This window comes from Prionailurus bengalensis, chromosome D1 (genome assembly GCF_016509475.1).
Source record: "Prionailurus bengalensis isolate Pbe53 chromosome D1, Fcat_Pben_1.1_paternal_pri, whole genome shotgun sequence".
Lineage (NCBI taxonomy): Eukaryota > Metazoa > Chordata > Mammalia > Carnivora > Felidae > Prionailurus > Prionailurus bengalensis.
Genome location: NC_057346.1, coordinates 107,261,086 through 107,405,264, shown reverse-complemented (window position 1 = coordinate 107,405,264; position 144,179 = coordinate 107,261,086). Strand labels below are relative to the sequence as shown.

At 42.2% G+C, this 144,179-nt stretch overlaps 3 protein-coding genes across 3 annotated transcripts; 1 reads left to right on the top strand and 2 right to left on the bottom strand.

The window, feature by feature from the left end:
• Positions 1-33,252: 33,252 nt before the first annotated feature.
• Positions 33,253-69,636, bottom strand: LOC122483922 (solute carrier family 22 member 9-like). The gene is made up of 10 exons (XM_043581475.1): positions 68,809-69,636; positions 67,791-67,894; positions 53,804-53,958; positions 53,526-53,694; positions 52,647-52,770; positions 38,842-38,957; positions 37,741-37,955; positions 35,560-35,668; positions 34,672-34,875; positions 33,253-33,655 (listed from the first exon to the last, which is right to left on the bottom strand). Exons 1-10 carry the CDS (start codon positions 69,208-69,210, stop codon positions 33,595-33,597), a joined length of 1,659 nt encoding a protein of 552 aa, XP_043437410.1. The 5' UTR covers positions 69,211-69,636; the 3' UTR covers positions 33,253-33,594.
• A 42,869-nt stretch (positions 69,637-112,505) lies between these two features.
• Positions 112,506-118,265, bottom strand: LOC122484378 (solute carrier family 22 member 10-like). The gene is made up of 3 exons (XM_043582326.1): positions 117,864-118,265; positions 116,812-116,912; positions 112,506-112,551 (listed from the first exon to the last, which is right to left on the bottom strand). The coding sequence occupies exons 1-3, from the start codon at positions 118,263-118,265 to the stop codon at positions 112,506-112,508; spliced, it is 549 nt and encodes a 182-aa protein (XP_043438261.1).
• A 19,091-nt stretch (positions 118,266-137,356) lies between these two features.
• On the top strand, positions 137,357-139,354 carry LOC122484377 (solute carrier family 22 member 9-like). Its single transcript, XM_043582325.1, is given in 2 exon segments — positions 137,357-137,758; positions 139,280-139,354. Coding segments are annotated over 2 exon segments (477 nt in total).
• Positions 139,355-144,179: the final 4,825 nt, after the last annotated feature.

The following is a 144,179-nucleotide window of genomic DNA, read 5'->3' as shown; positions in this document are numbered from 1 at the left end:
GGGCAGAGAGAGAGGGAGACACAGAATCGGAAACAGGCTCCAGGCTCTGAGCCATCAGCCCAGAGCCTGACGCGGGGCTCGAACTCACGGGCCGCGAGATCGTGACCTGGCTGAAGTCGGACGCTTAACCGACTGCGCCACCCAGGCGCCCCTAAAACAATTTTTTAAATAAAAAATAAAATGTTTTTAAACATGTTTATATGCCTCAGGCACTGTGCCTGCCATGTTTAATGATTAAGTTGGCTTTGCCACAGATACTAAAGGGCTATCAAAAGATTTTAAAAAGAGGAGTGCCATAGTTTCCTGTGTTTTATATAAAAAAAAAATTACCAACAGGTGAGTGGAAAAGGAAAGAAGTCAAGGAGAGTCAAGGACAAGGAGACCTAGTTGGAAAGATACTGCAACAGTCTGTGTGAGATATGAAGAAGGTCTTAAAGTTGTGTCATTGTGGGTGGATGTAAAGAAATGATTTTGAGACATATCTTATGGCGGTATTATATGGTGATATATTTTTATCGCCAGATTTTTGTGTATCATTGAATACTGAATTTAGGAATAGGAAATCAGATTGAGTCCTAATTGTCTTTCTTGTGCATCTGAGTGGGCATTCTCTAAAATCAGAATATAAGAGGAGAAAATTTATGCTTTCTTTCCATTATTTTCTGGGGATATCTAAGGAGGGTTTTCCAGTTGGCATTTGAAATATATGTCTACATTAAAGAGAGGGTCTGGGCTGGAGACATCGCAGGTATAGGTGCACATTAAGTCCCTATTAATGTCAAGAACATCAAAGATGGTTATGTCAAAGGAGAAGAGAAGAGGGCTAAGGGTGAACTCTTTTGACTCTGATTTTATTTTATTATATTTTTTAAAGCTTATTTATTTATTTATTTTGAAAGAGAGAATGAATACAGAAGTTGGAGAGAGGCAGACAGAGAGGGAGGGAGAGAGAGAATCCCAAGCAGGCTCTGTGCTGTTAGCATGGAGCCCGACATGGGGCTTGATCTCCTGAACCGTTTGACTCTGATTTTATTTTATTTAAAAAAAAAATTTTTTTTTTCAACATTTTTATTTATTTTTGGGACAGCGAGAGACAGAGCATGAACGGGGGAGGGGCAGAGAGAGAGGGAGACACAGAATCAGAAACAGGCTCCAGGCTCCGAGCCATCCGCCCAGAGCCCGACGCGGGGCTCGAACTCCCGGACCGCGAGATCGTGACCTGGCTGAAGTCGGACGCCTAACCGACTGCGCCACCCAGGCGCCCCTTGACTCTGATTTTAAAGAGGGCTTTGAGAAGTTGTATCCAGCAAAGCAGACATTAGGAATGGCTAGCAAAACCACAAGAGAAGAGAAATGTATCACTGCTGCTATCTCCTTCAAACACTGGTCCTCTTACTGTCACTTCCTCCTCTTGTCTGTCTCTGTAAATGACACTCTCACCCCCAGTTACCCGAGTGAAAGGCTTTACAACACCCATTCCCTCTCCCTTTACCCCCACTCAAAGCTCAGTCAGTTCCAAATCCAGCCATTTATACCTATTAAATCTCTTTCCATCATCATGATGAGTCCAGAGGGAAAACTGCAGCTTTCTCTGACTTATTATGGTTCCAGCCAAAACCAAAGAAACAAAATTCATGCTAACCTTGCACTGCTTTCCTGCAGACCCATGAACACTTTAGTATTTGTCTTGTGTCGGTGTCTTGGGAAAGAAGATTTTATTTCTTTATTTTGCAAAGAGTCTCATCACAGCTTTATTTATTTTTTAAGATTATTTATTCTGAGAGAGAGCGAGAGCACACACAAGCCGGGGAAGGGCAGAGAGAGAGAGAGAGAGAATCCCAATCACAGAGCCTGACATGGGGCTTGAACCCATGAACTGTGAGGCCATGACCTGAGCTGAAGTCAAGAGGCAGACACTTAACCAACAGAGTTACCCAGGCGTTCCTTCCTTTTGGGACTTGAGATGGTCTGTTGTATTTCTTCACCTGTAATTTCTGCCTTCTGTACATCTATAGTCCCTCCAGCTTTTATAGCCGTCGTCCACCACTTTACTCAGCCCGAGATGAATTATGCTCCTTTTCCTGCCTTGAGCTCCTGGTTAGTTGAAACAGAGACCACTACTCCAGGCAGCCTCCAGACAGGTGAGAACATTCCAAATAAGGTTTTCTCTTCTCCATCCAGTTCTACAGAAGGCTTTGAAAGCTGGGCTTTCCTCCAGGTCATTACTCTGCAGATTATGGAAAGGGTGGGCGTAAGGTAAGGAAAAATTTCCTACCTTTTTGAATGTGCTGTTATCCTCGATTGGTTTTCGTTTGCTCGCCGTGGTCCTTTGATTGTTTTCCAGAGCTCCTATGAAGTTATTTTCTGAAGCCTGTAGTGTTTAAAAATTTATTAATGTTGCCGTGGGGGCAATGAGTGCCTTATATTTCCTAGCTGGCAGTCTTTCTTACTTCATACCTTTGGAGGGTCTGTCTTTAGGTGTGTAAATGTTTATGATTGTTAGATATTTTTGTTGTATTGAAATTTTTATTAGTATACAATGTTCTCTTTAGCCTCTTGTAAACGTTTGGATTTCAAGTCTTTTGTCTGATACTCATGTAGCCAACCCAGATTCCTTTTGATTACTATTTACATGGAATATCTTTTTCCATCTTTTCACTTTTAACTATTGTGAGTACACAGCATATAGTTAGAACTTTGAATTACTGTCTAGCGTACTTTTATTTCAACCTGAAAACTACCTTTAGTATTTTTTTTGCAGGGCAGATCTAGTGATAATGAACTCCCTAGGCTTTAAGTTTATGTCAGCGTATTTTAATTTAACCTTCATTTTTTTTTTTCAGCATTTATTTATTTTTGGGACAGAGAGAGACAGAGCATGAACGGGGGAGGGGCAGAGAGAGAGGGAGACACAGAATCGGAAACAGGCTCCAGGCTCTGAGCCATCAGCCCAGAGCCTGACACGGGGCTCGAACTCATGGACCGCGAGATCGTGACCTGGCTGAAGTCAGACGCTTAACCGACTGCGCCACCCAGGCGCCCCTAACCTTCATTTTTGAAGGACAGTTTTGTTGGCTATAAAATTCTCAGTTGATAATTTTTTTCTTTTTTCTTTTTATTTCTTTTTAAAATTATTTTAGAGAGAGAGAAAGACAGAGCATGAGTGGGGGAGAGAGGCAGAGAGAGAGAGAAAAAGAGAGAGAGAGAGAGAGAGAGAGAGAGTCTTAAGCAGGCTCCAGGTTCAGCACAGAGCCTGACCTAGGGCTCGATCCCATGACCCTGGGATCATGACCTGAGTCGAAATCAAGAGTCCGATGATGCTCACCTGACTGTCTGAAGGACAAAGTCCCTTTTTGCCCACGCTGGCCCCCATAGCTTGTTCCAAGGAATGTGGACATAGCTACCTACCCCAAGGATGGATGTTTATGGATAGTAGCCAATACTGTGCTAGTGGCTGAAACTGACTAAAATGAAAAACACTTTATAAGCCAAGACTTCATCTGGAAGCTCCAAGCTTTGAATAGGCTCTATATTTTTTAAATCGTTAACCAGATAGCTTCTACCAGTGTTTTTGTCATCCAGATGAAAAGATGGATTCCTGGTGCTTCTACTTGCCCATCTTCCATGATGTCACTCCCTACCTAATTCTTTTTAAATCTTTGCGCCACCGATCGTCTCATGAAGTCCAACTTCTGGTTTGCAACATAAAATGCCCATGAAGAACCGTGGGGCATTCTCTCCAGAAACCTCAGAATCTGGAGTGGCCACAATTCGTCAAAGAGAACAATAGGTTCTCCATATTTCTTCTCATGATAGGGCCTCAAACATTTCTTAGGAAGAGGGATATGGCTGGCCAATACTATTAGGGATGCTTTCTTTGAAATTTCCCTTGTGTCTTTCCCACGTTCCTAAGGTTTATCATATCTGTAGGGGTGTTTTGTTTTGTGTTGTTTGTCTCTTCAAAGGCGTTTTGCTGACGAAAAACAGAAGGAGCTTGTAATACTGCTTGACTTTTCAAAACCTAAGGTCCATAGGGAACACTAGAAGTTCTCTGGAAGAGATAATGAGAGAAGAGGAAAGAAGTTGAGTGCGTGGGAGGGGTAAAAAATGGGGGAGGGTCTGTGCGTTGCAGGCCACAAGGATTCAGTCCTGACATCTGGTAGAACCCCAGGGAACAGCAGGCCCATAGCAGAGTGGCTGCTTAGGGAGCTAATCAGTGAGACTGGAAGCCCCCAGTGCCAATGCCTCATGTGGTGGTAAATGGCAAGGTTGTAGCAGCCAAGGGCCCAGGGTCAGCATTCATTTGGTAGTCTTTTGAACATATAACTGATCATCTGTAGGTTTTTCTCATCCCATCACTGTAGTATGGCACATGTCTGTGAGATATAGATAGTTCTGGTAGGGAAGGATTATAAAAATAATCCACAAAACTAACCAATTTGTGATTTACTGCCCACTTGGAGGAAATTGGGACTTAATTTTTTTAAAAATATTTATTTAGTTTTGAGAGAGAGAGAAAGAGAGCATGAGCAGGGGAGGGGCAGAGAGACAGAGAGAGAGAGAGAGAGAGAGAATCTGAAGCAGGCTCCAGGCTCTAAGCTATCAGCACAGAGCCTGACGTGGGCTTGAACCCACAAACTGAGATATCATGACCTGAGCTGAAGTCGGACACTTAACCAACTGAGTTACCCAGGCGCCCCAGAAATTGGGACTTAAATTAAAATTATGTTGACTTGTAGAAAATAAAAATATGAGCCTACACCTGCACTGTGCACTAAGATATATACCATTACCTCTGTTTATGCCTATGTTTTCATTTCATCTCTGCATGTGGCGTGTTTTTGTATGCATGGTAGTTACTACATGCCCAACACTACATGCTCAATAAATGGCATCTGAATTAGTGAAGACTTATTTCAAATCTCTTGATAATGATGCCAAATTGTGTTTTTAGCAGCCTTCTAGCATGAACTATTTTATAATTCTGCTCTTGAATAATGAATTTCTATTTAACTACACTCTCACCGACTTTGACAATGAGCACACTTTAATTTTTGATCTTTTGAAAATAAAAGTTGACATTCCATTTTAGTTTGTATGTCTTTAATTTCTAGTGGGTTTTATATGGTTGTCCATAAATTTATTAGCCATGTGGCTTTTTTCTTTTGAAAACTTAATGTTCTGCCTTTTACCCATTTTCTATTGAATTATTTGTTATCTTTTTTAGTAGATATTAAAAGTGTATTTTTTTGAAAATTGTTCATTTTGTCATTTACTCTTTTTTAATTAAAATTTTAAAACATTTATTTATTTATTTTTGAGAGCGAGAGAGAGAGAGCAGGGGAGGGCAGAGAGAGAGGGAGACAGAACCCCAAGCAGGCTCCAGGCCATCAGCACAGAGCCTGATGCGGGGCTCAAACTCACCAACTGTGAGATCATGACCTGAGCCAAAACCAAGAATCAGACACTTAACTGACTGAGCCACCCAGGTGCCCCTGCTCGTTTATTTTTGACACATTTTGAAATTTTATGTACTTTTTGTTGAAACTTTGAATACTTTGAAAATCACACACTGGAAAGTGACAATCAAAAGTCCACCAATAAAAGTTAATCGTTTTTTATCATTTTGCTGAATATTTTTCTGTTTTTTTTTTCTCTGATAAGTTGTTAAAGTTTGGCCCAACAGTGGTTTTATTTTATTTTATTTTTTTTTAAATTTTTATTTTTGGGACAGAGAGAGACAGAGCATGAACGGGGGAGGGGCAGAGAGAGAGGGAGACACAGAATCGGAAACAGGCTCCAGGCTCTGAGCCATCAGCCCAGAGCCTGACGCGGGGCTCGAACTCCCGGACCGCGAGATCGTGACCTGGCTGAAGTCGGACGCTTAACCGACTGCGCCACCCAGGCGCCCCCCAACAGTGGTTTTAAATGAACATTATTCAAATTGACCTCTCTCTAAATCTGGCATTTGCTTTACTATTCAAAACATTTTTTATTCCAGGATTTTGTAGCCAAGTTTTCTATCGAAAGTATGATTTATTTATTCCATTTAAATTTTTATTAATTAGAATATTTTTTGGTTTAGACTATAACATCACATTAGTCACTTATTTAAAAATAGTGATGGGGGCGCCTGGGTGGTTCAGTTGGTTGAGTGTCTGACTTCGGCTCAGGTCATGATCTCGCGGTCTGTGAGTTCAAGCCCCGCGTCGGGCTCTGTGCTGACAGCTCAGAGCCTGGAGCCTGCTTCGGATTCTGTGTCTCCCTCTCTCTCTGCCATTCCCACACTCACACTCTGCCTCTCTCTCTCTCTCAAAAATATGCCAAAGGGATGGGGCGCCTGGGTGGCGCAGTCGGTTAAGCCTCCGACTTCAGCCAGGTCACGATCTCGCGGTCCGTGAGTTCGAGCCCCGCGTCGGGCTCTGGGCTGATGGCTCGGAGCCTGGAGCCTGTTTCTGATTCTGTGTCTCCCTCTCTCTCTCTGCCCCTCCCCCGTTCATGCTCTGTCTCTCTCTGTCCCAAAAATAAATAAACGTTGAAAAAAAAAATTAAAAAAAAAATATGCCAAAGGGATTTGGAAAAGGCAAGGACAGTATCCAAAAATTTAAAAATCCTTTCCAATTCTTGATCATTTAAAAACACCTAAAATTACTACTCCTTTCCTTCTTTTCTCAAAAGTTTCATTCCCAGCAAAACCAGTTGGTCTGAATCTTGCAGACCGCACAACAGGACTTGTCCCCTGAGATGCATTGTCATTTGTGGGAGGGGCTCTGGTCTCAGATTCTTCAGAGGTCAGGGCAGTCCTCAGGCCTGGTGGTGGCTGATTTTATATGTCAACCTGGCTAAGCTGTGGTGTTCAGATGTTTGGTCAAACATCAATCTAGATGTTTCTGTGAAGGTAGTTTTTAGATATAATTAATGTATAAATCAGTAGACTTTGGGTAAAGCACATTTCCCTCCATAATGTGGTGGGGGGGGGGGCAGGGATGAGAGGGGGAGCTCATCCAATCAGTTGAAGGCCTTAAAGAAAAAGGTCCCTGGGGCGCCTGGGTGGCGCAGTCGGTTAAGCGTCCGACTTCAGCCAGGTCACGATCTCGCGGTCCGTGAGTTCGAGCCCCGCGTCAGGCTCTGGGCTGATGGCTCAGAGCCTGGAGCCTGTTTCCGATTCTGTGTCTCCCTCTCTCTCTGCCCCTCCCCCGTTCATGCTCTGTCTCTCTCTGTCCCAAAAATAAATAAAAAACGTTGAAAAAAAAATTTAAAAAAAAAAAAAAAAAGAAAAAGGTCCCCCAGATGAGGGAGGAAGTCTGCCTCCAGATCGCCTTCAGACTGGGAAACTTGTCTCTTCTTTCAACTCTTCCCTGGGTCCCCAGATTTTGAATGTGCCAGCCTCCACAATCTTGTGAGCCAATTCCTTAAAATAAATCTCTCTCTGTATACGTGCACATCCTAGTGGTTCTGTTTCTCTGGAGAGTCGGATTAATTCAGGCCTACAGGGATCAGCAGTCCCAGAGAGCTGACTGCAGTCCCTGGGGCTGCGGGCTGTCAGGGTCTGAGGGATGAGAGCCTGGTGTTAGAATCTGTGTGTGTTTGTGAAATACCTTAGGGTGTGTTTGCCACACTAAGGCACCAAATTTTGGCCTCTTCGCCACTAAACCTACCATTGCAGGCTGAGAAGAGCTAGTCTGTGTGATCTAGGGAGCTGTGGGAGGGGTCTGAAGCCTAGGGAGTCTGGAAAACATAAGACGTAGCTAACCCAAAGGCACGGGCCACATGGAATAGTCTAGGTCTAAGGCTGAGGGACAGTGGGCTCAACTCAAGTTTTGCCTTCCTCACTGTAGACATAGAGCACACAGCTCCCCTAAGGGACAGCCAGGGGTTTACTCACTCCTTTTCCACATCCTGGATAGAGTCAGGCAGAGGCTGATTCCTGGTTTCAGGAAGGGGTGGGACAATAAGACCAGCAAGGACGGAGAAGATTCCATACATGATCCAGGGCAGGTGGGGAGAAGACACAGGATCATCAAGAGGGGAGACAGGGCAGCCCCAATATAAGCAGCAATCCCCAGGATTCCTGTAACTATTGCCCTTGGGGTGCAAACAACAATACAAAAAGTATAGTGCATATCCACGCATGTAATTTGTGATTTATCATTTTGTTTTGGTTATGGGAGACAGCACATCAGCGTGTTTAGGCACCAGGGAGGTTGACGAGACCCTCTTGCTTTGGAAATTTTCTCTCTTATTTGCTAACAATTTTTTTCTCAAGCTTATAAGACACAATTTGATCATTAAAAAAAAAAAACTGTTAACCATGGCATCTACCTTTTGTGTGATTCAGAAGATCACATGAGCTGTTACATTAAATGACTTCATCCAGTGCCTGACAAAAGCTTAGCTTTCAATAAAATTTATTGAAATTAATTAACATTAAATTAATTAAATTAATTAAAATTAATTTAATTAAATTAATAAATTTAATAAAATAAAATTAATTAAAAATTAATTAAAAATAATTAAAAATAATAATTATTATTAAAATCGATGCTTTTGATAACCAACTAATTTTGGTTCTCTTCTCCCAATAAGTGTCAATTCACTGGGAAATGTCTATTTTGATCCTGAAAGAGCATCACGAGATTTATACCTGCCTGTGGTGGGGATTAGTTCACTTTCGTGAGTGGAAGAAGTCCGGACGGTGGGAGAAGAGACGACTCCTTCCAAAGCCGCCAAAACCACTTGCAGAGTGCCCGTTGCTGGAGAGAGGAAGGCCAAGGGTAATGAAAACATCTGAGCTGAGGCGTGCCTGGGTGGCTCAGTCAGTTAAGCATCCGACCCCTGATTTCGGCTCAGGTCACAATGTCACGATTCGGGGGATCGAGCCCTACGTCAGGCTATGTGCCAACAGCACGGAGCCTGCTTGGGATTCTCTCTCTCCCTCTCTGCCCCTCCCCTGCTCACACTCTCTTTCTCAAAATAAATAAACATTAAAAAAATCTGAGCTGTAAAAATCAGAATCCATTCAATGATAAGTGAAAAGGACACTTTTAGAGATGTTTTTGCCTTTGTAAAATACATCGTATGGACGTTGCACAGAGACGGGATGGGTGCAGTGGCTAATCTGTTAACTTACCTACGTAAGTAGGTAATCTGTGACTTACCTACGTCGTTAGGCTTGCGGTGAATAAAAGGTTTGAAAAGGTATTTCATCAACTCTTCTTGTGTCTCTGAGACTTGGCAGAAAAGGAGAGAGGAAGGTGAAGCCAGCAGGAGCTGCTTTAATTTATTCTGTCCGGTGTCTCCTCTGCCCATCATGTAGAATGTAGGGCTGTCACGTGAGCAGTTACTGAGGGTGTAAGACTCCTCCATGTATTCCAGAGTTTAAAACCTAGGAGCTTACACCGTGTTGACTTGGGGCTAGTATTGCGGAAGAGAATGCTAAAATAACAGCACCTTTCGTAACGGATAGCTGGAGAGTAGCTGGATCTAGAAGCCCGTTTCAGTGATCGAGTCTAAGGACCTCTACTAGGAACACGTGTGACTTCGAAAGTCACAGAAGGCAAGTTTCAGGGAGTCAGTTTGATACCTCCTTCCCGCCCTCCCCTTCCAACGTTTTATTAAGAGTGTTACAACATTGGAGCGGGCTCTGTCGTAAACTCTGTCGTAAACTCGCGTCATTGCGGACATTGAGTGTGAGGCGTGGAGCCGGCGATCTGGAATCCTGTAAAATACACAACAGTGCTGGGAGTTAGGGGAAGCGTGGAGACCACCTTGGTTGCCCCATTCATCACATATAATCATTCCGTTTAATAAAATGGACCTAAGAGAGTCTCGTAACTGCTTAATGCCTTGTTCCTGCCGTGTCCTCCTTTCTTTGAAAGCAAGGAATTTTTGTTTTCTTGAGGTCATGATGACCTCCCTAAAGTCTGCGGTGAACAAAAGAGGAGAGACAGATGGCATAAGGTTTAGATTCTCTGTCCTAAAAATGGTAATTTGAGCGAGGAAGCCAGGGGTTGGTGATAAAATACAAAGGCATAGTCTGATTTGTGGAATATTTGTGTTGAGGGCATTTTCTTATTTTCTGTATTTTTGACACTCTGGCATTTGGGGCCTCGATCCCAGAGATACTGGCTCTCCGAGGGTTAGCTAATTCATAGGGATAGGAAGTGACTCTCCTGTAAGTGCACCTATGACATACAAACCACCAGCCCAGAGCCCACAGCCCAGCCACCTTTGTCAAACTCACACACCATGCCAATACTCCCCCTCCCCTAAATCACCCCAGGGCAAGGTACTGGACAACTAGGGGCCACCACTATCACCCAGAGCACACCAGAATTATTCGAACCATCCAATCCTAACCCTACTCGGGGGCCTACCATTTTCTGTTTCCACCCAAACTGCAATAAAGGTGCACCGTGCTCTCACCTCTCTGCCTCCGGGATGACCCTGGTGCCTCTCCACATGGCCCTGTTGATGCGTCCTGCCTTCTCTTTCCAGGGATCTGTGAGTATAAACTTCCTTCGTGACAATCGTTTCCAAGTCTGCATGTCTTACCATACCTGATTAAAACGAATCTCTGGGTACCACTTAAACACACCTTCATTGCAAGGTAATGATTTACAAGTTACCATGAAGGGGCACCTGAGTGGCTCAGTCTGTTGAGTGTCCAACTTTCGCTCAGGTCATGATCTCGCAGTTCATGAGTTCGGGCCCTGCGTCGGGCTCTCTGCTGTCAGCGTGGTGCCTGCTTTGGATCTTCTGTTCCCCCCTCTCTGTCCCTCCCCTGCTCCTGCTCTCTCTCTCAAAAATAAATTAAAAGACATTAAAATTTTTTTTTAAGTTGTAAAACAATGATATGGTAATGGAGGTTATAACTGTTAAGTTTTTTGGGGAGGGGAGTGGGGAGTTTTGTGGTGGAGTATACATAATGGGGCCTCCTAGAGTTTTAGAGTTTTGCCCTATATCTTCATCTAGGTGATGGTTATATGTTCACATAGGGAAATATTGAGTTGCATCTATGTTAGCCCCTTCTTGTTTACAATTTTACCTCAATTAAAATGAAAACAAACACGTGAAGGAACTTAAAGCAGAATCTGTCCACGATTGAAGATCTCAGCATCCTCTCCAGTGATGATCCTGGTGGGACCATGCGATAAAACCCATCACTGTACAATTTGTTTTGTGTTGGTCTCTGCATGACCTGTTTGCTACTCCCAAAAGGCAATTATCTTTGTAGCTTCCTTATGTTTTATTTCAAATCTGTCTCTAGAGCATGTGTCCTCTGTAATAACCAACAGAATCGTGTCTCCATTATGTCAGCATTCCTCATGTACTATGTATGCAAAGCCTATCTCACACAGGACAAGGCCCAGTTCTTTGATGCAGAACAAGTGTGGAACAAGTCAACCATAGAAGGTTTTTCGGTGCTGCCTCCAGCTCCCCCTGCGTGCTGGGTCTCCCAACTTTCAACAACAACAGCAAGAAATTTCTCACGGTCCCAAAATGTAGGCATTGTGAGGTCCATAATGGACGACAAGACAGATGGCTTATTTTTCTATGTGCGGGAAGATACAGCCATGAAAGCTGCATTGATAGGTGTAAAAGTGTTATGAAAGGTGAACTGGGGAGTTTAAGGGGACTGAGAGAAATTATACAGTGTCAATGACTTTAAAAAAAAAATAAATGTTTATTTTTGAGAGAGAGAGTGCACGAGCAGGGGAGGGGAAGAGAGAGAGGGGACAGAGGATTCCAAGTGGGCTCCATGCTGACAGCAGAGAGCGTGATGTGGGGCTAGAACTCAAGAACATTGAGATCATAACCTGAGCTCAAGACCTGAGCCAAAGTCAGATGCTTAAATGACAGAGTCGCCCAGGCGCTCTGGGAATGACATTTTTTTTTTCAACGTTTTTTATTTATTTTTGGGACAGAGAGAGACAGAGCATGAACGGGGGAGGGGCAGAGAGAGAGGGAGACACAGAATCAGAAACAGGCTCTAGGCTCCAAGCCATCAGCCCAGAGCCTGACGCGGGGCTCGAACTCACGGACCGCGAGATCGTGACCTGGCTGAAGTTGGACGCTTAACCGACTACGACACCCCGGCGCCCCTGGGAATGACATTTTAACGCCAGACTCAATTGAGCTTCAGGGCCTCAGAAGAGGTGTGTAGGTGAGAGATTTAGATCAGGATGGGGACTAAATGAGAAGTTACTAGGATTATGGTCCAAAGCTTCATTTATTCCAGAGGGGCATGAGAGTTCTGGCAACTGAACTTGGTTCTCAGTTGGCCACTCTTAGTAAAAAACACACAAACAGTTTATTTCAGGAAAGAGGATAATTTCTGAGAACCTAGATTTTGGTTCTTGGGTTTACCTCTTTCAGAGAAATCCTGGCATGCTGTGCTCCATGAGTGAGATGTCTAGAAATCAATATGAGAATGAGATCAGGGAGGATCTTCGTGTAGTATAATTTACACCCAGATTTTATAACCTGGCATTATATGATGGCTCTGCAACATGCTATGTATATGCCTTGAGGAAAGTAACATGAAATCTCTAAGCCTCAATTTCCTTGTCATAAAAAACATGAATAAGAAGGGATGCAAATCAATCAGTGTGATGCATCACAATAACTAAGTGAAGGATAAAAACCATATGATCATCTCAGTAGATGCAGAAAAGGCATTTGACAAAATTCAACGCTCATTCATGATAAAAACTCTCAGCAAACAAATCCACAGCTAACATCTGTTGCATTTCAGCACACTAATAATGAAGTACCGGGAAGAGATATTTAAAAAACAATCCATTTACAATTGCACCAAAAAGAATAAAATACCTTGGAATAAGGGTAACAAAGGGAGTGGAAAACCTATACTCTGACATCTATAGGACATTGATGAAAGAAATTAAAGAAAACACAAGTGGAAAGATGTATTATCCTCATGGACTGGAAGGACTAATATTATTAAAATGTTCACAGTACCCAAAGCAATTTACAGATTTCAATGCAATCCTTATCAAAATACAGTATTTCTCACAGAACTAAAACAAATAATCTTAAAATTTGTATGGAACCACAAAAGACCCAAAATAGCCAAAGCAATCTTGAGAAAGAAGCACAAAGCTGGGGATGTCACAATCTCAGATTTCAAGCTATATTACAAAGATATAGTAGTCCAAACTGTATGGCCCCAAAATAGACACATAGATCAACAGGAAAGAATAGAGAGCTGGAAATAAACCCATGCTTGTATGGTGAACTAATCTATGACAGATAAGGCGAAAACATACAGTGGAGAAAAGGCAGTCTTTTCAATAAATGGTGTTGGGAAAATATATAAAGAACTTATACAACTCAACATCAACCCAAATAATCCAGTTAAAAATGGGCAGAAGACATGAACAGACATTTCTCCAAAGAAGACGTCCAGATGGCCAGCAGAGACACGAAAAGATGCTCAACATCGCTCATCAACAGGGAAATGCAAATGAAAACCACAATGAGATACCACCTCACGCCTGTCAGAATGGCTAAAATAAAAAATAAAAAAATAAAAAAATAAACCAAGAAACAGTAAGTGTTGGTGAGGATGTGGAGAAAAAAGACCCCTGGTGCCCTGTTGGTGGGAATGCAAACTGGTGGTGCAGCTACTGTGGAAAACAGGGCGTTCCTCAAAAAATTAAAAATAGAATTACCGTATTATCCAATAGTTCCACTACTGGGGATTTACCCAAAGAAAATGAAAGCACTAATTTGAAAAGATGTATGTGCTCCTATGCTCATTGATGCATTATTTACAACAGGTAAGACATGGAAGCAACCTCAGTGCCCTTCAACAGATGAATGGATAAAGAAGATGTGGTATATACGTATAATAGAATGTTACAAATTTCCAGAGATAGAACAAAGCCTGCCACAGGCAGAAACTCACTACATATACCATAAACCGAAGTGTGTGGGTGACTTAACAAACAGGAAACCCTCCTTTCGCTCTGTTCTGCGTGGTCACGAACGCTTCCTTCCACCGGCCTCACTGACCTGAAAAATGGCTGCCATCACATTAGCTGGAAAGGCACAGATGAGTCTGTATTACTTTTTCTTACAGAGAGTGGGACCAGTACAATTTTTAGAATTGCGAATACTCCGTGCCTTCTGCCTCATCGAGCAGAAAGTGTTCAATACTTTCAGCAACCGTATATTGCTTTCTGATGCTAACCCAAACAATGCCGACACCCATGGAGAGCCAAGGCAGTGAGGTCAGAAGAGCCACAACCACACCTGTGATCTTACCTTCCATTCCTCTTACGGATACTAATAGAGGTGTCAGGTTATGGCTTCCCCATATCCCAAATCCAGCTCCCTTCCTACTCATGCCCCTGGCTAGGGTGTCTCCAGCGTTCTTTCTTCCATTCCTAAGAGCAGCTATTCTAAGTGCCGTTAAGCCCTCCTCGGGTTTGTTGGTGATAACCAGCCACCGAGCAGACTCTGTCACCTACCTGATCGAAGAAGACAGAGTTGCAGTCAATTCTCACGTGCCCGTTTTCCGCATGTTCTTTGTCCTGAGATGGGGAAGGACTCAGAACATACTTCCCCAAATCTGCTGCTTTGGCCTTTTGATTCTTTAGAGCTGAAAGCACTTGGGAAACAGCTGACACAGGAAGAGCTCTTACCTCCCTCTTTCTACCGAAACATAAGTCATAACATTTCCCGTGACAAAAATGTTCCTCCTGTGCCAGAAAAAGGACAATATTCTTATCGATAGAGACTGGGAGTCGATACCGAAACGGACCTGTACAAACTTAATGAAGTAACTACAAACTTAATAAAATAACTTGTAGCCCAGAGATTTTTTTCCCTTAGTTTCCCCATATATGTCTTACTCCCTGTCTCACAAATTACTGCCCTCAGTCCCAGCCCCTTCGTTGTGTCTCATTCCCACAATTTACTGTGTATGTGTGTGTGCGGTAAAAAGCTATACACACTTTTAGGGCTAATGGCTTCTTTGAATCCTCATTTTCTTTCTGAAGACTCTCATGTGCCTGTAAAAATATTAAATAAATTTGTGTGTATTTCTCCTGCTAATCTGTCTTATGTCAGTTTGATTCTTTTTTAAAAAATTGTTTTCAATTTATTTTTGAGAGCGAGAGAGCGAGCGAGAGCTAGCACAAGCGGGGGGCGGGGGGAGGGCAGAGAGACAGCGGGGGACACAGAATCCAAAGCAGGCTCCAGGCTCTGAGCTGTCAGCACAGAGCCCAATGCGGGGCTCGAATCCATAAACTGTGAGATCATGACCTGAGCCGAAATCCCACGCTTAACCGACTGAGCCACCCAAGTGCCCCATGTCAGTTCAATTCTCAGGCCATCCACAGAACCCAACAGGGCAGAGGGAAGTTTTCTTCCCCTGAAGATACGTGCCTTTCCCCTCCCATCTAGTACCCACTCCTGTTCAGTTATACCAGAAAATATTTAATCTACTTCCTCTTGTTCCATAACTAGGAAAATTCCATGCAATGTACCTTCACTGCTTGGAATACAGACTTGGAATCATATTGGCTCCCCTTTTTTTCGGGGGAAGTACCAAATTTAGCAAATGTAAGTACAGCGTATTTGTATTTGTATTCAAAAAAATTTTTTTTAAACGTTTATTCATTTTTGAGAGACAAAGACAGAGCGAGAGGGGGTGGGGCAAAGAGAGAGAGGGAGACACAGAATCTGAAGCAGGCTCCAGGCTCTCGGCACAGAGCCCGACATGGGGCTTGAACCCACGAACCGTGAGATCATGACCTGAGCCGAAGTCAGATGCTCAACCGACTGAGCCACCCAGGCACCCTGTATTTGTATTCAAATAAACGGGGAATAACTTTAGTATAACTATGTTCTATGCCATATTTTGGACATACTTATCCTAAAATATTATTTGTTATGTATCAGAAATTTGAATTTAATGGGACATCCTGTATTTTTTTCCAGGTTGCACATAAAAATACAAACCCTTGGGGCGCCTGGGTGGCTCAGTCGGTTGAGCGTCCGACTTCAGCTCAGGTCATGATCTCACTGTCTGTGAGTTCGAGCCCCGCGTCGGGCTCTGTGCTGACAGCTCAGAGCCTGGAGCCTGTTTCGGATTCTGTGTCTCCCTCTCTCTCTGACCCTCCCCCATTCATGCTCTGTCTCTGTCTCAAAAATAAATAAACATTAAAAAAATTAAAAAAAAAACAAAACATGAAAAAAAAATACAAACCCTCAAGTAAGTAGAAATGTCACACAAACAAATAATTTTCAAACTAACTATGTGCCATGCCACATTTGGGATATTATTATACAAAACTACTAGCTGTTTATCTGAAATTCAACGTTAATTTAGCGTCCAAGGTATTATCTGGCAACCCTGTTTGTTTAGCTTCTGGAATCACCCAGAGTAGGGGAGCACGTGCCCAAGGGTTGACCAAGGACCACACAGAATTCATGTATCCCGGTTCCATGCCTCTTGCACCCCAGGATCCTCTAAGACTAAGCGAGAGCTTATATCTTAAAGACAGAAAGATGACCAAACAATGCACAGAAACCACCAGCTGGAGATGACGCCACCCTTGAATGGCCAAAAACAGACCTCCTAAGATGAAATGTCTGGAACTCCTGACATGGGTGGCCAGAGTCGTTCCCATGGTGCTGTCCACTCTGAAAAAATACACAGACGGGATTTGGAGTTCAAACAAAGGTGGGATGTCAATGTCAGAGTCAAGGCTTGGAAAAGGTACAAGGCCAGAAGTGTTGACTTACTGAGCATACAACTATTTGCAAAGGTGGTCAGGATAGAAAGTCCAGCAAAGAACCCAGAGAGCAGGAAATGAGAGCCGCACAGGTGTCAGTCACAGCGAGCTGGCAGAAACCCCGTCTGAGAAATAACCTCCTCCCAAACCTGAAGAATAAGTATATAGGTTCGATGACGGGAATGACAGCAGTTTATGGTAAAAAGTGAAAAGAAAGGCATGGCCATTTGGGTGATGTGTTATCAAATGAAACTTGAGGCTTGAAACAAAGAATCAACAGAGGGGCGCCTGGGTGGCTCAGTCGGTTAAGCATCTGACTTCGGCTCAGGTCATGATCTCACGGTTTGTGAGTTTGCGCCCCCCCATCGGCCTCTGTGCTGACAGTTTGGAGCTGGGAGCCTGCTTCGGATTCCGCGGCTCCCTCTCTCTCTTCCCTTCCACTGCTCACACTGTGTCTCCCTCTCTCTCTCTCAAAAATAAACGTTACAAAACATTTTAATAAAGAAAATAATCAACAGAGATCATCGGCAACAGATCTTTCCAGAAGCAACCCGCCTGTTTGCAAAGAGGTACCGAGTGTCACAGTTTCTTCCCCCATCTGTTACCAGTAGATCTTTGACACCAGTTGAAACTCAAATAAGGCACGTTGCAATATTGGGACTGTTAGCACATCATAAATATTCCTTGTATGAAGCGATGCCTTTGGCGCAGGAGAGAGTCTGTGTGGTGGCCAGAACTCAGTGGATCCATATCTGTTCTGGGGTTTCAGGGGCCCTGAAAGCTAAGGCTAAGCTGATGCAAAGGTTTCCTTCTGTTACTGATCTCCAGTTTCACGCCATAGTGGCCAGAAAAGATACTTGATAGGATTTCGATCTTCTAAAATTTTCTAATATTTGTTTTGTACCCTAACATGAAGTCCAATATTTCCTTATTGATTTTCTATCTGGATGACCTATCCATTGTTGAAAACGAGGTATTTAAGCTTTTTAATTAATTAATTTAATTTCTTTTTTTCTTTCTTTTTTTTTAGAGAGAGAGAGTGCACAGACGAGACAAAAGGGGTAGAAGGAAAGAGAGAGAGAATTTGAAGCAGGCTCCACGCTCAGCACAGAGCCCAACATGGGGCTCGATCCCACGACCTCGAGATCATGACCTGAGCTAAAATCGGGAGTTGGTCGCTCAACCGACTAAGCCACCCATGCGCCCGAAAGCGGGTGTTTAAATCCCCTATTATTGTTGTTGTCTTCTTCTCCCTTTATATCTGTTAGTATGTGCTTAATATTTTGTATCAGTTTAAGGCATAGAGCATAAAGACTTGACTTACATATATTATGAAATGATTACCATGATAAAGTCAGTTAACAGTAATCGTTTCATAAGGACACAAAAAGAAAAAAAAAATTCTTGTGATGAGAACTTCTAGAATCTACTTTGTTAGCAACTTTCACATATATCATACAGCAGTGTTAACTGTAGTCAGCATGTTACACTTTTTTTATCCCCAGTACTTATTTATCTATCTAATAACTGGAAATTGTTCCTTTTGACCACCTTCATCCAATCCCTCCCACTGCCTCACATCTGGTAATCACAAATCTGATCTCTTTTTCTACGATTTTTTTCGCAGTCCACATTAAGTGAGATGTTATATAGTATCTGTCTTACCCTGTCTGACGTATCTCACTTAAAAAAATGCCCTCAGGGTCCATTTATGATGTTGCGAATGTCGGATTTCCTTCCTTTTTATGGTTGAGTGATATTCCATTCAACTTCTTTATGCATTCACCCATCAATAGACACTTAGGTTGTTTCCATGTCTCGGCTATTGTAAATAATGCTGCAATGAACGTAGGAGTTTAGATACCTCTTCAACACAGTGTTTTTGCTTCCTTCAGATATGTACCCAGAAGTAGAATGTTTGGATCATACGGTGGTTTTATTTTTAATTTTTGGAGGAACCGCCATACTGTTTTCCACAGTGGTTGTACCAACTTACATTCCCACTAATAGTGTATGAAGGTTCCCTTTCTTCTATATCATCACCAGCATTTGTTATTTCTTGGGTTTTTGGGTTTTTTGTGTGTGTTTTTTTTATGATGGCCACTCTAAATAGGCATGAGGTAATCTTGATTTACGTTTCTCTAATGATTAGTGAGGTTGAGCACCTTTTCATGTACCTGTTGGCCATGCTTAGTTCTGTAGGAAACCATGCAGTTTTCTAAGTCTTTCATGGTGGCTAAACCATTTTGCATCTCCTCCAACAATGAAACAGAATTTTTGTTGTTCTGTGTCCTCACCAGGGTTTGGTGTTGATAATGTCCTGGATTTTGGCTTTTCTAACACATAGGTAGTGATATCTCATTGTTGTTTTAGTTTGCATTTCCATGATGACCCACGATGTGGAACATCTTTTCATTTGCTGATTAGCCATCTGTATATCTTTGGTGATGTGTCTGTTAAGGTCTTTGGCCTATTTTGAAATCAGGTTATTTGGGTTTTTTTCATTGCTGAGTTTTAAGATTTCTTTGCCTATTTTTAGCTAATAATTTTTTAGCAGATGTGGGGTTTTTTTCATCCAAATGTTTTCTCCCAGTTCTGTTGTCTGTCCTTTCATTCTCCTGCCAGTGTATTTCGCAGAGCAGAAATTGTGAATTTTAATAAAATTCACTCTTCGTTTCTTTCTTTCATGGAGCACACCTTTTGTGCCGTATTTAAAAACTTATAATCAAACCCAAGTTTGTTTAGATTTTCTCCTATGTTATCTTCCTGTAGTTTGATAAGGTTGTGTTTTGCATTTCAGCCTGTGATCCTGGGGTTTTTTTTATGTTTTAAGAAAAATTTTCATGTTTATTCATTTTTGAGACAGAGAGACAGAGTGTGAGTGGGAGAGGGTCAGAGACAGAGGGAGACACAAAATCTGAAGCAGGCTCCAGGCTCCGAGCTGCCAGCACAGAGCCCGATGTAGGGCTTAGACTCATGAACCGTGAGATCATGACCTGAGCCGAAGTCAGACACTCATATCTTTGTTTCAGCTTGCTCCTTTGTCAGAGGTCAATTGCTTGTATTTATACAGGTCTATTTTTGGGCTCTCTATACTATTCCATTTATCAATTTGTCTATTTTTTCACCAGTACTATGCTGTCTTGATTACTGCAACTTTATTGTAAGCCTTGAAGTCAGGTACAGTCCCCCAACTTTATTCTCTTGAAATCTGAAATTGTGATAGCTCCGGCTTTGTTCTTTGTCAAAATTCCTTTGGCTCTTTGAGGTCTTCTGTGGTTCTATACAAATTTTAGGATTATTTTTTCTAGTTCCATCCATCAGTGGATGAATGGTTAAAGACGTGGTATTTATACACAATGGACTATTACTCAGCCATAAAAAAAGAGCAAAATATTTCCATTTGTGACAATACGGAGGACCTCGGGGGTATTATGCTATGTGAAATAAGTCGGATGGAGAAAGACAAATATCATGTTGATTTCACTTATTTTTTAAAAATTTTGTAAATGTTTATTTTTGAGAGAGAGAGACAGACAGACAGAGCATGAGCAGGGGAGGGGCAGAGAGAGAAGCAGACACAGATCTGAAACTGGCTCCAGGCTCTGAGCTGTCAGCACAGAGCCCGATGCAGGGCTCGCGCCCACGAGCTGTGAGATCGTGACCTGAGCCGAAGTCCAGCCCACTCAACCAACTGAGCCAGCCACGCGCCCCATCGTGGGATTTCGCTTCTATGTGAAATTAAAACAAGACAAAATGGGGGTGCCTGGGTGACGCAGTCGGTTAAGCATCCGACTTCAGCCAGGTCACGATCTCGCGGTCCGTGAGTTCAAGCCCCGCGTCGGGCTCTGGGCTGATGGCTCGGAGCCTGGAGCCTGTTTCCGATTCTGTGTCTCCCTCTCTCTCTGCCCCTCCCCCGTTCATGCTCTGTCTCTCTCTGTCCCAAAAATAAAATAAAACGTTGAAAAAAAAAAACCCAAAAAAAACAAGACAAAACAAACGAACAAACAGCCCCAACAAGCAGACTCTTAAACACAGAGAACAAATTGGTGGTTGCCACAGGGGAGACCAGTGGGCGAAAGAGAAAAAGGGGATAAAAGGGTACAAAGTTCCAGTTGTAAAATAAATGAGTCAGGGAGATGGAAAGTACAACGTAGGAAATAATAGTCAATGGCATTATTTTAATGTTGCGCGGTGGCAGACGGTGACGACCCTTACTGGGTTGAGCACTGAGTAACGTATGGAGTTGTTGAATCCCTATGTCTGTGCCTGAAAGTGACATTTTATATCAAGTATGCTTCAATTAAAACAAGGCAAAGGGTGGCAGTAGAGTGGTGGGGGGAGGTGTGGAGGTGGCACTTGGGTCTTCCGGCGTGCCCACCGCCAGACAAGGGCTCCTCCAACTGGGGGGAGTCCCAGGGGTCCATGGGTGGTCCTCTTGCCTCCTGGGGCAGACAGCAGGAGATGCTTTCCTGTAGTTCTCCTGGCCTACTTCCCCTTTATTTCCCTCCTCACCCTCGTCACTGCTGTCCTTCTCCAGAGCAAACAACGGTTCTTCTAGCTACCGCCAGACCCCCACGGCTGCAGTCACCGTCCTCCTGCAGTTGCCAGGAGGGTCACGCTGGATTGCTGCCAGACCAGTCACCACCTTCTCTGCTGTCACCGGGTCTGCTGCTGCCAGCTCCGTTACCACTTCTCTCTTTCCGTTGTCTCCTGGGCAGTCCAGTCCACCCACCTTGAGGTGCTCAGACGGATGGGTCTCACGGGTGTCCTGGTATGCTGTGCAGAGGCACTCTTTATGTATTTTATTTAAAAAAAAAAACATTTACTTATTTTTGAGAGAGAGATAGAGGAGAGAGAGAGAGAGAGAGCGCACAAGCAGGGGACGGACAGAGAGAGAGGGAGACACAGAATCTGAAGCAGGCTCCAGGCTCCGAGCTGTCAGCACAGAGCCCGATGCCGGGCTTGAACTCACGAACTGTGAGATCATGACCTGAGCCAAAGTCCAACACTTAACTGAGCCACCCAGGCGCCCCCCCCCCCCCTCCAAAGCACTCTTTAGAAAGGGTATGGTTGTCTGATTCGTTGCAAATCAAAAGGGAGAGGAAAAAGGAATGATGCTGATGGCCCACTACTCAATATTTGTCACAGCAAGGATACAGTTCAAAATCTCCTGATTGGTGAAGGACCATAGAAAATGGAGCCCTTTACCAAGGATGTGGAAATCTTTCAAGTCTTCTCAGATGAGACAAACTTTGGAGTTAACCAGTAAGCGTTTTAAAGTGGCAGCATAAGTATATCCTCAAAGATGGAAAACAAAAAGTGCTTTAATGCCGTATGAAAATCGCAGCTGAGGGGCGCCTGGGTGGCGCAGTCGGTTAAGCAGCCGACTTCGGCTCAGGTCACGATCTCGTGGTCCGTGAGTTCGAGCCCCGCGTCGGGCTCTGCGCTGACAGCCCAGAGCCTGGAGCCTGTTTCGGATTCTGTGTCTCCCTCTCTCTCCGACCTTCCCCCATTCATGCTCTGTCTCTGTCTCAAAAATAAATAAACGTTAAAAAAAAAAAATTAAAAAAAAAAAGAAAAAGAAAATCGCAGCTGAGAAACCGGCACTCGTGGGGGAGAAACTGACACACACAGACCCAAATAATTGAAATTCTATAACTGAAAAAGTATAGTTACTTTTCAGTAGGAAAAAAAACTACCGTATAGACTTAGCCATGGGGACACAAGGGAGAAGACAGAGCAATAGAAGTTATAGAAAATGATGAACAGAAACATGCTTTTAAGAAAAATCAACACAGAGCCCCAGAGTGCTGTACCCCAAGAGCCAGCAAATATTTCCTGCAAAGGACCAGATAATTCTTATTTGATGTTTTGTCAGCCACATACCATATTTATCAATGTTCTTACTTGTTCTCTCTTTTTTCTTTTAATATCAATTTTTGTGTCTCTTTTTTACTACAGGAAAATATCCGTAAAATAAACTTTGCTACTTTAATCACGTTTAAATGTGCAAACCAGTGGTGTTAATTACATTCGCAGTGCTGTGCAACCACCACGATTATCTACTTCTAAAACTTCTGTCACTCCCAACAAAAATTCTGTGCTCACGAGATAGTAACTCCCCATTTCTCCTTTCTCCCTGGTTGTTGGTCGCCTCTAATCTATTCTTTTTCTCTATGAATTTGCCTCTTTTGTATATTTCCTATAAGTGGCATTATATTTGTCCTCTCGTGTTCGTCTTATTTCACTTGAGATTTGTTTGTAATCGAAATGTGAATATTCACATGGCATATCTTTTCCCCTCCTTTCTCTTTCTATTTATTTGGGTCTTTACAACCCAAATGTATCTATCTCTCAGGGCGCCTGGATGGCTCGGTCAGTTAAGCGTCCAACTCTTGATCTTGGCTCAGGTCACGATCTCACGGTTCATGAGATCAAGTGCTGCATGGGGTTCCACGGAGCGTGGAACCTGCTTGGGATTCTCTCTCTCCTTCTCTCTCTGCCCCTCCCCCGCTCACATCTTTTTCTCTCTCTCAAAATAAATAAACAAACATTAAAAACACACAAAAAGACCAAAATATGTCTCTTGCAGACAGTATATGTAGTTTTCAGCATTCAAGTCTTACACGCCTTTTTTAAATATTAAACATATATTCTTTCTGATGTGATCGCAAATGTTACAATTTATTCTATTTCACTTTGGGTCCATCTATTGCTAGTATATAGAAACATCATGATTTTTTGTATTTGGCACCCTGCAACATTGAAGAATTCATTTATTTGTTCTTATAAATTTTAGTGGATTCTTATTGTGTGGGTCTCAGCCAGTTAATGGTAATGGTATTATCTTTTTTTTTAATTTTTTTTAATATATTTTTTTCAACGTTTTTTATTTATTTTGGGACAGAGAGAAACAGAGCATGAACGGGGGAGGGGCAGAGAGAGAGGGAGACACAGCATCGGAAACAGGCTCCAGGCTCCGAGCCATCAGCCCAGAGCCTGATGCGGGGCTCGAACTCACGGACCGCGAGATCGTGACCTGGCTGAAGTCAGACACCCAACCGATGCGCCACCCAGGCGCCCCGGTAATGGTATTATCTTGGAACGCCAGGGCACTTGCCTGGTCCCATATTACTTGTGGCAAGCCCCCCTCCCCGGACATTTCCTTGACAAGGGCCAATGTTCTGGACAGACTGGACCTTATGACTGTTACTATGATTGCAAGGTGCACATAGGGCTTCTCTAGGAACCAATACCATTCTTATCAGAAGAAAAATTTTAAAAAGGAAAAGTTATTTGAAGACTAGTCTTATGAAAAAGCATTACAATCTCCCCCGCAGGGGCGCCTGGGTGGCTCAGTTGAGCATCCAACTTCGGCTCAGGTCATGGTCTCACAGTTTGTGGGTTCAAGCCCGGCACCGGGCTCTGTGCTGACCGCTTGCTCAGAGCCTGCAGCCTGCTTCGGATTCTGCGTCTCCTTCTCTCTCTCTGCCCCTCCCCCGCTCATGCTCTGTCTCTCTGTCTCTCAAAAATAAATAAATGTTAAAAAAAAATTAAAAAAAATCTTCCCCACAAATATTAGTGAAAAGTTTAAGCCATCCAAGCAGGTGACCTTAACTTATTCCATCAGCCAGAAACATGATTTGGACCCAATGTGTCTTTTATAAACTAGTGGTTTTGCATTATCATACCTGGACCATGGCTCAAACTTTAAAATGAAAGCCGTAAGATCTCTCTGCATCTGGGGGTGTGTGTATGGATGTCTATGTATGTGTGTTATAAATGTGGGATTTTTTTTCCCTATTTCCAGATCCATTGGCAAAATTAATTTTTGGTTGAAGGACAGACAAGCACTTACATGAATCAAGTATATTCTTTTTTTTTTTCTTTTCCATATTTGGTTTGTTTTTTGGTTTTTATTATTTTTATTATTTTTTAATTTTTTTCAATATATGAAATTTATTGTCAAATTGGTTTCCATTCAAGTATATTCTTAGATATGCAGAAACTAACCTAAGTGTTTTTCAAATTCACATGATCTAGAATAATCTTCAGTAAATAGAAGGTAGTTTACATGTGTAGGTTTAATTAAAACAGGTCTTTCTTTAGCATTATTAGCATTAAGCACGATGCAGATGAACAATTCTTATTCCACCTACGTTTTACTAAAGGTCACATAAGCTCCTGTTATCTGTTGCAGGATTTGTTAACAAGAAAATAACTTAACAGGAACCCATGGGGGAGGGGAAGGAAAAAAAAAAAAAGAGGTTAGAGTGGGAGAGAGCCAAAGCATAAGAGACTGTTAAGAACTGAGAACAAACTGAGGGTTGATGGGGGGTGGGAGGGAGGAGAGGGTGGGTGATGGGTATTGAGGAGGGCACCTTTTGGGATGAGCACTGGGTGTTGTATGGAAACCAATTTGACAATAAATTTCATATATAAAAATAAAAAAATAAAAAGTAAAAAAAAAAAAATAAATAAATAAAAATAAAAAATAAAAAATAAAAAAAAGAAAATAACTTAAGACCACAGCGGTTTAATGTCTCGTGAAATCTTCATGAGTGATCTAAACATAATTGTGGAAACAAATAGCGAATTCAATAGGTGTGAGATAAAAGCTTATAAATGACCTTTGCAACAATAATTATGCATTATGGTATGTCTACTTAAGAACAGTTTCCAAATTTCCTTTTTTGTAACTTGAAGTCTTGAAGATATATGGAGACAAGTTAAATGATGGTGATTCACTGAATATCTAAATCATTTCCAAATAATATAAAATACAGAAACATTACCGGAAATTGGTTTATCCTTTTTTTTTTTTTGGCTTCCTTTTACAGAAGAGCTAAAGATATTGGGGTCTATTGTTAAACGTGCTTTGTGCCACATTGGAAATTTTCCTGCGAGGAAAAGTAAACTGCTAGAAATTAGGAAATGTATTTATAAATCTGCCAACCCACAGAATACCAGTGTAATAGGCATTCCACAACTGCCTACTTATTTTCACTAGGAATTAAAGATTATAGGTGTGCTCGCCCAAAAAGCCAGAGATTGGGCCACAGTGGCCTTGGCGCCCCTGTGTCTGAGGGCGGGGCGGGGGCGGGGGTTGCTGCTTTTTACTCAGGCGCTCCCCCTGGTGTTTATTTTTGGTATTGTGGCCTAGCTGGTGCTGTAGTAAATCACCACCCTTGGTCTCCATCTAGTGTCTATCTGTGGTACTGCATATTCTGGTGACTTCTCAGAAACTCCCTAAAATTGGGCATACAATTTTCTGATTTTCCTCCCCAGAAAAAATACGGGAGTTAGTGGTTTCCTAGCCCATGCACCCCAGTGTTAAGTGTGGGGAGGGACCCTGACCAGCCAGAGTGGAGACCGTGAGGAATGCCCTACTGGTTGATGCAGTTGGCCTCATGGTCATGTGGGGTGCAGGAATCTTCTAGCTGGCTTTTGAATTCTCATGGGAGGAATTTTGTCATTTGGTCGCTGTTAACTCTGTGAGGAAGGCAGGTCTAGGGCTCCTTATTCTGTCATCTAGTTGATGTCACTCCCAGAATTCATAGAATTTTCACTTTGACTTGGTTGCTAGCGAGTTCCTAAAGAAAAGCGAGAAAAATCTTATTGGAAACTGGAAGAATGAGGCTTCTTATTATCTAGGGCAGAAAGCTTAGCAACACTGTCCCTACTGATATGTGGAAAGCAGACAATGGGCTTCATGAGCTGGGTGACATAGCTAAGATCATTTTCAAGCAAAACATGGAAGAAGCCATTTGATTTCTTCTTGCTGATTTTAGGAAAGAGTGAAGGGAGAGAAACAAATTGAATCAAGAAATACTAAAGTAAGAAGATCCAGGACATGAAAGTTTTCTAGGCAGCAAGTGAGCTAAAATTTAGGATTGGGTTCTAAAGAAATACCAAATCCAGGATACTACCAGTAAAACATCTTTATACACCAAGTGGGGATGTAAGTATGAAACCATCTGAAAAGACCTCGGAAGGATCCAGGTGTGGCCACAGAGTAGGATTCAGCCACACAAAGTCCCTTTAAAGAGACTGAATTGTGCCTGACAGATCCTCTTGATAAAAATAAAATGATTTTATGAAGCTTCTTCATGTTGAACTCGGCTGATGATGCGAACATGGAGAAAGAACACGTACACAGCAACTGAGGATTGTTTCGGTGGTCTTTAAATCTATAATAAAACGCTTCCCTTCCTGGGATGAATTTATGTCACCTGCTAAGCAGCTAGGGATAGAAATATGGGGAGCTATCACTTCTATTAAGGGCCTTGTACCTTGAGCCTGGATTTATCATCGAAATAAGATAATGAGACACTCACCCAGGTTCAGATGGACCAGTTTGTGCAATCTGCAGAACCAGGCTACTGGGGACGATTATATTTTTCTCCTGCTCCCCAGACAGTTACATATGCTCTTGTGTTTCTGGAAAGTGATTCCATTCCTGGGCAACAAAACTCACAGAAGCATAGACACAAGCTAAGGTAAAGGCTCTTCAGGTTATGGGACAGTTAAACAGGCCAATTAAAGATCCACGCCGTAGGACCATACGTATCTGATCATTCCATCAGGGGTTACCCACAGGAGCAATTGAGAGTTTACTCATCAGGGGAGATTCTCTCTGGGTTTCAGTCCAGGGGATGGCAGTGCAGTTTTAAGAGCCAGACTGAAGATCATCAGTGACCTGTCACATTTACAGCACACAGTCTAGCTCCCCTCGGGAAGGTCAATGCCGTGTGGCCTAGTATTGATCCAAAGGCTTTGATGTGGCGTCTCTGGTCAAACTTTATTCCCTGCAGCAACAAACAGAACTGGGGCAAAGTCCAAAATCCAGCAGCTTCTGAGGAGCACCGGAGACATTACGCACTGATCAAGGTGTATTGTGAGAATAGATGTGTTCTCTATGGGTGGTACTTCTCGCGATTGCCGGGGACGTGCCCAGTGGGAAAATGTCATAATTCGAAGTGTGTTCGTAAGATGAGTGTACTCCAGGAACCACCTGTCTTCCCCAGGATTGTCCTGTAGTCCCTTCGTATTAGTAGAGGATACCATGGTAGAGGGAAGCAGCTGACTGCAGTGATCGTGGAGATAGTGGAGAAAGAGAAGCTTCGTAAAAATATCCCATTATCACAAAAGCTTGGTGTGGTAAATCAAAAAGTCCGTTGAGGGGCACGTGGGTGGCTCAAGCGGTTGAGCGTCCCACTTTGGCTCAGATCGTGATCTCATGGTTCATGAGTTCAAGCCCCACATGGGGCTCGCTGCTGTCAGCACGGAGCCTGCTTTGGATCCCCTGTCCCCCTCTCTCTCTGCCCCTCCCCCACTTGTGCTCTCTCTCAAAAATAAATAAAACATTAAAAAGATTTATTTTGGGGTGCCTGGGTGGCTCAGTCAGTTAAGCAGCCGACTTCAGCTCGGGTCATGATCTCGCGGTCCGTGAGTTCTAGCCCCGCATCGGGCTCTGTGCTGACAGCTCGGAGCCTGGAGCCTGTTTCGGATTCCGTGTCTCCCTCTCTCTGACCCTCCCCTGTTCATGCTCTGTCTCTCCCTGTCTCAAAAATAAATAAACATTAAAAAAAAATTTACTTTAAAAATTTTTTTTAAATGTTTTTATTTTATTTTTGAGAGAGAGAGAGACAGAGTGTGAGTGGGGGAGGGGTAGAGAGAGAAGGAGACAGAATCCGAAGTAGGCTCCAGGCTCTGAGCTGTCAGTGCAGAGCCTGACGTGGGGCCTGAACTCAGAGACTGCGAGATCATGACCTGAGCGGAAGGGACGCCCAACCAACTGAGCCACCAAGGCACCCCCCCCCCAAAATTTTTTTCAGTCCAATGATACTTGGTGCCCCACTGTGGACTGCTAAAATTTCCAACTGTGGTTGTGGATATTAGAAAGTCATGGAGTCCATTGTGCAGACTGAAGACACGTGGTAAGTGAGGATGACATTGCAGGGGTGCCTGGGTGGCTCAGTAGGCTGAGGGTCCGACTTCGGCTCCGGTCATGATCTCGAGGAGGTTCATGGGTTTGAGTCCCCCCGTGGGGCTCTGTGCTGACAGCTCAGAGCCTGGAGCCTGCTTGGGATCCTCTGTCCCCCTTGCTCTCTCTGCCCCTCCCCTGCTTGCGCTCTCTTTCTCTCTCTCTCTCTCCCTCTCTCAAAAATGAAAAGAAACATTAAAATTTTTTTTTAAAAAGTGGTGATGACATTGCTAATGCCTGTTATAAGACAGTTTCTCATTGCCTTTGGGGTTCTGGTGAGGTCTGAGCCTTCCTGGCCCACCTCCCTGGGAATAGAGCTGCGGACTCTAGACCACATCTTGCTGGTTGTCCTTCCTGTGCCTCTTGATCTCCTGGAAGGCATTTGGCAGGAGAAAGGCAAAAAAATCCAAGCCTGATTGACTTTGTTTCAAGTTCTGAGGCCCACGGGATACCCAGAGACCTTGCAGGACAGCTAGTAAGAGAAGAGCTTGTGGAGTTGAGGGTCTAGGAAGCCTAAAGACGGAGGCTAGATAGCTCCGATGTGGAGGATTTGTGAAAATAACGAACGGATTTGCGATTTTCCACCAGCCCCGAGGGACTGAGCGCGGTACCATTTCGTTGCGGGTAGAAGATAAAAGCGTGATGTCGCAGGTGCACACGTGGACTGAGAACCGCTACATCGGCTTTTACGTTTTTCTTTTTCTCATTTCCTCTTTGTATCCCGGGCTCCCAGCATATTGCTGGGGAGCTGTTATATGCTGCATAAATGATTACTGAATCAATTAAAGACTTTTAAAGCTCTTCATAATGACACCATCCTGTGTGTTGAACGTTCAATAGCATGTGTTATTTTATAACTCTGCCATCGGTTGACAGATCTCTATTTACAAATCTTTGGTCTTTTGGAAAGACCAAAGGATGCTACTTTAGTTTGACCGTCTTTAAATTCCAGTGGCTTTGTAGACTTTTTCATAGCTTTATGATTAGGAGACTTTTTTTTCTTTTGAAAAGTATATGCTCCTGGCTGTTAACCACCTAATACTAAATTATGTATTTTTAATGCATATTTTTTAGATATACATATTAATATATAGGAATTTTGAAAAATTTTCATTTGTCTTGCAATTTACTTTTGATGATACATTAGAATATTTTTAAATGTTGCATTATCCTTTTTAAACTTAGAATACAAAAAATTTAAATCTCATAAAAGTACAGCACTAAAAGTGAATAGCTTTTATCACTTTTATGAATATTATTTTAGATTTTGCCTATTTCTCTAGGACTTGTCAATGGAGGTTTTAAATGAGTTTTCAGTCCAATTTACCTCTGCTTACATTCCTGGCGTTTGCTTGACTATTCAGAACATTTTTTTCAATCCCAAGAGCTCGTAGGCAGGTTTTGTACTGAATAACATGGCTTAATTGTTCCACTTATCTTTTTATTTATTTACTTATTTTTAATAAAAATCATTATTTTAATTTTAATTTTTATTTAAAATCTTTATTTTTAATTTTTTTAATGTTCATTTATTTTTGAGAGAGAGAGAGACAGAGCATGAGCAGGGGAGGAGCAGCGAGAGAGGGAAACACAGAATCCGAGGTAGGGTCCAGGCTCCAAGCTGTCAGCACAGAGCCCAGTGCGGGGCTCGAACTCACAAACTGTGAGATCATGACCTGAACCGAAGTCAGAGGCTTAACTGACTGAGCCACCCAGGCTCCCCCTCCACTTATCTTTTTAATTGCATGGACTATATTTTTTTGGCTTAGAGAATAAAATGAAATTATTAAGCATTTATTTATAAAGTGAGTTAATGGCACTTATGTAATCATTGATTTCTACTAGTGATTTACGATGCCCAAATCATCAAGTGTTAAGTATTATACATGCTACCATATCGTTCTGGACTTCTTTTCATTTTTCTTTTTAAAGTTTATTTTTTATTTTTGAGAGAGAGAGCGAGTGCAGGAGGGACAGAGAGAGAGCGGGACAGAGGATCTGAAGCAGGCTCTGTGCTGACACCACAAGAGCCCAATGCGGGGCCTCGAACTCAAGAACTGTGAGGTCATGGCCTGAACTGAGTAAGGGGCTGAGCCACCCAGGCACCCTGTGGTCTTCTTTTGATTTGCAAATGCATCTGCTGTTGGTGTTTAGACACTTGCATCTCATTCTGGCAAACGCTGCCTCCCAAACCTGCCCCACCCTCCCTCTATGAGCCTCATTTTCCTGAATCAGCTTGTCTAGTATTAATTTGCAGTTACCCTTGGAACTCTTTCCTGAGCTGTTCCAAAAGAATGGAGTTTTCCATGGCAATTACTCCATCAACTACTCTACCATTAATTGAAGCAGAAGCAATGTCTTTTTTTTTTTTTTTTTTTTTAATTTACCTCCAAGTTAGTTAGCATGTTGTGCGATAATGATTTCAGGAGTAGAATCCCGTGATTCATCCCCTACATATAACACCCAGTGCTTGTCCCAAGTGTCTTCCTCAGTGACTCTTGCCCATTTAGCCCACCCCCCCAGCCACAACCCCTCCATAATGCTCATTTGTTCTCTATATTTAAGAGTCTTAGGGTCTGTCCCCCTCCCTGTTTTTATATTATATTTGCTTCCCTTCCCTTATGTCCATCTGTTTTGTACCTTAAGTTCCACATATGAGTGAAGTCATATGATATTTGCCTTTCTCTGACTGACTTATTTGGTTTAGCATAATAGCCTCTAGTTCCATCCACGTTGTTGCCAATGGTGAGATTTCATTCTTTTTGATCGCCCAGTAATACTCCATTCTATGTGTATGCCACATCTTCTTTATCCATTCTTCCGTCGATGGACATTTGGGCTCTTTCCATACTTTGGCTATTGTTGATTGTGCTGCTATAAACATGGGGGTGCGTGTGCCTCTTCGAAACAGCACACCTGCATCCCTTGGATAAATACCTAGCAGTACAATTGCTGGGTCGTAGGGTAGTTCTATTTTTCATTTTCTGAGGAAGCTCCATACTGTTTTCCAGAATGGCCGCACCAGTTTGCATTCCCATCAGCAGTGCAGAAGGGTTTCTCTTTCGCCTCATCTTTGCCAACATCTGTTGTTGCCTGAGTTGTTCCTGTTAGCCATTCTGACAGGTGTGAGGTGGTATCTCATTGTGCTTTTGATTTGTATTTCCCTGATGTTGAGTGACGTTGGGTATTTTTTCACGTGTCTGTTAACCATCTGGATGTCTTCTTTGAAGAAGTGTCGATGCATGTCTTTTGCCCATTTCTTCACTGGATTATTTGTTTTTTGGGTGTTGAGTTTGAGAAGTTCTTTATAGACTTTGGATACGAACCCTTTAACTGATATGTCATTTGCAAATATCTTCTCCCATTCTGATGGTTACCTTTTAGTTTTGCTGAATGTTTCCTTCACTGTGCAGAAGCTTTTTATTTTGATGAGGTTCCCAATAGTTCATTTTTGCTTTTGTTTCCCTTGCCTCCGGAGACGCATTAAGAAGTTGCTGCGGCCAGGGTCAAAGAGGTTTTTGCCTGCTTTCTCCTCGAGGATTTTGATGGTTTCCTGTCTTATGTTTAGGTTTTTCAACCATTTTGAGTTTATTTTTGTGTCTGGTGTAGGAAAGGGGTCCAGATTCATTCTTCTGCATGCCGCTGTCCAGTTTTCCTGACACCACTGGCTGAAGAGACTGTCTTTTTTCCATGGGATATTCTTTCCTGCTTTGTCAAAGACTGAGTCCTTGATTTCTCTTTCTGTTGCTTCATTATTGGTGTCTAGGAATGCAACCAATTTCTGTGTATTGATTTTATTTCCTACGACTTTGCTGAATTCATGGATCAGTTCTAGCAGTCTTTGGTGGATTTTTTGGGGTTTTTCATAGAGTATCACGTCATCCGCGAGGAACGAAAGTTTGACTTCCTCCCGGCCGATTTGGATGCCTTTTACTTCTTTGTGTTGTCTGATTGCTGAGGCTAAGACTTCCAACACTATGTTGAATAACAGTGCCAAGAGAAGGCATCCCTGTCATGTTCCTGACTTTAGGGAGAAAGCTCTCAGTTTTTCCCCATTGAGGATAATACTAGCGGTGGGTCTCTCGTATATGGTTTTTATGATCTTGAGGTATGATCTTTCTACCCCTACTTTTTTGAGGGTTTTCGTCAAGACAGGATGCTGTATTTTGTCAAATGCTTTCCCTGCATCTATCGAGAGGACCACGGGTTCTTGTCCTTTCTTTTATTGATGTGATGTATCACATTGATTCACCTGTGGATATTGAACCAGCCCTGCATCCCAGGTATAAATCCCACTTAATCGTGGTGAATAATTCTTTTAATGTATTATTGGATCCGGCTGGCTAGTATCTTGTTGAGAATTTTTGCATCCATGTTCATCAGGGATCTTGGTCTGTCGTTCTCCTTTTTAGTGGGGTCTTTGTCTGGTTTTGGATCAAGAATCAGTGTCTTTAATACTATCCCATCTTTCTATCCAGAAACATGCTGGAGGTCTACAATTTTACATATATTTTACTATGATTCCCTTAAAAATATTATGACTTTTAATATACAGAACGGTATCACTATGTGGTGTACCTGAAATTAATATAACGTATGTCAACTAGACTTGGATAATAAAATCTTTTTTCAAAAGTATTACGACTTTTCTCAAACTTCTTATTTTGATTGATTGTAGATATTTTATCCATAGTTACTTAGTCCTGCAATTGTAAATGGGATCTGTTATTCCATTCTATCTTTTTATTTTATTTCACAAACTTTTCCAATTTCTGGGAACGGTCCTGATTTTCCTTCTCCTATCTTACTCTTTGAGTAGCAGTTATTTCCTGGAATTCCTTAAAACTGTGTCACTTTCATGAAGGGATCTTCCTGCTTTACTTTTCTTGAGGCTTTTCTCCTGGTAAAAACACAATGAGACCGACAAACAAGCACAAAAGTGAGAAGACCTCAAGTCAGCGTACATGTCCTGCATTCTCCAGAGCAAGCTGATTCTTGACCCACCAGTTGTGATAAAATCCGTGACCCCTGCCCCAAGGGTTTGAGTAAATCTTTTGAAGACCAAGTTTCCGGGGCAGGATCTGGGAGGGCAGCTTTGGTAGTTTCGATTCTCACTTTTGGACGACAGGGGATCCGGACGCCAAAGGGATTTGGAAAAGGCAAGGGCAGTATGCAAAGTTTTAAAATCCTCTCCAATTATTGATCACTTAAAAATACCTAGGTTTACTACTTTCCTTCTTTTCTTAACAGGCTCATTCCTAGTGGACCCAGATGGTCTCAATGTCACAGACCACATAACAGGACTTCTCTGAGATGTCTTGTCGTCTGTGGGAGGGGCTCAGGTCCTCTCCCTGATCTCGCTCAGGTTTCTTCAGTGGCCAGGACAGTCCTCAGGCCTACAGGAACCGGCAGCCCCGGGGAGCTGACTGCACTCCCCGGGCTGGGGGCTGCCAGGGTCTGAGGGATGAGAGTCTGGTGTTTGGATGTGTGCATGCTTGTGAAATGCCTTCAGGCGTGTGTATGTCACACAAGGTCACCTAATGTTGGCCCCTGCAACCACTAAGCCTACTGATGCAGGCTGTCTAAACCTACTGATCTAGGGAGCCATGGGGGAGTCTGAGGTTGGTGGCAGCAATGATGAGGCTATAGCTAAACCAGAGGCACTGGCCACCTGGAACAGTCCAGGTCTAAATCTTTCCCTGGGAGGGGCAGCTGGCTGGCTCAGTCAGTATGAGCAGGCAACTCTCGATCTTGGGGTCAAGAGTTCAAGTCCCACATTGGGCATTTGGCTTACTTAAAAAAGAAATGTTCGTAAATCTTTCCCTGGGGACAGTGACCCTGAATGATGGCTTGCCTTCCTCACTACAGACCTAGAGCACACAGCTCCCCTCAGGGACAGCCAGGGGGTTTACTCACTGCTTTTCCACATCCTGGATGGAGTCAGGCAGAGGTTGATTCCTGGTTTCAGGAAGGAGTGAGACAATAAGACCAGCGAGGATGGAGAAGATTCCATACGTGATCCAGGGCAGGTGGGGAGAATACACAGTTAGGATCATCAAGAGGGGAGACAGCGCTGCCCCAATATAAGCAGCAATCCCCAGGATTCCTGTGACAGTTGCCCTTGGGGTGCAAACAATACAAAAATAATTTGGTATAAATCCACACATGTAATTTGCGATTTATTATTTTGCTTTGATTATGGGAGATACCACAACAGTGCTTAGATACATGAAGGTTGACAATATACTCTTACATTTCAAATATGCTCTGTCATTTGCTGGCAACTTTTTTCAAGTGCCATTAGGACAGATTTTCATTATTTAGAAACTACTCTTAGCCGTAGTTCAGTGGATTTCGTGGTTCAATAGATTAGGTGAGGGATATGTTAAAAAAACAACACGGTGCCTTGCCAAAGCAGATTTTAATAATTTCCAGCTGCAATTTTTGTTACTGCCAATGCTATTATAACTGATGCTTTAGGGGCGCCTGGGTGGCGCAGTCGGTGAAGTGTCCGACTTCAGCCAGGTCACGATCTCGCGGTCCGTGGGTTCGAGCCCCGCGTCAGGCTCTGGGCTGATGGCTCGGAGCCTGGAGCCTGTTTCCGATTCTGTGTCTCCCTCTCTCTCTGCCCCTCCCCTGTTCATGCTCTGTCTCTCTCTGTCCCAAAAATAAATAAACGTTGAAAAAAAATTAAAAAAAAAATAACTGATGCTTTGGATAATGACTGTTTTCTTCCTGCTATAAATGTTCACTAGCTGGGAATGGTCTGTGTTGCCCCTATGGGACCTTCCATGAGATTTGTACCTGATTATGGTAGGCATTAGTTCGTTTCCATGGATAGAAGAACTCACAACAGCTGCTGCAGAAACTCCGACTCCCAGGGATGACAAAGAAAGACGCAGGGTCTGCATTTCTGGAGAGGAAGACCAGTGAGACTCGGGAAGAAAATTAGAGCCAAAGGAACCACCATCCACCAAGTGATAAATGAAAAAGACACAATTAGAATATTCGCATGTGTTAGACGCATCGCAGGGAAAGCGCACAGGGCAGAGAATGTCTAGTGACCAGTAGCTGAGAAATGTGACCGATCTGTATGTTACAACTTCAACAGAGATGAAAAGACCTGAGTTATTTTCATTACCTCTCTCTTACATGGCAGAGATTTGCCAAAGATGGAGAGGGGAATGTGAGTTTGCTTTCATTAATTCTGCCCAGTGTCTCCCTCTGCCTTGCATGTACAAAGTAGGACTGTGATATGAATAATTACTGAAGGATGTGAAACTTATCCACATCCTTGAGAAGTTTAAGCCCTGGGTACGCAATATTGACGTAGGGCTAGTATTGCAGTAGAATAATAAAGGAACAGGAGTTTCAGGGCACCTGGGTGGCTCGGTCGGTTAAGTGTCTGACTTCGGCTCAGGTCATGATCTCATGGTTCGTGGGTTCGTGCCCCGTGTCAAGCTCTGTACAGACAGCTCAAGAGCCTGGAACCTCCTTTGGATTCTGTGTCTCCCTCTCCCACTGCCCTCCCCCTCTCACTCACTCTCTTTCTGTCTCTCTCTCTCAAAAACAAATAAACATTAAAAACAAAAAAGAAGAACAGGAGTTTTATGGTATGGATAAGCTGGAGTGGAACTCGATCTAGAGTGCTATGTGTTAAAATCTTTTTTTTTTAATTTTTTTTTCAACGTTTATTTATTTTTGGGACAGAGAGAGACAGAGCATGAACGGGGGAGGGGCAGAGAGAGAGGGAGACACAGAATCGGAAACAGGCTCCAGGCTCCGAGCCATCAGCCCAGAGCCTGACGCGGGGCTCGAACTCACGGACCGGGAGATCGTGACCTGGCTGAAGTCGGACGCTTAACCGACTGCGCCACCCAGGCGCCCCTTAAAATCTTTTTTAATGTGTATTTATTTGTGAGAGTGAGAGACAGAGCATAAGCAGGGGAGGGGAAGAGAGAGAGGGTGACACAGAATCCGAAGCAGGCACCAGGCTCTGAGCTGTCAGCACAGAGCCTGACGCGGGGCTCGAACTCACCAACCGTGAGATCATGACCTGAGCCGAAGTCGGACAGTTAACCGACTGAGCCACCCAGGCATCCTGATCTAGAGTAATATTTGAAGATTTAAGAATAAAGATCCGTATCAGGGAAAAAATAGTTGGACTTTGGAGACCTCTGGAAGAAAATTTCAGGGTTCAGTTTTGTATTCGATAATTTTAAAAAATTTCATGAAACCGTTATATAACATTGGAGTAAGCTGTGTAGTCCAGCAGCAAACATGTATCATTGCCAACATCCAGGATCAGGGCACAGCTGTCCATTTGGGATCCTGTAAAGTGCACAACTTTGCTGGGAGTTGAAGCGTGGAGACCACCTGGGTTCCCCTATTCATTACATATGATCATTTCATTTAGCGAAATTGATTCTAAGAGAGGCTTTAACTCCTTAACTGCTTATTCCTATGGTATACTTCTCCACCTGAAGGCAAGATACTTTGATTTCCTTGAAGTCAAAAAGTTCCCAACACCAGGACGGCAGTGATGGTGACCTAATACAAGACTAGACATCAGGGAGTAAATTGTCACTGAAGCTGCAGTCACCAGAAAGCAACCAGGCAGAGGAAGTGATGGTAAATTGTGTCCTCATATGGGACACAATTATATATAATGGACACAGTACCATCATTTAGAATTACAAGCGTGATTGGTCATAGCCAAAGGGCAAGTGGTCCACTGCTCTCCTCGAGAAACTTGTAGGAAGAAATGGTACCAATTACCAGATACTTCTCACACGTGATGAGGATAGCCATATGTCCGAGCCAACGTGTACTGACCTTTGACTCTTTCCCAGCCACCACGTTAATGGTAGAATCTGTCCTAAATCCTCAGATTGGTTTCAGGGGATCATTAGAAACATATCCTCCCTTTCCTCGTGTGAGCACGGTCCCTGAGTCCCTGAGCTCTTTCCTTTCTTCTTTTCTCACCTTTGGGCAGAAATGTGGTGATCAGAACGGAGATTCCGAGGAAGGAAAAGAAAATCATCTGGCATATTCGACGGCCTATATAATTCAGTGCCAAAACCGCGATGTAACTGGATGGGATGTTGACTAGGCCAAAGAGAACCTGGGACAGGAAAACATTGCTTCCAATGTGCTGGATGTGGAGAATCAGGCCATAAAAAGACATGTAGACTGCAAACCTGTGGAACCGAAGAAAAAGACAGACGTCATGAGGTTTCGACCTTATTCTACAAACGACAATCGTAAATATTGTCAGACAGGCAGCCAGTGGTTGGTGGTAAGAAGGCACGGTCTGTTTTATAGAATATTCTACATGGTAATGATTTAAAGACTGTCATAAAATACTGCATGATGATGGAGGTCATAATTGTTACCCTTTTTTGGTGGGTGAGGGTACAGTTATTAAGAATACATAATGAGGCTTTCTAGGGTTTTAGATTTCTTTTTCTATATCCTCATTTGGGCGATGGTTGCATGTACGCATATGTAAATATTCATCGAACAGTGTACGTTTGTGCACTTCACTGTTTATAGTTTTATCTCAATTAAAATGGGAAAGAACAAGTGAAGAAACATCAAGCCAAAGTCTTTACTGTGATTGAAGTTCACAGCCTCAGTTTCCAGCTGATGAGCCTTGCAGGTGATGTAATAAATAAAACTCATTGTACAATTAGCTCTGGGTCAGTCTTTCCTTAATGAAAAGATGCAATTATCTTTTTTTTAATGTTTATTTATTTGAGAGAGAGAGAGAGAGAGAGAGAGAGAGTGGGGGGTGGGGAAGGGCAGAGAGAGAGGGAGGGAGAATCCCAAGCAGGCTCCACGTCATCATTGCAGAGCCCGACATGGGGCTCGATCCCACTACTGTGAGATCATGACCCCGGCCGAAACCAAGAATCAGATGCTTAACCAACTGGGCCACACAGGTGCCCCTAAAAATGCAGCTATCTTTATAGCATCCTCATGTTTTATCTCAAAATCTGTCCCCGCAACGGGTTGTACCCTTTGACAGGAATAGATTCACGTCTCCACCATTTGAATATTCTTCATGCACAACGTGAAACCCACCTCACAAAGGACATCAAACAGATCCTTCTGCGCAGTGTAGGCGTGCAGAATATATCACGCAGAGAAATTTTTTTCTGTGCTGCCTCTAGCTCCTCTTGCATGCTGGATCTCAAGACCTTTAAGAACGATGGCAACAAGAAACTGTTCAGTTGTCACAAAATGTAGGCACCAGGAGGCCCCTCACGGAGGATAAGCTAGGCCATTTGCTATTATATTTAGTAGGAGATAGAGACACCAACGATGTCCTTGCATGTGAAAGGTGAATTCAGGAGTGAAAGGAGCTTTAGGATAATTATGTAGCAACAAGGACTTTTTAAAAAAAAAATTTGTTTTAAACGTTTATTTATTTTTGAGACACAAGAGAGACAGAGCACGAGGAGGGGGAGGGGCAGAGAGAGAGGGAGACACAGAATCTGAAGAAGGCTCCAGGCGCTGAGCCATCGGCACACAGCCCGACGTGGTGCTTGAACCCACGAACCGTGAGATCATGACCTGAGCCGAAGTCAGTTGCTTAACCGAGGGAGCCACCCAGGCGCCCCACAACAAGGACTTTTTAAGCACTAGATCTGAGTGGGCTGCAGGGCATGAAAATGGATGAGTCTGTTAGATATTCAGACCAGAAAGGGAATCAAATGCAAGTCACTTGGATTAAGGTCCAAAGCTCCATTTATGCTAAATGGGCACGAAAGCCTTGGGAGGTAAGCTGGATTCCCGGCTGTCCTTGCAGAGAAACTGTTTACCTCGGGAACAATGGCATTTCCTGAGAATCTTTATTCTGGTTCTTCAAGTCTTTTTGAGTGGCCCCTGGGTGGCTCAGTCTGTTGAGTTCCAACCTCAGCTCAGGTCACGATCTCATGGTTCGTGGGTTCGAGCCCCACGTCAGGCTCTGTGCTGACAGCTCAGAGCCTGGAGCCTGCTTCGGATGCTGTGTCTCCTCTCTTTGACCCTCCCCCACTCACCCTCTGTCTCTGTCTCTCAAAAATCAATAAACATTGAAAAAAAATTTTTTTTAAGTCTTTTTGAGAGAAATCCTGGAATATTGTGTCTCCGCGAATGAGATGCTAGAATTAAACTTGAGGATGAAACCAGGGTGGGGTCTTGGTGTAGAATAATTTATACCTGAGCTGGTGATAATTTGGAGTTATTTAATGGTCCTGCAACATGCTGGGTATATAGCGTGCCCAAGGTGATTGAATATTTCTAAACCCCAATGTCCCTGTCATCAGGAAAATGGAGGAGGAGGAGGAGGAGAACGAGAAGAAATAGGTGAAGAAAGATAATAGCACCCTTTTCATGAGGATTTTCTTTTCTTTAGAAAAATTTTTTTTAATGTTTATGTATTTTTGAGACAGAGACAGAGTGTGAGCAGGGGAGGGGCACAGAGGGAGAGGGAGACACAGAATCCGGAACAGGCTCCAGGCTCTGCGCTGTCAGCACAGAGCCCAGCACGGGGCTCAAACCCACAAACCGTGAGATCATGACCTGAGCTGAAGTCAGACGCTCAGCTGACGGAGCCACCCAGGCGCCCCTCATGAGGATTTTCTAGCCATATGTGAGGTTGCAAACATGCATATGGAATTCCACCCCACACACCTCGGATACTTAATTATTTCTTAAATAGTCAGATACTATCAACTTAATTCTCATCTCACTTTTACACATGAAACAATACTGGGGCACCTGGGCGGCTCCGTCGGTTGAGTGACCGCACCTTGATTTTGGCTCAGGTCACGATCTCATGGGTTCGTGAGTTCAAGCCTGGCATCGGGCTTTGCACGGACAGCTCAGAACCTGCTTGGGATTCTCTCTCTCTGCCCCTTCCCCGTTTGCTCATTCTCTCTCTCTCTCTCTCTCTCAAAATAAACTTTAAAAAAATGAAGCAATACCATGAAGTCCACTGGAAGAATTCCATGAGGAAGGGACTTGGGAGAAATACCCACCCCCTTCCCCATCAAATGAAGACCAACCAGATCAAGAATGTCTTTGAGTTGCAGAGCTCGCTCAAGCAGCAAAATGCTGGACTTACCCTCTTGGAAGAGAAGAGTCATGATAGCATCTCCTTCCTGCATCTAACACTCAGAAACCCAGGACCACCGGCCACTGTCACAGGGGCATTCTAGGAATGGGCTCCAAGGACACCTTAAACTTGGGCCAGATGAGGCCTGTTGTACCTGTAAGGCTGGCCTCAAATCACAGCCGATATCAGAGTAAAAGTTTGGGAGACACTGACGTTACTTCACCAAGGCCATTCATTTTCAGTGAGAAAGCAGAGATGTTTCCAGAAGAATTGAGGGAGGCAATGTGAGGTCATTTGTGGGCACTAAAGGAGCTACTCCTACCTGGTAAAAAATTCTTATTCAAGGAAGAGGAAGCCTCTATTCAAACGGAGAGCCCGCTGGATCTTTGTTTTTTAAACGCATCTGTTTCTCTGATTTTCCTTTGCTAGTAAATAAAAAAAACCTGTGCCAATCGTAACACCACGCTGGGGTGGAAAGCATGCAGTAGCCTCCTGTGTGAAGTCTTGCCCATTGGTGTCCTGGAATCAGTGGGTACAAATTCACAAAAGCCCCTTGTTAAATTTTTAGATAGTTTGTGAAGCAGTTGCCATGATGCTCGTGGCTTTGACTGACAATGGTGGTGGTGTTCCTACTATAGAAGTTGACAATCACCACAAATTTGAGATCTATGGATTTTTTACTCCTCCTATAATGTTAGGTGCTAAACATTTACCAGCACACCTCTGGCTCGGCCCCTCTGCAGTCATCTGGACTCCTCTAAATTGCAAACTTTTTTATAATATTTATTTATTTTTGAGAGAGAGGGAGGGAGGGGCAGAGAGTGAGGGAGACACAGAATCCGAAGCAGGCTCCAGGCTCCGAGCAGTCAGCACAGAACCTGATGCAGGGCTTTGAACTCACAGACTGCGAGAGATCATGACCTGAGCCGAAGTCGGCTGCTTAACCGACTGAGCCACCCAGGTGCCCCTATCCCTGCCTGGTTTAAACCTGGCCAGTTCTACCTTAACCTGTAAGACCCATTTCAAATGTAACTACCTTCGAGTAGCATTGAGTTCCTACACATCTGTGATCCAGGTTATGTCTCCCTCTTCGGTATTCACATACCACCTTTGCTTTATTTCAAAGAGACTTCATCAAGCCCATAACCTTACCTATCTATTCATGAACCTAGCAGTGAACCCACCTGCAGATTCTGGCAAATGGTCCACACACCCATGGACCCAGACAGCAGGCTCGCTGATGAACCCTGCTCACTAGTCTCCCCAGAATCCCACCCATGGTGACTGGTGGAGGGTCTATGTTTCCTGCCAAAGCCAGACTGTAAAGACTGGAGGAGGTGACTCCTTCTTCAAATGCACAAACACGAATTAGGGGGGGGAAAAAAACAAAATAAAAATATCGATAAGAGAGTTGATTCTTTTAAAAAAAGATGAGGGGCGCCTGGGTGGCGCAGTCGGTTGAGCGTCCGACTTCAGCCAGGTCACGATCTCGCGGTCCGTGAGTTCGAGCCCCGCATCGGGCTCTGGGCTGATAGCTCAGAGCCTGGAGCCTGTTTCTGATTCTGTGTCTCCCTCTCTCTCTGCCCCTCGCCCGTTCATGCTCTGTCTCTCTCTGTCCCAAAAATAAATAAACGTTGAAAAAAAATTTTTTAAAAAGATGAACAAAATTGACAAACTTTTAACTAGACTGACCATAAAAAAAGAGAGAAGACTCAAACAAATAAAATCAGAAATGAAAGAGGAGACATCACAACTGATGCCACAGAAATTTAAAAAAGATCATAAGGGACTGTAATAAAAAATTACATGCCAAAACGTGGATGACCTAGAAGAAATGGATAAATTCCTGGAAGTATACAAGCTACCAAAATGGAATCAAGAAGAATAGAAAACCTGAAGAAACCAATAACTAATAAGGAGATTGAAACAGTAATAAAAAGTATCCTAGAAATAAAAGCCTAACACCAGATAGCTTCACAGGTGAATTCTAACAAACATGTAAATTATCAACACCGATCCCTCTCAAACTTTTCCAAAAATAGAATAAGGGGAAACACTAACAAATTTGTTTCATGAGGGCAGTATGACTCTGATACCAAAGTCAGACAAAGACACCAGAAGAAAAGAAAACTACAGGCCAATATCCCTGATGAACAAAGGTAAAAAAAATTATCAGCAACATATTAGTAAACCAACTTCAACAGCACACTGCATACCATGATGCCGTGGAATTTATTCCTGGGATGCAAGGATAATTCAACATAAGCAAATTTTAAAAATGTGATACACCACATTAGCAGAATGAAGGTTAAAAATCACATGATCATTTTCGGGACGCCATGGTGGCTCAGTCAGTTAAGCATCTGACTTCAGCTCAGGTCATGATATTATAAATCGTGGGTTTGGGCTCTGCATCGGGCTCTCTGCTGTCAGCACAGAGACTGCTTCAGATCCTCTGTCTCTCTCTCAAAAATAAATAAACATTAAAAAAAAAATCATACGGTCACCCCAATAGATGTAAAAAAGCATTTGACAGAATTCAACACACATCCACGATAAAAAAAAAAAAACAACAACAACTCTCAAGAAACAAGGTTTTGAAGGAACTTACCTTAAAGGCCATCTATGAGAAGCCCACAGCTCATATTATACTCAATGGTGAAAAACTGAAAGCTTTTCCTAGACAAGAATGCCGCTTTAAATCAACATAAGGTTGGGAGGTCCTAGCCAGAGCAATTAGGTAAGAAAAAGAAACATGCACCCAAATCAGAAAGGAAGAAGTAATTATCTCCACTGGTGGATGACATCGTCTTATATGTAGAAAACCCTAAAGACACCTCCAAAATACTGTTAGAACTAATAAATGAATTCAGTAAAGTTTCAGGATACAAAGTCAAAATATAAAAACCAGTTGCATTTCTATACACCAGCAACAAACTATCTGAAAATGAAATTAAGAAAACATCTGTTTACAATAGCTTCAAAAATAATAAAGTCCTGGGGTGCCTGGGTGGCTCACTAGGTTAAGTGTTTGATTTCGGCTCAGGTCATGATCTCATGACTCGTGAGTTCAAGCCTCGCGTCCGGTTCTGTGCTGACAGCTCAGAGCCTGGAGTTTGCTTTGGATTCTGTGTCTCCCTCTCTCTCTGTCCCTCCCCCACTCATGCACTCTCTCTCTCTCTCTCTCAAAAATAAATAAAACATTAAAAAAAAAAACAAAGTCCTTAGGAATAAACTTAGCCAGGGAACAAAAGACTTGTATACTGAAAATTATAGGCACTGAAGAAAGAAATTAAAGCAGACATAGGAAAAAAGGGAATACATCCCATGTTCATGGATTGAAAAGGTTCATATTATTTTTTTTTAATTTTTTTTAACGTTTATTTATTTTTGAGACAGAGAGAGACAGAGCATGAACGGGGGAGGGTCAGAGAGAGAGGGAGACACAGAATCTGAAACAGGCTCCAGGCTCTGAGCAGTCAGCACAGAGCCCGACGCGGGGCTCGAACTCACATACCGCGAGATCGTGACCCGAGCCGAAGTCGGACGCTTAACCGACTGAGCCACCCAGGCGCCCCGAAAAAGTTCATATTATTAAAACACCCAGGGTTGCTTGGCTGGGTCAGTCAGGTAAGCATCTGACTCTTGGTTGTGGTTCAGGTCATGATCTCTCAGGTCATGATCTCGCAGTTTCATGAGTTCAAGCCCTGTGTTGGGCTCTGCGCTGGCAGTATGGCACCTGCCTCTGATTCTCTGTCTCCCTGTCTCTCTGTCTATCTCCCATTCACACTGTTTCTCTCTCAAAATAAATAAGTAAACTGAAAAAAAAAAACACCCATCGTACCCAAAGTAACCTACAGATTTAATACAATCCCTATCAAAATCTTAATGGCATCCCTTACAGAAATAGAGAAAACAATCCTGAATTGATGGAAAGGCTTCCAAATAGGTAGGATTTGGGAATCTACAAAGTGCTAGGGAGCAGGAAGTCCAGGAAGAGTCTTGTAGTAAGAATGGCCAGGTCTGGGTGCTTGCCCCTTGGATGTCAACTTTCACCAACGTTCACATTCTTGGACCATCAATTGGCCTTGCCCTTAAGACACGCTTGCAAAAAAAAAAAAAAAAAAAAATTCTTGCCCCATGCCTAGAAAAAAACATGGCACCTGACTGACGGTTCCACCAGACGGTGTCCAACGGGAAAGAGATGATTCCCTAAAAGAAAACCGGGTTGCAATTTGGAAGTACAAATGGATACTGGGCAGCTCAAAATCAACAACGGCCACCGGAGGTTGTCAGCACCAGACCACAAAAAGCTTAGTGGGCCATATTTAAGGACATGACTTTAATCCTAAATGCAAGAGGGAGTCTGTAGAGGCCGTTAAGCAGGAGCGAGGTGGTTAACAGGATCAGGCTTACATTTCTGAAGGATCCTCTGGCTTCTTTCTAAATAATGGATGAGAATGGGGCAACAATGGAGGTGGGAGAGAAGCTAGCCAGAGGGAAGAAGGATTTGGAGTGCAGTAGTAAAAATGGAGTTGAGAAATGGTTGGACAGATTCAGAATATATTAGAGAATATACATATTTTTTTGTCTATGTGTTAGTGTTATTCTTTCTACAATCTCAATGTTTTTTTAAATTTTGATTTCTATTTCCCTCACAAATGATTCACATATGTGAATGTTGTAAATTGCATCAAATCCTTTGCATGATGAAGTGTCAAATTTTTAAAAAATTTTTAATGTTTGTGTATGTATGCATGTATGTATTTGTTTGTTTGTTTATCTTTGAGAGAGAGAATGGGAGGCAGAGAGAGAGAGAGGGACAGAGGATCTGAAGCAGGCTCTGCACTGACAGCAGAGAGTCTGATGTGGGGCGTGAACCCACCAGCGGCAAGATCATGACCCCAGCTGAAGTCGGTTGCTTAACCGACCGAGCCACCCAGGTAGCCCTCAAATAAATGTTTTTAAAAGAAGAAGGAGGAGGGGAGGGGGAGAAGGAAGAAAACAATCCTGAGTTCCAGTCCAAGGTGGCAACATAAGAAGACCCTGAACTCACTTTCTTCCACAGGGCACACTAATCTATACCTATTTTTAGAGAAATTGATCCTGAAGAAGAACTGAGGGTTGACTGAACAGCTTCTGCACAACAAATGACGGAAAGACCGCACGGAGAATGGCAAGACAGATGGAGACACGGTAGCTAAGGGAACCCCCATCTCGGTCACACTGCACACTGGAGCGAGGAGGGATAGTGCTGAAGGACTATGAACAGGCTCGTCTGCCCTAGGGCTCAGGGGGAAAGAAAAGGCGAAAGTTGAAAAGAGCACCTAAAATAAAGTATAAAAGATTAAGATTATGTTTATTAAAAATAAAAGATTAAGCCCTACATCTCTGCCAAATGGCAGGGTTGCTGTTAGAACACTCTCCAGCTCAGAGGTGCTGGTGAACGCCAGGGTTTACATTTCCCCTCCACCTTGATAGCATAGATGGGAGCAGGGTCCAGGCGCCTAGGCCAGCTTACTGCCTCAGTGAGCCCTGGGCCCCTAGCCCATACCAGCTCCAGTGATCCCACCAAGGTGGCCCCAGTGTGCTGCACACCAGGACACCCCTGGCCAATGCTCACTACAGCTCGGGCTGTCTCTCCTACATGACACAGGTGTAAAGCACCTTGGAACACTCCAGGCCTGCACCACTTTGGCTCCAGATGACTTTCAAGGGTGCTTCCTGCGTGGAGTACCCTTGGACCCTCCCTGGACTGCACCCACCTCAGCTCCAGCCACCTGGTGCGGTGTCCCCTGTACAGAGTGCCCCAGCATACCCTAGCTTGCACTCACTTCAATTTCAGCTGTCCTTCCAAGGACCAAGGTGGGACCACCCTGGCCCATGCCCACTTCAGCTCCAGGCATCCCACCAGGACAGCCCTAGCACGGAGTGCCCCAGGATCCCCAGCCACAGCTCCAGCCAGCCATCCAGCAAAAGGCACCAGGTACACAGAGTCTACACAGGGGCTAACCATACACAAGATGATTCTTTCAAGTTTCAGAGAAATGGCTGTTCCAGCTAATTCATAAAAACAAACACAAAAAGTCAAGCAAAGTTAGAAGACAGGGAAACATGCTCCAAATGAAAGGCCAAGACAAAACCTCAGACAAAGAACTAAAGGAAAGGACATAAGCAATCTATCTGATGAGTTCAAAGTAATGGTCATAAGAATGCTCATCAGACTGAAAAGAAGAGTGGATGAACTCACTAAGAACTTCAATGAGGAGACAGAAAATATAAGAAAGAACCAAACAGAGAAAAAAAAAATACAATAACTGAAAAGGAAAAAGACACTAGAGGGAATCAACAGCAGTATAGAGGATGCAGAAGAACATATCAGTGATCTGGAAGACAGGGTAATGGAAAACACTCAAGCTGAAGAGGAAAAATAAAAAAGCATTTTATTTTATTTTATTTTATTTTTTTAATATTTTTTTCAACGTTTATTTATTTTTAGGACAGAGAGAGACAGAGCATGAACGGGCGAGGGGCAGAGAGAGAGGGAGACACAGAATCGGAAACAGGCTCCAGGCTCTGAGCCATCCGCCCAGAGCCTGACGCGGGGCTCGAACTCACGGACCGCGAGATCGTGACCTGGCTGAAGTCGGACGCTTAACCGACTGCGCCACCCAGGTGCCCCTAAAAAAGCATTTTAAAAAATGAGGATAGGTTATGGGAGCTCTTAGATAACATCAAGGGAACAAACATTCACATTATAGAGATCCTAGAAGAAGAGAGAAAGAGAAAGGGGTAGAAAACTTATTTGGAGAAACAATAGATGAAAAATTGCCTATCCCGGGCAGAGAAAAACACACCTAAATTTAGGAAGCACAGAGAGCCCCCCAAAAAGATGAACCCAAGGAGTTCCACTTCACAACACATGACAATTAAAATGCCAAAGATTAAAGATAAAGAGAGAATTTTAAAAAGCAGCAAGAGAGAAGCCACTAGTTAGAGGCCAGGGAAACTCCATAAGACTATCAGCTGATTTTTCAGCAGCAACTTTGCATGCCAGAAGGGAGTGACATATTCAAAGTGCTGAGAGCGGGAAAAAAAAAAAAAAAAAAACAACCTACAACCAAGAATACTCTACCCCGCAAGAGTATCATTCACAATTGAAGGAGAGATCAAGAGTTTCCCAGACAAACAAAAGTTTAAAAAGTTCATCACCGCTAAACTGGCCCTATGAGAAATGCTAAAGAGACTCCTTTAAGTGGCAAAGAAAAGACCATAATTAGAAGTGAGAAAATTCTAAGAGGAAAACATTTTCATAAATAAAAGCAAATTTATAGGAGAGGTAGTAGAGCAATCACTTAGAAAGCTGGTATGAAGGTTAAAAGACAAAACTAGTAAAATCGATTACATGTAAAGAATTAGTTTCGGGAAGTCACAAAATAATGATGTAAAATATGACAATATATACATAAAATGTGGAGAAGGGGATAAAGAGGAAGTTCTTTTAGAATGTGTTCAAACTTAAGTAATCATCAACTTAATATAGACTACTGTATACTTGAGATGCTATATATGAACCTCATGAAAACAAAGATAAGAAAACCTACAATAGACAAAAAATAAAGGGAAAGAAAGCCAAGAACAACATTAAAGAGAGTCATCAATTACAAGGAAAGAGGACAAAAGAAGAAGAAAGGAACAAAGAAGGGCTACAAAACAACCAGAAAACAATTAACAAAATGGCAATAAGTACATATATATCAATAATTACTTTAAATGTAAATGGTCTAAATGCTCCAATCAAAAGACATAGGGTGGCAGAATGGATTAAAAAAAAAACAAAACAAAAAACCAGACCCATCCATATGCTGCTGACAAGAGACTCACTTCAGACCTAAAGACGCGGACACACTGAAAGCAAAGGGATGGGGAAAAACATATTCCATGCAAATGGAAGCAAAAACAAAATTTGGGGTAACAATACTTACGTCAGATAAACTAGACTTTAAAACAAAGACGGTAACAAGAGACAAAGAGGGGCATTGCCTAATGATAAAGGGAACCATCCAATAAGAGGATACAACACCGTTGGTGGGAATGTAAATTGGTGCGGCCACTGCCAAAATCAGCATGGAGTTTCCTCAAAAATTAAAAATAGAAATGCCATATGATCCAGTAATTCTACTACTGGGTATTTACTCAAAGAAAACAAAAACACTAACTCAAAACGGCGTATGCACCCCTATATTTCTCACAACATTATTTACAATAGCCAAGATATGGAAACAACACAAATGCCCATTGGTAGATGAATGGATAAAGAAGATGTGGTATGTGTATAATATATATGTATGTATATAATGTATGTATACATATGTATACATATACATACATATGTATACATACACATATATGCACATACAGCCATAAAAAAGAATGAGATCTTACCATTTGTGGCAACATCAATGGACCCAGAGGATATTATGCTAAGTGAAATAAATCAGACAAAGACAAATACCACAAGTTTTCACTTATCTGTGGGATCAACAAAGCAAAACAAACTAAAAAAAAACAGAAACAGATTAGTAAATATAGAGAACAGACTGATGGCTGCCAGAGGGGTGGGAGGTGAGCAAATTGGATGACGAGGAGTGGGAGGTATAGGTTTCCAGTTGTGGAATGAATAAGTCATGTGGTAGAAAAGTACAGCATGGGGAGTATAGTTAATGGTGTAATAGTGTTGTATGGTGACAGATAGTAGCTACATTTGTGTTGAGAATAGCATAATATATAAGGTTGTTGATTCACTGTGTTGTACCCCTGAGACTAACGTAACATTGTGTGTCAACTGTTCTTCCATAAAGAAAGAAATCCAGAAATTCATATGGAAACACAGAAGGCCCTTAATAATCAAAAGAAGTTTTAAACGGAAACCAAAGCTGGAGGTGTCACATGTTCCGATTTCAAAATATATTACAAAACCACCGTATCCAAGACTACGGTACTGGTATAAAAACAGACGTACAGGGGCGCCTGGGTGGCGCAGTCGGTTGAGCATCCGACTTCAGCCAGGTCACGATCTCACGGTCCATGAGTTCGAGCCCTGCGTCGGGCTCTGGGCTGATGGCTCAGAGCCTGGAGCCTGTTTCCGATTCTGTGTCTCCCTCTCTCTGCCCCTCCCCCATTCATGCTCTGTCTCTCTCTGTCCCAAAAATAAATAAACATTGAAAAAAAAATTAAAAAAAAAAAAAACAAAACAGACGTACAGCCCAATGGAGCGGAATAGCAATAAACTCAGCATATGCGGTCACGTGATCTTGGACAGCGGTGTCGAGAATTCACAGTGGGGACAGGATAGTGTCATCAATAAATGGTGTTGTGGAAAACTGGATGTTCCCATATAAAAGGATGAAACTGGAAACTTATCTTACCCTGTACACAAAAATCAATTCACGAAAGGTTAGAGACTAAGATGTAAGACTGGAAATAAAGAAGCAGAGAACAGAATGGTGTTTGCCAGCTGCTGGGGGATTTGGGAAATGGGGACATATTTGTCAAAGAGTACAAAGTTCCAGTTACGCAAGGTGAATCAGTCCTAATGATCCACCGTACGGCTGTCTATAGTTATAATACTATACTACATATTGAAAATTTGCTATTAGTAGGTGTATTATTGAGTGTTATCACAAAAAGTAATGAATAAAAAGGGCAGGAGAAAGTTTTAGGAGGTGATGGATATGTTGATTGCATAGGTGGTGGTAATGATGTTTGGATGTGTGCTTCTCAGATTCACCAAGTTGGATAAATTAAATACGTACAGCTTTTTGTATGTTAATCATACCTCGATAAAGTTGTTTTAAGAAAAATCCTTCGGGGCACCTAGGTGGCTCAGTCGATTAAGTGTCTGACTCTCGATTTCAGCTCCAGTCATGATCTCACAGCCATGAGATCAAGCCCCATGTTGGGCCCCGCACTGAGCATATAAGCCTGCTTGGGATTCGTTCTCTCCTCTGTCTGCCTCTCCTCCCCCTCTCAAAATAAATAAATAAACATTAAAAAAAGAAAAAGAGGGGTGCCTGGGTGGCGCAGTCGGTTGAGCGTCCGACTTCAGCTCAGGTCACGATCTCGCGGTCCGTGAGTTCAAGCCCCGCGTCGGGCTCTGGGCTGATGGCTCAGAGCCTGGAGCCTGCTTCCGATTCTGTGTCTCCCTCTCTCTCTGCCCCTCCCCCGTTCATGCTCTGTCTCTCTCTGTCTCAAAAATAAATAAAACGTTAAAAAAAAAATTTTAAATAATAAAAAAAGAAAAAGAAAAATCTTTCAGATGTGCATTGAACATGTTTCCAGCAATGTTTTATTGCTCCTCTTTGACTGTCTAAACCCTAAGCCTTCCCTTTTTCAATTAAACAAGGGTAGATGATTTTTTCCTTGTCTCTATTAGCTTTCTCTCCATTCTCTTATCATTGCCAACAGGAAATTTAACAATATAAATACCATCTGATCTGGCAACACCACTTCCGGTTATGTATCCCAAAGAATTATAAACAGAGAAGAGATATTTGCATCCACATGTTCATTGCAACAGCAGCCAAACCATGGAAGCAAGCTAAATGACCATCAGTGGATGAATGGACAAAGAAAATGTGGTGTATACACACAACAGAATATTATTCATCCATAAAAAAAGGAAATCCTGCTATATGCCACTACCATAGATGAGTCTTGAGGACTTTTTGTTAAATAAGGCAGTCACACAAGGACAAACACTGCATGATTCCACCGATATGAAGTATATAAAGTACTAAAATACTAAGACAATAAATGGAATGGTTGACCAGGGACTAGGGACAAAGGATATGGGAAACTGCATTTCAATGGGTAGAGAGTTTCAGTCACGCAAGATGAAAAAGTTTTAGAGATCATTGTACTTAGAGTTAACAATACTGTATTGTACAGTTAAAAATTTAAGAAGAGATAATCCATGTTAATTTAAAAATGAATATTAATTTTTCTCTTATTAATACTGAAGTTCCTTAAAACATGGAATTCTGAACCACACTGCTGGTCAAGATCCAGCACCGCGCCTAGCACATTATGATTTTTTGATAAATAATTTATACGTCCGTGACATGATGAACGGTTTACTTTATGACCCACATCAATATCTGCCTTCCAAGCCCAGGGTGAAAAAAAAAAAAAGGCTTCTCTGAGGCATTTCCACTGAGTCATGCTCTTGGAACTTGTAATAAGTAGAATGTAAACTCCAAAACGCAGAGATTTGGATTGTTGTGGCCAATGCCATATTTCCTGGAGAGAACAGAAGTGGCCCAGGGAGGCACTCAGTAATACACCATTAATGAAAGAGTGTATGACCTAATTAACAAATAAGTGATCCTCCTTATGCTCTATTCTGCATGGTCCCTAAGCCTCCCTTCTACTGATCTTAACTATCTTGAACAAAGGCCGTCAGAATATTAGTGGAAAGAAATGGATTAGTCTTTGTTACTTTTTCCTCTAACATAGAGACAAACACACAACCTTTACAACCAGAAACACTAAGAGCTATCTGGTCCTGGTGAGTAAAATATACATGTCTCGTTCTCCGCAACAGGATCCTCTCTCTTTATATTAACTCAAACAATGCTGACAGCCATTGAGAACCAGGACAATGAGGAGAGAAGACCCCAAGCCAGACTTGTGTTCCCGCCCTGTTTTCACCTCACGGACGCCACCTAGTGCCTATGTCAGGTTGTGTCTCCCCTACATCCCATAACCAACTCTCTTTCCTATTCACCTCCATGGTTAGGGCGTCTCCAGCATTCTTCCTTCCGTTCCAGAGTGCAGCTTTTCTAAGTGCCTTTAAGGCCTCCTCGGGCTTGTTGGTCATAATCAGCCACCGAGCAGACTCCATCAGCCATCTGATCAAAGAAGACAGACAGGTGCAGTCAATTCGCATGTGCCCATTTTTCACATATTCTTTGGCCTGAAATCTCTCTGCCCTCCCATCTGATACCTACCTCTTGTTTTGTTGTGCCAGCCAACAGAAAAGCAGCTGATTCTGTAACTAGGAAACTGTAAGGATAACCTCTCCACGCAGTACACTTTCACTAATGGCAACATTGAGTAGGAGTCATATTGCCCCCCCCCCCATCTTATTCAGGGGGATGTTACCAGGTTTGGCAAATCAAAATAACGTGCCTTGTTAAATCCGAATTTAGATAAACAGCGAATATGAGTAACTCTTGAGTATCACTATGTCCCATGCAATATTTTGGACACACTTACACTGAAAAGTATTTGTTGACTTGAAATTTTACTTTAACGAGATGCCCTGTATTTTATCAGGTTAGTAAATAAAGGCACAGAAATCGCAAATAAACAGGAATTTCATATAAACAATGGATAATTTTTAGCGTAGCTATGCTTCCTGCAGTATTTGGAAGGTGACACACACACACAAATGTATTATCTATCTGAATTTCAAATTTAACGGAGTGTCCTTGATATTATCTGACAACCCTACGTGTTCAGCTTCTTGACCTGTACACTGGAGACTTATTAGGAGAGCATGTGCTCAAGTGTTAACTAAGGATCAAACAGAATTCTTATGTCCTCATTCCATGTATCTTGCATCCAGTATCCTCTAAGACAAAGGGAAGAAGAAAGCTTATACCTTGAGGAAAGAAAAAGGACAAATAATGGTACAGAAGTCACCAGCTGAAGGGTATGCCAGTCTCGAATGACAAAAGCCAGTCCACCCAGGATCATCTGTCCTACGCAAGCACCGCAGGTGATAATTGCTATTCCCACGGCTTGGAATTGGGGCACTGTCCATTCTACAACTGAACAACAACAACAAAAAACAAACAAGCAGGATTTTGACTTCAAAGTTGGGATCTCAAAGTCAAAGTTAAGTCTTGGAGAATGTCAATATCCGAAGGTTTTACTTACTGAGCATCACAGAGTTTGTCAGGATGGTCAGAGTAGAAAAGCCCGCCAAGAAGCGTAGGGTGCAATAAATGAAGAAGGTGGGCGCGAAGGCTGCACAGGTGTCAGCAACGGCGAGCTGGAGGAAACACCACCTGAGAATTAACTTCCTCCCAAACCTGAGGAGTGGGAACAGGTTAGCTACAGGAAGTATAACAACCTGATGGAAAAATTAACAAAAAGAAGGCACGCTTTGAAGTTTAGGGGGTGTTTTAATACGTGAAACTTTGTCCTTGAGACTTGAAAGAATCAACAGATCATCAGCCTTCTTGTTTACAAATAGATCCTTCTTCCCGGAAGCAACCTTCCTGTTTGTAAACAGATCCTGAGTATAACCAAGCTTCTTCCCCAGTCTTAAGCGTCCAACTCTTGGTTTTGGCTCGGGTCACGATCACGTGGTTTGTGAGACGAGCCCCACATCGGGCTCTGTGCTGACAGCAGGGGGCCTGCCTGGGATTCTCTTTCTCTCTCTCTCTCTCTCTCTCTCTCTCTCTCTCTGCCCCTCCCCTGTTCATGCGCTCTTTCCCTCTCTCTCAAAATAAATAAATTTAAAAAAATGGACCGAGTTGTGTCCCCCTCTCCAAAATCATATATTGAAGCTCTAATCCCCAGTGAAATGGTATTTGGAGATGGGCTTTGGGGGAGGTAATCAGGTTTAGATGAGATCATGAGATTAGGGTCCTTAGGATGGGATTAGTGCCCTTATAAGAAGAGGTATCAGAAAGATTGCTCTCCTCTTTCTGCCATTTGAGGCTGTGGCAAGAAGACAGCTGTCTTTAAGCCAGGAAGGGAGCTCTCACCAGGAACCAAATCTCTCTGCACCTAAATCTTGGGTTCTCAGTCTCTGAAACTTGAGAAAATAAATTTCTGATGTTTAGGCCTCCTAGTCTATGGTATTTTGTTGTGGTAGCCTAAGCTGACTAAGACAGGATCTAAATCTGTACTTGGGACTCCGGGACCATGCAGGTCATGGCTAAATTGTGTAAAAGGAACATCCATAGAACAATACATCAAAATTGCTGATGGGTTGCCTAAGAGCCTCTCTCTGCCAAGTCTGGGTCTTGAGCATTTTTTCCCTAAAATAAGATGGATGGGAGCCACAACCCAGACACAGAACTTAGAGCAAGTTCTCGAAGGAAAGGATTGGGTAAGATGAACATCAAGAAACAGAGAAGGAGAAGGTATTTTTAAAAAGGAAAGAGAATTCTGTGCTTCACAGTTTTCTGGGAGAAAGGGCCTTTTTCTAGACAACTTGGATAAGCTGCCTGTGCTGGTTCTGTATGACCAGTAATACTTATAAACAGACTAACAAGGGGATCGGACAAGGGCTCTGAAAGCCTTCTACCCTTGCAGAATATTTAAATTATGATGCGTTGTTAAATCTTTTATATTCTGAGTACTTATATCACATGCATTTGTCTCTCCATTTAAAATGGAATAAAATCTATGTAAATAAATGCTATAATTAATGAAATGATGTCATGACAATCATTGGAAAGTCTGGTCCATCAAAACAAAAAGCAGCCGTAGTAAAGAGAATGACAAATACATGATTTCACTCCTACGTGGAATTTAAGAAACACAACAGATGAACGAACATAGGAGAAGGGAAGGAAAAATGAGATAAAAACAGAGATGGAGACTAACCATAAGAGACTCTTAAATACAGAGAACAAATTGGGGGTTGCTGGAGGGGAGGACGGTGGGGGGATGGGCTAAATGGGTGATGGGCATTAATATAAGAGGGCACTTGTTGGGTTGCGCACTGGGTGTTATATGTAAGCGATGAATCACTGGGTTCTACTGAAACCAATATGACACTGTATTTTAACTAACTTGAATTTAAATAAATTAATTAAAAATAATAAAATAAAATAAAGATTATATCATGTAGGAGCACCTGAATGGCTCAGTCAGTTGGGCGTCCAACTGTTGATTTTGGCTCCTGTCATGATCCCAGGATCGTGGGATCGAGCCCCATGATGGGTTCCTCACTGAGCATGCAGCCTGCTTAAGATTCTCTCTCTTCTTCTGCCCCTCTCCCCTGCTTGGGCTTTCTCTGTCTCTTTAAAATAAAAAAATAATTAGGGGCGCCTGGGTGGCGCAGTCGGTTGAGCGTCCGACTTCAGCCAGGTCACGATCTCGCGGTCCCTGAGTTCGAGCCCCGCGTCGGGCTCTGGGCTGATGGCTCAGAGCCTGGAGCCTGTTTCCGATTCTGTGTCTCCCTCTCTCTGCCCCTCCCCCGTTCATGCTCTGTCTCTCTCTGTCCCAAAAATAAATAAACGTTGAAAAAAGAATTTTAATTAAAAAAATAAATAAAATAAAAAAATAATTTAAAAAAATTTTTTAAAAAGATAGATCATGTGCATTCTCACAGGGAAAAGTCACATATAAAACTTATCCAATGTAGCGCATTTAAAGTGGCAGGCATTTGGCAATAATCTGGTTGTCCATCACCAAAAAATGGATTAGAGCATCATAATGGATCTCCACTGTAGAGCACCATGCAGCAACCAGAAGAATGAACTAGAAGTATCTGTAGAAATGCGTATGTCCCTCAAAACCATAGCGGTGTTTGCACAAAAGAAAGAGATAATCACGCATTTACATAAATATGTGAATTAAAATATATGTAAACCAAACAATGTCATGTGTTTTGTAAAAGCCCATATGAATGTAAAGACATAGAGTTAATGCATTATCATGAACCCTATATTGGGAAGAAGGAAACGGGACTGGGGCATAAGGAAAAAACGAAACAGATACATACGCCCATGAAAGGAATTCATGGCTAGACTAATGAGGACACTGTCTCACGAAATGAGCGATGGTTGATATTCAAAAGAAGAGAAATTTGTGCTGTGTAAAATATAAAGCTATTGTCTCATTAATTATTTTTTTGCTTATTTTTTTGAATGAAATTTATTTTTTTTTTTTAATTTTTTTTGTGTTTTGTTTTTTAACGTTTATTTATTTTTGGGACAGAGAGAGACAGAGCATGAACGGGGGAGGGGCAGAGAGAGAGGGAGACACAGAATCGGAAGCAGGCTCCAGGCTCTGAGCCACCAGCCCAGAGCCTGACGCGGGGCTTGAACTCACGGACCGTGAGATTGTGACCTGAGCTGACGTCGGACGCTCAACCGACTGAGCCACCCAGGCGCCCCTGAATGAAATTTATTGTGAAATTGGTTTCCATACAACACCTAGTGCTCATCCCAACAGGTGCCCTCCTCAACGCCCATCACCCACTTTCCCCTCCCTCCCACCCCCCATCAACCCTCAGTCTATTCTCAGTTTTTAAGAGCCTCTTATGGTTTGCCTCCTTCCCTCTCTGTAACTTTTTCCCCCTACCTCTTCCCCCTGGTCTTCTGTTAAGTTTCTCAGGATCCACATAAGAGTGAAAACATATGGCATCTGTCTTTCTCTGTGTGACTTATTTCACTTAACATAACTTTCTCCAGTTCCATCCATGTTGCTACAAAAGGCCATATTTCATTTTCTCATTGCCAAGTAGTATTCCATTGTGTATATAAACCACAACTTCTTTGTCCATTCACCAGTTGATGGACATTTAGGCTCTTTCCATAATTTGGCTATTGTTGAAAGTGCTGCTATAAACATCGGGGTACAAGTGCCCCTATGCATCAGCACTCCTGTATCCCTTGGGTAAATTCCTAGCAGTGCTATTGCTGGGTCATAGGGTAGTTCTATTTTTAATTTTTTGAGGAACCTCCACACTGTTTTCCAGAGTGGCTGCACCAGTTTGCATTCCCACCAACAGGGCAAGAGGGTTCCCATTTCTCCACATCCTCTCCAGCATCTTTGGTCTCCTGATTTGTTCATTTTAGCCACTCTGACCGGCGTGAGGTGATATCTCAGTGTGGTTTTGATTTATATTTCCCTGATGAGGAGTGATGTTGAGCATCTTTTCACGTGCCTGTTGGCCATCTGGATGTCTTCTTTAGAGAAGTGTCTATTCATGTTTTCTGCCCATTTCTTCACAGGATTATTTGTTTTTCAGGTGAGGAGTTTGGTGAGTTCTTTATAGATTTTGGATACTAGCTCTTTGTCTGATACATCATTTGCAAATATCTTTTCCCATTCCATCGGTTGCCTTTTAGTTTTGTGTTTAATTGTGTAATTTGTGTTTAATTTTGTGTTTAATTGTGTAATTTGGCTGTATGTTCACCATGACTCTGCCCACCAGCATGCAGAGGAAGATTACTCTTTCCAGTCTTATGTTTTTTTATTTTAAATTGTTATTAATTTTTTTAGAGGGAGAGATAGAGTGCAAGCAGGGGAGAGGGGCAGCAGTAGGAGAGAGAGAGAGAGAGAGAGAGAGAGAGAGAGAATCTGACGCAGACTCAACACTCAGCACAGAGCCTCGTGTGGGGCTCTATCCCCTGGGATCACGACCTGAGCCAACATCAAGTCAGAAGCTCAACCAACTGAGACACCCAGGCGCCACCCCCCTAGTCTTATATTTGTTACAGTCTTACATCTGCATTCTGGCCAAGGACTGTGGACAAAAGGGACCTAAGCCATTCCCAGGCCTGTCCATATAACGTCTGCTCGGGTCCTGCTCATTCCTTCTGACAACATGGCTGGAAACAAAAAATGTGCTGATGAAAAAGTCACACAGTGGAAGGTGCTGGTTCCTTGAGCCACTGCCTAGAAGATGGGGGCCACATGACTCACACCAAACTATGATAACAGCGAGAATCACGATTTTATTAAAATAACCAATTATAATTCTTGGGTTCTTACTGTAACTAGCTATCTTGGCTAACACAGTAATGTTTTAATAATTGTGTTTGACGAGGGGCACCTGGGTGGCTCAGTCGGTTGAGCGTCCGACTTTGGCCCAGGTTATGATCTCACAGTTCGCAGGTTCGAGCCCCACGTTGGTCTCTGTGCTGACAGCTTAGAGCCTGGAGCCTGCTTCGTATTCTGTGTCTCCCTCTCTCTCTGCTCTTCCCCAGCTCATGCTCGCACTCTGTCTCTGTCAAAAATAAATAAACTTAAAAAAAAATTTAAAAAAATAATCATTGTGTTTGATGCAGGTAATTAGAGAAGCTTTGTGTGTGTTTCTTTTTTTGGCTATATGTTCATTCCCTAATTATTTGAAAAAATATTTTATTTGAAAAGAAAATGTGATGTAGATCTGTAAACATAAGTGTAAAAAGAAGTTACAGGGGTGCCTGGGTGGCTCAGTCAGTTAAGCATCCAACTTTCGGCTCAGGTCATGATCTCGCAGTTCACAAGTTCGAACCCTGCGTTGGATTCAGTGCTGACAGCTCAGAGCCAGAAGCCTGCTTCAGATTCTGTGTCTCACTCTCTCTCTGCCTCTCTCCTGCTCGTGCTCTGTCTCTCTCTCTCCCCCTCTCAAAAATAAATAAAAATATTAAAAAGAGGTTACAAAATTACATACTCACTTTTACCAAATACTTAAAACATATATTTGTGATGTCTGTAAATATGATAAATTGAATGTTGGCTCCCACTTGAGCGGATTTGTTCTTAGCTTCTTATTTCGAAAATTTTTAAATATGGAAGTTTAAATGAATACTATAATTAACACTGGTATAATTCCCAAACAGATTCACCACTAGATAGCATTTTGCTATATTTGCTTTATTTCTTTGCATGTGTGAACACACACACACACCCCACTCACAGACTCTTTTTGTTGAACCATTTCAATGGCAGTTACAGACTCCTAATTTTTTTTAGCATGCGTGTATTAAGAATATAAGCGGTTTCGAGAGGCGCCTGGGTGACTCAGTCAGTTAAGCATCCGACTTCAGCTTAGGTCATGATCTCATGGTTCGTGAGTTCAAGCCCTGCGTTGGGCTCTGTGTTGACAGCTCAGAGCCTGGAGCCTGCTACAGATTCTGTATCTCCCTTGCTCTCTGCCCCTCCCCTGCTCGCACTCTGTCTCTCTCTCTCTCTCAAAAATAAATAAACAATAAAAAAAAAAAGAATACAAGCAGTTTCTTATATCATTACAACTCTGACATCACACCTAAAGAAAACTAACAATAATTCCACCGCCAGCTATCAGACAATATTCAAGTTGCCCAAAAGCTCCTCCAAATGATTTTTTCGTTGTTATTTTTCTTTTTTTCCGTCTATGCTCCAGTATTTACACATTGTATATGATTGTTATGTTTTTGTGAATCTTTTAAAATCTAGAATGATCACTCCACTCACTTTTCTCGGGACATTACCTTTTTGAAGAGTTTAGGTCGGTTGTCTTGTAGAATGGGAATTATGAACGATTTAAGGTTTTTTAATTAAAAAAAATTTTTAAATGTCTATTCTTGAGAAAGAGGGAGACAGAGCACAAGCAGGGGTGGTCAGAGACAGGGAGACACAGAATCTGAAGCAGGCTCCAGGCTCTGAGCTTCAGCACAGAACCCCAGGCAGGGCTCGAACTCTCGAAGTCTCCAACTGTAAGACCATGACCTGAGCGGAAGTCGGATGCTTAACTGATTGAGCCACCCAGGCGCCCCTTTTTCTAAATTGTTTTAATGTTTATTCATTTTTGAGAGACAGAGAGAGAGCATGAGGGGAGAAGGGGCAGAGAGAGAGGGAGACACAGAACTTGAAGCAGGCTCCAGGCTCCAGGCTCTGAGCTGTCAGCACAGCGCCAGAGTCAGGGCTCAAACCCACGAACCGTGAGATCATAATCTGAGCCAAAGTCAGACACCTAACCAACTGAGCCACTCAGGTGCCCCTAAAAAAAAAAATACATATATATATATATTTATTTATATGTTTATATATATATTTATATGTTTTTATATATATTTATGTTTTATATATATTTATATATATTTATATGTTTATATATATATTTATATATATATTTATATATATACTTATATATATTTATATATATAAATATATATATTTTTTATCTACGTTCTAATTTTTTACCATGAGCACGTGTTTTTTGGTCTGAAAATAACAAAAGGTTAAAAAAAAGTAAAGTACATGTTTGCATCTTATTTGCTGGCAGCTCGGAGAGTCCTTTCAATGTGAGGTGAGAATAGGGAAGGGATATTGTTGCTGATGGTCAGTAAAGAACAAGTAGACAGTTTCAACTCTATCAATTTCTCTTCTTCAGCCCAACTTCTTAATGTTCCTGTGACCCAGAAAGAAGGTAGGCAGAAAATAACCTCATGACATTCTGTATATTCTCAAAGTCGGTATGATGGATCAAGGGGTTACAATAAAGTCTTTCTTCACCATCAAAGTGCTTGAATGTGCCAGCAATGATCACTTTTCTCCAAACCCTGAGAGGCAGGGGTCCCGCTCCCATCTCTTGCAGTCTGGAATAAGTAAGTAGGGTGAACATAAAATGTTCAGCTTCAGTGGGGGTACTTTTGAAACCAAGAAGGAGTGTTATTACTCATTAAGCTGAGAATGTACCAGCAAATGGGATGATGGGTCTCTAAAAAATAAATAAATAATAGAAAATGGGCGATGACATTGGATATTTCAAGGGAAGGGGTTCTAGGAACCAATGCTGAGTAAATCTATCTAAGCTCAGACAAGTGTTCCTTGAGCACAAGGAGGCTATGATCACGTTGCTAAGGTAGTTATCTGGATTTCAATAGCCCATGTCTATAGCCTTGGCTACCCTCACCAGGGGTTTAGACCGTTGGCTTCTCCTGGGGTACACCAACAATGTACTTCTGAATTGGAACTAAGGAGAGAAGTTCAAGTTGTGTGAGAAGTTCAAACCAGTAAGTTTTCACTTGCTTTCCATCTGAATATGTAAAATATCTATTCAACACAGGAAAGGAGGAAGATCCCCAGACAAAAATATGAAACTGATCATTTTAAGTTGTAGATGAATGTAGTATTCTAACGGGTAGGAGGGATATTCACATCATAATGGATGCTGGCCTTGACACTGAAGCAGCCATTTAGAATCTCCTTGCTTGGCCGTATATTGTTCCCTCTGTCCCCCTTTAATGGGAGGGTCATGGGAAGATGGCTACTTGGGTACTTATTGAGTACAGCCTTGGCTAAGGGTTATATTTGGGACAGATTGCTTTCAAGCAGGTGCATATTCTTAGTATCGTTTTGCTCTACCTGGTATCTCCTGCTGAGTGACTAATAGGCACTGCCAATACGTTATACCCAAAACAGAAATCTTGACTTTCTCCTCCCCATGTGCTGCTTTCTCTGTTTTCCTTCATATCACTAAACAGTGTCAGCATTTATCCATTTTCTCTGGCTGAAGACATAGATACCAGCTTTGACCTTCTATTTGCCACACCAAAGCCTCCTTCTTAAGAATCCAAAACCGGGGCGCCTGGGTGGCGCAGTCGGTTAAGCGTCCGACTTCAGCCAGGTCACGATCTCGCTGTCCGTGAGTTTGAGTCCCACATCAGGCTCTGGGCTGATGGCTCGGAGCCTGGAGCCTGTTTCCGATTCTGTGTCTCCCTCTCTCTCTGCCCTTCCCCCATTCATGCTCTGTCTCTCTCTGTCCCAAAAATAAATAAAAAACGTTGGAAAAAAAAATTAAAAAAAAAAAAAAAAGAATCCCAAACCATCAGGAAACTCTGTTGCATTTACCTACAAAATACGTTCCAAATACAGCTACTTGTTACCATTTCCAAGACACCTTCTTAATCAATCAATTAATTAATTTTTTAAATTATTGCTACCAAAGAAGGCCTTTCTTCTTCTTCTTCTTTTTTAAACATGTACTTATTTTTTGAGACAGAGTAAGCCAGGGAGGGACATAGAGAGAGTCACAAAATCCAAAGCAGGCTCCAGGCCCTGAGCTGTCAGCACAGATCCCGCCAGGGGGCCCGAACTCACGAACTGCGAGATCATGACCTGAGCCGAAGTCGGACACTTAACCCACCAATACAGCCAGGCGCCCCTACACCTTCCTAATTTAAATGCCCACCGTCTTTCCTAAGGATTATTTTGAGAGCCTCTTAAACGGTTTCCCTACCACCACTCTGGCTCTCCCAGTGAATTACCAAAGGAGCATCAAGCATCAAGAATAAGATTTAAAAGGGGTGCCTGGGTGGCTCAGTCGGTTAAGTGTCCAGCTTCGGCTCAGGTCATGATCTCGCGGTTTGTGGTTTCGAGCCCTGCATCGGGCTCTGTGCTGACAGCTTGGAGCCTGGAGCCTGCTTCAGATCCTGTGTCTCCCTCTCTCTCTGCCCCTCCCCTGTTCACGCTCGTCCCTCTCTGTCTCTCAATAATAAATAAGCATCCAAAAAAAAAAAAAAAGAGTAAGATTTAAAAGATCCTGTCATAATAATCCTCTTAAAAGCCTCTGATGGATACATTTCAGTTTCCAGGAATAAAAGCCTTAAATTCTACTGCTTGCCTTCCACTCCCCCAGAAAAGACACATGAACAGAACACCAAAAGGAACTACCTGAGCTTACTAGAGAGTGAACAGAAGCAGGTGGACTGTGGGGAGGAGTGTTTGCTCTCTCCAAGGAGGGCAGATGGAGAACGATACAGGGAGGGTCCTATTTCCATGGCTATTAGACTGGAGTAAGGTGCAATCCACACAGTAAGCAAAGTGAACGCCATGCATCTTGTGGTCTGGGGAACAAGGCCACCGATGATGGGGTACTAGAAACAATGAAGAGAGTGAGAGTTCCAGCAAGGGAAAGTGGCAAAGAGGGAATCCTTAAATCATGTCTACCACGCATCCCCTAAATAGCCACTAAAGCATATATGTAAAGAATAAGCTCAAAGAAGGTCAACTCTAGACAAATTTCTGAACTGAGGTTGGAGCTGTTGTGTAAGAAACAGTCTTGAGTTCAAAATCTGAGGCTTGAAAGTTATTTGCTGAAATAAAGGAATCGGGGGCACCTGGGTGGCTCAGTCGGTTAAGCTTCCGACTTCGGCTCAGGTCACACTCTCGTGGTTCATGAGTTTGAGCCCCACGTCGGGCTCTGTGCCGACCGCTCAGAGCCTAGAGCCTGCTTTGGATTCTGTGTCTCCCTGTCTCTCTGCCTCTCTCCCCACCCCGCTCATACTCTGTCTCTGTCTCAAAAATAAACACTAAAAAAAAATTAAAATTAATAAATGAATAGAATCAGTGTTACTGGTGAGTAACAATGGCAAATAGAATCTTCAAGCTTAATATTATCATATTCAAGATATAATTCATAGTATCCTGGCGTGGGAAGAACCGAGAAAATGGAAATCCATTCCCAATAGAGTGGAAATCTGGCGGACCTTCTGCTAAGAGGAGACAAAGTTTGGAACTAACCCACAAGGATTTTAAAGTGGTGACATAACTATCCTCTAAGACAGAAATAAAATATGATTTTAACATATGAAAATCACAGCTCAGAAATCAGCATTCTCAGAGAGACGGCAACAGATAAGCCAAAAATAATTGAAATTGGAGAGCTGAAAAAGTAGCTTCTGATATAAAAATTCACTAGATGGGCTTAACGATTATATTGACACAAGAGAGACTCTTTGAAGACAGATCAGTAGAGGCTATAGAAGGTCAAGGGCAGAGAGAAATGATTTAAGAACACGAACAAAAAGCCTCAGAGTGCTATTACAGCACGAAGCAGCAAATAGTTCCTGTAGAGAGCCAGATAACTATTATTTTAGGCTTTATGAACCACATGTTCCTATTTTTTCTTTGTTCTATTAAACTACTTTTTGTGTGCGTGTATTTTAAAATAGACTCTATTTTTTAGACCAGTTTTAAGTTGACTGCAACACTGAGCAGAAAGTACAGAGATTTCCCATACGTCCTGTCCCCACTCATGCACAATGTCCCCACCTACCAATATCCTGCACCAAGTGAAGCAGTTGATACAATTGAACCTACAACAATACATCATTATCCCCCAAAGTCCACCATTTACATTGGGGTCCACTTTTACAATTACAAATGTAATTGGGGTCCCATTTACAATGGGGTCCACATTCTATGGTTTTTGACACATGTGTATTGACAGTTACCCACCATTACAGCATCCTGCAGAGTAGTTTCACTGCCCTAAAGCCTCTGTGATGTGCTTATTAATTTCTCTCTCTCTCTCCTTCCAACCCCTCATCTTTTTACTCTCATGGTTTTTTCACTTTTAGCACTGAATAATATTCCATCATCCGGATGTACAACAGCTTATATGCATTCACCTACTGAAAGAAACGTTGGTTGCTTCCAAGGTTTGGAAATTACAGAGAAAGCTACTATAACCGTAGGTAAACTTTTGTGTGGACATAAGTTTTCAATTCCTTTGGGTAAATACCAAGGAGCATGACTGCTGAATTGTGTGACAAGAGTATGCTGAATTTTTTCCCCTTCCCTTATGAGAGCAAGAGAGAGAGAGAGAGAGAGAGAGAGAGAATATCTCAAGCAGGCTCCATGCTCAGCCCAGAGCCCAACGTGGGGCTCGATCCCAAGACTGTGAGATCATGACCTGAGCCCAAATCAAGAGTTGGATGCTTGGGGTGCCTGGGTGGCTCAGTCAGTTAAGGATCTGACTTCGAGTCAGGTCATGATCTCACAGTCAGTGAGTTCGAGTCCCGTGTTGGGCTTTGTGCTGACAGCTCAGAGCATGGAGCCTGCTTCAGATTCTGTGTCTCCCTCTCTCTCTCTGCTCCTCCCCCAATCATGCTCTGTCTGTCTCTCTCTGCCTCTCAAAGATGAATAAATGTTTAAAAAAATTGAAAAAATAAAATAAAGTGCATTTAAAAAAAAAAGAGTTGGATGCTCAACCGACTAAGCCACCCAGGCTCCCCTGGCTTACATTTTTTAAACATCATGATGTCAAGCATCTTTTCATGTGTTTATGTACCATTTGTACATCTTTCTTAAAGAAATGTATATTCAAGTCCTTTATTCATTGAAAAAAAATTTTTTGGTTTATTTTTTTGTTGTTGAGTTGTGGGAGTTCTTCATGTATTCTGAATGTTAAACCCATTCCATTGGTCTATTTGCCTATTTTTGTGGCTTATATATAATTGACAAATATTTTCTCCCATTACATAGGTTATCATTTCACTTTCTTGATAATGTGCTTTGATGTACATAAGTTTTTAATTTTTAACAAAAATTTTAATGTTTATTTTTGAGAGAAAGAGAAAGAGAGAGAGCAAGGAGGGGCGGGGCAGAGAGAGAGAGGGAGACACAGAATATGAAGCAGGCACGAGGTTCCGAGATGTCAGCAGAGAGCCCGATGCAGGGCTCGAACCCACGAACCGGAGATCATGACCTGAGCCGAAGTCATACGCTTAGCCGACTGAGCCACCCAGGTGCCCCCAGAAAGTTTTTAATTCTTGATGAAGTCTGATCTATCTGTCTAGTTTTTGGCCACTCAGGCTTTTGGTGACATACCAAAGAATCCATTGCCAAACCCAAAGTCATGTAGATTTACCCTAATGTCTTCTTTTTTTTTTTTTAATTTTTTTTTCAACATTTATTTATTTTTGGGACAGAGAGAGACAGAGCATGAACGGGGGAGGGGCAGAGAGAGAGGGAGACACAGAATCGGAAACAGGCTCCAGGCTCTGAGCCATCAGCCCAGAGCCCGACGCGGGGCTCGAACTCAGGGACCGTGAGATCGTGACCTGGCTGAAGTCGGACGCTTAACCGACTGCGCCACCCAGGCGCCCCTTTAATGTCTTCTTTTAAGAGTTTTATGGTTTTAGCTCTTATCTTTAAGTCATTAATCCATTTTGTGTTAACATTTGTTATGGCTTTAGGTAAGGATCACACTTTATTATTTTGCATGTGGGTATCCAGTCATCACAGCCCCTTTTGTTGAAGGGGCTATATTTCACCAACTGCATGATCTTGGCACCCTTTTCAAAAACTGAATCAGCCACAGATATGTGGTTTTATTTTTATTCCTGTACGTGGGTGGCTCTGCATTACAGAACTGTTAGACATGGGCCCGCTGACTCTGAACACTTTTATAAGCTACATTTACTGTCATACAGTCAGAGTTCCCAGTTTTGAGCTGCCCTAACCGATAACATTATGCTGGTAGGTGGTAAAGGGAAACTTAATCCCCCATAATCCTCAGAGGAGAGGTGCTCAGTGCTGGCAATGGTTGGCTGTGTAATTCAGGAGATGTACCGTCAGGCATAGGATACACCCACACGAACGGTAATGGCAGTTGTCATTAGATTAATTACATGGTTGATTTTTTTTTATGTTGATTTATTTTTGAGAGAGAGAAAGAGAGAGAGAGAGAATGAGTAGGAGGGGCAGAGAGAGAGGGAGACACAGAATCCGGAGCAGGCTCCAGGCTCCGAGCTGTCAACACAGAGCCCGATGTGGGGCTCGAACTCATGAACCATGAGATCACAACCTGAGCCAAAGTCAGACATGGTTGAAAACTTACCTTTAAAGTGCTTTATTTTTGGCAACAAAAATATCAATCGAGGTTACTGGAAAAGGTTTTTTCTATACACCATCAAAACACATTGCTGTGGACACCCCAAGTTTAATGGGAATGCCTGCCCATCACACTTGGGAAACAGGGACATGATGACCATAAGCGCTCAGTTCACAGGGTCCAGGAGGGACTGAATATGGCCTCCCAGGCCAAAATCTGCAACACTGTGTTACATATGTGTGCCTTCAGACAGGCTGGATCTTTTGTCATGAAGCATCTTCCTCTGTTCCCACGGCTAACTTTTTCTCACCTTCCTAAACCACATGTTGTGTCACCTCCTTCCTAAACCCTGTCCTAAAATGTCCCCATGTCTGCTGGAGCTGCTGTTTCTGTGTCCTGTACACTGAGCTCACAGCTGACAAAATAGCATTTGCTATACTGACTGTGATTCCCCATGTATTTCTAGACCCCTCAGGACTAAGGAAACCCCAGGACAGTGTAAGTAACAACATTGTTGCTTAATGGAAGAATGGTATGTTCGTTCATGAAAATACCCCCGAGAAAATATCCCAGTGATCCAGAGACACTCACCTGTCTGATAAATGGCCAAATATGATGTTTCCCATCAACATGCCAGCCATGAATAAGAATTTGGTCACTGATTTCAGTGACTGAGATTCACACACCAGGTCCCACTGGAAGAGAAGGAAAGCAGCAAAGGAGTGCTCGATAGCAGCCTATAACCCCTCATGGAAACCTGATTGAAACAGCTAAGATATAGGGCGCCTGGGTGGCTCAGTCGGTTGAGCGTCTAACTTTGGCTCAGGTCACGATCTCACAGTTTGTGAGTTCGAGCCCCACATCGGGCTCTGTGCTGACAGCTCAGGGCCTGGAGCCTGCTTCAGATTCTGTGTCTCCCTCTCTCTGCTCCTCCCCTGCTCACACTCTGTCTCTCTCTCAAAAATAAATAAAGATTAAAAAAAAATTTTTTTAAAGAAACAACTGAGATGATTTACAAGCTTCTGTATATCAGCCCCCCTTCTTCCAATTTCCATTTGTTTTTTGCATTAGCAGACCGTTATCATTCAGGTATCAGCTTAAATACAACTTCCTGTAGGAAGACTCATCTAAACCTGTTGGCTATATTCATGCCTTGTTTTATTTCATATGAAGCGGTTCTCAGCCTGGGCCACAGAATGCAATCCTTTGAAGAGCTTTAAACATTTACCGATGGCAGAGTTTCACTACCAATCTCCTAAGGCTGGCCGGAGACACAGTCAGTGCTTTGGGAAGTTTTGATCAATATCCCCAGATGTGTCTCATTTGCAAACAACACCTTTAACACATTACACAAACTATGCGTTTAACCTTTGGTCTTCCTAAGAATAAAAGCCATAGAATCTCAAAGTCACGTCTACTTTTTAGCTCGTGAGACTCATAAAATATGCAGATTGGTGGTATCTAAGAAAGACGTAACGACTATTTGCTGAAATAATAAAGAACGAGCACCCAAACAGTGATTCAAGAACTTGGAGCATGTTCGTTATTTGTGCTATTACCTCTAAACACCCGGACCTAGTACTCGCAAGAGGCAAATAGGGCCTCTTACCTCTGTCACGATGGTGGAGGGAAAGGAGCTCTGGTCATACACCCAGCCGTCCACACAGGGTTCCGTGTCCAGCTCATTTGTGTTAGGGAAGGTCCCATTCAGGTGAAGGAGCCCCCATTGCAGGTGGAGGAAGCGATGACACTTGTCTGGCCTCAGGTTTGAGTCCAGTGGAATGGAGATTCTCAGGAGGGCGTCTTGGTTGAGGATCCCAGTGCTGTTAGCAGAGACCGTGTCATTGTCGAGGATGTGGACCCAGCAGCGGTGACCAGGGACGATTGCAGTGAAGCTCTCCAATAAAATGTGAGGGTACGCTATGAGGTTGAGGATGCTGAAGAAAACCATCTGAAGGATGTGGAATCTCCCCCGGCCTCCAACTTGATCCAGGAGGTCCTGAAAGGCCATCGTGGCCGAACAAGCGATCTCCAACGTGAGCAAAATGACTTTATTACGCAAAGTTCAAAGGGAGAAAGTTCTCCATTCAGTACGTCACAGTAAGCGTGTGTTGATCCTGATCCCACTTTTTCCTCGATGGGCCCCGCCTCACCTCCACAACTGGGCCCCAGAAGCTGTTTCTCCAGGCTCTTTGGGGGGAGCAGGTGGGTAACCGCTGTCTTTAAAGTCACCAAGCGGTATTTTGCTGAGATACTTCCAACAGCTGACAGCCAACACTGTTTAAAGGTGTACTTTGCGAAAATTCTTTTCGTCAGCAGTGTCCTGAAGTGGCATTGAACTTCGATCCCCACGTCTGTAAATAAAATAAACCTACTACGTGGGTTGCAATGCCTGTCAGGACGTGTCGCTTGTGAGACCTCACAGCGAACGGCTTGGGATTGTCCTGTGAAAAGTACTGAAGGTCAGCGCGCGGCTTGTGTAGTCCTGAATTTTGATTAAAGGAGTTAATGAAAGTCACTGTGAGTTAAACTCAAGCAAGTGCAATGTGATGCAATCCTTCCATTTTGGAAAGTAACATTCTGCTTCACTTCAGATGCAACCATGGGTTCACAGGGAAAAGAAATTACTCGAAATGTGGGCAGGGTGGGTAGCAATGGAGGGCGGGGGCTAAGTCAGTGGTAAGCTCAGAAAGGCATTTACTTTTACAGGCTTATTGATTCCCTCGGGTAATGTTTGTGAAGACCTGTTCTGTGCCAGGAAGACAGCAGGGGGTAAGACAAGGTCTTTAAGGGTCTCCTGCTGTGGTGGGTGAGGGAGGGGCACATAAATACACTCTGCTATTATGTTATATTATATATTTTTTAAGTGTTTATTCATTTTTGAGAGAGAGAGACAGACGGAGACAGAGCACAAGTGGGGGAGGGGCAGAGAGAGGAAGACACAGAAGCCGAAGCAGGCTCCAGGCTCTGAGCTGTCAGCACAGAGCCCAACGTGGGGCTCGAACTCACGAACCATGAGATCATGACCTGAGCCGAAGTCGGACACTTAACCGATTGAGCCACCCAGGCGCCCCCACCTGCTATTATAAAACACATACATAGCAAATGCACAATATGCCAGAGAGGAATTGAAGAGAAAACATGGGGACCCTCATGCTTCTTGGTATTTACCCAAATGAGTTGAAAACTTACGTGCACACAGATGTTCATAGCAGTTTCTTCATCATTGCCCAAATATCCGTCAGTGGGTGCATGGATAAATAAAGAGTCCATTGTCTGGATGGACCATTACCTTAAAAAAGAAGAAAAGAAAAAAAACCAAAAACGAGCTATCAAGAGAGGACAGACATGGTTGAGCCATAAATGTAAATTATTACATAAAAGAAGCCAGTCTGAAAAGGCTACATTCTGCACATCAAAGGTGTTATGCTGTCTTGGAGAATTCAGTAGTGTTTTTTCTTCCTGCCCTTTGGGCGTCATAATCTCTATGGCCCTATCTTCACGTTCGAGAATTCTTTTTTGCTGCCATTTCAAATCAACTGTGGAGACACTTGGGTGGATTTAGCGCATCAGCAACTGTACTTTCCAAGTCACAAATTCTCTTTGTTGATATCTTCTATTTGACAAGCTGTCGTTCTCATGCCTTTCCGTTCTCAAATAAGAACGTAACATCTTTTTAATACGTAAAAAGGTAACGCTTTAAAATATGTAGGGTGTAAAAATGTAAATATGTTTTTGAACGTATTTGATAGCTGCTTTGAAGTATTTTTCTGCTAAGTCTAGTATCTGGGAAAACTTTGAAACTGTAATGATCACCTAGTTTTAGAACATTTTCATCACTCCCAAAAAGAAACCATTCCATTAACTATTAACGTGCAATCCCGATGACCTCCATCCAAACTCTGGCAACCAACGATACAATTTCTGCCTGGGTGCATTTGCCTCGTCTTGAAAGAAATCAGTCCCCTTAGGGCCTTTCCACTGATTTTTGATCTGTCCTTAATTTGGGAAGATGCTCAGGCATTGTTATTCTCGATTTTCCTTTTGCCCTCTGGCATTCCCAATTGCAGGGATATCACACTGCTTGCTGCTGTCTCACGGTTAAAATTCTGTTTTTTGTTTTGCATTTAAGTTTGGAAGGTTTCTGTTAACCAGCCTTCAAGCTTATGGATTCTTCACTTGGCCGTGTCCAGGCTGCTGTCGAGCCCATCAAAGGCATTCATCATTTCCATTACAGAGTTTCTGCTTTCCAGCATTTCCATGCATTCCTTCCTAGAGTTTCCAACTGTCTGCCTTATATTATCTGTCTGTTCTAGCGTATAGCCCGCTTTTTCCATTAGAACCCTTAGGATATTAATCTCATTTCTTTATTTCTTTTTCTTTGTGGTGGGTAAGAGTCCCTGCGCTGTGATCTTCAGATGAGTTTCATTTTTTTGTTTTTGTTTTTGTTTTTGTTTTTGTTTTTCTCTCCCGATATATGAGATAGAAAGGCTAGAGGGTTTGAAGTTGACTGCCTTTCTCCAGGCCAGATAAGGCTTTGGTGACATCATTTCTCTTAAGGACCCTCCTTCCTTACAGAAAGTAGAGCCAAGAACAGCTCCCGGGGCTCTGAGTATATTTCAAAATGTTTACTTTGTTTCTCATCCTCTTGGAAGGAAAAGGCATTTTATTCTTTTTTTTTTTTCTCTGCATAGGGAGAACTTGGTGGGGCTCCATGAATGTGTGGGAGCCCCACAGCCTCAGAGCTTTTAAATCCCAAACTGGTCTACTGCTGAGACTTTGACAAAATTCTTTAATTAAGGTGTAAGTCTTCCTGCCAGCTCCAGCAGGGCGCCTCTGCTCCCTGGAAGCTGTGATTCTATGTAGCTTTCTGTCTCTTCAGTTTGGCAAGTGGTGGGTGCCCTGGGACCTAGGTTCTCTGATGGATCTAAGAATAGTTTTCAGTTTATGTAGTTTCTTTTCTTCTTTTTGTGAGGACAGGAATGACACCTTTCATGCCCTTTACAAGTCAGAGCAGAAACCTGAAGTCTTTTCCTCTAACTTTCCTAGACTGAGTTCCAGAAGCCTGGTAAAACCAGCCCATGTGAAATTCAGAGTTGACAACTGTAATGTATTTTGCTTGGCAATACGAATAGTAGATTTGGTAATTTTTCTGTTTATTTAAAGCAAATGCAATTGTTTGCTCAGCAGCATTGGAATAAATCTGACCCTGGGGCGCCTGGGCTGCTCAGTCGGTTGTGTCCGACTTTGGCTCAGGTCATGATCCCGAGGTACCTGAGTTCAAGCCTCGTGTTGGACTCTGTGCTGACAGCTCAGAGTCTGGAGCCTGCTTCAGATTCTGTGTCTCCCTCTCTCTGTGTCTCCCTTGCTTGTGCTCTGCCTGTCTTTCTCTCAAAAATAAATAAACATTAAAACAAATTTTTTTAGGGGCGCCTGGGTGGCTCAGTCGGTTAGGCGTCCAACTTCGGCTCAGGACATGATCTCGCGGTTTATGGGTTCGAGCCCTGCATCGGCTCTGTGCTGACAGCTCGGAGCCTGGGGCCTGCTTCGGATTCTGTGTCTCCCTCTCTCTCTCTGCCCCTCCCATGCTCATGCTCTGTCTCTCAATAATAAATAAACGTTAAAAAAAAATTTTTTTTAAAGAAAGAAATCTGACCCTAACGGCCCTACTTAGACCAGATATTTCTACTAAAATATATATATATGTATAATAGATACACACACACACACACACACACACATACACACATCTATGTATATGTAGAAATCAGCTTTTTAGAAATGATTAACATCAGGGATATATGAATTTAAGAAGTCAGATAAATAGTTCATAATATTAGATTATTTATTATTACCTCCAACAATACCTCCTACAGCATAAACTCCCAAACGCCCGTAATGGCATTCATGTGAAAGTGGTCTTCTCAACAGAAACAATCCAGTTCTCTACCATTTAAGTACATAAAGTTTGTAAACAAAGTCATCTTAATGATGGGAAAAAATCTTAGTGCATTAGAAATGGCTATACAACATCAGTCTGTAAGAATTAAATGCTTGCTTTTAAAAATTAGCGGGAATATGGGGCGCCTGGGTGGCGCAGCCGGTTAAGCGTCCGACTTCAGCCAGGTCACGATCTCGCGGTCCGTGAGTTCGAGCCCCGCATCGGGCTCTGGGCTGATGGCTCAGAGCCTGGAGCCTGTTTCCGATTCTGTGTCTCCCTCTCTCTCTGCCCCTTCCCCGTTCGTGCTCTGTCTCTCTCTGTCCCAAAAATAAATAAACGTTAAAAAAAAAAAAATTAGCGGGAATACATAAAACTCTGTGCAAAGAAAACTAGAAAAATTTTGGATGGTCATAATATAAACCACACCACTAGCTGAGAATGAAACTGTGTTATTTATCCAAAGTTATTTTCCACTTTATTCATTCCTTTGACAACGCAAATTTGTGAACCAAAGATTAGATTCTGTGCGGCCGCATTTATGAAGTGAACAAGATTTCACTTTCGAAACAATGTTATGAATTTTCCTTCATGGTAACAGCCGTCAAGTTTTAGCAACAGTTATACTTTTAAAAGGGTAATAATTTGTCCAGAAAATATTTCAGTTGTAGTTATTGCTTCCTTACTCGCCATACACCAGTTATATTTACAAAATAGTTATATTACAGCTGGAGGTTTAGTTTATTTATTTGTTGCTTATTTATTTATTTTACAGCTAGAAGTTTTCGCTTTTTAACGCAAGCTTGATTCTTCACAAATGTCTGTAATTGAGGCACAGAACAACACATGGCACCCCCCATTGACCTGTTAGTGGATACAGGCAGTGCCCCTGGGATACAACATTGCAGGGTATACTTTCCTTTCACCAAGGGTAATTCCAAGAGATAGATACTGTTATGAGCCACTGTCTGTTAAAACTCCTAACAGTCTGGGGTATCTAGGTGGTGTCCCACAACCCACATAGCCCATCTCTTGTGCTGGATCAATGCATATGATGTGTGTAATAAGTTCGATCACCACCATGGAAATGCTCCTTCAGGGAGAACTTACCAAAGGAAATAAGTCTGATGAACTATAGATCCCATCGTTGCTCCTAATCTCAGTTCTGTGAGTGTGATTCCTTCTCTCTCTGCTATAACACCTCCTAGGTACCACTGACAGTCCTGGTGTAAGAGCCATAACCGGGAGGCATAACCAGGATTGGCCTAATCTTTGAGAGGTCAGACTTCCTACATTCCATACTTTGCCATGTCCCTTTACCATCAAAGTGGGGCAAGGAGGTACCAAGAGATACCCCAGTGGAACAACTCTGGAGAAAAAGAATGTGTAGGCATACTGGAAAGATCGGCTTTGCGTCTTGCTGATGCTGAGGCTTTATTAATCCAGTCAGGTCGGTGACTCTTTTCCTTGACTTCTGGCCTCTTAGCCTAGGAAACTGATATGATGGTGGAGTCAGCAGAATCTGACATATGATGCTCTTCCCGTGTTTCCTGGTGGAAATGTTCCCATTCTGGATACCAAGGCCCCCATGTTATATACATAGTCTGATTTGTAGGGATGAAGGGAACAAAATCCCCAGGTAGGGTACTAGGAGTTCGGTACATGGGGCTATTTCAATTGGTACCATTTTGTTCCCGGAACTATTTACTCTACCTATGGGGAATAAAGAACCGTAGTGGGGTCATTGATTTAGAGTATGTAATTCAATTTGGAAATAGTTGTCTGTCTTTGCAGAGTATCATCTCCTAACTGGCTCTCGGTGCACTGTAAATTTAACAAAGCTATCCCATTGCTCTATGATAGTGGCAGCTTCTGTGTGGTAGAGTGCGAATTTGAACCAGGGGGGTTGGTGGTCATGATCCCCCTGCCATGCCTTTTTTCACGCTCCATGCATGTCTTCTTTGGCTCAATGAACTGTTATGAATAAGTTTGTGTGGGTGAATCATGTGCTTCTCTGTGCCTTGGAACGGTTATTCTAGCGGAGTCATGAAGGCGAGAAATACTTAGCCAGAATATGGGTTGATCCGGGTCAAGATGAATCACTGCCCTTCGGTCTTGAAAGGGATCTAATGTGACCAATTCGGCATCCATATTCTAGTTGGTCTCTTTGAGAAATGGCCTCACATTGTTGATCCAACATTGGCATATTATTGACCCAGCACATTGACATTCAGCCGTGATGGTAGCTAATTCAGACTTACTCAGTGGGAGTAATGTTGTTGGGTTTATGCATAGCTTCTATCCCTACTGTTCTTTGTACCAGATAGTGGTGCAGATTTTGGCACTGGGATATGGAGTTCTACTTCCTGGTAACAAATACCTAAAAATATAGAAGCAAGTGGCCTTAGAAGTTGGTAATGGGTAGAGGCTGGAAAGGTTTTGAAGTGCATGCTAGAAAATGCTTCAATTGCCCAGAAGAGACTGTTAGTAGATAAATGTATGTCAAAGGCAATTCTTTTGAGGGCTCAGGAAGAAAAAAGGAGAGGGCTTTAGAGAAAGTTTTTTTTATCATCTTAGATGCTTAGATGATACATACACCATCCTGAATAGAGTATTGGTAGACATGTGACTGTTAAAGATGCTTCTGGTGAGGTTTCAGATGGACAGAACATGTCATTGGAAATTGGAAGAGAAAAAAGATCCTTCTTATAACGTACCAATGAATTTGGTTGAATTGTGTTCTAGTGTTTTGGGAAAAGTAGAACTAATAAGTTATGAACTTGAATATTTAACTAAGGAGGTTGCTAAGCAAAGCGTTGAAGGTACCACCTGGTTTCTCTTTGCCCCTGACATGAAGTTGGAAGAGGGGAGAGAGACATCAAAGAGGGAAGTCGTAAGCAAACAGTAACCGTAACTTGAATATTTGGAACATTCTTAGCTTACACATGTTGCAAAAACAATGAGAAAGAATGTCCTGGAGATAACATCAGAGGTGCGGCTGGGCCACCACTTGCTAAAGTGTTTTCGGAGGTGGCTCATAAAATCGAGCAGCGTCACTGCAGAAGTCAGGGTTGCGATGTCATTAACAAGGAAAGATCTGGGTAGGACCTGCTTGTCTAATGGCTTAGGCGCCTCCGGGTTGCATGGGAGGCCAACCCATTTTTAGAGAATTTGTTGTTAGCAGACCCACGGCCAGCCTGGACTGAAGATAAGAGAAAGAGGGAGAAAGGAAGCAAGGCAGACTGTTGGGATTCTACGGGATGGGCCAAGAAAACTCCCTGGCTGTGAACATGCTTTAGCCTTAAAGGTAATGGGAAGAAGACCCCAAATACAGTTCAGAGCTTGGTGGTGGATGTGTCTTCTACCTGCTAACACCCACAGAGGGTGAATTCCCCCAGCAGGGAATCCACTTTGGGTATGTCTCACAACTCTCAGCACAGACCCGCTGCCAACTGGTAGGTAAATGAACTATGATTTTCTCAAGGTCCCATTGAATGAGTTCATGGCTGGGGCATGTGAGTCGCAACCTCCGTCCAAGTGTGGGCTGCTGGATAAAGGTGCCAGCAGCGCCCTTAGAAGGAGGAGGGGCAGACCCCTCTTCTCTGACTGCTGTCTTGGTGGGCTCCACCAGAACCCTAAGTCCTAACCAGCACAACAGGGACACCCCAGCTGGGGAAGGCGTGGCTCCTTGCAAAGGCACGTGCAGCCCAGATTTGCAGTTCTCTGTTGCTGCATACCATGCTGTGTGGTACTTCCGTCCCCCACCCCAGCCCTATGGAATATCATGGGTCCCCCCCACCCCGGGCATGGTGGCACACGATCGAATGGCCTGAGCACTTGGTGCTAGCACCACCTAAAACACCCAAGGAAGTTCGCATGCTACCCATTAAACGTAAACCACCCTCTCAAAGCCAGTGGAAGACACTAGATGAGGCCCGACTCCTTCTCCCTGAGATTGGTATAGTCCAATGAGTTTCTCATTGATTTTTTTAAGTTAATTTATTTATTTTGAGGGGGGCGCACTTGGGAGGGGAAGAGAGAGAGGGAAAGAGAGAGAGAGAATCCCGAGCAGGCTCCCCACTGTCAGTGCAGAGCCTGACGTGAGGCTTGAACTCACGAACCGGGAGCTCACGACCTGAACCGACATCATGACCCGAGCCGAATTCAGGAGTCGGACGTTTAACTGACTGAGCCACCCAGACACCCCTCTCATTTTCTTTAAATGTAGCAACCCAAATGATCTGGATTTTATATCTAATTCCAAAGAGGCTCCAAATTGACCCCAAATCCAGAGAATTCTCCTTGTAGGGACCCCCCACCCCAATTACAAGTCTGGACTCCTTTACTTCATGGGGCCTCCTATACGATTCAGGAAGCCCTGGAGGGAACATACATGGGGGTCAGCTATGAAGGAGATATTCACACAGACTCCCAGGTGTGGGCCTAGACAGCCCACAACCCCAATGCCAGCCCTTGGGTGCCGGGCCCTGCAATGCTCTTCCCACCCTTCCCACCTCCTGGTCCCTGAGCCCCATGCTAAGCCTATTGGGAAGCGACCCTTAAAACGATTCTTAACAGCACAGTGCCCTATACTGGCAGTTCTGCCAATTGGTCTCTGATGACCTTGACCCACAGTAGCCCTGGTGCAAATTCCTCTCCCTAAAACAAGCAATGATCTCACTAACAGAGGCCAACTTCAATGGCCCAAGATGTCAAGGCCCCCTCTGCTCCCAAACAACTTCCCCAACTGCAGCCATCAGTTCCCCAGGGCATTACCCTAGGGACCTGGTGGCTCCCTGGAGCTTGCCCCGCCTCCTAAGGACAGTCACCCATTTATATAACGACTGGTCCTATTAGACATAGGAGCTCAAGTCAGGACAATTCCAGGTAACCCTTCTCAGTTCCCCCAGCGACCCTACAGTCTACAAGGCATGGCAGCTGAAACTCTAAAGGGAGTGAATATTAATCTAGATGTGTCTATTGGCACCGTATTTCTAGAACAGTTGCCAGTGGTGGTGGCCCCCTAGCTCTCTTGTTTTTTCCTATCAGAAGTACCAATGCCCTCACTCAGTGACACGCCTGGGAATAAACCCAAATTCCTGGCCTTTCTCTGGAGAGCTGCCCAACGAGAACCCGTCCAATTGCCTCCTGTAGTGAAAATGTTTAATACACCAACATATTGGCTGAAGCAAAGTACAGAAGGACTTTGGCCCTTTCGTTAGAGACATGCTTGACCCCGGGGTCATTAGCCCTACCATCTCACCCTTTAAGAGCCGTGGACGGTGTTAAAACTGACCACCAATGAATAGAGACTAACAAGTGACGATCAAAATTTAAACGCACCAGCTCCTGCCATTAAGGCTTCCCCTTCCCAATATTGTAGAGATAATAGGTGGTCTGCAAAGGCTCAGGGCCTCTCTCTGCTGTCCTAGCTGTAGCCAACATGTTTTATTGGGTTCCAATGACTGAAGACTGAAGACAACTTCAATTTTCTTTCACTTCCAGGGGCATCCGATATACCTTTCCTTGGCTGTCCATGGAGGAGCTGAATAGCCCCCCATCAGATATAGCCTCTAGCCTCTGCAGACAAGATCCAGATCCACTCAAACTAACCCACTGCCGCCTCTGACATCATATAGATGACATTCTACTATGGGGCCCTCTGAGAATGCCACACAGGAAGACTCTTATCTAGTGACACAACGTTCACAGCACAGAGGACTGCGGTTGCCCCGTGTAAGGTCCAAGGACTGGCCACTTCTGTCAAGTTTCTTGGCAGAGTGCAGTCAGCTGAGGGCCGCAGAGTCGATCTCTCTGGAAAATACCAACCGCTCACCGTCAAGCCTCCTGCTACACTTCGGCAGGCACAGCACATGCGAGGCCTTTTCACCTTTGGGGGACAACACATTCCACGCCTCTCCAGTCTCCTGAGGCCCATTTATGCCGCTGCAAGCAAATCAGCCTCTTTCCACTGGGGAGAAGCTTAATGAACTGCCTTACAGCAGGCCCTGCCATTAGTTCCTCCGGGCCCAGAACTTTGAGTTGAATTACTGGCAATACCTGATTATGCCTCGTGGAGTCACTGGACTAAACGTGGCTCGACCTGGTTGCTTGTGGGTTCCCGACCGACCGTCTGCTCCAGATAGCAGCCTTGTACTCACCATACATATATGAGCATGGAATCTCGGCAGCTTACTGGGCCCTTTAAGAGAAAGAGGCATTAATGTTCTCACAGTTCAAACTGCTTTACACACAAGCCCTACCCTGCTTTGGGTCAGAGAGTCGACTCAGCAGAGGCTTGGCCTGGCCACGGAGGCCTCACTGACAGAAAGGAAACGATACCTTCAAGAAAGGGCTAAATTTCGTGTTAAGGGCCTTTCCAAATTGTGAGGGGATGCGGCTTCCTCCACGCTCAGCCCCTTGTCCATTGACACTGAGGTGCAGTGGGGCCGCGTGGGTGGCTCAGCCGGTTAGACATCCGGCTCTTGGTTTCCGCTCAGGTCATGATCTCACGGTTCGTGGGTTCGAGCCCCGCGTCAGGCTCCGCGCGCTGGCAGGGTGGAGCCTGCTTGGGATTCCCTCTTTCTCCCTCTCTCTCTGCCCCTCCCCTACTCATGCCCTGTCTCTAAACAAACAAACACACAAACAAACAAATAAAAAGTGGAAAGGGAATTGGTGTTTTTCACTGACCGCAGCAAAGTCCCCGTACGCAACGCAGCTGCCTGGAAGGCTTCAGTTTATCATCCTGCCAGCGGCACATTCCTAGTAGGGAGGGCCCTCCTGGCCTGGTCCAACTAGCAGAATCGGTAGCGGTGTGCCTGGCTCTACACAGGCCGCAAAAGCGAGACTCCCAAGGACGCTCGTTTTTACTGACTTCTGGACGGTAGCCAATGATCTCGTTGTCTGTCCTAGAAAATGGCAAAGGGGTCATTTCATGATTCAGGGAAGGCCTATCTGGGGTGCCTCCATTCGGAGAGAAACAGCCCACTCTCACATGCTGATTCTGGTTATTCTGTGTCTGCACGAACCCACCCACACACCGGCAGACAACAGAAACAGATTATAACCGCACTGCAGATCCTTCTCCAGAAGGCTTGCCTGTTTCAAGACCCCACATGAACCAGAATACCCAACATTGCCCCAGACACAACTATTCCTCCAGAGATGGCATACCCACTAGTGGAGTGGGCCCATATTACATCAGGCCATCGGGGAGGGACAGTCCTCACTGTCTGGGAATACAAGCATGGCCTGTTTCGGGCCCTCACCCTGGCTCTAGCCAAAGTGGGGGTAGTCAATTACCTCCTTTGCTCCCAAACAAAATCCTGAAAGCCTCCCAGGTGGGGCTTGGGCAGCAGGGGGACAGACCCTGCGGGATGGCAAATATGTTTTCTTGGGCCACCGTTGCCCTCTGCTGGAGCTATTGGGTATGTACCCATCATCGCTGATCCCTTACCTGGTGACTTGTGCTGACAGCTCTCTCCAGGCATGCTGCTTCCTGTCACATGATCTCCTCCTTAACCAGACATATGTTCACTCCCTTTGACCCACCAGACATTATGGATTCAAATCAAGGTGCCCATTTCGCTTCCCAAGTGTTCAATCACGGGTTCTGGAACATAGGATCTCATGGAGTTACCACTTAGCCAACGGGCCCCCTTGGCCAGACATAAAGACGCACAATGACCTACTCAAAGACATGCTCCTCAAGCTTTTAAACAAGTGGTCCCCCAGGTGGACAGAAATTTTACTCCAGTCTCTAATACTGCCTATTTCCCGGCCCTAAGATCTCCAAATACCTTACACCAACCACCAGTCTCCTCCAAAGATTCCGTGTTAGTACTCACTCCCAGGGAATCCCCACGCTTTTGACCTCAGAAAAGACATTATTCACATGTGCTCACCAAATGGATGTTTCCCTTACCATTTTGATTTTCGCTCATCTTGCCATCTTCCACACTGATAGAGGGCAGATTGTGCAATATGAGTCTTATAATGGAGAGCCCTAGGGGACAAACCCCTGCCAAATTGCTTAGAGATTATGATCATACATATATTATTAGCCTAGATGAGGTTAAGGCAACCAGCTTTGCCTTACTATTCGGTTTATAAAGTCTCGTTAATTAAAACAAACTCACCAAAAAGTTTGCAGGAGATGAAAATTACAGCTCCGGGCCCCACTAGAGGAATTGTGTGGGCCTCAGGGAGAGGAAAATGAGCCCCCCCCCACTTAGTGGATGGCTAGTCACCCTAGAAAATGAAATCCAGGGGCACCTGGGTGGCTCAGTCGGTTAAGCGTCCAGCTTCGGCTCAGGTCATGATCTCGAGGTTCGTGAGTTCGAGCCCCACATCAGGATCTGTGCTGACAGCTGAGTGCCTGGAGCCTGCTTGGGGTTCTGCATCTCCTCTCTCTCTGCCCCTCCCCTACTCGTGCTCTGTCTCTCTCGCGCATGCACTTTCTCGCTCAAAAATAAACGAACATTAAAAAATTTTAAAAAGAAAATGAAATCCAAAACAGATTTCCGGGATCTAGTGGCCCCTTCAGCAGGGCTCTGTGCTGCCCTGTCACTCATCTTGGTTGCCTGCAGAGGCCTTGAACTGACACTAGCCCCTCGTGCAAGTGCATGCCTCACTGGCAGCCCCAGAGTCCAGACAAATCCAAGTTCCCGCCCTGACTTTCCCAACAGCCCTTGTCATCAACGGTCTTCCCTGCCTCCCAGCACCTGCATGCCTCATGCGCCCCTTCAATAAGACCCCCGTGGGGCTTTACCGAAACCCCACCTTTTGGGGTTGATATTCACCAATGGAGCCCTAGAGGGGGACCCCAAAGCACTCTACCCACATTCCCTAATAAAGCATGGGCCCCAAGTTTTGTTGCTCTTTCCGGCTGCCCCCTGCCTTCGCCTCCCCATGGTGCCCTTTGAGGCACGCTGGGTACTGCCTCCAGGGTCTGCGAGTAATAAACTTTTCTATTTCATTTTCTCTTGTGGTCTTTTACTGAATCACAACTCACCACCTGGCACCCCGGGCCCCACTTAACAAGTGTTAACTTAGCAAAATCAGAACAGGGCTAAAGACGACTGAGGGCCATGTTAATGGAAATTGGGTGACGGGGAACCTCGATGTGTAATGTTAGGCAAGAGTTAATGAACTACAGCAGCTGTGCTTAAGGACCTACACCTGATGAGCCACATCTGTACCTGGATCTTACTGAGATGATAAGATCGGGTACCTTGAGATGATGCTATAATAAGAACAGGAATTCGGGGAATCTTGAAAGAATTGAGACTATAGCTCGGAAAGAGATGGTTAACAGAACCTTCCTTAAGGGGCGATCTGTGCCCATGTCCAGGAAGAAGCTCTAATCCCCCAATTAGAAGACAGAATTTGCCATAATTTCTAGCACTTCTCCCCTGTTTTCTGATGTCACCATTGATTCTCCAACTTGTTTTTCTCTCTATAAGAATCCCTTCGAGAATTACTACCAAAGGGGCACCTGGGTGGCTCAGTCGGCTAAGGGTCCAACTTCAGCTCAGGTTATGATCTCACGGTTCATGAGGTCGAGCCCCGCATCAGGCTCTCTGATGTCACCACAGAGCCCACTTTGGATCCTCTCTCTCCCTCTCTCTCTCTCTCTCTCTGACCCCCTCCCGCTCACTCTCTCTCTTTCTTTCCCTAAAAAGCAATCAATAAAAAAAGAATTACTGCAAAACACAAAGTAAATGAAATATGTTCCCTGGTAACCCTTTGCAAAGGGATGACCATTTGAAAACATGACTGTCTAGAGGGCATCTGCTGCCTTTTGTCACACTGGAAGGAAACTGGCCCAGCCCTCTGAGCACAGCATTTTTAGACGTGTGCTCACTATACTTCCCGACCTAAAATATGCCTCGTCCTGTTTGCCCTGCACCACGGAACATCACAGCCGATGGGTCACAGCCGATGGAAGATCTACGGGACTTTCTTTAAAAAAAAATTTTTTTTTTAACGTTTATTTTTAACAGAGAGAGACACAGAGCATGAGAGGGGGAGGGGCAGAGAGAGACGGAGACACAGAATCTGAAACAGGCTCCAGGATCTGAGCTGTCAGCACAGAGCCCGATGCGGGGCTCGAACTCACACCGAGAGATCATGACCTCAACTCACAGACCGGGAGATCTTGACCTGAGCCGAAGTCGGACGCTTAACCGACTGAGCCCTCCAGGCGCCCCATGACCTACAGGACTTTCTTTGACAAGAAATATCAGTTTTTATGAATCGGCCACCTACCCTCCTAAGTGATATATGATGAACCAACCAACACAAAAGGAAAAGGCATGGAATAAACACAGATGTTCTGCATTCAGTAAAACAAGCGATCCTTTCCCCACTGGCTTCGGTATAAACCATGACCCTTTCCTGGAGGGGCTGAGTAAATCTTCCGAAATAAATGACCAGCCTCCCGGGGCAGGATCTGAGAAGGCAGGTGCCAGAGTTTCAACTCTCACCCTTGGCATTGGCTAAAGGGATTTGGAAAAGGCAGGGGAAACACAGCAAGGGTTGGAATCCCTTCTCATGTGTTATCACTTCAGAATCCCAACACTTACCACCCTTTTCCGCAGCGGTTTAATTCCCAGTGAAACCAGACGATCTGAATGTCACAGGCCACACAACAGGGCTCGTCCCCTGAGATGTACTGCCGTCTGTGGGAGGGGCTCAGGTCCTCTCCCTGATCTCGCTCAGGTTTCTTCAGTGGCCAGGACAGTCCTCAGGCCTACAGGAACCGGCAGCCCCGGGGAGCTGACTGCACTCCCCGGGCTGGGGGCTGCCAGGGTCTGAGGGATGAGAGTCTGGTGTTTGGATGTGGGCATGTTTGTGATATACCTTCCGGGGTGTGTATGTCACACAAGGTCACCTAATGTTGGCCCCTGCACCATTAAACCTACTGATGCAGGCTGGGCAGAGTCGGTCTGTATGATCTAGGGAGCCGTGGGGGAGTCTGAGGTTGGGGTCAGGAATGATGAGGCTGTAGCTAAACCAGAGGCACTGGCCACATGGAACAGTCTAGGTCTAAATCTTTCCCTGGGAGGGGCAGCTGGCTGGCTCAGTCAGTATGAGCAGGCAACTCTCGATCTTGGGGTCATGAGTTCAAGTCCCACATTGGGCATTTGGCTTACTTAAAAAAGAAATGTTCAGGGGCGCCTGGGTGGCGCAGTCGGTTAAGCGTCCGACTTCAGCCAGGTCACGATCTCGCAGTCCGTGAGTTCGAGCCCCATGTCGGGCTCTGGGCTGATGGCTCAGAGCCTGGAGCCTGTTTCCGATTCTGTGTCTCCCTCTCTCTCTGCCCCTCCCCCGTTCATGCTCTGTCTCTCTCTGTCCCCCAAAAAATAAATAAACGTTGAAAAAAAAATTTAAAAAAAAAAAAAAAAAGAAATGTTCATAAATCTTTCCCTGGGGACAGTGACCCTGAATGATGGCTTGCCTTCCTCACTACAGACCTAGAGCACACAGCTCCCCTCAGGGACAGCCAGGGGGTTTACTCACTCTTTTTCCACATCCAAGAAACCCGAATCAGGAAAACCCTGCTACCCAAGTGCTCGAGGTGGAGAGTCCAGGAGGCTTGAAAATCTGTGCCCAACAGAGATAAAAGACACTTATATAAGTTTTGAGTTTACATCTTATAAAGGACAATAATAAATAGAGGCCCAGGCAGCCAATGACTGGTTTTAAGTATAAAGACCTGGTATGTTTTGTGGAATATTTCCTTGCCGGGTGACGATTTTTAAACTAGAAAATAATTGTAGGGGCGCCTGGGTGGCTCAGTTGGTTGAGCATCTGACTTTGGCTCAGGTCACGATCTCACGGTTTGTGGGTTCAAGCCCCGAGTTGGGCTCTGGGCTGACAGCTCAGAGCCTGGAGCCTGCTTCGGATTCTGTGTCTCCTCTCTCTCTGCCCCTCTCCACCCACATTCTCTCTCTCTTTCTCTCTCTGTCTCAAAAATAAATAAACTTTAAAAATTTTAAAATAATTGTATAATTTGAGCTGCTAATTGTTGTTAAGTGGGGGGGAAGGGCTTAGAGTGTTCTTGTGGAGGATACATGATGGAGCCTTCTAGGGTGTTAGAGTTTTTTTCTGTATCTTCACCTGGTTGCGTATTTACACATGGAACTATTCATTGAACTGTACGTGTTTGTTCACTTTACTGTTTGTAGTTTTGCCTCAATTAAAATAACAACAAACAAGTGAAGGAAGTTAAAGCCAAAATCTGAACTGTGACTGAGGTTCCCAGCTTCAGTTTCCGGCTGATGAGTCTGGTAGGGTGACAGGTAGACGAGATTCCTCGCTGTACGATTAGTTCTGGGTCCGTCCAAACACAGAAATTATCTTTATGGCTTCCTCATGTTTTACCTACCCACCTGTCACCACACACGTTGCATTCTTTGGTAAGGAACAGATTCAGGTCTCCACTATTTTAACGTTCCTCAGGCATGGTGGGAAACCTCCCTCACAAAGGCCAGTAAACAGACCTCCTTCCTCAACTTGGGCGTTGGAACAAGTCACACGCAGGTGTTTTCTGTGCTGTCTCCAGCTCTTCCTGCATGCTAGATCTCACAACCTTCAACAACAACGCAACAAGAAATGGCTCAATTGTCACAAAATGGTGGGCATTGTGAGGAGCAATGGGCCCCCAATAGAAAACCGGATAGATGACTTCTCTTTCTGTCTAGTGGAAAACATACCCACTGAAGATGCATCGACAGGTGTAAAAGTTTATGATTTCCATAAATCCTCCACACCAGGACTATCAAGACTCCAGGGGCGTGCGTGCTGCCAACATGATGAGGTGGGAAAAAACAGGGGCCGCCACTGGTCATCGGTTCCTTGGCATTGTAAGTGTATCTGATGAGTGGCCTGGAGCCCTGGTCTGGAAGCCGTCCCGTTCATCTTTTAGCTGCTCCTTTTCCATTTTTCTCTTGGGTTTCTCATCACCGTGGACAGGGCCACCATGCCCAGGAAGAGGGCGGCCTCGTGGCCTCAACACTGTAGCAGCAGCAGCACCAGCACTGGAAACCCAGGGTTTCCACGTGGATCCCTCAGCTCCCCTTACAGCTGCTCTGTGAGGGGTCTGCCCTTCCCTGGGATGCTGCCAGGGCTCATGACTGGGTCCATAGCCCCCTGGTATCCACAGACCCTCCCCTACCTCCACCCCTTCCCAAACACCCCTTCCCAATTGTCTATATGAACACTTTTCTCTCACTGCCTCTTTCAAAGACCTTCTGTAGAATTTAGCTTTGGAAATAAAAGTCAACCAGTCTCACAGGCTTTTTCTGCTTTCATCTGCAAAATGTCTTCCAAGAGACCAGAAGCATAGAATGGATAATCTGAGGGAATGTGGGGAAGAGACAGGAGAAATTTCAGGAAAACCATCTATTATGAATACCACCGGTTTATCAAAGTCATTCTTCCTCCTAATGAAGTATTTGTTGCTTCGTGAAGAGAAAGACTGATGTCTATTTTGTTCATCTCCCCGGGGGCTGGTGGCCAAGCCACAGAGCCTGATGTGCATTGGGAGAATGTTCCACAAATCCTCATGAGCTTTTCCTGTTGCAGATTGACAACCGTGTCGTGCTTAGTGGTTTGGGAAATTAAAAAAAAAAAAAAGAGCTACCACTTCACATCCTCTAGGACTGCTGTAACAATAACAGCAACGACAGAACTAGAAAATAAATATCGATGATGATGTGGAGACACTGGAACCCTTGCATGCTGCAGGTGGGAATGTAAAATGGTGCCACCATTTTGGAAGAGTTTGGAGTTCCTCAAAATGTTAAACACAGAATACCCATCCCAGCAATTTCACACCTAGATATATACTCAAAATAATTGAAAACGTGGACTCAAACAGAATATTGAACATGATAGTACATAACGGCATTCTTCACAATAGCCAAGAGTCTGACCCTTAACCGACTGAGCCACCCAGGTGCCCCAAAAAGGAATGAAATTCTGATAATTCTACAACCCTTAATAACCCTGAAAAAATTATGCTAAGTGAAAAAGACACAAAAGGACAAATACTGCATTATTCCACTTATATCTAGAGTAACTGGAGAAACATGTAGAGTAGGCAAGTTCACAGAGATGAAGAGTAACTACTAGTTACCCAGGGATTGGAGGAAGGGGGAAAGAAGGGTTTTTGTTTAATGGATCCAGAGTTTCTGTTTGGGGAACTGAAAGAGTTTTGGAAATCGATAGTGCTAAATGGTCGCACCACTTTGTGAATGCAATTAGTGCCACTAATTTCTAAAAATGATTAGAATTGCAAATCTATGTTATATGTTTTTTACACCCCCCCCCCAAAAAAGGAGTGAGGATTTTTGGTAAGAACAGTGATAAGAAGTATAGACAGTCTATTTCCCTGAGAATGGTTAATGGTGGCCCTGCTGTCATTCAGTTTTCCAGGAAGCACCAGATGCATTTTTCAAGTACTTGGTTAGTATTTTGTCTGGTTATCATTTTGCAGCCAGATTATCAGTGATTTATTTTTCATTCACTGGTAGTTTACAATATTTTTCAAATAGTTTTTTTTTAAGTTTATTTATTTTGAGAGAGAAAGAGAGTGAAAGTGAGGGAGGGACAGGGAGAAAGAGAGAGAAAGAATCCTAAGCAGGCTCCACACTGTCAGCACGGAGCCCAGCTCAGGGCTCAATCCCATGAACCATGAGATCATGACCTGAGCCAAAGCCAAGAGTTGGATGCTTAACCATCTGAGCCACCCAGGTGCCCCCTAATAGATTTTTATAAAAGGAAAAATATAAGCCTGAGGACTGAAGGTGACATTTCAAATGGAAGAGGAAATCTTAGAAATTATGGCAAATTTTTTATCCTAATTGTTGTATTAGAGCTTTTTCCTGCACAGAGCCCCTTGAAAGGAAGTCCTGTCAACAATCTGAGCACAGTGGCTATACATTTTTAAAGTCACAGCATTTAAAGCATGATTCTATTAATTACCTAAAAAGAATCCCTGGGGGGCCCCTAGTGGCTCAGTTGGTCAAGCAATGGACTCTCTATTTTGGCTCAGGTCATGATCTCCCAGTTGTGAGATCGAGCACTGTGTCTGGCTCCACATTGTGTATGACGTCTGCTTAAGATTCTCTCTCTCTCCCTCCCTCCCTCTGTCTCTCACAAGTGCTCTCTCACTCTCGCTCTCGCTCTCTCTCTTCAAAAAAATATAAAAAGAATTCCCTGGAATCTAGCCACAGGTTCCTAGATCAAAGTGTCACCTAAAAGAAGCACAGCTAATTCATAAGCCAAAAGATGACTTTACAGGATGGCATGGAAATCTCTCCTGAAAGAGGTGCTCAGTACTATGATCTCAGGAGACAGGGAGAGAAACTGTCCAAGACAATAGCCACAGTCTTTGTAAATCCTAATCCAAGAACTGATATCCCATCACTTGTGTCTTTTTTCTGTTTGTTAGAAGTTAATAAGTCCAGACAGCACATGCTAAGAGGGGAGGGATTTCATAAGAGTGTAAATATCAGGAGGTGGAGGTCATGGAAATTATTTGGGGGCCCGCCCACTATAACATACAAGTGGAGAATTTGATTAGGTAGTCAGACAAACAAATCTGGAATTCAGTGTGTTAATTCAGCCTGGAGATTTAGGTTTATCATCAATCCCTGAAGACACATATTGAGTGTGGAACTGGATGAGATCCTCGAGGAAGTAAGTATAGACAGAGAAGGAGAGGTCCAGCTACTGAGCTCTGGGGCCCTCTTATTTTTTTTAACTTTATTCATTCATTCTGAGGGGGGGGGGCACATGAGCAGGGGAGGGACAGAGAGAGAGTAAGAGAGAATCCCAAGATGACAGCGTGGAGCCCCATACAGGACTCAAGATCATGACCTGAGCTGAAATCAAGAGTCAAACAGTCAACAGACTGAGCCACCCAGGCGCCCCCATTTCCTCCTTTCCTTTTCCCTTGTTGCCTCTTCAACTCTTCCATAACACCTCAAGCCTTTCTCCATGTACGTATCTTATAATATTGCCATGTATCTGTCTTTTTCTCACTGATCACAAGTGATCCCAGCTTTACACACTGCTGTATCCCTAGTGCTAGCACAGTAGAGATGCTCAAAAAATGTTATATAAATGATCAATACTCTGAGGAAATAAACTCCTATGCCAGTTTACCACTCCTTTTGTCTTTGTCATTCACTCCTGTCCCCCAATTCAAGGACTGAAATGTCTGTAAGTTCCCGGTGTGATTTCACCCGACAGAAGGTCAGTTAGCAAAATTTAATGTTTACACTGAACAATCCACTTTGTTTTCATTTAATCTAGGGTTGTTTTCATCAACTCTCCCCACCCCCTCTCTCTCTCTCGCTGTCTCTCTCCTTTTTTTGAAGATCAAAATCTAACCTCCTTGGGTGCCTGGATGGCTCATTCAGTTAAGCATCCAACTCTTGGTTTCCGCTCAGGTCGTGGTCTCACTGTATGTGAGTTCCAGCCCCACACTGGGCTCTGCACTGACAGTGTGGCGCCTGCTTGGGATTCTCTCTCTCCTTCTCTTTTTATGCACCCCCCACTCGTGCTCTCTCTCTCTCAAAAGAAATAAAAATAAACTTAAAAAAAAATCTAACCTCCTTAAATCACTTCATCACTTTTTTCAAGATGAATAATTTTAGATTTACAAAAAAAAAGTCCCCAGATAGTACAGTCTCAACAGATCACACATCCAATTTCCCTTTTTGTTAACACCCTACCTGAGTCTGGTGTATTTCTTAAGATTAATAAACCAGTACTCCTCTCTCTTTACCCCTCCACCACTTGTGAGCTCTGTCTGTCTCTCTCAAAATAAATGAAAAACTTGAAAAAAAAAAAAAAAGGTCGGGGGAGGCCCCTAGGTGGCTCAGTCAGTTAAGCGTCTGACTCTTGATTTCAGCTCAGGTCATGGTCTCACAGTTCTTGGGGCCCAGGCCCACATCAGGTTCTTCCCTGACAGTGCAGAGCCTGCTTGGGATTCTCTCGCTCCCTCTCTCTCTCTGCCCCTCCCCTGCGTGGGTGCTCTGTCTCTCTCAAAATAAATGAATAAACTTTCAAAAAAAATTAATAAACTATTATTATTATATTGTGGTTAAAGTCCATATTTTATTCACGGTTCTTTTGCATTCACCTTTTTCTATCGCTAGATCCAATCCATGAGACCACACTCTATTCAGTGGTTATGCCTCTTTAGGATCCTCTCAGCTGTGACACTTTCTCAGGCATTTCTTGTTTTTGATGACCTTACCAGTTTTTAGGAGTACTGATGGAGAATTTTGTAGAATAGTGGAATTCATCTGGCATTCTTCTCATGAGAGTACTGGAGATACGTTTTTTTTTTAAAGAGTAAGAAAACAGATAAAGCATCATTTTGGGGCGCCTGGGTGGCTCAGTTGACTGAGTGTCAGACTCTTGATCTTGGCTGAGGTTATGATCTCATGGTTTGTGAGTTCCAGCCCTGAGTTGGGCTTTGCACTGACAGTGCAGAGCCTGCTTGGAATTCTCTCTCCCTCTCCCCCACTCATGCTCTCTCTTTCTCAAAATAAATAAACTTAAAAAAAATTTTTTTAAGTACCACTTTCATTACATCGTAGCAATGGCACAGACTATCGGTATGACCACTGCATTTGCATGTTCTCTATCAGTCTAACTAAAAGGGTGTCGAGGAAGATGGTGGCATAGGAGGACGCTGGGCTCACCGCGTCCTGTCGGTCACTTAGATTCCACCCACACCTGCCTAAATAACCCAGAAAACCACCAGAAGACTAGCAGAACGGATTCTCTGGAGCCAAGCATAGACAAAAGGCCCACGGAAGAGGGTCAGAAGGGTGGAGAGGTGTTGCACGCTACACGGACTGGCGGGAGGGAGCAGGGGCAGAGGGGCAGCCTGCCAGCCTAGCAGAGCCCCCGAGTCTGGCTGGCAAAAGCAGACAGGCCAGACGGAGTGTGTTCGGACAGCAAGCGGGACTTAACATCTGGAAGGTTATAAGTTAACAGCTCTGCTCGGAGAGCGGGAGGGCTGGAGGACAACGGGAGGGAGAGTTGTTGAGCCCCGGACGACAGAGCTCAGCTTGGCGGGGAACAAAGGTGCTGGGAAGCGCCATCTCCCTTGCCCATCCCCTAGCCAAAATCCCAAAAGGAGCCAGTTCCTATCAGGGAACTTGCTTGCACCACGCAAACACCCAACTCTGTGCTTCTGAGGATCCATCCCTCCGGCGGCGGGTCTGACTCCCTCCCGGTGCTGCAGGGCCCCTCCCAAAGTGGATCTCTGAAGGAAAAGTGAGCTGAGCCTGCCCTCCCTCCCCTGTGCACCTTGCCGATCCACCCCAGCTAATACGCCAGATCCCCAGCACCACAAGCCTGGCAGTGTGCAAGTAGCCCAGATAGGCCACGCCACCCTACAGTGAATCCCGCCCCTAGGAGAGGGGAAGAGAAGGTGCACACCAGTCTGACTGTGGCCCCAGCAGTGGGCTGGGAGCAGACCACGGGTCTGACTGCGGCCCCGCCCACCAACGCAAGTTATTCAAGACAGCACAGGGGAAGTGCCCTGCAGTTCCGCACCACTCCAGGGACTATCCAAAATGATGAAACGGAAGAATTCCCCTCAAAAGAATCTCCAGGAAATAGCGACAGCTAACGAACTGATCAAAGCCAATTTAAACAATATAACAGAAAGTGAATTTAGAATAATAGTCATAAAATTAATCGTTGGGTTGAAAACAGTATAGAGGACAGCAGAGAATCTATTGCTACAGAGATCAAGGGACTAAGGAACAGCCAGGAGGAGCTAAAAAATGCTATTAATGAGCTGCAAAATAAAATGGAGATGACCACAGCTCGGATTGAAGAGGCAGAGGAGAGAATAGGTGAACTGGGAGATAAAATTATGGAAAAAGAAGCTGAGAAAAAGAGAGATAAAAAAAATCCAGGAGTATGAAGGGAAAATTAGACAACTAAGTGATGCACTAAAGAGAAATAATCTACACATAATTGGTATTCCAGAGAAGGAAGAGAGAGGGAAAGGTGCTGAAGGTATACTTGAAGAAATAATAGCTGAGAACTTCCCTAATCTGGGGAAGGAAAAAGGCATTGAAATCCAAGAGGCACAGAGAACTCCCTTCAGATGTAACTTGAATCGATCTTCTGCACGACATATCATAGTGAAACTGGCAAAATACAAGGATAAAGAGAAAATTCTGAAAGCAGCTAGGGATAAACGTGCTCTAACATATAAAGGGAGACCAATAAGACTCGTGACCGATCTCTCTACTGAAACTTGGCAGGCCAGAAAGGAATGGCAGGAAATCTTCAATGTGATGAACAGAAAAAATATGCAGCCGAGAATCCTTTATCCAGCAAATCTGTCATTTAGAATAGAAGGAGAGATAAAGGTCTTCCCAAACAAACAAAAACTGAAGGAATTCACCACTAAACCAGCCCTACAAGAGATCCTAAGGGGGATCCTGTGAAACAAAGTACCAGAGACATTGCTACAAGCATGAAACCTACAGACATCACAATGACTCTAAACCCATATCTTCCTATAATAACACTGAACATAAATGGACTAAATGCACCAACCAAAAGACATAGGGTATCCGAATGGATAAAAAAACAAGACCCATCTATTTGCTGTCTACAAGAGACTCATTTTAGACCTGAGGACACCTTCAGATTGACAGTGAGGGGATGGAGAACTATTTATCATGCTACTGGAAGTCAAAAGATAACTGGAGTGGCCATACTTATATCAGACAAACTAGACTTTAAATTAAAGGCTGTAACAAGAGATAAAGAAGGGCATTATATAATTATTACAGTGTCTATCCATCAGGAAGAGCTAACAATTATAAATGTCTATGCGCCGAATACGGGAGCACCCAAATATATAAAACAATTACTCACAAACATAAGCAACCTTATTGATAAGAATGTGGTAATTGCAAGGGACTTTAATACCCCACTTACAACAATGGATAGATCATCTAGACACACGGTCAATAGAGAAACAAGGGCCCTGAATGAGACATTGGATCAGATGGACTTGACAGATATATTTAGAACTCTACATCCCAAAACAACAGAATATACTTTCTTCTCGAGTGCACATGGAACATTCTCCAAGATAGATCACATACTGGGTCACAAAACAGCCCTTCATAAGTATACAAGAATTGAAATCATACCATGCATACTTTCAGACCACATTGCTATGAAGCTTGAAATCAACCACAGGAAAAAGTCTGGAAAACCTCCAAAAGCATGGAGGTTAAAGAACACCCTACTAAAGAATGAATGGGTCAACCAGGCAATTAGAGAAGAAATTAAAAAATATATGGAAACAAATGAGAATGAAAATACAACAATCCAAACGCTTTGTAATGCAGCAAAGGCAGTCCTGAGAGGAAAATACATTGCAATCCAGGCCTATCTCAAGAAACAAGAAAAACCCCAAATACAAAATCTAACAGCACACCTAAAGGAAATAGAAGGAGAACAACAAAGACAGCCTAAATCCAGCAGAAGAAGAGAAATAATAAAGATCAGAGCAGAAATAAACAATATGGAATCTAAAAAAAAAACTGTAGAGCAGATCAATGAAACCAAGAGTTGGTTTTTTGAAATAATAAACAAAATTGATAAACCTCTAACCAGGCTTCTCAAAAAGAAAAGGGAGATGACCCAAATAGATAAAATCATGAATGAAAATGGAATGATTACAACCAATCCCTCAGAGATACAAGCAATTATCAGGGAATACTATGAAAAATTATATGCCAACTAACTGGACAACCTGGAAGAAATGGACAAATTCCTAAACACCCACACGCTTCCAAAACTCAATCAGGAGGAAATAGAAAGCTTGAACAGACCCATAACCAGCAAAGAAATTGAATCAGTCATCAAAAATCTCCCAACAAATAAGAGTCCAGGACCAGATTGCTTCCCAGGGGAGTTCTACCAGACGTTTAAAGCAGAGATAATACCTATCCTTCTCAAGCTATTCCAAGAAGTAGAAAGGGAAGGAAAACTTTCAGACTCATTCTATGAAGCCAGTATTACTTTGATTCCTAAACCAGACAGAGACCCAGTAAAAAAAGAGAACTACAGGCCAATATCCCTGATGAATATGGATGCAAAAATTCTCAATAAGATACTAGCAAATCAAATTCAACAGCATATAAAAAGAATTATTCACCATGATCAAGTGGGATTCATTCCTGGGATGCGGGGCTGGCTCAACATTCGCAAATCAATCAACGTGATATATCACATTAATAAAAGAAAAGATAAGAACCATATGATCCTGTCAATCGATGCAGAAAAAGCATTTGACAAAATTCAGTAACCTTAATAAAAACCCTCGAGAAAGTCGGGATAGAAGGAACATACTTAAACATCATAAAAGCCATTTATGAAAAGCCCACAGCTAACATCATCCTCAATGGAGAAAAACTGAGAGCTTTTTCCCTGAGATCAGGAACACGACAGGGATGTCCACTCTCACCGCTGTTGTTTAACATAGTGTTGGAAGTTCTAGCATCAGCAATCAGACAACAAAAGGAAATCAAAGGCATCAAAATTGGCAAAGATGAAGTTAAGCTTTCATTTTTTGCACATGACATGATATTATACATGGAAAATCCAATAGACTCCACCAGAAGTCTACTAGAACTGATACATGAATTTAGCAAAGTTGCAGGATACAAAATCAATGTACAGAAATCAGTTGCATTCTTATACACTAATAATGAAGCAACAGAAAGACAAATAAAGAAACTGATCCCATTCACAATTGCACCAAGAAGCATAAAATACCTAGGGATAAATCTAACCAAAGATGTAAAAGATCTGTATGCTGAAAACTATAGAAAGCTTATGAAGGAAATTGAATAAGGTATAAAGAAATGGAAAAACATTCCATGTTCATGGGTTGGAAGAATAAATATTGTCAAAATGTCAATACTACCCAAAGCTATCTACACATTCAATGCAATCCCAATCAAAACTGCACCAGCATTCTTCTCAAAGCTAGAACAAGCAATCCTAAAATTCATATGGAACCACAAAGGGCCCTGAATAGCCAAAGTAATTTTGAAGAAGAAGACCAAAGCAGGAGGCATCACAATCCCAGACTTTAGCCTCTACTAAAAAGCTGTAACCATCAAGACAGCATGGTATTGGCACAGAAACAGACACATAGACCAATGGAATAGAATAGAAACCCCAGAACTAGACCCACAAACGTATGGCCAACTAATCTTTGACAAAGCAGGAAAGAATATCCAATGGAAAAAAGACGGTCCCTTTAACAAATGGTGCTGGGAGAACTGGACAGCAACATACAGAAGGTTGAAACTAGACCACTTCCTCACACCATTCACAAAAATAAACTCAAAATGGATAAAGGCCCTGAATGTGAGACAGGAACACATCAAAACCCTAGAGGAGAAAGCAGGAAAAGACCTCTCTGACCTCAGCCACTGCAATCTTACTTGACACATCCCCAAAGGCAAGGGAATTAAAAGCAAGAATGAACTATTGGGACCTCATGAAGATAAAAAGCTTCTGCACAGCAAAGGAAACAATCAACAAAACTAAAAGGCAACCAACAGAATGGGAAAAGATATTTGTAAATGATATATCGGACAAAGGGCTAGTATCCAAAATCTATAAAGAGCTCACCAAATGCCACACCCGAAAAACAAATAACCCAGTGAAGAAATGGGCAGAAAACATGAATAGACACTTCTCTAAAGAAGACATCTGGATGGCCAACAGGCACATGAAAAGATGCTCAACGTCGCTCCTCATCAGGGAAATACAAATCAACACCACACTCAGATATCACCTCACGCCGGTCAGAGTGGCCAAAATGAACAAATCAGGAGACTATAGATGCTGGAGAGGATGTGGAGAAATGGGAACCCTCTTGCCCTGTTGGTGGGAATGCAAACTGGTGCAACCACTCTGGAAAACAGTGTGGAGGTTCCTCAAAAAATTAAAAATAGACCTACCCTATGACCCAGCAGTAGCACTGCTAGGAATTTACCCAAGGGATACAGGAGTACTGATGCATAGGGGCACTTGTACCCCAATGTTTATAGCAGCACACTCAACAATAGCCAAATTATGGAAAGAGCCTAAATGTCCATCAACTGATGAATGGATAAAGAAATTGTGGTTTATATACACAATGGAGTACTACGTGGCAATGAGAAAGAATGAAATATGGCCTTCTGTAGCAACGTGGATGGAACTGGAGAGCGTTATGCTAAGTGAAATAAGCCATACAGAGAAAGACAGATATCATATGTTTTCACTCTTATGTGGATCCTGAGAAACTTAACAGAAACCCATGGGGGAGGGGAAGGAAAAAAAAAAAAAGAGGTTAGAATGGGAGAGAGCCAAAGCATAAGAGACTGTTAAAAACTGAGAACAAACTGAGGGTTGATGGGGGGTGGGAGGGTGGGGAGGGTGGGTGATGGGTATTGAAGAGGGCATCTTTTGGGATGAGCACTGGGTGTTGTATGGAAACCTATTTGACAATAAATTACATATATTGAAAAAATAAAAAATAAAAAAATAAAATAGTAATTATATGCTGTCTACAAGAATTGCACTTAAAATACTATAGGTTGAAAGTAGTGACAGAAAAAGATACACACTTCAAATAGTAATAAGAAGAACACTGGAGTCTTTATATTAATAGCAAATAAAATAAATTTCAAAACAAAATACATTTCCAGAAATAATGCTCAAAATTTCAAATGTATATAAACTCAAGAAAATTGCAAAGCACAGGAAACAAACTTGACAGAATTAGACACACAATTCACAATAATAGTTGAATATGTTTTTTGTGGTAAGATATATGCAATACAAAATGTGTCATTTTGATCATTTGTAGACATACGATTCAGTGGTTAATTACATTCATCATGTTTTGTGATCATCACCACTATCTGTTTCCAAAACATTTTCATCACCCCAGACAAAAACTCTGTAACCAGTAGCAATAACTCCTCATTTTCCCTCTCTCTTATCCTTCTAATCTCTAATCTAGCTGCTGTCTCCATTAATTTGCCTCTTCTGGATATTTCATAGAAGATAATGCATACAAAATTTGCCTTCTGTGCCTCTTTTGTTTCATTTAGCATAATTGTTTTGAGGTTTATTTGTGTTGTACCATGTGCCATTCTTTTTTCTGGATGAATAATATTCCATTGTGTGTGTGTGTGTGTGTGTGTACACACACACACACACACATATATATATATATATATATATATATATATGTATATATATACCTTGTGTATGTATATATATACCTTATTTTGTTTATCGACTGATCTGTTGATGGATACTTGAATTGTTTCACTTGGCTATTGTAAATAATGCTGTAATGAACATCAATGTACAACTACTTACTCAAGTCCCTGTTTTCAATTTTTTAAAGCATATACCTAGGAATGGAATTGCTAGATTAAATTTATTTCTAAGTATTTTATTCTTTTAGAAGATGTTGCAAGGGTAACAATTTGTTTAACTTACTTTTCAGATGGTTCACTGCAGGTATATAAGACAACAACTAATTGTTGTGTCTTTATCTTGTACCCTGTAATTTATCTGAGCTCAATTTTTTAGCTCTAGTAGCTTCCTTGTGGATTCCTTGGAATTTTCTTTTTTTTTTTTAATTTTTTTTTTAACGTTTATTTATTTTTGAGACAGAGAGAGACAGAATGTGAACGGGGGAGGGGCAGAGAGAGGGAGACACAGAATCTGAAAGAGGCTCCAGGCTCTGAGCAGTCAGCACAGAGCCTGACGCGGGGCTCGAACTCACGGACCGCGAGATCATGACCTGAGCCGAAGTCGGCCGCCCAACCGACTGAGCCACCCAGGCGCCCCTCCTTGGAATTTTCTATACAGGATCATGTCATCTACAAATAGAAGCAGATTTAATTCTTTCTCCCTGATTTGGGTGATTTTTACTTCTCTTTCTTGCCTAATTGCTCTAACTAGATTCTCCAGTACAATGTTGAATAGTAGTAGTAAAATCAGATATCCTTGTCTTGCTCCTAATTAGTGTGAAAAGTTTTGATTCTTCCACCATTAAGTATAATGTTAGCTGTGGAATTTTTCTTAAATAAACTTTAATATGTTGAGTAAGTTCCCTTCTATTCCTAATAATCATATTGTTTTTATCATAAACAGTGTTAGATTTTATAAAATCCCTCTTCTGTATCATTTGACATTATGGTTGTGTATTTGGACATATTTTTTCACTCATTCTACTTATTATTTTTATTTAATGATTTATTTATTATTCAATTTATTTTTTAAATTTCCATCCAAGTTAGTATATAGTGCAACAATGATTTCAGGAGTAGATTCCTTAATGCCCATTACCCATTTAACCCCTCCACCCTCTCACAACCCCTCCAGCAACCCTCTGTTTGTTCTCCATATTTAAGAGTCTCTTCTGTTTTGTCCCCCTCCCTGTTTTTATATTATTTTTGCTTCCCTTCCCTTATGTTCATCTGTTTTGTATCTTAAAGTCTTCATATGAGTGAAGTCATATGATATTTGTCTTTCTCTGACTGATTAATTTCGCTTAGCATAATACCCTCTAGTTCCACCTTTCTAGTTGCAAATGGCAGGATTTCATTCTTTCTGATTGCCGAGCAATAGTCCATTGTATATATATACCACATCTTCTTTATCCATTCATCTTTCGATGGACATTTGGGCTCTTTCCATACTTTGGCTATTGTTGATAGTGCTGCTATAAACATTGGGGTGCATGTGCCCCTTTGAAACAGAACGCCTGTATCCCTTGGATAAATACCTAGTAGTGCAATTGCTGGGTCATAGGGTAGTTCTATTTTTGATTTTTTGAGGAAGCTCCATACTGTTTTCCAGAGCGGCTGCACCTGTTTGCATTCCCACCAGCAGTGCCAAAGAGATCCTCCTTCACTGCATCCTTGCCAACATCTGTTGTTGCCTGAGTTGTTAATGTTAGCCATTCTGACAGGTGTGAGGTAGTACCTCATTGTGCTTTTGATTTGTATTTCCCTGATGATAAGTGATGAGCATTTTTTCCTGTGTCAGTTGGCCACCTGGATGCCTTCTTTGGAGAAGTGTCTATTCTGTCTTTGGCCCATTTCTTCACTGGATTATTTGTTTTTTGAGTGTTGAGTTTGAGAGGTTCTTTATATGCTTTGGATATGAACCCTTTATCTGATATGTCATTTGCAAATATCTTCTCCCATTCCATCGGTTGCCTTTTAGTTTTGCTGATTGTTTCCTTTGCTGTGCAGAAGCTTTTTTATTTTGATGAGGTCTCAATGGTTCATTTTTGCTTTTGTTTCCCTTGCCTCTGGAGACGTGGAGACGTGTTGAGTAAGAAGTTGCCACAGCCAAAGTCAAAGAGGTTTTTGCCTGCTTTCTCCTCGAGGATTTTGATGGCTTCCTGTCTTACATTGAGGTCTTTCATCCATTTTGAGTTTATTTTTGTGTTTGATGTAAGAAAGTGGTCCAGGTTCATTGTTCTGCATGTTGCTGTCCAGTTTTCCCAGCACCACTTGCTGAAAAGATTGTCTTTATTCCATTGGATATGCTTTCCTGCTTCATCAAAGATTAGCTGGCCAAACGTTTGTGGGTCCATTTCTGGGTTCTCTATTCTGTTCCATGGATCTAAGTGTCTGTTTTTGTGCCAGTACCATACTGTCTTGATGATTACAGCTTTGTAATACGTCTGGAAGTCCGGGATTGTGATGCCTCATGCTTTAGTTTTCTTTTTCAAGATAGCTTTGGCAATTCGGGGTCTTTCCTGGTTCCATACAAATTTTAGGATTGTTTGTTCTAGCTCTGTTAAGAATGCTGGTGTTACTTTGATACGGATTGCATTGAATATGCAGATTGCTTTGGGTAGTTTTGACATTTTAACAATATTTGTTCTTCATATCCAGGAGCATGGAATCTTTTTCCACTTCTTTGTGTCTTCTTCAATTTCTTTCATAAGCTTTCTGTAGTTTTCAGTGTATAGATTTTTTCACCTCTTTGGTTAGATTTATTCCTAGGCACTTTATGGTTTTTGATGCCATTGTAAATGGGATCAATGCCTTGATTTCCCCCTTTCTGTCGCTTTATTATTGGTGTCTAGGAATGCAACCGATTTCTGTGCATTGATTTTATATCCTGCAACTTTGCTGAATTCGTGGATCAGTTCTAGCAGTTTTTTGGTGGAATGTTTTGGGTTCTCCATATAGAGTATCATGTCATCTGCGAAGAGTGAAAGTTTGACCTCCTCCTGGCCAATTTGGATGCCTTTCATTTCTTTGTGTTATCTTATTGCAGAGGCTAAGACTTCCAATACTATGTTGAACGACAGTGGCGAGAGTGGACATCCCTGTCTTGTTCCTGACCTTAGGGGGAAAGCTCTCAGTTTTCCCCATTGAGGATGATATTAATGTTGGGTCTTTCATATATGGCTTGTATGATCTCGAGGTATGCTCCTTCTATTCCTACTTTCTTGAGGTTTTTATCAAGAAAGGATGCTGTATTTTGTCAAAAGCTTTCTCTGCATCTATTGAGAAGATCATGTGGTTCTTGTCCTTTCCTTTAATGATGTGATGAATCACATTGATTGTTTTGTGGATATTGATCCAGCCCTGCATCCCAGGTATAAGTCCCACTTGGTCATGGTGAATAATTTTTTTATTGTATTGTTGGATCCGCTTGGCTAATATCTTGTTGAGGAATTTTGCATCCATGTTCATCAGGGAAATTGGTCTATAGTTCCACTTTTTACTGGGGTCTTTTTCTGGTTTTGGAATCAAGGTAATGCTGGCTTCATAGAAAGAGTTTGGAAGTTTTCTTCCATTTCCATTTTTTGGAACAGCTTCAAGAGAATAGATGTTAACTCATCTTTAAATATTTCATAGAATTCCTCTGGAAAGCCATCTGGCCCTGGACTGTTTTTTGGGAGACTTTTGATTACTAATTTGATTTCTTTACTGGTTATGGGTCTGTTCAAATTTTCTATTTCTTCCCGTTTCAGTTTTGGTAGTGTATGTTTCTACGAATTTGTCCATTTCTTCCAGATTGCCCATTTTATTGGCATATAATTGCTTGTTACATTCTCTTATTATTGTTTGTATTTCTGCTATGTTGGTTGTGATCTCTCCCTTTTCATTCTTGATTTTATTTATTTGGGTCCTTTCCTTTTTCTTTTTGATCAGACTGGCTAGGGGTTTATCAATTTTGTTAATTCTTTCAAAGAATCAGCTTCTGGTTTCATTGATCTGTCCTACTGTATTGTTGTTGTTGTTGTTGTTTGTTTGTTTGTTTGTTTTGTTTCAATAGCATTGATTTCTGCTTTAATCTTTATTATTTCCTGTCTTCTGCTGTTTGGGGGTTTTATTTGCTGTTCTTTTTCCAGTTCTTTAAGGTGTAAGGTTAGGTTGTGTATCTGAGAACTTTCTTCCTTCTTTAGAAAGGCCTGGGTTGCTATATACTTCCTTCTTACAACCACCTTTGCTGTGTCCAGAGGTTTGGGGCTGTGATGTTATCATTTTCATTGGCTTCCATGTACTTTTTAATTTACTCTTTAACTTCTTGGTTAGCCCATTCATTCTTTAGTAGGATGGTCTTTAGTCTCCAAGTATTTGTTATCTTTCCACATTTTTTCTTATGGTTGATTTTGAGTTGCATAGCATTGTGGTCTGAAAATATGCACGGTATGATCTCGATCTTTTTGTACTTGTTGACGGCTGATTTGTGTCCCAGTACGTGAAATATTCTGGAGAACGTCCCATGTGCACTGGAGAAGAATGTGTATTCTGCTGCTTTAGGATGAAATGTTCTGAATGTATCTGTTAAGTCCATCTGGTCCAGTGTGTCATTCAAAGCCATTGTTTCCTTGTTGATTTTCAGATTAGATAACCTGTCCATTGCTTTAAGTGGGGTGTTGAAGTCCCCTACCATTATGGTATTATTATCAATGAGTTTCTTTATGTTTATGATTAACTGATTTATATATTTGGGTGCTCTCAGATTTGGAGCATAAATGTTTACAATTGCTAGGTCCTCTTGATGGATAGACCCCTTAGTTATGATATAATGCCTTCCTTCATCTCTTGTTACAGTCTTTATTTTGAAGTCTAGATTGTCTGATATAAGTATGGTCAGTTTTGTTGAATCTAATTGGAGTCCTCTGTGCTTCCTGGATTTTGATATCTGTGTCTTTCCCCAGGTTAGGAAAGTTTTCTGCTAGCGTTTGCTCACATAACACTTCTACCCCTTTTTCTCTCTCTTCATCAGATGGGACCCCTATGATTCTGATGTTGTTCCTTTTTAATGAGTCACTGATTTCTCTAATTCTTAAATCGTGCTCTTTTGCTTTAGTCTCCCTCTTTTTTTCTGCTTCATTATTCTCAATAAGTTTGTTCTCTGTATCGCTGATTCACTGCACTGCCTCATCCATCCTTGCTGCCGTGGCATCTGTTGGAGATTGCAGCTCAGTTATAGCATTTTTTATTTCATCCTGAGTAGCATTTACTTCTTTCATCTCCGCAGAAAGGAATTCTAATCTATTTTTGACCCCAACTAGTATTCTTATTATCATGATTCTAAATTTGGTTCAGACATCTTGCTTGAATCTATGTTGATTAAGTCCCTGGCTGTCATTTCTTCTTGTTCTTTCTTTTAGGGTGAATTCCTTAATTTTGTCATTTTGAAGGAAGAAAAGGAATTAATAAGTTAAAAATTTTTAAATTAAAAAATTAAAAACAATACATACACACAAAGAAATCAAATAAATAATACTAGATGCTAGGTGTGTTTTCATCTGGGTATTGATAGATTAGAGAAAAAAATGAGGGAAAAAAGTAAAAGAAAAAAATAAAATAAAAGGAAAACTTTTGAAAATTAAAAAAATGAATACAATGAAATGGAATAAAATGAAATGATGGAAGTAAAATCAAATTTGAAAAATTTACAAGAAAGTAAAAAATATTGTAGAAAAGAAAGAAAAATATTTTTAATAAAAATTGAAAATAAAAATAATTTTTTTCTCTTTCTGTATTCAAGAAAAAGAAAAGAAATGAAAAAGAACAAAAAGAAAAGAAAACTGAATACATGGACCAGAGGACAGACTGAAATATGATTGAAATTACATCAGTTTCCCCTAGAAGTCAAACTATGAAGCGCTTTATAGTCCTTAAACTAAGCAGGCAGAGAGACTTGTGTTCCTGAAGAGTCAGGTTGGCCCAGTTGGGCAGCGCTTAATGTAATGGCTCTGTTCTCCACTAGACAGCGCTGCTTAGCTTACTGGGGTGGATTGTTATGGCGCTTGTAGATGTATATGCGCATGCGCTGGAGGGGTGAAAATGGCATCACCCAGCTACCCAGTCTCTAGTATCTGAACTCTGTTCTCCCCAATCAGCAATCACGCACCCTTATTTGTCTCTGGCTTCCATCTACTCTCTGCTTTTACACTGTCCATGACCAAGCCATTAGCTTGCCTGGCGAGTTTTATCTCAGATGCAGCTGTGCTTCCTGACCCCTCACTTCAGAGGGACTGCATCTTTGCCCCGTTCTGACCCTCTGTGGGAGGGCCTCACCCAGCAATGGCCAGGTGCCAGCTGCACCCAGAAACATTCGTGGGACTGTGCTGCTGCCAATGCCCAGAGACAGCAGCTGGGTGCCAATCTGCCCCAGAGAAAGTTCACGCAATCATGCAGCAGCAGCATTTCAGGTACTATGGCAAACCACAACTCACATCTGGCACCGGGCTTCACCCTTAACGTCTTCACTCCAACACCAGTGGATTTGGCCATTTTCCAGGGTCTGCTGGGAACTTTGCGGGTAGGAGGCCACACTGCCTCTACCAAATGTCCTCCCAGCAGGAGAGCCGCCTTTCCCTGTGTGGGCCAAGGGCCCTCCCCCACCCCGACTTCATTCCGCTCCTGGGGACTCACCCTTTCCACCAAAACACCTCCAGATATCTAGCTAAGGAGTTTCAGACTCTGAGCTCCCACTGTTTATAGAGTCTTAGTGGAATTAAAACCTTCTCCTTTCTCCTTTATCCCTTTTTAGTTCAGTCCCTGTGGCTGTTTCCACTTTTTCACTTTCTCTCCATGTGCTTTTGGAGGAGGTGCTTTTCCCATACTCTCCCCCACCCCCATCTCTGCCCTCTCTCCACCCGCAAAACCAGCTCCCTGCCCTCTGCAGCTTCTCTCTCCCCCAGTTCACCTCTCTGCACCGTGTTCCTGCTGAGTTGTGTGGTTCAGGTTGTGCAGATAGTTGTGTTATCCTCAAATCAGTTTTCTAGGTGTGCAGGATGGGTTAATGTTGATCTGGCTGTATTTCAATGATCACAAGACGCAAAAAAAATTTCCATGTTGTTCTGCCATCTTGGCTCCTCCCTCCCTCATTCTATTTAAAGTGGTATATTACATTGATCAACTTTTTATGATGAGCCATCTTTGGGTTCTTTGGGTAAATCCCACTTGTTTAATATGCAGTTGGATTTAGTTTCCTAGGATTTTACTGAAGATTTTTGGATATACGTTCATAAGGAATATTGCTCTATTATTTTATTTTCTTGTGGTGTCATTACCTGGTGTTGGTGTCAAAATACCACTGGCTTCATAGAACGAGTTAGGAAAATTTCCGCCTCCTTTGTTTTATGGAAGACTTCAAGAGGGATTGGTGTTAATATAAAATATTAGATGGAATTAACCAGTGCAACTATCTGGTTCTGGATTTTTCTTTGTTGAGATTTTTTTTTATTACTAATTCAATCTCTACTTGTTTTAGCTCTGCTAAGGTTGTTTATTGCTAAGATTGTCTATTTTTTAGTGATTCGTTTTAGATAACTTGAGTGTGTCTAAGAATTAGTTTACTCTTGTTCTAGTTTTATAAGTTGGAAGATGATGTTATTGACTTGAGATCTTTTTTTCTGTTTTAACATAGTCATTTATATCTATAAACTTTTCTTTAAATTCTTATTTTAGCTATGCCCCATAATTTTTTTTATTTTTAATGAGAGTAGGTAACACTCTCAAGACTTCTTATAAAGATAATGTAATTAAGACTGTGTAGGACTGGCTTCAAGAGAGACAAATAGACAATAAAATAAAATAGAGAGAGCAGAAGTAGGAGTATATATTAGGCCAATTTTTTGATGATGTTCATGAGGAAAATTCAAATAAGTCTTATTACATGCTTCACACTATACGGCAAATTCAATTTAACGTCAGGGAGAAGAGAAAGTGGGTGATGGGCATTGAGGAGGGCACTTTTTGGGACGAACACTGGGTGTTGGATGGAAGCCAATTCGACAATAAATTATATTACATACATACATACATACATACATAAATAAATAAATAAATAAATCTATATGGAAAATACAAAGCAATAACTTTCTAGAATATAATACAGAAGTATATGCTCTTGATCCTGGCTTAGAGAAAGGTTATTTAAGGAGAAGACATAAAAAGATTTTCCCATAAAGAAAAAGATAGGTAAGTTGAAGTACATTTATTTAAGAATTTAGGATTGTCAAAGAGAACAAATCAAAAGCCAAAAAGCAAAAACAAACAAACAAACAAACAAAAAACCTATAGAGTATAAAATGTATCTGACCTATGTGTGTATCTTACCATAATTGGGGAGCAGAACTATTAGCATAACAAGTTAGGGCCTTGAACAAATGAAAATATTCAAATGATCGATATGCTCATAAAAAGCAGGTCAACCTCATTAGCAGTCTGAACACCACAAATTAAAGTGCATTACTAGAGCCCTCATTTGGTAATGGCTGAAATTAGATAGTTTGACAATCTCAGAGAGTAGTGATGATATGGGTAACTCTCATAGATAAGAGTTGAAAGTCTAAACTGGTGTAATCCACTTCAGTCTACTGTTGGGATAGGAGCTACTGAAGCTGAGCACACCTGCACTCACTTAGATTTACTAAAGGTGAGTATACACGTACCATATGGCATAGAAAATAAATATATATGTCATATATGTGTGTGTGTGTGTGTATATGTGTATACATATAAATATATATCAGAAAAATAATTTTTCCATGTCATCTAGATGACCAATTTGTTGGCATACATTTGTCATAGTGGTCCTATTATAATCCTTCTTTATTATTTAATATTGGTAGTGATGTCCTCACATTTATTTATTTATTTATTTATTTATTTTTGTTATTTAAAATTTTTTTTCAGTGTTTATTTATTTTTGAGAGAGAGTCAGAGCTGGAGCAGGGAAGGGACAGAGAGAGAGGGAGACGCAGAATCCGAAGCAGGCTCCGGGCTCTGAGCTCTTAGCTCAGAGCCTGATGCGGGGCTCAAACTCTCGAACGGTGAGATCATGACCCGAGTGGAAGTTGGACGCTCAACCGACTGAGCCACCCAGGTGCCCCTCCCCACTTTTATTTCTGATTTTAGTTATTTGTGTTATTTCTTTCTGTGTTTGTTTTTAGGTTCTCTGGGTAGAGATATCAGTTTTGCTGATCATTTTTTTCAGTTTATGTATTTTTAAAAATTTTTTTTAACGTTTATTTATTTTTGAGACAGAGAGAGACAGAGCATGAACAGGGGAGGGGCAGAGAGAGAGGGAGACACAGAATCTGAAACAGGCTCCAGGCTCTGAGCTGTCAGCACAGAGCCCGACGCGGGGCTCGAATCCACGGACCGTGAGATCATGACCTGAGCCGAAGTCGGACGCTTAACCGACCAAGCCACCCAGGCGCCCCAGTTTATGTATTTTTGAGAGAGACTGAGAGAGAGAATCAGCAGGGGAGGAACAGAGAGAGAAGGAGACAGAGGATCTGAAGTGGGCTCTGTGCTGACAGCAGCGAGCCCGAGGCAGGGCTCGAACTCACGAACTGCGAGATCATGATCTGAACCACCCACATGCCCCTAGTTTTGCTGATCTTTTCAAAGAACCAGCTATTTATTTCATTGAATTTATTCTTTCTTTGTTTTCTATTTATCTTCCTTCTAATTTTTATTACCTCTTTTCTCCTAGCTTTGGATTTAGATTTCTTTTTCTACTGCCTTAAGGTGTAAATTATTAACTTTTTATCTTTCTTCTTTTTTATGTCTTTTAAAATTTCTTTAGCTTTATTCAGGTATAATTGATAAGGAAAAACGATATATATTTAAGGTGTATAATTTGATGTTGGATAGTTGTATGCTGTGAAATGATCGCCACAACCCAACTAATTAACATATCTGTCATCTCACAGAGCTACGATTTTTGTACGTGGTGAGAACGCTAAAGATCTACTCTCTTAGCAAGTTCGGAGAAGACAAAACCATACTGTTAACTACATTCACTATGCCATACATTTCATCTCCAGGACTTTCTCATCCTCCAAAACTGGAACTTTTTACCCTTTCGGCAATATCTTCTCCTTCTGCTACCCCAGAATCTTGGCAACCACCACCCTACATTATGCTTCTCTGATTCAACTATTTCAGATTCCACATACAAGTAAAGTCACGCCGTATTTGTCGTGCGTGTGGCTCGCTTCACTTAGCATCACCAACTTCCCCTTCATTCATGCTGCTGCAGATGACAATATGTCCTCCCATTTTTTAGATTATTATTATTATTATTATTTTAATTTGAGAGAGAGAGTGCAAGCAGGGGAGAAGGGCAGACGCAGAGAGTGAGAGAAAAAGAGAATCTTAAGCAGGATCCACACTCAGCACAGAGCCCCATGTGGGGCTCAGTCCCACAACCCTGGGATCATGACCTGAGCCAAAATCAAGAGTTAGTCAGTCATTCTGGGGCTTTAAATTACATTTAAAGTAATTATTGATAGGTATGTACTTATTGTCACTGTTATTTGTTTTCTGGTTGTTTCTGTAGTTCTCTCTTCCTTTCTTCTTCTGTTGTTCTTTTTGCTTTGTGACTGATGAGTTTCTGTAGTGTTAGGTTTGACCTTCTTTTACTTTATCTTTTGTGTATCTATTATAGGTTTTGAGTTTGTGTTTACCATGAGGTTCACATATTGTTGTATGTGGTGTTTCCTAAGTAAATAGCAGTCTACATTAATTTGATGGTCATTCCAATTCAAACACATTCTTTATTTAAAAAAAAAAAACAAAAAGAAAAAAGTCTTTCTTTTTCTTTCTTCCTTTCTTTTTCTCTATGTTTTCCTTTTCTATTTCTTTTATTTTATCTTCTCCACATTTTATATATACCCTGTCATATTTTACATCTTTTTATTCATAGTTTCCTTATGTCTAATTATAGCCATTTCTTTTCCACTTAAAAAAATCCACACACACACACACACACACACACACCCTTACCATTTCTTGTAAGACTCGTTTGGTAGTGATAAACTTCTTTATTTTTTGTTTGTCTGGGAAACTCTTTATCTCTCCTTCAAATCTGAATGATAACCTTGCCAGATAGAGTATTCTTGGCTGTAGATTTTTTTTCCTTTCAGCACTTCAAATATATCATGCCACTCCCTTCTGGCTTGCTGACAGCCTTATATGTTTTCCCTTGTAGGTAACTTTTTGTTTCTCTCTTGCTGCTCTTAAGATTCTCTTTATCTTTAACTTTTGTCATTTTAATTTATGTGTCCTGGTGTGGACCTCGTTGAGTTCATCTTGTTTGTAACTTTCTGTGCTTCTTGGACTTAGATGTCTATTTCCTTCCCCAGGTTAGGAAAGTTTTCAGTTGTTAGTCAAATAAGTTTTCTGAACCTTTCTTTCTTTTTTTCTTCTGGGATCCCTATAATGTGAATGTTTGCTTAGTGTTGTCCAAGAAATCACTTGACCAATCCTATCACTTTTTTTTTAATTTAAATTCAAGTTTACATACAGTGTAGTGTTGGCTTCAGGAGTAGAACCCAGTGATTCATCTCTTACATATGACGCCCAGTGCCCATCCCGAAAAGTCCCCTCCTTAATGTCCATCACCCATTTAACCCAACCCCTCCACACTCCCCTCTCCAGTAACCCTCAGTTTGTTCTCTGTATTTAAGACTCTCTTATGGTTGGCCTCCCTCTCTGTTTTTATCTTATTTTTCCTTCCTTTCCCCTACGTTCATCTGCTGAGTTTCTCAAATTCCATGTACAAGTGAAATCATACGATATCTTTCTCTGACCTATCTTCATTTTTTAAAAATCCTTTCGCCTGTTTTTGCTGTTCAGGTTGGATGCTTCCCATTACCTTGTCTTCTAGATTACTGATATGTTCTTCTGCATCCTCTAACCTACTGTTGATTCCCTCTAGTATATTTTTTATCTCAGTTATTGTATTCTTCAACTCTGACTGGTTCTTTTTAATATTTTCTATCTCTCTATTGAAGGTATCCGTGAGTTCTTCTATTCTCCCCAGTCTGGTGAGTATCTTTATCATTATTGCTTTAAATTCTTTAACAGACATAGTGCTTATTTCCATTTAATTTAGTTCTTTTCTGAGGTGTTTTTTTTTTTCTCTTGTTGTTGTTTTTTTTTTTTTTCCTTTAGAGAATGTTCCTCTGCCTCCCCATTTTGCTTGACTTCCTGTGTTTGTTTTTATGGATATGGCAGAACAGCTACTTCTCCTCAACTTGAAGGAATAGTCTTGTGTATGGTTGTCCCCAGTGTAGACTGTGTGTGCCTGGTGGCTTTTGCCAGCTGCCTGGGCCTGTGGCTGGTGTGGGCTGGGTGTCCTGGAGCTTTCCACATAGCAGGCACCCTGTCAAAACAGCCAAAGCTGAAGTGGATGCAGGCTGGGGTATCCCAGGGTTCTCTGTGTTGAGGGCACCCTAGCAGGACAGCTGAAGCTGAAATGGGTGCAAAACAAGGGTGCCCCAGGCAAGCTCTGCAGGGGGTACCTTGGCAGGGTGACTAGAGCTGATGTAGTATGCGGGCTAGGAGGTCCCTGAGCTCTCTATGCAGAGGGTCCCCTGGCAGGATAGCTGAAGCTAAAGTGAGTGCAAGCTGGGGGAGGGGGAGAGCCGAGGCTCTACCCACAGAGGTCACCTTGGCAGAATCGCTGCAGCTGAAACGTATGTAAACTGGAATATTCCAGGACTTTTTGCACAGCGGGCACACAGAAGAAGTAGCTGGAGCTGAGGCAGCTACTGGGGCACCGTGCACAAGGGGGATCTTGAAAGGACAGCTAAAGCTAAAATGGACATAACTCGGGGCGGTCCCTGGGCTCTTCATGCCAAACGTGCCCTGGCAGGACACCTGGAGGTGAAGTAGCTGCCAGCTGGGTTATGCCGGGGCTGTCCACCCTGAGGGAAACCTGGCAGGACAGCTGAAGCTGAACTGGGTGCAAGCCAGGGTGTCGCAAGGTGTTCAGTGCGGGGTGACGCGGTAACAGTGCCCAGACTATGCTCCCGTTTGTGTTCTTTCAAGGTGGAAAGGGAGTGTGGACCGTTTCCATCAGCCCCACCCTCCTAGAGAGCATTCTAGCAGCTCCTTTCCACCCTGTTTGGCAAAGTTCTAGGGCTGGCTCTTTGATATGCTAGTTTCTTTTTTAAGCCATGGCCTTTTAAGGAAAAAAGAAGGGGAAAATTAAAGAAAAAAAAATCTACGGCTTATCTTCTGTGGCCCAGCTCAACCAGGGCTGATGGGGGCCTGTGGATCCAGGGGTTTCCGAGGCAGCAAGCCGGTTATGGCGTCCAGACCCTGCCCTCCTCTGGGCTTTTAAGGGGGAAGGGGAGCGTGAACCCTGTAATTCTCCAGCCCCCCTGGCCTGGAGAGTATTCGCACAGCTTCACCTCTTTGGCTGGCGTAATCTTAGTACTGTCTTTCATATGCTAGCCGCTCTGCTTTGTTACTTTTTTTTTAATGATTTTTTTTCTTTTTCAAGTTTTTACTTAAATTCCGGTTAGTTATTATACAGTGTAATATTAGTTCCTTTTTTTTTTTTCCTCTGTGCCCAAGGACAGAGGAATCGTTCCTAGTCCTTCAGCACTGTCCGTCCCCACTGCCATTCACAGTGTCGGGGAAGGGGTTCCCTTTGTCGCCACCGTCTCCAGTCTCCCCTGCTGTTTTCTTGGCCTTTTTGTCTGTCTTCTGTTGTGCAGAAGCTGTTCGGTTGGCCCTCAGTTTTTCTTGAGGGGAAACTGTTCTATATATACAGGGGTACTTTGGTGTGTTCCATGGAAGGGGGACTTCAGGGTCTTCCTCTGTCATCATCTTGGACCAGAAACTCCCTCACCCTGTTATAAACTTGCTTGCTGTTTGTTTAGTGCTCTTCTGTTCCAACTTGAAGAAATTCCTTCAGCACATCTTGTAAGGCGGGTCTCATAGTAACACATTCCCTCAGGTTTTTTTTTTTTAAGTTTATTTATTTATTTTGAGGGAGAGAGAAAGAGAAAGAACAGAGAAGGGGCACGAGAACCAAAGCGGGGCAGAGAGAAGGAGAATCCAAAGCAGGCTCCACACTGTTCCAGAGCCTGACATGGGGCTTAAACTCATGAACCATGAGATCATGACCTGAGCTGAAACGAAGAGTCGGACGCTTAACTGACTGAACCACCCAGACACCCTCACATTCACTCAGTTTTTGTCTAGGAAAGTCTTTCTTTCTCTTTCATTCTTTTTTTTTTTTCAGGTTTTATTTGTTTTTATTTTATTTGTTTATAGTTTTTTAATTAATTTTTAATGTTTATTTACTTTTGAGAGAGAGAGACAGAGCATGAGTGGGGAGGGGCAGAGAGAGAGGGAGACACAGAATCCGAAGCGGGCTCCAGACTCTGAGCTGTCTGCACAGAGCCTGATGCAGGGCTCGAACTCATGAGCTGTGTGATCATGACCTGAGCTGAAGAAAGAAACTCAACCGATGGAGCCACCCAGGCGCCCCTTTGTTTATAGTTTTTAAAATTCCAGTATAATTAATTTGTTTTAATCATACAGTGTTTGTTAGTTTCAGGTGTACAATATAGTGATTCACCAATTCTATACGTTACTCAGTGTTCTTCATGGTAAGTGTGCTCTTAATCTCCTTCACCTATTCCACCCTGCCCTCTGGCAACCACCCATTTGTTCTCTATAGTTAAGAGTCCCTTTTTGTTTGTCTCTCTTCCTTTGTTCATTTGTTTTGTTTCTGAAATTTCACATGTGAGTGAAATCATATGGTATGAAAAGACAGTTTTGCTAGATAAAGTGTTCTTGGTTGGCAGGTTTTTTTCTTTCAATATTTTAAATACATCATCTCACCCTCTCCTGGCCTGCAGGGTTTCTGAGAAACCTACAAATGGTCTTCTGGGAGCCTCCTTGTATGTGACAAATTGCTTTTTTCTTGCTGCTTTCAAAATTCTCTCTTTATCTTTAAATTTTCAGAATTTAGATCTACTGGACTCGGCATTGACCCCGTTGGGTTGTACCTATTTGAGAACTTTGGGGCTTCATGAATCAAGATGTCCATTTCCCTCCCTAGATTTGGGTAGATCTCAGTCATTCTTTCTTTAAGTAAGCTTTCCGCCCCTTTCTGTCTCTCCTCTCCTATGACACCAATGATGCATACATTATCTCATTGTCCCCATACCTTATGTGATTTTGCCCCATACATCTCATATGCTTTTTGAACTATTGTTCAATTTTTTTTTTCTTTCTCTTCCTATAGCTGGGTAATTTCAAAAGACCTCTCCTGAAGTTCACTTATTTTTTTCTTCTGCATTATCAAGTCTGCTGTTGAAGCTCTCTATTGAATTTTTCAGGTCAGTCACTGGATTCTTCAGTTCCAGGATTTTATTTGGTTCTTTTTTTTGTTCTCTGTTGCTTTATTACACTTCTCATTTTGTCCATGTACTGTTTTCCTGATTTCATGTAGTTGTTTATCTGTCTTTCTTATATTTCTTGAACTTCTTTAAGATAATTACAGTAAAACCTTGATTTGTGAGCATAATTCGTTCTGGAAACATGCTTGTAACTCAAAACACTTATATATCAAAGCGAATTTCCCCATGAGAAATACTGGAAACTCTGATGATTTGTTCCACAACCCCAAAATATTCATATAAAAATGATTACAATATAATATAAAATAACAAATAAAACACAAAATGTAAAGAAAAATAAACAAATTAACCTGCACTTACCTTTGAAAACCTTCATGGCTGGTGTGAGGGAGATAAGAGAGAGGAGGGTTATCGTGTAGGACAACTTTCACTATCACTAACGGAATGACTGGTATCTGTTGGCTCAGTGGAATCTTTTTCTTTTTATGCAGCTTTAACAAGGAACCTATCCAATGACACTTGCTTTTGCCTCCTTTTGAGGATTTCACACAAATGTGACATTGCATTGTCACTAAACATCACTCTCACTGCTACAGCTTTATTTGGGTGGTGCTTTTCTACAAAATTTTTCACTGTTTCCCACATTTTACTCATCTCTGTAATGTCATATGAAGCGAGGGATTCCTCCGCCTCTTTCTTCTCTTCCTCTGCAGATGAGATGCAGAGGTAGACTTCTTATAAAATCTTGCAATTTCAGCCACTCGCATACCTCATTCATACTTCTCGGTCATTTCCTTCTTAATTTCCACCATAATCATCTGTTCCTTACCATCTTTCTTTTCAACCTTTTCCCGCATAGGGGCCATTGAATACACTTACATGGATGTTGACTACAATACAGTATTAATAAACTTTTGTCATATACCGTATTTAATGTAACTGGCAATAAGGCGGCAGAGGAAAGGGTCTACATCTGCAGGAAGACTGAAAAAGAATGAAGCAAAGCATTCCTCAGCTTACTCTCGTATAGAAAAGCAAAGTACTGTCTATAGGTGCTTTGAAGTGACAAAAAAATACCCTAGGGCCAGTTGTGGGCACCTTCCAACATTCTGAAAAAGCACTGGTTTTTGCCAAACACTGTGGCCTGAGATCAAGCATCTGAGCATGGGAGATAATCATCCACAATCCCACAGTGAGAAAGAGAGAAGAACCATTGGTTCAGTTGTGATCATGTGACATTTGGTAGCACATACTACTCATACTGCAAGACATCACTCGTTTACCAAGTTCAAATTTGTTAGAAAGGTTTGCTTGCCTTGTGGAACACTCACAGAACAAGTTACTCAGCATCCAAGGTTTTACTGTATTTTGAATTTTCAAGAAGTTGATGGGAAAATTTTTAAAAATGGGGCACCTGGGTGGCTCAGTCAGTTAAGTGTCTGACTTTGGCTCAGGTCATGATCTCATGGTCTGTGGGTTTGAGCCCCGCATCGGGCTCTGTGCTGACAGCTTGGAGCCTGGAGCCTGCTTCGGATTCTCTGTCTCCCTCTCTCTCTCTGACCCTCCCCCCACTCATGTTCTGTCTCTCTGTCTCTCTCTCCTTCTCAGAAATAAATAACATCAAAAAATATTTTTAAGAGAAATTAAAAAAATAATAATTTTAAAAAAGGGGAACTCCTGGGTCAGTCGGTTGAGCATCCAACTCGATTTCAGCCTCAGCTCATGATCCCAGGGTTGTGGGATGGAGCCCCGCATTGGGCTCCATGCCGAACGTGAAGGCTGCTTAAGATTCTTCCTCTCTCTCTCTCTCTCTCTCTCTCTCAATAATAATTAAAAAAATAAGTTGATGACTCTCCATTTCTTTAGAGGCAGTTACTGGGACTTTATTAGTGTCTTTTGGTGGTGTCTCATTTGCCTGATTCTTCATGATCACAAAGCCTTACATTTAAAGGAGCAGACACGGGGCGCCTGGGTGGCGCAGTCGGTTAAGCGTCCGACTTCAGCCAGGTCACGATCTCGCGGTCCGTGAGTTTGAGCCCCGTGTCGGGCTCTGGGCTGATGGCTCAGAGCCTGGAGCCTGTTTCCAATTCTGTCTCTCTCTCTCTCTCTCTCTCTCTGCCCTTCCCCTGTTCATGCTCTGTCTCTCTCTGTCCCGAAAATAAATAAACGTTGAAAAAAAAATTAAAAATAAATAAATAAATAAATAAATAAATAAATAAATAAAGGAGCAGACACGTCCTGACTTCATAGACTGGTTTTGTCAGATAAAGACCTTCTCCTGAGTCCCCCAGACTGATAGGACTGCCTCCGAGATCATGGTTGGGTGAAGCTGAAGCTGGGTCGTGCAACTGCTGTGGGGTCCACAGTCAGGCCAGGTTAGTGGGCTTTTTACTGGTGATATGGGTTGGTGTGGTTCCTGCCAGGCCCTTGGTCTGGCAAGACTGCCCTGGACGCTGGAGAGCAGAGCCACGGGGCTGCTTCAAGGTCTGTGGTAAGGTCTGAGATCAGTGGGTCTGTTATCAAGGTCACCAATGAACAGGGCACTTCCTGGGTCCCTTGGTGGATGAGGCTTGCGGCAGGATCACAGAAAAGTGGGTCTGGAACTGGGTCTATAGGGGGTAGGCTCCTTTCAGGTCCCTAGCCAAGACCATGGTCAGTAGGCCTGCTGCTAGAGTGTAGGCCTGCCTTCTCAAGGCTGCTCTTCTCAGTCTTGGCCTCTACTGAGCTTTTGAAACCTCTGACCTGAATCCCATGGTTCCCACAAAGGCATTTTGTCTGTGGATGACCATTAAATCCTTGTTTCTATGTGGAGATAAGGCTGAGGACCTCCTCTTCTTCCCTCTTGTGGACGTGGTGTTTCTCTTTTTTCTCTTTCAATGTAGGTATTTATAGCTATCAATTTCCCACGGAGTATTGCCTTCACTACATCCCATAAGTTTTGGTAAGTTGAATTTTTTATCTAATTCATCACTGAGTATTTTCTAATTTCCTTGGTGCTTTCTTCCTTGACCCACTGGTATTTTGTAAGCATGCTGGCTGATTTCCATGAATTTGTAAATTTTCCAGTTTTGCTCCTGCTGCTGATTTATAGTTTCACTCTGTTGGAATCAGAGGCAATGCTTTGTATAATTTTGATCCTTTGAACTCTACTGATTCCTGGTTTTGAGCCTTAAATGTAGCTAGTTCCACATACACTTGGAAAGCGTGTGTAATCTGCTGTTGTCAGGTAGAGAGTTCTGCACATGTCTGTCAGCCTTGCTGAAGTCTATGCTGAAGATCTCTATCTCCTTACTGTGCGTTATCTCTGTCTTCAAACAGGCTGAACCCCCCGTCTTGGAGTACCTTTCCCTCCCTGCCCATAGTTTACTCCTTCTCATCTTTCTAAATGGAAAGTATTATGGTACCTCCCTATACATACTGTTCTGAAATGCCCCCAGGTCTGTCTCATGGAGATATCATTTCTGTGTCCTGTACAGAGATATCTGTGCAGCAAAATGGCACTTATCACACACTCTAATTCTCCACCTCCATCTCTAGCTCCGTGGGAACCGAGGCAACCCACAACGGTATAAACTGTATATTGGAACTCAGTAAAGACTTCTTTTTTTTTTTATTTTTTTAAAATTTTTTTTTCAACATTTATTTATTTTTGGGACAGAGAGAGACAGAGCATGAACGGGCGAGGGGCAGAGAGAGAGGGAGACACAGAATCGGAAACAGGCTCCAGGCTCTGAGCCATTAGCCCAGAGCCTGACGCGGGGCTCGAACTCACGGACCGCGAGATCGTGACCTGGCTGAAGTCGGACGCCCAACCGACTGCGCCACCCAGGCGCCCCAAGACTTCTTTATGAAAGAGTTCATTATAAGCTGATGAAAACACCATAGAATAAGGGCAGCAGTGAGCTGGAGACACTCACCTGTCCGAGAGATGGCCGTACATGAAGCCTCCCACCAACATTCCAGCCATGAATAGGAATTGAACTGATCTCCGTGACTGATAATTACATACGAGGTCCCACTGGAAGAGAAGGAAACCAGCACAGGGGAGTTTCACAGCAGCTCACAGTCCCTCAGTGTTCACTTGCTGCCACAACCGTCAGTGGACATGCTCTCCAGCCTCCCTCTCCTACATTTACTTACCCATATCATCCAAGTCTCAATTTAAGCATTACTTTCTCTAGAAATCCTCCACTAAATCTTCTAGGTTATATTAGGGACAATCTTTATATTCACTTAGCATTCCATACCTCAGGGGTTCTCAATCTTGGTCACACAATGAAAACATTGAGGAGATTTTCTAGAATACTGATGCCTGCATTTCTCACCTGGAGTGAAATACACTGATTTGCTTGTCTGCGAAGTATCCAAGGCATGGAGATTTTTTTTTTAATTAATACAGGTATTTGCAATTTGCAACTAGGCTGAGAACAAGTGACCAAAAAATAATACATTATATCAAGGATTTACTTGTCTAATCATTACTATTCACCTTATATTTAAAGACCTATGATATGGAATTCACGTCTAGTTGGTTGATTTCACTGGCCTCAAATTCAATGTAAGTGCTTGCCAATTAAGAAGATAATAATCACAGGGCACCTGGGTGGCTCAGTTAAACATCTGACTTTGGCTCAGGTCATGATCTCATAGTTCATGGGTTCAAGCCCCGTGTCAGGCTCTGTGCTGACAGCTCAGAGCCTGGAGCCTGCTTTGGATTCTGTGTCTCCCTCTCTCTCTCTCTCTCTCTGCCCCTAACCCACTCACATTCTGTCTCTGTCTCTCTCAAAGATAAATAAACATTTAAAAAATGTTTTAAAAAAGAAGATAAGCAATCACTATTTGCTAAAAGAATGAAAGAGAGCTGACTGACTGCAATACCTACACAATAACTGAACACTTGAATCATGCTTATTCTGTCATTCTAAATACCCAGACTTAGTACTCACAAGAGGTAAAAGGGGCCTCTTACCTCAGACACAATGGTAGAGAGGAAGGAGCTTTGGTCATAAACCCAGCCATCCAGACAGGCCTCTGTGTCTGGCTCAGTCATGTTGGTGAAGGTTCCATTCAGATGAAGAAGCTGCCACTGGGAATGGATAAAGCGCTGACATTTCTCTGGCCTCGATTCTGAGTTCAATGCGATGGAGATTCTGAGGAGGGCCTCGGGGCTGAGGATCCCAGTATCATTATCAGAGACTGTGTCATTGTCAAGGATGTTCACCCAGCAGCGATGACCAGGAATGGCTGCAGTGAAGTTCTCCAAAATCATATGGCATAATAGCATCAGCATGAAGGGAAGAACTAAAATTATCTGAAGGAGATGGAATTTCCCCAGGCCACCATCCTGATCCAGGAGCTCCTGAAAGGCCATTGAGTATGAACAGGTGATCCTCCAGAGGAGACACAATGACTTTATGGAGATAAATTCAAAGGGACAAAAAGGCTTCCTTTTATTGACTCACACTACGTCAGTGTGACCTCACACCAGCTTCTTATCAATGGACCTCACTCACATCACTCCTGCAGCAGAGCAGTGGAAACGGGATCCCCAGACCTTTTGGAACCAGGAGGCGTTAATTTTTTAGCAGAGCCATAGAGAAAATTATATACCAGGGACACTTCTGTTGACAAAGAAATCTGTTTAAAATTTTAATCTCTGAATGTGCTTCCCCTTAGTGACCTTTCACAGCAGCTTCTGAAATTAGCATTGGACTTTGTCATGTATCTAACCCCCCAAATAAACTAAAATAAGCCTGCTGTGCAGTCTTCAATCATTTCCGGAAAATGAAACTTGAGCGACAAAAAAAGAATGGTTGTGTGATTTTTCTGTGGCAAGAAAAATCAAATACTTTTCTTGTTTAGCGCTGAATTTAGATTAAGGTAATAAATAAGATCCTTTGTTGTTAATCAAAACAAAGTGAAATGTGGTACAATTACTACATTTTGGTAACTGATACTACACTTCAGTTTCAATCACCTTAGGAATCTTAGATTCCTTGCAATGTAGAGACAGAAGGAAGGCAGTGGTAAGTTCACGTAAGGGTTTATTTTCTCAAGCTTTTTTTTTTAATTTATGTAATATATTTGAAGATCTTTTCGGTGCTAGTGTTTAGAGTCCTGATTCATTGGCGATTTCATCATTATGAATGAGGCTTCTTTATCTCTGATAGTGTTCCTTGACTTTAAGCATGTGTTTTCTCATACTTATATAGCCATTCCAAGCTTCTTGTACTTACGGTTTGCATATAAACTTCTAATCCCTTAGGTATTTTTTATTTTTATTTATTCATTTATTTTAATGTTTATTTATTTTTGAGAGAAAAAGAGAGACAGAGCATGAGCAGGAGAGAGGCAGAGAGGGATCAAGACACAAAATCTGAAGCAGGCTCTAGGCTCTGAGCTGTCAGCATAGAGCCAGATGTGGGGCTCGAACCCAGGAACCACATGATCATAACCTGAGCCAAAGTCGAATGCTTAATAATGACTAAGCCACCCAAGCGTCAATATTTGATTGAAATGTTTGTTGAGGGGTGCCTGGGTGGTTCAGTGGTTTGAATGTCAGTTCAGGTCTCAGTTCAGGTCTTGATCTCAGGGTCGTGAGTTTGAGCCCTGTGTTGGGGTCCACACTGGGGTGAAGCCTACAAGAAAGAAAGAAAGAAAGAAAGAAAGAAAGAAAGAAAGAAAGAAAAGAAAGATTTATTGAGATTATTGTAGAATCACATGTAGTTGTAAGAAATATGAGAAACTGTGTGCAGTTCCCCTAGCTTCCCCCAATAGTAATATTTTGCAAAACTATAATATCACAACTGGGATATTGATACTGATACAAACCCACTGATCTTATTCAGATTTCCTCAGTTTTACCTGTACTTGTGTGTGTGTGTGTGTGTGTGTGTGTGTGTGTGTTTACTTCTATATGGTTTTTATCACATGTGCAACTTAGTAGTGTTCCCACCACCTCAATCAAAGTAACAAACAGTTCTATCTCCACTGGTATCCCTCATGTACTGTTATAAGTAATAACTCTTTTCTGCTTCTGTCATTCCCTTTTCTACCTTTGGCAACTACTAAACTATTTCCCATTTTTTTAAGCTTCTGCTAATTAAAAATTGTTTTATATACAAAAAATAATATGGGAGAGTGACGTCATCAAAATGGTAACATAAGCTGTTCCCAACTTCAGTCCCCCACAAAATAAGATCAACTGGCAACTGTCCATAGAAAGACACCATTGTGAAAATCCCAGAACCCAGAAGTGAGGCTGAAGCAACACTGGAACCACAGGATCACATTAGAAGAGCAAGAGGAGTGGCTACACTCTGACCATATTGCCCCACCTCCATGCCAGCACGACACCACACTGAGAAACTCCATCCTGAGCCTACAGTTTCTCCAGTGAGAAAAAGAGAACTCAAGGTAGACGTCAGTTCCCTCAACATTGGGAGCTGCTTCCCAGAAAGTCCAGCCAGGTATCACCTCATGGGGATTACTGGGGAAAACTGCAGGGCTCCACCACTGGGATTCAGATAGGGATGAAGAAGGGGCAAAGCTTGCATTAACCAGTGCTTAGATCTTGAGAGACCATATTCCTGTTGGCAGTGGCATCGAGAAGAGAACCCAGCCAGTTTTTCTGCCCATCTGCAGAGCTGAGCTGGAGGCCCCATCTTGACAGAGAGCTCAGTTGGTAGCTCTGCCTGATTTGGGTCCCCAGCCAACAAACTATACCAGCTGTGGAGCTGGTTATGTGGCCCTGCCCGGGAAGGAAAGCATATTCACAGCCCTGCCCAACTGCTGGGTGTAGCCTCCATTCCCATTAAGCCAGGAAGTCTAGCAAGGGAATCCAGGTATCCATAGAGCCCATCCAGTGGTCTCACTTGGATAGGCATCCAAGACCAAGTCTTTCTCAACTGTTAAGAATAGCCTCTGGCCAGGACAAGCTTATGGAGAATAACGAAGCAGAAAAAAAAAAAAAAAGAGGGAAACTAAGGGAAAGAGTAAGATTTAAGAATTGGAGAAATCAGTGATCATTAGAAAGGAACAACATCAGAATCATAGGGATCCCAGCTGATGAAGAGAGAGAAAAATGGGTAGAAGGGTTACATGAGCAAATCATAGCGGAAAACTTTCCTAACCTGGGGAAAGACACAGACATTAAAATCCAGGAAGCACAGAAGACTCACATAAGATTCAACAAAAACTGACCATCAACAAGGCATATCATAGTCAAATTCACAAAATACTCAGGCAAGGAAAGAATCATGAAAGCACCAAGGGAAAAAAGTCCTTAACCTACAAAGGGAAGACGTTTCAGGTTTGCAGCAGACATATCCACAGAAACTTGGCATGCCAGAAAGAAGTGGCAGGATATATTCAATGCGCTGAATTGGAAAACTATGCAGCCAAGAATTCTTTATCCAGCAAGGCTGTCATTCAAAATAGAAGGAGAGATAAAAAAATTTCCCAGACAAACAAAATTAAAGGAGTTTGTGGCCACTAAACCAGCCCTGCAAGAAATTTTAAGGGGGACTTTCTGAGGGAGAAAAGATGTATATATATACCCAAAGCAACAAAAGATTAGAAAGGACCAGAGAACATGACCAGAAACTCCAACTCTACAAGCATCATAATGGCAATAAATATCTATCTTTCAGTACTCACTCTAAATGTCAATGGACTAAATACTCCAATCAAAAGACATAGGGTAACAGAATGGATAAGAAAACAAGATCCATCTATGTGCTGTTTACAAGAGACCCACTTTAGACCTAAAGACACCTTCAGATTGAAAGTAAGGGGATGGAGAACCATCTATCATGCTAATGGTCAACAAAAGAAAGCCAAAGTAGCCATACTTATATCAGGTAATCTAGACTTCAAAATAGGGACTGTAACAAGAGATGAAGAAAGGCATTATATGATAATTAAGGGGTCTATCCACCAAGAAGACCTAACAATTGTTTTTTGGGTTTTTTTCAATATATGAAATTTATTGTCAAATTGGTTTCCATACAACGCCCAGTGCTCATCCCAAAAGGTGCCCTCCTCAATACCATCACCCATCCTCCCCTCCCTCCCACCCCCCATCAACCCTCAGCTTATTCTCAGTTTTTAAGAGTCTCTTATGCTTTGGCTCTCTCCGACTCTAACCTCTTTTTTTTTTTTTTCCCCTTCCCCTCCCCCACGGGTTTCTGTTAAGTTTCTCAGGATCCACATAAGAGTGAAAACATATGGTATCTGTCTTTCTCTGTATGGCTTATTTCACTTAGCATAACACTCTCCAGTTCCATCCACGTTGCTACAAAGGGCCATATTTCATTCTTTCTCACTGCCACGTAGTACTCCATTGTGTATATAAACCACAATTTCTTTATCCATTCATCAGTTGATGGACATTTAGGCTCTTTCCATAATTTGGCTATTGTTGAGAGTGCTGCTATAAACATTGGGGTACAAGTGCCCCTATGCATCAGTACTCCTGTATCCCTCGAGTAAATTCCTAGCAGTGCTATTGCTGATCATAGGGTAGTTCTATTTTTAATTTTTTGAGGAACCTCCACACTGTTTTCCAGAGTGGCTGCACCAATTTGCATTCCCACCAACAGGGCAAGAGGGTTCCTGTTTCTCCACATCCTCTCCAGCATCTATAGACTCCTGATTTGTTCATTGTGGCCACTCTGGCGTGAGGTGATACCTGAGTGTGGTTTTGATTTGTATTTCCCTGATGAGGAGCGACGTTGAGCATCTTTTCATGTGTCTGTTGGAAGACCTAACAATTGTAAACATTCATGCTCCAAATGTGAGAGCACCCAAATATATAAATTGATTAATCATAAACATAAACAAACTCATTGATAATAATACCATAATAGTAGGGGACTTCAACACTCCACTTACAGCAATGGGCAGATAATCTAAACAGAAAATCAACAAGGAAACAGTGACTTTGAATGACACACTGGATCAGATGGACTTAACAGATATATTCAGAACATTTCATCCTAAAGCAGTAGAATACACATTGCTTTCCAGAGCGCATGGAACATTCTCCAGAATATTTCACATACTGGGACACAAATCAACCCTCACCGAGTACAAAAAGATTGAGATCATACCATGCATATTTTCAGACCACAATGCTATGCAACTCAAAATCAACCACAAGAAAAATTGTGGAAACATAACAAATACTGGGAGACTAAAGACCATCCTACTAAAGAATGAATGGGCTAACCAAGAAGTTAAAGAGTAAATTAAAAAGTACATGGGGGTGCCTGGGCGGTTCAGTCAGTTAAGCATGTAACTTTGGCTCAGGTCATGATCTCACGGTTTGTGAGCTTGAGCCCCGCATTGGACTCTGTGCTGACAGCTCAGAGCCTGGAGCCTGCTTCAGATTCTGTGTCTCCCTCTCTCTCTCTCTGCCCTTTCCCCACTCACACTCTGTCTCTCTCTCCTTCAAAAATAAATAAACATTAAAAAAAAATTTTTTTAAGTACATGGAAGCCAATGAAAATGATAACATCACAGCCCAAATGCTCTGGGTTGCAGCAAAGGCAGTCATAGGAGGGAAGTATACAGCAATCCAGGCCTTTCTAAAGAAGGAAGAAAGTTCTCAGATACACAACCTAACCTTACACCTTAAAGAACTGGAAAAAGAACAGCAAATAAAACCCAAAAACAGCAGAAGACAGGAAATAATAAAGATTAAAGCAGAAATCAAAGCTATTGAAACAAAACAAAATAAAACAAACAAACAACAACAACAACAATACAGTAGAACAGATCAATGAAACCAGAAGCTGATTCTTTGAAAGAATTAACAAAATTGATAAACCCCTAGCCAGTTTGATCAAAAAGAAAAAGGAAAGGACCCAAATAAACAAAATCAAGAATGAAAGAGGAGCTATTACAACCAACACAATGGAAATGTAAACAATAATAAGAGAATATTACAAGCAATTATATGCCAATAAAATGGGCAATCTGGAAGAAATGGACAAATTCCTAGAAACATATACACTACCAAAACTGAAACAGGAAGAAATAGAAAATTTGAACAGACCCATAACCAGTAAAGAAATCAAATTAGTAATCAAAAGTCTCCCAAAAAACAGTCCAGGGCCAGATGGCTTTCCAGAGGAATTCTATGAAACATTTAAAGACGAGTTAACACCTATTCTCTTGAAGCTGTTCCAAAAAATGGAAATGGAAGAAAACTTCCAAACTCTTTCTATGAAGCCAGCATTACCTTGGTTCCAAAACCAGAAAAAGACCCCAGTAAAAAGTGGAACTATAGACCAATTTCCCTGATGAACATGGATGCAAAATTCCACAAGATATTAGCCAAGCGGATCCAACGATACAGTAAAAAAATTATTCACCATGACCAAGTGGGACTTATACCTGGGATGCAGGGCTGGATCAATATCCACAAAACAATCAATGTGATTCATCACATCATTAAAGGAAAGGACAAGAACCACATGATCTTCTCAATAGATGCAGAGAAAGCTTTTGACAAAATACAGCATCCTTTCTTGATAAAAACCCTCAAGAAAGTAGGGATAGAAGGAGCATACCTCGAGATCATACAAGCCATATATGAAAGACCCAACATTAATATCATCCTCAATGGGGAAAACTGAGAGCTTTCCCCCTAAGGTCAGGAACAAGACAGGGATGTCCACTCTCGCCACTGTCGTTCAACATAGTATTGGAAGTCTTAGCCTCTGCAATAAGATAACACAAAGAAATGAAAGGCATCCAAATTGGCCAGGAGGAGGTCAAACTTTCACTCTTTACAGATGACATGACACTGTATATGGAAAACCCAAAACATTCCACCAAAAAACTGCTAGAACTGATCCATGAATTTGGCAAAATCGCAAGCTATAAAATCAATGCACAGAAGTCGGTTTCATTCCTAGACACCAACAATGAGGCAACAGAAAGAGAAATCAAGGAATCAATCCCATTTACAATTGGATCAAAAACCATAAAATACCTAGGAATAAATCTAACCAAAGAGGTGAAAAACCTATACACTGAAAACCATAGAAAGCTTATGAAAGAAATTGAAGAAGACACAAAGAAGTGGAAAAAGATTCCATGCTCCTGGATATGAAGAACAAATATTGTTAAAATGTCAAAACTACCCAAAGCAATCTATATATTCAATGCAATCCCTATCAAAATAACACCAGCATTCTTCACAGAGCTAGAACAATCCTAAAATTTGTATGGAACCAGGAAAGACCCCGAATTGCCCAAGCAATCTTGAAAAAGAAAACCAAAGCTGGAGGCATCACAATACCAGACTTCAAGCTGTATTACAAAGCTGTAATCATCAAGACAGTATGGTACTGGCACAAAAATAGACACTTAGATCCATGGAACAGAATAGAGAACCCAGAAATGGACCCACAAACATACGGCCAACTAATCTTTGACAGAGCAGGAAAGAACATCCAATGGAATACAGTCTCTTCAGCAAGTGGTGCTGGGAAAACTGGACAGCAACATGCAGAAAAATGAACCTGGACCACTTTCTTACATCAGACACAAAAATAAACTCAAAATGGGTGAAAGATCTAAACACAAGACAGGAAGCCATCAAAATTCTCAAGGAGAAAGCTGGCAAAAACCTCTTTGATCTTGGCCGTAGCAACTTCTTACTCAACACGTCTCCGGAGGCAAGGGAAACAAAAGCAAAAATGAACTATTGGGACCTCATCAAAATAAAAAGCTTCTGCACAGTGAAGGAAACAATCAGCAAAACTAAAAGGCAGCCAGTGGAATGGGAGAAGATATTTGTAAACGACATATCAGATAAAGGGTTTGTATACAAAATCTATAAAGAACTTATCAAACTCAACACCCCAAAAAACAAATAATCCAGTGAAGAAATGGGCAAAAGACATGAATAGACACTTCTCCAAAGAAGACATCCAGATGGCCAATGGACACATGAAAAAATGCTCCACATCACTCATCATCAGGGAAATACAAATCAAAACCACAATGAGATACCACCTCACACCTGTCAGAGTGGCTAACATTAAGTCTGACAACAACAGATGTTGGCAAGGATGTGGAGAAGGAGGATCTCTTTAGTTCTGCTGGTGGAAATGCAAATTGGTGCAGCCACTCTGGAACACAGTATGGAGCTTCCTCAAAAAATTAAAAATAGAACTACCCTATGACCCAGCAATTGCACTACTAGGTATTTATCCAAGGGATACAGATATGCTGTTTCAAAAGGGCACATGCACCCCAATGTTTATAGCAACACTATCGACAACAGCCAAAGTATGGAAAGAGCCAAAATGTCCATTTACAGATGAATGGATAAAGAAGATGTGGGAGGGGTGCCTGGGTGGCTCAGTCAGTTAAGCGTCCAACTTCAGCTCAGGTCATGATCTCGCGGTCCGTGAGTTTGAGCCCCGTGTCGGGTGCTGACAGCTCAGAGCCTGGAGCCTGTTTCAGATTCTGTGTCTCCCTCTCTCTCTCTGACCCTCCCCCATTCATGCTCTGTCACTCTCTGTCTCTAAAAATAAATAAACGTTAAAAAAATTAAAAAAAAAAAAGATGTGTGATATACATGCGCACACACACACACACACACACACAAAATGGAGTATTACTCAGCAAGCAAAAAGAATAGAGTCTTGTCATTTGCTACTACACGGATGGAACTGGAGGGTATTATGCTAAGCGAAATTAGTCAGTCAGAGAAAGACAAATATCATATGACTTCACTCATATGAGGATTTTAAGATACAAAACAGAGAAACATAAGGGAAGGAAAACAGAAAGAATATAAAAACAGGGAGGGAGACAAAACGGAAGAGACTCAAATATGGAGAACAAACATAGGGCTACTGGAGGGGTTGTGAGAGGCAGAATGGGCCTAATGGGTAAGGGCATTAAGGAATCTACTCCTGAAATCATTGTTGCACTACATGCTAACTTGGATATAAATTTAAAAAATAAATTAATTTAAAAAAGAATGCTTGCAATAATAGAGAAAGAAAATAAAGAAAATAAAAGAATAGCCTCTGGCCCCCACAACCAGGGGCCCTGAACAATGACCCTAGTCAGCCTCAGAACCCAGACCATGACACCTCACAGCCACAGAGCTCAGACAACCACTCCACCCCACAGCAGAATCCAGTCTATGGCCTTGCCTCAGGTAAGCCTTATCTAGTGACACCACCCTATTATGGAGCATTGCCTGTAGCCCCACACAACAAGGAAGCCCAGACAGCAAACCTGCTGAACCACGTGCATAGCCTCTAATCCTATCCAACTGTGCAACACACCTGGTAGCCCCTCCCCAACCAGAGACCCAGCCAGCAAACTTGCTCAACAGTAGACCAAAGTCAGTGGCCTACTTGATCATGAAGTCCAGCCTGCATACTCACTCAAATTTGGGCATAACCTACAGCTCTGCTTAATCACAGAGTACAGCCTAAGGCCTCATCCAACTGTGAAGCTCTGCCTATGGCCCACTTGAACACAGGGTCCACCAAAAAACTCCATCCAGTTGGGGAGCACAGCCTAAGATCCCAACAACCAAGAGCAATTGCATAACTTAGTTTGAAGCCCTGTCCAACCACAAAGTCCAATTAGTGGCACCACCTTACCAAAGAATGGTCTGCGACTTCGCCCAACCAGCGGTAATTGCAGAGCCCAGCTAGTGGCCTCACCTGATCACAGAGTAAATCCAGCTGCTTCACCCAATAGGGAGCCACCATCCCCACTTATAGGTGGAGCCCAGCCAGAAGAAGCCCTGCCCCAACCTCAGAGAATAGTCAGTGGTCTTGTCAACTAGACATGCCAATAACAGACCCCACCTGCCCATGTGTGCTATCAACTGACCCATCCAGTACTCCAAGCTGAGCTGATTAGTGAAAATCTTTTCTTGCCAAAGTAAACCTATAAATCTGGAAGAGAAGAAATTCAACAAAGGAATAGAAACTGTCCAAAGAAACCAAATAGAAATCCTAGAGCTAAAGAATATAATGAGTTAAATAAAGAATTAAATAGAAAATTTCAACAGAAGACTCAACCATGCAGAAGAAAGAATCAAAGAACTAGAAAATAAGCCCAGTTATATAAGAAAAAAAGAATGAAAAAGAGTAAAGAAAGCCTATGGGCTCTATGATACAACCAAGGAAATAATGTATGTGTTATGGGAATCCAAGAAGAAGAGAAAAGGACAAAAGTTAATTTGAAGAAATAATGGTTGAAAACTTCACAAACTTGAGGAGACAAATGGACATCAGATTCAAGAGACCCAGAAGACCCCAAATAGGTTAAACCTGAAAATAGCTTCACTGAAACGCATTATAATGAAATTGTTGAGGGTCAAACACAAAGAGAATTTTGAAAGCAGCAGGAGAAAAGTGATTCATCACATTCAAGGGAGCTGCTGTAACACTACGACCAGAAACCTGAACTGAAACCTTGCAGGCGAAAGAGAGTGAGATGATATATTCAAAATAATAAAAGAAAAATATTAATCAAGAACCCAGCAAAACTGTCTTTCAGAAATGAAGGAGATAAGGACTTTCCAAAACCAACAAAAGCTAAGGGATTTCAACATCACTAAACCTATCTTACAGGAAATGCTATGTATATCAATACTTGGTTTTTTTTTTTTAATTGCTAAATACATGGCATGTGTATACAAAAGCTGGTTTAACCATTCACCTGGTGAAGGCCATATGCATTGTTTCTAGTTTTTGTTTGTTTGTCTTTTAGTGACATTTAACGACATATAATAATGTATAAGTTTAAGATGTAGCTCATGTTGATTTGATACATTTGTATGTTGCAAAATAATTACCATCATAACCTTAGCGAACACCTCATTTGTGTCACAAAATTATAATTACTTTTTTGTGTTGAGGACATTTAAAATCCAGTCCTTTACCCAGGTTAAAATCTATAATACAATATTTGCTATAATCACTTGGGTATGCATTAGAACTCCAGAACTTATTTATCTACTGCTTGCAAGTTTGTATCCTTAAACAGCTCACCAATTCCCCCGCTGCCCAGATCCTGATAACCACCATTCTACTCTGTTTCTAAAAGTTTGGCTTTTTAAAAATTTTTTTTCAACGTTTATTTATTTTGGGGACAGAGAGAGACAGAGCATGAACGGGGGAGGGGCAGAGAGAGAGGGAGACACAGAATCGGAAACAGGCTCCAGGCTCTGAGCCATCAGCCCAGAGCCCGATGCGGGGCTCGAACTCACGGACCGTGAGATAGTGACCTGGCTGAAGTCGGACGCTTAACCGACTGCGCCACCCAGGCACCCCTAAGTTTGGCTTTTTTAGATTTGACATACAAGTTATATACAATATCTATCACCCTCTCTCTGACATATCACATAATATAGTGCCCCCAAAGTTCAACATGTTGTCTCAACTGGCATAATGTTCTTCTTTCTCGTGGCTGAATAATATCCCATTGATACAGATACCAAATCTGCTTTATCCATTCATCCATCAACGAACACTTAGGTTTTTCCACATCTTGGCTATTTTGAAGCATGTTGCAATAAACATGAGAGTGCAAACATCTTTTCAATATCTTGATTTCTTTTGGATATATACCCACACGTGGGATTGCTGGATCATATGGTAGTTCTATTTTTAACTTTTTGAGAAACGTCCATATTGTTTTCCATGGTAGCTGCACTAATTTACATGGCCGCCAACAGCGTACAAGGGTTCCCTTTTCTCCACCACCTCGCCAGCACTTACAGCTTGCCTTCTTGATCCTAGCTATTCTAACAAGTGTGAGGTGATATCCCACAGTGGCTTTGATTTGCATTTCCGTGGTAATTAGTGACGTTGAGCATCTTTTCAGTATTTGTTGGTTATGTGGGGTATCTTCTTTAAAAAAAAAAAAAATCTCTGTTTAGTTCATCTGCCCGTTTTTAAATCTGTTTTTGTTTGTTACTGAGTTATATGAGTTCTCTACATATTTTGGATATTAATGTCTTATCCAATATATCGTTCGCAAATATTTTCTCCTATTCCGTAGGTTGTTGCTTTTTCATTTTGTCTATTGTTTCTTTTGTTATGAGGAAGATTGTTAGTTTGAGTACTCTTACTTGTTTATTTTTGCTTATGTGTTTGTGCTTTTGTTGCCATATTCAAATAATCATTGCCAAGACCTATGTCAAGGAGCTTCTTCTCTATGATTTCTTCTAAGAGTTTTCATTTAATTTTTTTTTCAACGTTTATTTATTTTTGGGACAGAGAGAGACAGAGCATGAATGGGGGAGGCGCAGAGAGAGAGGGAGACACAGAATCGGAAACAGGCTCCAGGCTCTGAGCCATCAGCCCAGAGCCCGACGCGGGGCTCGAACTCACGGACCGCGAGATCGTGACCTGGCTGAAGTCGGACGCTTAACCGACTGCGCCACCCAGGCGCCCCTAAGAGTTTTCATTTATTGGGCCTCATATTTAAGTCTTTCCTCCATTTTGGGTTAATTTTTGTGAGTGGTATATGGGCCCATTCGTTTTTATGCATTTGGTTATTTACCACCATTTGTTGAAGAGACTTCCTTCCACCATTGAGTATTCTTGGTTTTCTTGTCAAATATTAGTTGACCACATATGTGGGCACTTACGTCTGGAGACTCTATTCTATTCCACTTTACTGTGTGTCTACTTTTATGCCAGTACCATGATATTTTAATTACTCTTTGTAATATAGCTTGATATCAGGAAGAGTGATATCACACTTTCACATAATTTCTTTGGCTATTTAGGGTCCTTTGTGGTTCCATATGAATTATAAGATTGTATTTTCTATTTCTGTGAAAAATGCCATTGGAATTTAGTAGGGATTGCATTAAATCTATAGATGGCTTTAGATAGTATGGACATTTAAAAATGTTAATTTTTCGGGGCGCCTGGGTGGCGCAGTCGGTGAAGCGTCCGACTTCAGCCAGGTCACAATCTCGCGGTCCGTGAGTTCGAGCCCCGCGTCGGGCTCTGGGCTGATGGCTCAGAGCCTGGAGCCTGTTTCCGATTCTGTGTCTCCCTCTCTCTCTGCCCCTCCCCCGTTCATGCTCTGTCTCTCTCTGTCCCAAAAATAAATTAAAAAAAAAAAATGTTAATTTTTCCCATTCGTGAACAAGTAGTATCATTCTATTTATTTGTGTCTTCTTTAATTTCTTTCATCAGTGTCTTATATTTTTCATTGTACAGATCTTTCTCTTCCTTGGTTAAACTAATTCCTAAATATTTATTGTTTTTTATTTTAATATGAATGGGATTTTTTTTTCTTCATATAATTCATTGTTGGTGTATGGAAATGCCACTAATACCTGTGGGTGGACTATTGAATTCCTTGATTAGCTCCAAAATTCTTTGGTTGAGTTTTAGGATCTCCTATATATAAGATTATATCATTTGCAGATAACAACTTTACTTCTTCCTTTCCAATTTGAATTCCTTTTATTTCTTTATCTTGCCTGAATGCTTTATCTAGGATTTCCTGTATTATGTTGAGTAAGAGTGTTGAGAGTAGGCAACTTTGCCTTGTTCCTGACATTAGAAGAAGAGCTTGTTTTTAGCCTTTTACTGTTGACTATGATGTTAGCTGTGGGTGTTTCACATATGACCTTTATTATGTGGAGGTATGTTCCTTCTATACTCAATTTGTTGGGGTTTTTTATCATGAAACCATGTTGAATTTTGCGAAATATTTTGTCTACATCTATTGAGGGTGTCCTATAATTTTTATCATTTATTTTATTAATGTGGTATATCATATTTAATGTTTTGTTTATGTTGAACTATCCTAGCATCCCACTTGGTCATGGAATATAATCCTTGGATGTGTTGTTGAATTTTGCTTACTACTATTTTGCTAAGAATTTTTACATCTATATTCATCAAGGGTATTGGTCTATTGTTTTCTTGCAGTGTCCTTATTTGGCTTTAGTATCAGGGTACTGCTGGTCTCATAAAATGAGTTTGGGAGTGTTCCCTTGTCTTCAATGTTTTGAAGAGTTTGGGAAGGATTGGCATTAATTCTTCTTCAAGTTTTTGGTAGAATTCACCAGTAAAGCCATCTGGTCCTGGGCTTTTCTGTATTGGGAAATTTTTGATTACTGATTCAATCCCTCTATTCATTATTGATCTGTTCAAGTTTTCTATTTCTTTCATTCAGTCTTAGTAGACTGTATGCTTCTTAGAATCTGCCCATTCTTCTAGGTTATCTAATTTATTGGCATATAATTGTTCACAGCAGTCTCATGATCCTATGTTTTCATGTAGTATCAGTTGAAATGCCTCCTCTTTCATTTGTTTTAGTCTTCTTTTTTTTCTGAGTAGTCTAGCAAAAGGTTTGTCAGTTTGTTCACATTTTCAAAAAAAAAACAGCTCTTAGTCATTGATCTTGATCTTTTCTATTGTTTTTCTTTTTTCTTTTTTTTAAATATAATTTATTGTCAAGTTAGCTAACATACAGTGTATACAGTGTGCTCTTGATATCAAGGGTAGATTCCTGTGACTCATCACCTACATACCACACCCAGTGCTCATCCCTTTTCTATTGTTTTTCTAGTCTCTATTTCATTTATTTCCATTGTGCTCTATTATATCCTTCCTTCTATAACAAACTGTGGCTTAATTTGTTCTTCTTTTTCTAGTTCTTTGTGATGTAAAATTAGGTTGCTCAAGACTTTTCTGTTTTTTAATATAGATGCTTGCATTTCTTTAAACTTCTCTAAGAACTGATTTGCAGCATCCATAGGTTTCGGTGTGTTGTGTTTTCATTTCTGTTTGTTTCAAGATTGTTTTTACTTTCCTTTTGATTTCTTCTTTGGCCCATTGGTTGTCCGGGAGTATGTTGTTTAGTTTCCACGTGCTTTTAAACTTTCCAGCTTTCTTTTTCCTTTAATATTTGTATAACATATTTTTATTGTAGAATTTCTAAAATAGAAATATAATTCATGTACTATAAACTGATCCTTTTAAAGTGTACAGTTCGGTGGCTTCTAGTATATTCACAGAGCCATGCAGCCATCTCCATGACCTTAATTTCAAAACATTTTCATCAGCCTTGTCCCCATTAGCAGTGACTCCCTACTCCTCCCTATCCCTTTCACCCCCTGCCCTGAAACCACTAATATGATTTCCTTGTGGATTCCTCTGCTCTGGACATTTCATATACGTGGAATCATATAAGGTGGCTTTTTTTTCTGGCTTCTATCACTTAGTATAAAGTTTTGAAGGTTCATCCACATTGTAACATGCATCAGTATTTCATTCCTTTTTATGGCTAAATATAGCTATGTTATTTTTGTTTATCCATTCACTGATTGATGGATCTTTGAGTTAGTTATTTTCACTTTTTGGCTATTATGAATAATGCTGCTATGAACATTCCTATACAAGTTTGTTTTGTATGTGATATTTTAATATTTATGCTGTGCTTTCAGATCTGATTTGGTCCTCATAAATACTTTGAGAGATAAGGCAAGTCATACTATTTCCATTTTATAGGTAGAGAAACAGAGGATCTCAGATATAATAGCTTCATACATGCTAGAGTCAGGGTGGGGGGGGATGGGTGAAGTAGGTGATGGGAATTAAGGAGTGCACTAGTCATGATGAGCACTGGGTATTGTATGGAAGTGTTGAATCACTAAACTGTACACCTGAAACTAATATTATACTGTATGTTAATTAACTGGAATTTAAATTAAAAACTTAAAAAAGAACAAAAGAAAAGCAAATAGAACCAGCTTGATCTTTCTTGTTGATTTCTAGTTTCTAACTTTCTGTTGTTTCTAACAACAGAACTGAAACAAAATACTTTCTGTTGTTTAAGCCACCCAGTCTGTGTAATTTTGTTATGGTAGCCCTAGAAGACGAAGATATCCCTCTTTCAAAAGCTTTACAGTAGCACCCAATGATTCAAGAAATTTCATCTTTGTAATTGTTCCATTTAAGTCATTTCCTGAAAAGGAATCTCTGCAGGCTGGACATAGATCTACTTTCTAAGGTGTCCCACAAGTGATGAATTTGAAATTCAAGAATAAGACTCTGAATAGGCAAAACCACCTTGAAAAAGAAAAGCAAAGCTGGAGACATCACATTCTGGACTTCAAGTTATATTAAAAGCTGTAGTGATCAAAACAGTATGATACTGGCACAAAAATAGACACACAGGTCAATGGAACAGAATAGAAAACCTAGAAATGAACCCACAACTATATGGTCAATTAATCTTCAACAAAGCAGGAAAGAATATCCAAAGGGAAGAAGACAAATCCCTTCAACAAATAGTATTGGGAATACTGGACAGCAATATCCAGAAGAATGGAACTGGACCACTTTCTTTCACCATACACAAAAATAGACTCAAAATGGATGTAAGACCTAAATGAGAGACAGGAAACCATTGAAATCTTAGAGAACACAGGCAGTGACCTCTTTGACATCAGCTGTAGCAACTTCTCTCTAGATATGTCTCCTGAGGCAATGGAAACAAAATAAATTAAATAAACAAATAAACTATTGGGACTTCATCAAAATAAAAAGCTTCTGCACATCAAAGGAAACAATCAACAGAACTAAAAGGCAACTGATGGAATGGGAGAAGATGTTTGCAAATGACATGTCTGATAAAGGGTTAGTATCTAAAGCCTATAAAGAACTTATCAAGCTCAACACCCAAAAAACAAATAATCAATTAAAAATAGGCAGAAGAGATGAATAAACATTTCTCCAAAGAAGACATCCAGATGGGCAACAGACATATGAGAAGGTGTTCAACATCATGATCATGTTCAACATCATGATCATTCCCTGATCATCAGGGAAATATAATTCAAAACTTCAATGAGCTATCACCTCACACCTGTCAGAATGGCTAAAATCAACAACTCAAGAAACAACAGGTGTTGGCAAGGATGTGGAGAAAGGGGAGCCCTCTTTCCCAGTGGGAAAGGGGATTCCCACTGTTGGTGGGAAGGCAAACTGGTGCAGCCACTCTGGAAAACAGTATGGAAGTTCCTCGAGAAACTAAAAATAAAACTACCCTACAATCCAGCAATTGCACTACTGACTATTTACCCAAAGAATACGAAAATACTAACTTAAAGGGATACATGCACCCCAATGTTTATAGCAGCATTATCTACAACAGCCAAATCATGGAAACAGCTCAAGTGTCCATTGACTGATGAATGGATAAATATGTGGCATATACATATGTGGCATGATATAGATATAGATAGATATAGATATAAATAATGGAATATTACATATTATACATATAATGAAATATTACTCAGCCACAAAAAAGCATGAAATCTTGCCATTTACAATGACATGGGTAGAGCTAGAGAGTATTGTGTTAGGCAAAATAAGTCAGTCAGAGAAAGACAAATACCATATTATCTCACTCATCTGTGGAATTTAAGAAACAAAACAAATGAGCAAAGGGAAAAAAGAGAGAGACAGGCAAACCAAGAAATAGACTCTTAACTATAGAGAACAAACAGACGGTTACCAGAGGGGAGGTGGGCAGGGGGATGGGCAAATAGGTGATGGGGATTAAGGAGGGCACTTGTCATGGTAAGCACCAGGTGATGCATGGAACTGTTGAATCACTATATCGTGCACCTGCCACTAATATTACACTGTATGTTAACTAACTGGATTTTAAATAAAAACTTTAAAAGTTTTTTAAAAAGAATAAGAAACGCTAGTCTGCAGAATAAATTCTAAAGATTTTTAAAAATCAACCTACCTTCTCCCATTATTGCCCTGTATATTCTGTAGATTCCATCTTTTCAATATCTTATAAGTGCACAAATATTACTTACCTTTTCCTATGATTGTATGCTTATTATTCTCTTGGTTATAAACTGTTTTTTCAATTGTTTTTTCAATTGTTCACCCACTGCTTTGTTGTCTCAAGAATCTTCCTTCAAGAGTAGTTAAAAGTTCACTTCTATAAAGACCATTTCCTTGGCCCATGGCGTCTCCCCGGGAATCATGAAACATTGTCTTTTTCATTTTTCCACAGCACATTGTGTACTTCTCTTATAATTATCTTACGACATTGCAGTGTAATTATTTATGTATCTATCTCTTATTAACTGGATTATAAGACCTTGAAACACTGACCTCATGTTTCACTTAGAAACTTATAAATAAAAATATAATATACAAATACATATAAACACATGACATTGGTTTATTTACAGCAACAGCAAAGAAAGTTAGTCCAAAATGCTATTCGGATGACTCAGTAACTCTGGGAAAACAAACCATTACAGAAAAAATACAATTCCCTTCCCCCATTTTGTTTTTGTTTTTGTTTTAATTTTTTTTCAACGTTTATTTTTACTTATTTTTGGGACAGAGAGAGACAGAGCATGAACGGGGGAGGGGCAGAGAGAGGGAGACACAGAATCGGAAACAGGCTCCAGGCTCTGAGCCATCAGCCCAGAGCCCGACGCGGGGCTGAACTCACGGGCCGCGAGATCGTGACCTGGCTGAAGTCGGACAATTAACCGACTGCGCCACCCAGGCGCCCCTCCTTCCCCCATTTTGAAATGTCCTCATTTCAAAAATCTTAAAACCGCTGTTACGTGTGATTTAAACTGTAGCAGGACTTCAGTTACCAAAAGTTAGCATTCGTTCACAACATTTCACTTTGATTTAACTGAGGATGGTTTTCTTTAATCTTTAATAAAAATGCAGTTCCAATCAAGACAAATCCCTGCTCTCTGCTCTTTACACAGGAATATCACAAAGAAGTTCACCCTTGGGCCTCCATACATCCCTTTTCTGAAAATACTAGATGATTGAACAGGTGTGTTTTAGGTTATATGCCAAACAGGGATATTTCCGTCTAAACTCCACTGACTTCCCAGGAGCCTGTAAGGTCAGGATCATTCGCTGAGTAGTCTTTTAAGCAAGTTTAGTTGTCAACAGCTAAGTCTCTTTGCCAGATACATGTATCTGTGACTTTATGGAAACTATCTAGCTGCCTCAAAAGACTTGGGGTAAAACCTCCCACCACTCTTCTGTGTCAGTCAGGCAGGGCCCACTAAGGAGAAAGTGGGGTCAGGATCCATATGCACTTAGTGTGGGAGCACCTGGGTGGCTCAGTCGGTTGAGCTTCCGAGTCTTTGATTTCAACTCAGGTCATGATCTCATGGTTCCTGGGTTCAAGGCCCATGTCCAGCTCCGTGCTAACAGCAGGGAGCCTGCTTGGAATTCTCTCTCCCTCTCTCTCTGCCCCTCCTTCATTCATGTGTGTGCACACACACACTCTCTCTCTCTTCCAAAATAAATAATCATTAAAAAAATATATGCACTTAGTGTGACATAGCGAAAGGAAATATTTTCTCCCTTTGAACTTATTTCAGTAAAGTCATTGTGCCTTCTCTTACAGATCGACTCTTCAGCCTCCATGGCCCTTCAGTGCCTCCTGGATCAAGACGGAGGCCTGGGGAGATTCCAGATCCTTCAGATAATTTTCCTTTGTATCTCCAGCCTTGTAGTGAAAACTCATATTTTATTGGAGAACTTCACTGCAGCCATCCCTGGTCACTGCTGCTGGGTCCACATCCTTCACAATGACACGGTCTCTGCTAACAGCACTGGGATCTTCAGCCAAGAGGTACTCCTGAGAATCTCCATCCCACTGGACTCAAACACGAAGCCAGAGAAATGCCATCGCTTCATCCATCCCCAGGGGCAGTTCCTTCACCTGAATGGTACCTTCTGCAACACGAGTGGGCCAGACATAGAGCCCTGTGTGGAAGGCTGGGTGGATGACCAAAGCTTATTCCCTGTCACCATTGTGATTGAGGTAAGAAGTCCCATTTAAATCTTCCACTTATATGATCAAAGTGTTTAGAAATACACAAAAAATTGGGGCGCCTGGGTGGCTCAGTCGGTTGAGCGTCTGACTTCGGCTCAGGTCATGATCTCACGGTTGATGAGTTCGAGCCCCGAGTTGGGCTCTATGCGGGCAGCTCAGGTCCTGGAGCCTGCTTTGGATTCTGTGTCTCCCTCTCTCTCCGCTCCTCCCCTGCTCACTCTCTGTCTCTCTCTCTCAAAAATAAATAAAGGTTAAAAATAATTAAAAATAAATTTTAAAAAGAACTACACAAAAAATAGACTTGCTTTATACATTTAGTCCCAACGTGGACACTGCAGCCAGACTTTTCTTCATTCGTTCAGCAGATAGTAATTGCTTATCTATACTATGACAGTCAAGAGTATTGGTATTGAGGTTAGTGAACAATCTAAACACATGCCTGCTATCACATCATTCAATCTAGTGAGAGAGACCTATAATTTAAAAAGTAATGTTATGCTATAGGAACCTGGGTGGCTCAGCCAGATAAGCACCGGACTTCAGCCCAGGTCATGATCTCACGGTCCATGGGCTCCAGCCCCACGTTGGGCTCTGGGCTGACAGCTCAGAGCCTGGAGCCTGCTTCAGATTCTGTGTCTCCCTCTCTCTCTATCTCTCCCTCTCTTTCAAAAATAAATAAACATTAAAAAGAAATGTAAGTAATGTTACGCTAGATCAGTGGTTCTCAATACTCATTGAAAACTGATTTCCAGGGGCGCCTGGGTGGCGCAGTCGGTTGAGCGTCCGACTTCAGCCAGGTCACGATCTCGCAGTCCGTGGGTTCGAGCCCCGCGTTGGGCTCTGGGCTGATGGCCCAGAGCCTGGAGCCTGTCTCCGATTCTGTGTCTCCCTCTCTCTCTCTGCCCCTCCCCCGTTCATGCTCTGTCTCTCTCTGTCCCAAAAATAAATAAACGTTGAAAAAAAAATTTTTTTTTTTTAAAAAGAAAACTGATTTCCAGAGTAGAGTAAATCAGAACTTCTGGGCAAAGGATCAGGCATCAGCATTTTTTAAGCTTTCTCAAGTGATTTGATGTGTGGCCAAAGATAAGAGTTACCATAAAGGTGAATGTAGATTGCTAAGTGAAGTCCAAGGCAGGGCTTCTGTATTACCTATAGGATGAGAGTAGGTTTCTTGAAAAAATTGTGTTGGAGACAATACCTGAAAAATGTGTATAAGTTAATGCAACAAAGGGAATTGGTGGTCTAAGAGGAAAATGAATAGAGATATGCAGGCACATGGATGCAAATGATTCAGAGGATATGAGGCACAAGAGAGTGAACCAGCCTCATTTCAAGTGTTGAAGCAAGCTCAGTATTATAGCTGTGAGACACCAGGGGAGAGTGGTTGGAAACAAAGGCAGGACCACAAGGGAGAGGATCCCATCCATCACATGTAAGAGTTTGGAGTCAATGTCTACTAAAGGGTTTAAACTCTTCTAAAACTGCTGTGCTGCTTTCCTCCTCTTCCAGTGGGAACTGATATGTGAATCTCAGTCATGAAAATCAGTGGCCCAATTCCTATTTATAGCTGGGGCACTGAGTTAGGTTTATTCTAGGGAAGGAGCAGGGAGATAAAGAGAAGGGAGGGAAACAAACCACAAGAGTCTCTTTATGATAGAGAACAAACTGAGGGTCGATGGAGGGAGGTGGGTGGAAGATGGGCTAGATAGGTGATGGGTAATAAGGAGGGATGAGCGTTCGTTGGGATGAGCATGGGTGTTGTATGTAAATGATGCATCTCTGAATTCTACTGAAACCAATATTGCGCTGTATGTTAACTAACATTGGAACTTAAAAAAGAAACCTTTGGGGCGCCTGGGTGGCGCAGTCTGTTAAGCGTCCGACTTCAGCCAGGTCACGATCTCGCGGTCCGGGAGTTTGAGCCCCGCGTCAGGCTCTGGGCTGATGGCTCGGAGCCTGGAGCCTGTTTCCGATTCTGTGTCTCCCTCTCTCTCTGCCCCTCCCCCATTCATGCTCTGTCTCTCTCTGTCCCAAAAATAAATAAAAAACGTTGAAAAAAATTAAAAAAAAAAACAAAAAAGAAACCTTTACTGACATCTCACTGTAGGTTCTGCATCGTGCTATGTGCTGACCTCTATCTCTGACTCCAGGGAGCCACAACCTAATAAGAGTACTTAATATATTATAGTGTGGTGTGATAAATGTGTTCTTTGTATTGCCTGAAGCAGGTCAGAGGAAGGCATCTAACTCAGATTCAAAGAAGTTTCAGGGAAGGATTTTCAAAGCTGATGCCAGGACACAAGGTTGATGTCTAGGAGTTATTTGAATGCAGGGAGAGGACGAGGTTTTGAGGCAGAAAGTACCAACATGTTTGAAAGCGCAAATTTGTGAATTATTATTATTATTATTAATTGGCCTTGAAAATGTTCTCAACTACCTAGACCAGTAAGATAAATGGTTTTGAATGCTGCCAGACTGGTCATCACTGCATACCTACAATGCAGGTATTCATGGGCAACGAGTAATAATCTTTACACAATCTGTGGGTTGTGTAGCAATGTGGCACCGATGGGATGGTAAGATATTGCACCTGTCACCTGGGTGCTGATCTCCGTGAAATAGCTTTAATACATAATATTTGTAACCATGTAAGGTAAATAATATTAGGAACCCAGGAGGACATGGCTTGGGGAAATGAGAAGTTTGGGACCTCCTGCATCTTGGCAGAGCTCCTTTTGAAGGAGGCAGTCAACCATTGCTGTCACCCATGAGAGCACTAAGGGAACTTTATATGCCCCTGAACATCCGTCCATCGGTGTGATGCCACTTGGCAGTGTTAACTAAAAATTGTGACCTTTGAGTTGATCACCGTTAAACATTACCCATGTAGATCTTCGGATCAGAGTCCAGCCTCTGAGCCAGTGTGTACCACTTTCCCCAGTGTTCAGACGCCAGCTAACCCCCACGAAATGTTTAATAAGAGATGTGATAATAACGGGGATGCGACAGTTGGGTTGGAAGGATAATTGAGTAAGAGATAACAGTGGCAGCCAGAAGACCAGTTGTAAGAGGGTTGATTTCAATACCTATGGCTCAGATCATCTTACCAGATGGTAAATTGGAAAGGATATTTTAGAAGATATTCAAAGGAACTTTGAAGTTACTGAGTTCTGCTCCCTGTCAGATGAAAAGCAGCCCAGCACTTCTGATTAATAACCATCCAGTTTCTGTTAGAAAACTTCTGAGAATGTGTAGCTCCTGCCTTTAAAAGGCACCACCCGCAAGTATTTGACTATTGTTAATGTTACACATTTCATCCATTTACCGGGCTTTTCAAGCTTGAACTTCTGTCTCTCTTACCCCAGGACCCCCGTGACGCTCCAATGATATTCCAGTGTACTTAAAATAAAATCCACGTTTCTTTTTTTTTTTTTAATGGTTATTTATTTATTTTGAGAGAAAGAAAGAGGGAGCAGGGGAGGGGCAGATGAGGGGGAGAGAGAATTGCAAGCAGGCTCCGCACTGCCTGTGATCCCACAAACCATGAGATCATGACCTGAGCCGAAATCAAGAGTCGGATGCTTAACTGAGCCACCCATGTGCCCCTAAAATCCAAGTTTCTGAGCAAGCCCTGCCAGGCATGAGATCTGGCCCCTGCATCCCCTTCCCACCTCATCTCCTACCACCTTCTCCCGTTCCCTGCTCATCTTCAGAACATCAAGCTGGTTACCTCCTCATGGTTTTTACACTTGCCATTTCTTCTGCCCCAAATAAATACTCTCTTCCCTCTACATTGCTCATCCTATACCTTCTAATTTCTCAAATTCAAATATTACCTCCTCAAAGATCTCTTCCCTGACTCCTTGTTTACTCCTGTTCTATATCCCAGCCTTTATTTTTTCAAGGGAAATTTGATAACATGGCCTTTTAAAAGCCACACTTCTCCACTGAGGGGTAGCAGGAACCATTCGGGAGACTATTGAAATCGTCCCAAAAAGAAATGGCAGGGGAGTAAATTTAAGAGGTGTCCATGAAGATGATAAGATGTAGCTGGACTGGGGAAATGTTTTAGAGGTAGAGGCAATAAAACTTGGTAGTGGTTTCGATTATTATTGTTTTTTTGGGGGGGGCAGGGTTGTTTTTTTGTTTTGGGGTTTTTTTTGGTTTTTTTTACTATTTGAGAGCTTCTAGTGAGAGAAATAGATGTATCCAAGGGAATATAGGCTCTGACCTGAACAAATGAGTAAATTCTGATGCCAGTATACAAGGTGGGAGAACACTAGGATAGAAGCAAATTTGGGAAGATAATCAAGATGTGCGTTTTGACTTCCTGAGTTGGAGTTCCCGAACAGACATGCACACGGAGGTTCAGGCAGATATGTGCTTTTATGGATATTAAGGTCACAGAAGAGGTCAAGGCTGGGTATTCACTTGGATGTTATTAGCATATAAATATTTTTATAATTATGAGAGTGGAAGAGGTAACTCAGGAAAGAAATGCAGCTAGATATCAAGGGATTCAACCCCGCCTAAAGCAATAACTCACCATGTGGCCGCCATTTTTTTATTTTTAATTTTTTTTTAATTTTTTTAACATTTATTCATTTTTGAGAGACAGAGACAGACAGAGCATGAGTGGGGAAGGGGCAGAGGGAGGGAGACACAGAATACGAAACAGGCTCCAGGCTCCGAGCTGTCAGCTCAGAGCCCAACGCAGGGCTTGAACTCACGAACTGCAAGATCGGACGCCCAACCAACTGAGCCACCCAGGCACCCCAAGACTTCTTCCTTATATGCATATCTGAATATATGTATTCGTGCTCACTGAGGTAGCACATATACTAAAATTGAATATATGTATTCACATTTGTCTTCATTCCCATCCTTCACCATAGAGACCATTCTCATGCGCTTCCTAATTAGTTATCTCTTTATTTGTATATGTTATCATAAATGTGTACTATCATGGGTTATGCAGGTATCTTAATGTACATCAAAGGCATCATGCTATTTATCCAATCTCTTTCTTGCTTTTTACTATTCACCAGTAGGTTTTTGAGATCTGCGTGCATTCCTGTGTGTACACCCGGTCTGTTGCTTCTCACTGCTCCATAGCTTTCTGTGGCGAGCTCCACCTTTTACCCTATTCTCTTTCCCAGTGATAGACTCCCTGATTCCCACAACACTCCTAACACCACGCCTATCTCTAACCTTGATATATGTCCCTTTACCATGAGAACTTTTCTTCACAACCAGGCTTTAATTTTTAGAGCAAGTTTAGTTTCACAGAAATACTGAGTAGAAAGTAGAGGATTCTAATTTCCCCCTCTCTCACACTTGCCCGTATTGTTAATGTCTTGTACAAATGTGGTAGGTGTATTGCAATTTTTGTATTTCAAGTCTTTACGTAAATTCCAGTTAGTTCACATGTAGTGTAATATTAGTTTCAGGAGTAGAATTTAGGGGTCCATCACTTCCATACAATAGCCGGTGCTCATCCCAACATGTGCCCATTTGTTACAATGGATTGGCCAATATTGATACATTATTGAGTTCGTAGTTTAATGGGCGCAGTCTTTGTGTTGTACGGTCTTGGGGGCAAATGTAGAATGTTATGCATCCACCATTGAGCGTCTCTCCAAAAATGACCTGTACTCTACCGAGTCATTCCTCCCTCTGATCCTCTGGCAACCAGAACCATGAGAATCTATTTAGGATATTTAGAGTCTTGTTATATATAGTTACCATATTTTTATTTCTCAGTTTTCCAATGATTGCCTTTCCATCATGTCCTCAATCATAGCTCTTTTTACTTTTCTTAAAATTGTTTATTTATTTTTATTCTCAAGTTAGTTAACATACAGTGTAGTCTTGGCTTCAGGAGGAGAACCCAGTGATTCATCACTTACATAGAACACCCAGTGCTCCTCCCAACAGGTACCCTCCTTAATGCCCATCACCCATTCTCCCCACCTCCGTCAGCCCTCAGTTTGTTCTCTGTATTTAAGAGTCTCTTATGGTTTACCTCCCTCAATCATAGCTCTTTTTTAAAAAACAATTCTAGGGGCACCTGGGTGGCTCGGTCGGTTAAGCGTCCGACTTCGTCTCAGGTCATGATCTCACGGTCCGTGAGTTCGAGCCCCGCATCGGGCTCTGTGCTGACGGCTCAGAGCCTGGAGCCTGTTTCAGATTCTGTGTCTCCCTCGCTCTCTGCCCCTCCCCCGTTCATGCTCTGTCTCTCTCTGTCTCAAAAATAAATAAATGTTAAAAAAAATTTTTTTAAACAATTCTATTCCATTACAAGTTCTCTGATACAGACACAATAGTAAAATACATATTGTAAAAAATAGTCAAATATATACAAACATTTCAAGCATTTTACAAGACTTATAATGACTGAAATATACTA

Excerpts from the sequence above, each read along its gene's own strand:
- LOC122483922 (XM_043581475.1), bottom strand. The coding sequence starts at position 69,210 with ATGGCCTTTCAGGACCTCCTGGATCAAGTTGGAGGCCGGGGGAGATTC. Across the intron at positions 67,895-68,808 it reads CCTCCACCATCGTGACAGAG|TGGGACCTGGTGTGTGAATC; the intron begins GTAAGAGGCCCT and ends CTTCTCTTCCAG. Across the intron at positions 53,695-53,803 it reads GACAAACTCTGTGATGCTCA|TTGTAGAATGGACAGTGCCC; the intron begins GTAAGTAAAACC and ends GTTGTTGTTCAG.
- LOC122484378 (XM_043582326.1), bottom strand. The coding sequence starts at position 118,265 with ATGGCCTTTCAGGAGCTCCTGGATCAGGATGGTGGCCTGGGGAAATTC. Across the intron at positions 116,913-117,863 it reads TCTCTACCATTGTGTCTGAG|TGGGACCTCGTATGTAATTA; the intron begins GTAAGAGGCCCC and ends CTTCTCTTCCAG. Across the intron at positions 112,552-116,811 it reads TACGGCCATCTCTCGGACAG|TTCTCAAATAGGTACAACCC; the intron begins GTGAGTGTCTCC and ends GAAGCCCCAAAG.